Genomic DNA, 136,591 nt, shown 5'->3' on the forward strand with positions numbered 1-136,591 from the left:
ACTTCAAACTATAATCTGGACCGTTAGAAAATATCAACAGGTGATAAAATAGTAGCAACAGAAATGTCAACACAGTGTCAACGGTTGATGTTGTATTGATATTCTGTTGATATTTTCTGTTGCTACTATTTTGTCATATGTTTATATCTTTTAATGGCTCAGATCATAGTTTAGAGTTTGTACAACACTATCCATATATAAATATAAATATTAATGATACAAAAGATTTTTATTTTCCAATCGGAAGGAATAGACATATAATTTAATTTCAAATACTTTGTTCCATATAAACAATTTAACTAATATAATGTGTGTATGCGCGGACTATTTTAATTAAAAGTTTATAGTATATTTAATGTACAGAACGTTGCGGCTGGATCAAAGTAATTAATACTTTGATTTGTATAAATACAAATACATACACAAAATACAATCATCGTAAACTTGTATAGAAAATAAATTTTGGATTCAAATGGACAGCTCTACTCCATGCATAGCAGGCATGTTTTTTTGCCATCATTAACAATTCAAGAAAGTTTAATTGATTTATTATTTCACTTTTGGGAAAAAGACATTTCTAACTAGGTCATATTGTAACAGTGAGATTCCTATTAAAACTATATAGCAACAACAACTGTTGGTGTCTAGTTGTTGATCTGATATGGAAACCGTATTTAAATACATATGAATGCTCGAAAGAAAACATATTTAGTGTTTTTTAAAGTATTAGGTAATGAAATCGCATATGTATGGCTGCATCTTACTCACAAAATTTAATAATATACCATAGTTGTACCTATTTCAATTAATTAATTAAGTATCTAAACAAATTAGATCTTGACCAAGTTTGTTCAATGGACAAGAGTATATTAATTAATGAGTAGTGATTTAGAGACATAATGTCTCTATGCCATAATACCCTTATGTACATTTTGACATAACACATTTTATACTATGACTAATTTACCCTAATGGTATTTTAACATCAAATCAATTATCCTTGTCCAAATTCCTACTATTCTACGCATGATTATGAGTTTATGACTCATCAAATTAGGAAATTTAATTAAGTATCCTCAAAATGTCACAAGTTTTGTAAGTGATTGAAATTAATTTTAGTTATTTTTTTAATACTAGCGATGTTTATAGAATATTTATTTAAGGACATAATTTGCGATATATATTGAGTTCTTTTTTTATAACACTAGCTACAAATCTTCCACACTTTGATAATTGGTTGCATATTTGATGTGATTAGCGATATCTCCAAGAGGAAATTATATGAGTATTAATGACTTAATATTTTTGATAAAAAAATATCAATTCAATTATTTATTTATTTAATATTTTAATTTATTTCATGATAAATTAAAAACTTATGCAGTTAAAATTTTCTCATTTTCTTTATAAAAATTAGACCTCATTAACTCAATCCACCATATGCAACAAATTAATAAAGTAGTATATTTGAAAGTACTCTACTACTAATTTATTTCATGATAGGGTGAATGCTTTAGAAAAAAAGTACTACTAAGCATTAACTATACAGATTTAAAATATTAAATGAATGAGTTAAAAATATGTAATTAACTAATTTTTTTTATTGAGGTTCGACTTACGTTCTTAAAAAGATATTAAAGTTTGAAAATTTGGAAACTAAAATAAAATATTGAAATTCTTATAATGAAAATCATAAACTCAATTAGTATTATGAAATTCTTATTAAGAATTTTAAAGAAATTAAAATTTTTGAATGTAAAAAAATTAATATTATGAAAATTTTAAAATCAAAACCACAAACTCAACAAGTATTAATATATAGAATCAATGAAATTACACTATTTTAAAACTTTAAATATGTGTCTTTAAATAAATGAATAGAAATATGAGATAAAAAACTATTTTAAAACTTTAAATATGTGTCTTTAAATAAATGAATAGAAATATGAGATAAAAAAAAGATTGTCAATCATAAATATAAAGGTTGTATGTAAAGAAAATAATTGAATACGCATAATTAGAGCAATGTCCTTAATTAAGTATATTAATGAACAATTTAATGTTTTTATATGCACAAGGGTAGTATGGTATATGCACAAAACATTTATTTAAAAAAAATTATAAAACAATCTAAAATGACTACTTTAACCTCATTATGTCTTAGACATTATGTCTCCAAAACATTTTTCTTAATGAATATACTCTCTTACTCCCGTGGCAAGTGATTGATTTCTTTATTTTAGTCGTCATTGATTTCTATTTTCATCTAAAAATAAAATATATAATTCTTTTTACTTTATTTTTTTTTATACTTTACTTCCTCTTTTATCTCATAGTCTATCATCCCAACTTGTTCATTTCTTTATTTTGGTTATCATTGATTCTATTTTCATCTAAAAATAAAATACTACCCCATATAATCTCTTTTTAATTTATGTTTTTATATACTTTTTTCTCTCTTTTATACTCCTCATAATCTAACATCTCTTCTATTATATTCTCATTCACTTATATAATTTTCTTAAATTTCAGAGATAAATATAATTTTCTTAAATTTCGTGCTGAAAAGAACTCAATCACCTACTGTGAGATGGATAAAATAAATCACAACAATTTTGATTAGTCAGCCATTTGGAATCTGAAATCTCTTGTGTAGATAAAACATCATTTTTTAGATCTTGTACTCCTCATAGTCTAATATCTCTTATCTTCTCTTCAATTAACTCAATAAATATAATTTTCTTAAATTTTCAGAGATAAATATAATTTTCTTAAATTTCGTGCGGAAAAGAACTCAATCACCTACCGTGAGATGGATAAAATAAATCACAACAATTTTGATTAGTCAGGCATTTGGAATCTGAGATCTCTTGTGTAGATAAAACATCATTTTTTAGATCCTTAGAGCATCCACGGTGGTGCGGATGTCCCAGCGGACATCCCAAAATCACCTCCTGCCACGTCATAAGGACTTCCCATTGCACTGCCACGTCATAAGGACATCCAACTGCACAGTGGCAGACATCCCGACGGACTTCCCACAATAATAAAAATTCACAAATTCACCAAATTAAACAATTTACGGAATTAAAATTTCGACACAAATACGGAGAAATTGCAACCGTATTTATAGAATTTTCAAAAAAAATATAATAAAATAATCAGGACGTCCGCGCGGATGTCCGTGGAGTCAACGCAATGGCGAACGTCCGCAAGGACGTCGCGACGGACGTCCCGAGAACGCCGCGGAACTCCGGTGTCCGCAGCAGACGTCCGTATCCGCGTCACCGCTGCACAATGGCGGACGTCCCGCGCGGAACTCCGCTGGGACAGGCGCCATTGTGGATGGTCTTACAAGATCTTTGTTCTATAAGATACATATTAGGTAGAAATTAATAAGGATTGACTCAATAACGTATGGAGTCATGAGACGCATTAAATAAAATACACTAAAAATTGGTATGGTCTCAACCTACTGGATAATAATGTGGTATTAAGTCCCATAATTATGAATGGTCACCGTAGTCCGTAAATCTATGTAATGTAAGTCTTATCTGTTGAAGGCTCCATTTTCAGCGATAAATCAGTTTTTTTTGGCTAAGTTACATGTATAATAAGGCAATCCAATTTTCACACACTCAATTCACCAATTATATATATTCTCTAGTCCACGATATATAATCTTATTTAGTGGTGTTCGGTTTCCTAGATAAAATAGTACCAAGGTACAATCTAAGATAGAGTTATGAGATTATTTTAGTCATAGGAGGTTAGCTATGACTAATTATCCCATGATTATCCATCTATGATTGAGTTGTGGTATTGAATCTCATGAACCAAACACACTATATATTGAATCTCATGAACCAAACACACTACATATTCAAAGTGAAAAAGGGAAAGAGAAAAGTGATACTATATCCATCCAAAAAAATAGATTAGTTTTACAATTTTGACTATCCACTAAAATTACACCAATTTCTAAATATAGAAAGTTTTAAACAATACAGACTCCACAATCCACTAACACTACTTCCACATTTTTCTCACATCTCTTACTTTATCATTTGTGCATTAAAACTAGTGTTAAATACAATTTACTCTATTTTTTGTGGACAGAGGTAGTAAGAATTTTGATAAATAGAAATGAGACTAATTTTGGTGAATATGTCAAAATGGATATAATTATTTTTGTGGACTGAGTGAGCATATTTTTTTCTTTCTATTTTTGAATGAGATTGTTTATTTTTGTGAAATCGAAGTTTACTTGATTAAAATTTTAAATTAAACATTAATTGTTAGGTGCCCAAATTCTTCGGGCTGATGTTACTAAGGAAAAGATTAGTTTTGCGATGCAATAATTGGTTTCTCTTTTATGGGAATCATCTTATATGGGAATCTATTTTGAAGAAATAAAACAAAAAAGTGGATACAAAGGATTCCACAACTTGTGTTGAAGAGGGAATGAAATTGAGAGGGTAAGGGTTCAGTCGACAACTTGTGGTGTATCAAAATTGACGGCCAATAAAAATAGGTAAATGTATCAACAAGTCATCTCAGCACCCAAAAATCTACTAGAATTTTGTCGAACATATTCAAAGAGGGCAAACAAAATGAGATCCCATTTAATTTCGATATATTGCCCATAAAAATGTGCAATTATACAAAAACAACTCAACAAACGAATATATAATAATACTCATTTCGTCCGTTATTATTTGTCATTGACTTTTTAATCCATCCACACTCTGCTAATTCATTCTAATATTTCATTATATAAAAGTCAGATTCACGTTCTACTAACTTTTTCAATTTAGTTTCTATTACATTTTTAAAAATTCATGGTGAGTCAATATGTGATGTTTAGGCCACCCGTAACGCATTACGCGGGTGGCTCGTGTCCCGTCCCTCCGTGACAAGACGGGCGCGGGACGCGTTGCAGCATCTCCTCCCGTCACCATTCCGTCGGAACCCCCGTCACGCCGACAGCCCGCGAGCTGTCTCGCCACACGCTTGCCCGACGTGGCGCGCTCATGGGCGATGCGTGACGCCCACTCGCCGGCCCGCGAGTGGGTTTCGTCACGCTGACGCAATAAATCAATTTTTTTTTAAAATTCGAATAATAAAAATATAAAAATTCAAAAACGGTAATATTACCGTTTTCGACCGTTTTCCTTTTTTTATTTTTTTTATTTTTTACTCTATAAATACTCCTATTTCATCCTCATTTCACACACATATACTCCTCTCAAATCATCTCTCTTTCCACTCCAATTTTCATCTCAAATCATCTCTTTTATTCTTCCTTCAAATTTAATCGATCTAATGGATCCATATGAGCAAATGCGTCGAATAATGGAAGAATCACTTGAAGAAGATCGACGTCAGGAGGCGGAGGAAGCCGCGCTACCCCAAAGACGCTCCCGGACTTACATCCATCGTAACCGGGAGGAAGCCGCCGCAAGGTTAGTCCGCGACTACTTCTGCGATAACCCGGTGTGGGGAGATACCTACTTCCGTCGTCGTTTCCGCATGCGGCGACCACTATTTCTCCACATCGCAAATACATTGGAAGCCCGGGAAGAGTTCTTCCAAGAAAGGTTCGACGCCGTCGGCCGTCCCAGCCACACGACGGTGCAGAAATGTACTGCAGCAATCCGTCAGCTTGCGACTGGACAAACGACGGATGTGTTCGACGAATACCTCCACATTGGAGAAAGCACTGGGAGAATGTGCTTGATCCAATTCTACAAAGGCGTCCGGGCAGCCTTCATCGACGAATTTCTCCGGAAGCCAAGCACGACAGATTGCCAGTTCCTGCTCCGCCTTCACGAAGAAGTGCACGGATTCCTCGGGATGCTTGGCAGCGTCGATTGAATGCACTGGCAATGAAAGAATTGCCCGGTGGCGTGGAGGGGGTCGTAGACGAGAGGCCACAAAGGCACCCACCCCACCGTTATACTCGAGGCCGTCGCCGACTACCGGCTATGGATCTTGCATGCTTACTTCGGGGTCCCCGGCTCGAACAACGACATAAACATGCTCCACCAATCCGACCTCTTCGCCGAAGTTTTGGATGGTAAAGCGCTGGCCATCAACTTCACCGCTAACAACCGGCGCTATAAAATGGGGTACTATCTTGTCGACGGCATCTACCCAAAGCAGTCAACCTTCGTGAAGACGTGCACCAGGCCTGTGAACGCAAAGCAGACTCTTTTTGCGCAGAAGCAGGAGGCTGCTCGGAAGGATGTGGAGCGGGCGTTCAGGGTTCTCCAAGCGCGCTTCAACATTATCAAAGCCTCGGCTCGTACGTGGTTCATGGAGAGCATGGTCGACATCATGTATACGTGCATAATCTTGCACAACATGATTGTCCAAGACGAAGGACCCGAGGCGGGAAATTGGTTCTACCCTGAAGCCCCCGGAAGCTCAACCGCAAGTAGTCCACCTCGAAGTGGAGTGCATCCATCTATACAAGAACGGTTGTCTATTCGGACAAAGACACGTGACTCTACCGCCCACGCCCAACTCGAAGATGATCTAATGGAGCACATTTGGGCAAAATTTGGCGGAGGAAATTAAATTATGTATTTTTAATTTTTTTAGGATTTTTAATTATGTTTTGTTTTATTGTTTTAAGAATGTAATGTTGTAATTTTATTTTAATTAATGAAATATGTTTTTATTAATTGAATTTGTTGGAAATAAAAATAAAAAATAAAATTGAATGAATAGTAATTTAAGGGAGGGTTATGGGACGGATAAGAGATGAAAGGTTGAATTTAAGGGACGGTTAATGGACGGATAAGTGACATCGTTGTGGATGACCTTAATGGTGTATGTCTTTTGCATATATTCTGCTAACTTTTTCAGTCTACTCTCTATTACATTTTTTAAAATTCATGGCGAGTCAATGTGTGATGTTTAATATTGTATGTCTTTTTCATATATTTATACTTTAATCTGTCTATTTTAATAATCAGGGATATTGGGCCCAATATCATGGAAGTAAAAAAGGTTGAGTTTTTCCCATTAATTTTTAATTTGACAAATAATATCATGAATTTTTACCCGAGTTTGTTATTTTTCATCAGTGAAAAATTCCGGCTATATTAATGGATTGAAGAACAATTTTGGAGGGTGTGCTTTAAGAAAAACTATCCTCAAATATTGAAGAACTTGAAACTCTTGAAGTAGTTGTCGAGAAATTACGAAAAAAATATTTGTATCATTTTATTTGCCGGAAATTTTTAGTTGATGAGAAATAATAAACTCGAGTAAAGTTCGTGATATTATTTGCTAAATTAAAAATTAGTGGGGAAAACCTTTTAAAAATTTCATGATATTATATGTTAATAATTAATATACCAATTTTTTAAATTTTGTGGAAAACAAATGTGTTAACGTGTATTGGGAGTGAGTGATAACAATTTTATTAGTAGAATAAAATAAAATAAATTAGCCCTCTTTCACCAACTGCTGAATTTTCGATTTCTGGGAAGTGCATAGCATGACTTCGGCCACCCCGCTGCTGGAGCCCGATGACCACGACCTTCCACCGCTCTTTCTCCGCCGCTCCGCTTCAAACACCACCTCTCAACTCGCCATTGTCGGCTCCAATCTCTGCCCCATCGAAAGCCTCGATTATGAGTAACCAACCCTCCTGCTTTCTCGCTTCTCAATTCCACATCACTTTTATCCAATTCCCCTTCTTCCTCCTCAAATTTCTCTCTTTCAAATGTGTTTCCGCTCTCAAAAGTAGGAGAGTGTTAACTAATACAATTCCTTTCTTAGTTTTTATCGGATCTATCAATTTTCTCTGGCATCTCACTTTTTTTTTCAATTTTAATTTTATGCAGGATAATAGAGAATGATTTTGTGAGGCCTGACTGGCGAAGTAGGGAATTGATTGAGATATGCCAATATACATTGATGAAATGGATTTTATGCCTTCTAATTGGCCATATCGTCGGTCTGCTTGGATTCTTCATCAACCTCGCTGTGGAAAATCTAGCTGGTCTCAAGTTTGTTGTCACCTCCAACATGATGCTCGCCAGAAAGTAACAATCTTCACACTCAATTTCACAAGAAAAAGCTATTTTCATACTCTCTTAATACTGCTTTTTTAAATTGGACAGGTTCATGATGGCTTTCCTCATCTTCTCATCTTCAAATCTTGGCTTGACATTGTTTGCAAGTTTGATCACTGCTTTTGTAGCCCCTGAGGCGGCCGGCTCAGGTATACCAGAGGTTAAGGCTTATTTGAATGGTGTCGATGCTCCCGCAATATTTTCACTCCGGACTCTGATCGTCAAGGTAGTTTAACCAAATGAATGTATACCGGAACACCAGTGAGACCGCAGTTTTCTTCAACTGTGCTGTCGTATTTTCCTACGTTATTTGAATATCGAACTTAAGTCTTTTGAATTTGGGGACCTTATTCGAAAGTTGTGTAACACAGATAGTTGGGAGCATATGTGCTGTGTCATCATCGCTAAATGTTGGAAAGGCGGGGCCGATGGTTCACTGTGGCGCTTGCATTGCTGCGTTACTGGGTCAGGGTGGATCGAAGAAGTTTGGATTAACCTGGAAGTGGTTGCGGTTTTTCAAAAATGACCGTGACAGGAGAGATCTTGTAACTTGTGGATCTGCTGCGGGTATAGCAGCTGCGTTTCGTGCTCCAGTTGGTGGCGTGCTGTTTTCTCTTGAAGAAATGGCATCTTGGTACTACTACCTTACCAGTTAATGTTGTTTAAAAACATTATTTGTGATAAAGCCTAAATGTGAATGCTTTGCTTTATGTAATTTCATTCGTGCAGGTGGAGAGGTGCTCTGTTGTGGAGAACTTTCTTTACTACAGCTGTTGTTGCTATAGTTCTCCGAGCTCTAATTGATCTCTGTTTGAGTGGTCAGTGTGGCCTATTTGGAAAAGGGGGGCTTATAATGTATGATGTCACGTCGGTAGATACTACCTATCACATCTGGGATGTGCCTCCAGTTCTTCTTCTTGCATTCGGAGGTGGCATATTAGGAAGCATATACAACTCCCTGCTCAATACAGTTCTCAAAATTTACAATGTAATTAACAAGTAGGTCTTCGAATCTCATACTTATTTTATGAGTTTACTACTCAAACCAATTCAAGTGTGTGCTTATCATTTATGCCAGGAAAGGAGTTGCTTTAAGAATCCTGTTGGCTTGTTCTTTATCAATCTTCACTTCGTGTCTTCTATTTGGACTACCATGGCTCGCCTCCTGTCGTCCATGTCCGTCTGATCCATCAGAACCCTGCCCTACAATTGGCCGTTCAGGGAACTATAAAAAGTTCCAGTGTCCTCCTGGTTACTACAATGATCTTGCTAGCCTCTTTTTTAATACCAATGACGATGCTATCAAAAACCTCTTCAGCAAAGGCACCGACTCTGAGTTTCAACATTCATCAATGCTCATCTTCTTTGCTGCCTGTTTCTTTCTCAGCATTTTCAGTTATGGCATTGTTGCTCCGGCAGGCTTATTTGTGCCGGTCATCATTACCGGTGCTGCTTATGGGCGTTTTGTTGGGATGTTACTCGGTTCAAAGTCAAATCTAAACCATGGACTTTTCGCAGTTCTTGGTTCTGCTTCCCTTCTTGGCGGATCAATGAGAACGACTGTTTCTTTGTGTGTGATCGTTCTTGAGTTGACCAATAACCTATTGTTGCTGCCACTTATAATGATAGTTCTTCTCATATCCAAGAGTGTGGCAGACGTCTTCAATGAAAATGTGTACGATCTACTAATGACGTTGAAGGGATTACCTTACTTGGAAGATTATGCCGAGCCATATATGAGGCAATTGACAGTTGGGGATGTTGTTACAGGCCCGCTACAGAGCTTTCATGGCTTCGAAAAGGTTTCTAATGTTGTGCACGTTCTCAGAACCACGCGACATAATGGGTTTCCTGTGATAGACGAGCCCCCATTCTCTGAGTCCCCTGTCTTATATGGTTTAATTCTCCGAGCACATCTTCTCACCTTGTTGAAATCAAAAGCTTTCTCACGAACTCCATCACCAGTTAGCCGAGATACTATTGCGCTCTTTTCAGCTGATGATTTTGCAAAGAAGGGTTTTGGCCATGATGATAGAATTGAAGATCTAGCATTGTCTGTTGAAGAGATGGAGATGTACATAGATTTGCACCCATTTACTAACACATCACCTTACACCGTCGTGGAGACGATGTCGTTGGGTAAAGCACTGATGCTTTTCTGCCAAGTTGGCTTGAGGCACCTGCTGGTCATTCCGAGGTTTTCTGGGGTACGTCTCTCCCTTGAGAATTTTATTGATAGATATAGTGTTTCCTTAACTAAGGTTACTGAAATTGATATTGTCTGCCTTAAGCAGAGACATCCAGTTGTGGGTATTTTGACAAGGCACGACTTCAGGCCGGAACACGTCCTGGATCTGCATCCGCTTCTGGCAAACAGCAGGTGGAAAAGACTGAGATTACGATTCCCTCAACTAAGGAAGCTCGTCTGAAGAACCTGAGATGGTTGGAACTAGCTCTTAACCCCCCGAGCAGAAAGTTGCGAGGAATTTTCATCAATCGACATAGACGGTCGACCTAGCAAGTCGTAAATGAAATGCCCTGTTCTCCTAATTACGTACAACAAGCGAGAAAATTTTGCGCTTTGGCACATACTATTTAATCTATTACCACATCGAACATTCGACATGCTTTGGAGAAGGGAAATAATCAGTTTGTACATATTAACTGCAGCACAGAAAATAGTTCTACTGGATCAGTTGGTACATTTTGTCCTCATTTTTTTCATCCTGTATAATGCTGTAGATTGTTTGAATTGTAACATACTGATTAAACTATGTGTCTCTTTTATTCAACTGTAAATAGCTATGATTTAGGTTCTTGCTGAGAACTGAAACATGTGAGTAATATATTCTTGCACTTTACTTGTCTACCTTTGTGATTCCTTTGTTGTTTTATGCAAACCTAAACTAAAACCAAAACATTTCAATCGAAATCCATTTTCTTACTCTATATCTGAAAACTGAGACTGAAATTCCACACGAAAGATAAGTAGAAACCAACAAACACATAAAATTAACTTCCGAAATAATGAGATCAATATCCAATCAGAAATATAACAAGCTTAACAGACATAATCCATCCCACATAAGCAAATAAACTACGAATCCAAAATGCGAAGAAATTAACAAGTGATTATGAAAATATATTAAAGAAAATGTAAAATTTTGGTCAAGATTGTGAAGAGCAACAATATCTCGTTTGTTTGCTCTGTATTCTAAAACCATTTTAAGTGCCTTATGTTGTAGTTGAAACAAATATATTCAAAACAAAATTCAAATCCTTAATACTTTTATTACTTTTTAAGTTAAACTAATCCCTCAGTTCCATGATAATTGTCAATTTTGTCATTTCGATTCGTCCCACAATAAGAGTCACATAAATGATAAGTAGGTCTCATATTCCACTAACTCACTTCACTCACATTCTATTATAAAACAATTAAAAAAAAAGTAAACCACATGTTCCACTAACATTTTCAATCCACTATTATTTAGATTTCTTAAAACTCGTACTATAAGATCAAGTACTATGATTAGTATTGTAATCTTGTAGCTTAGTTGTATTAAATAGAGAAAATTAATTAAACTCATTGCTCTTTACACACCACTACGTTACTACTTCCTCCGTCCCACTCTAAGGGGTCCGTTTGGTGTCCATGTTGGCCCAACATATGTTAGGATGTTGTAACTTCCAATAGCAGGTTTGGTGTTTGTGATAGTAATCTTTGCCATGTGTTTGGTTGTACAGACTCATATCCATACCCCTGTCAATAATCCGTTTGGTAAGCATTCTCGAAAATATAGATACACATTTGGATTCCCGGTTTTATCCTCGGTTATTTTACTAAATACCCAGATTACCCTCATTCACATTTTTGGCGCTGAATTCTAATTAGCCATATAACCCTACTGCCCGCCCCCCAATTTCATATCTCCCCCCAAATTGTGGTGGCGACGGGCGTCTTCCTGCTTACAGGGTTCGTCTGAAGTTCAAACCACGCGTTAATCCCAGGTATGTATGTCGGGTATGCGATTGTACAAGGACGTACTTGTAGCCGCTGAGAAATTCGGTTGTTTAATATGATTTTGGCGTAGAATGGTTTTATTACCGGTCATGTTAAAATTGTGTTTGAATTAGAGAGACCGTGGTGAAGACGAAGCAAACTTAATTGTTTCAATTTCGGCAATAGGTTTAGTTCATACATGACTCACTTGCTTTGTTGCCAAGTATTCGTGAGCGTTGTGTTTGATGAAGGTTGAGCGAATTTGTAGCCATATATAGGTAAACGAGTTATCTTTGGTGTAATTTGCAGCTATCATTGGCTGTTATGGCGTCTCAACATCACAGCGGTAATGAAACCGACGGCAGTCCATTACCGGAGGGTATTGCCTTCATCTTACCCCATTACTATTCGTCGTAGCTCCAGATGTCAAAGACAAATATTTTTTATGGGCAGGTTGCTCTGATATGATAACGAACAAAGGAGTAGTAGCACCAGGCGCTAGACGGGTGTGGACGGAACGCGAGGAGGCCATCCTTTTGGCAGCTATGAAGGAGTTGGCTGCCACCGGCTGGAAGTCGGATAATGGTTTCCGTTCAGGGTATCTAACCCGTGCGCTGGAGGCACTAAAACGTGAATTTCCAAAAACTGATATTGTTGTTCATCCTCACATAAAGTCGAAAATCACTTCTTGGAAGAAGAATTACTATTCGCTAATGCAAATACTTGACCGTAGTGGAGTTGGTTTCAATGCGGATGGTGAGTACAAGATAGATATCGACGATGAACAATTGTCACAAGTCGTGCAGGTAATATAATTCACAATTTGCAAGTTTGAATTAGTTGTTTTGGTATATGTTTTTAAATCATTTCCCGAACTTTGCGTGCAACCACCAATATATATTAGATGCGTCGAGGATGAAAGCGAAGAAGTTTTTATTATTGTCAATTTGATGTGTTGATATCATGTGACTGGCTTGTATATATTCGTAACACACCAATTGAAATGTCATGGTTTTATACTTGTTTGATTACCACACTTGTATTTGTGGATGTTTCAGTCATTAGTATGGTGATGGAATTGGTTTGTAGCTTATAGGTCATTGTAGTTCATGCACATGTTTAACAGAATTTGTCATTATTCAAATGCTTAATTTATAAAACAGGGGATTGTCCAAAAAAAATGATGGAGCTAGGCTGTGGGAGAACAAACACACACACACGTTTAATCTAATTGCATAATTATCCTGATTTGTGTTATGCATGTTGTATTTTCAAATGAAATGAAATGTTAGTTGGATGGTTAATAGTGCCGAACAAAAGCTTCAAAGCTCGAACAATTTGTATAAAGATGTAAAACAAATGCTCATCACTACAAACAAAGAGTGTTAAAAAGTATGTTCTGACACAATTCAATGCTAATAATACAAAGTGATATGTTATGGGAATAATAATCGCATCCGCACCAATCACACGTTTGTCCTACTATCCCACATTGCAGAAGCAAGGTCGTCCCTCTTCTTCGTCCACAATGGTGTTGGCGCGACCGTAGTTATAGCAGGCACGACGGGATCATCGTGATCACTTCCATACCCCTCTTCTTCATGTTCTTCTACCAATTCGTCATACGGATCCACCTCTATATGAGTGCGTATAAAGTTATGGAGCAAGAAACACGCGATGATCAATCCCGTTTGGACCTCAATAGGATAGAAGCTTGGACTGCGAAGTATTCCCCAACGCATCTTCAGTACTGCAAATGAACGCTCAATAACATTCCGAGCTTTAGAATGCTTCAAATTGAACAATTCCTCGCCTGTTTGCGGTGCCTGGGTTCCATGACCCCACTCCTTCAAATGGTAACGAACGCCTTTGTACGGAGTGATGAATCCCTCGCTGTTGGCATATGCATTATCGCATAGGTAATAGCAATCTGCAAATTAGAACAAATGTGAGAAGGTGAGTAAACAGCCAGCCCTCTTACTAAGACAACTATCACTATTTTTGACCTTTGGGTACTTTAAGCCAGAGCGGCCGGCTAATGGCATCGCGTAATATTCGCGAATCACTTGCTGAACCCTCCCATCCTGGCAGAACATACACGAACCGAAGTTGGCGATCACAGATTGCAAGTGCATTTGTTGATATTTGACCCTTTCTACTACGATAACGAGGTGCGTCACCAATGGGCACGCGTACGTGTATGTATGTTCCGTCTAAAGCACCAAGACAACCCTACAAACATTGTAGTTGGTTGAGACTTCATACCAAAGTTCGGTATAAAGTATAATATACCGGAGAAGAACAAACACATACCTTAAACCACTTCCATCTTGAGTCCGTGCAGTCATCACCAACCGGTTCCGGTTTCACTAAAAAAATATCATGCAAAGTAAGCACCCCACGGAGCACCATATGTGTGTACTTAGACACTGTTTCAGATGAACGCATGAAATCGTGTCCTACAACCCGAGTCTTTTTGTGGTTAGCTAAAATGGACAAAAACATAGCAACTTGTTCCTCAACGGTGACAAATTTTTGGTCTACTAATCCTGCCCGGTCACGTAGGATGCGACACAATCTACCAAAAGTGTTTCTATCCATCCGCAAATTGTCTACGCAGGAACGGTCAGAAAGCCGGACAAGCCCATCCAGCTGCTTTACATGAGCCGGAATGGAGTCAATCATTACCTCTGGGGTGAATCTTCCCCCCCCCTGTTTCATTTTCCGTGCATTGGAACTGGCCAGATTGATAATCATGGTGACAAGAAGCATGTTTATCCGATGATTTCTTAGTATTTCCTCAAGTAAGATCAATAGCTCGGTTGGTTCATTTCTAGCAACCTAAATGAACAAGTATAAGCAAAGCTTACTCAAATTGCTTAAAACAGCACAACATCATAACAACGAACATACATGTCTCAGCTGAATCATCAAAACAAAGTTATTGTTAGGATGCATAAATCAATTGCATTAACATATTTGACACAGCCTCAAAGTATAAGATATTTTCTGCAACACCAATCCATCTATAACCCCCCCATATCACAAAGAACAACAAAGATTTGGACAGTTCATAGGGACAAATTGTGAAGGACAATCTATCTATAATAAACTTCAATGTCAATTAACAGGTAACACATAAAACTGACTTCTATATCGTCATACACAAAAGCTAGATTCAAGTCAATGTATTCAACAAAATTCATACAGCATAATTCGAGCGACAAATCGTGGAGGCCATTTCGGCTCTATGGGAAACGAATTTTAGTTCCTCATCTGAGAAATGAGGAACTTACCTGCTTAACAGCGTCGTTGTCGGACATGACTCGTCGGCGCAAGATATGTCTCAGGGCGTTTGATTGCAACCTACCAAAATACGCAACCGCGGTAAGAATACCAAATTGGATTAGCCCATATGAAGGAGGTAAAAAACGACGTCCAACAACGGCGCCCAAGATTTTCGACACAACAAACCTCACAAAACGCCGCCTTGAACAGCAATTGGTGGTTGATTGTGGAGTAAAGTATATGGATGTGGGAGTAAATAAAGGGGAATTGAAGTCAATTAGGTGAAATTCGAAATCTTCACAATCAATTACTCATCCCTATCGCATGGTGGAAGAGAGACAGAGTTATCTCTGTTTTGGGTTGCCATATCCACGATTGAGTCGGGTTCTGGGATGTAAGGACCGGGTCGTTGAGATTGCTAACATGGAAACTAAACAAAGAAATTAGGGTAGATAGGGTGGAGTATCTATGCCTAACATGGATAACAAACGAACCCTAAAGGTTACGGTTCTCTTTTTGGAATATCTCAATCTAAATGATACATTTCTAAATATTAAAATATCTCTATTTTTTACTTATGTCTCTTCTATTTTATTCTATCAACTTACTCACAAAACAATACATAAAATCTCATAGCGAATTAGAAATGTTCCATTTAGAATGAGACAAGCGGAGTATTATTATGTAGCCGTTTGCGAAAATCCAAACGTAAAAGCAAAAAGAGATCCATCAAAGTAGTTGGAACAATCCCTACAAAACACAAAACGAATTAAACTTTAACCCTTCGATTCAATCAAAAGGCTTGTTAGAAAAATCGAATTGAAGAAAAATGTCATCTTGGATCCCATCACTCTTCAATCCCTTCACCGACGACGACTACAATCCCAATCCACCTGAGCCCTTCCTCACCCCCAAAAAGCCCCGCCGCCGGCGCTAGGGATGAACTCTCAGCGCGTCGCCGCCTTTCTCGCGCCTCCCCCGGCGCCGGCTGGGGCTGCCTCCTCATCGGAGACAATTGACGGGATTAAAAGTGATTTGGCTGAAATCCAGGGCACATTCTGATCATGGCTGTCGTTAATCTCGTCGAAGATTACTTCGAATCTACTGCAGCTACAGAATCAAATCAGTGATGATGGGGATGGGAATGGTGGTGTGGAAGAAGGGGCAAATTCCACGAATGGACGTCATGGCAAATTGTATCCGCCATTTGGACCCTGAAAAAAAAAGATTCCAGCCATAGTATAGACGCGAGAAGCTCTCGCGTGTTTTAATTAAACACGCATCAAGCTATCGCGTGTATACATAACACGCATCAGGAAATCGCGTGTTACGTTAAACACGCGACACGCTCTCGCGTGTTACGTTGGACACAAATTCGAGCCCAGACGGCAGAGACCTCACTTTCCACTCGCGAATTCACTTCCGGCTCGCTCATTCTCTCGCACTCAGCGACGGCTAACGTCTCTAGCCGGCGAAAATCGAAGTGAATCCGATATTTTGATGCTCTAATTCCTATTTGAAGTGGTGTTAGGTAATTTTTGACTATTAATTTCAATTATCATTGCTATATGTCAGTTAGGTATAGATTTAGGGTTTATGGCATTGAACTTGGTATTGAATTTTCGGTTTTAATTTTGTTCAATATTTATTTAAGTATGTTGAATTTATAGTATATGATGTTATGTCGTACTTATTTTGCAGGTTTAATGGTGTTTGTGAGTTTATATTGGGATGAGAAAATTATTCAGCTCCCAGGTTTGGGTGTTGCTTATGATCCCCCTCGTGCAAAATCATTTATTATATTGGATGAAAAGATATCTTATTATCAACTTGTTTCAATGATATGTGAAAAAATTGGAATTGAGTTGGATGCACATACGATTGATTTAACATGGAGGCATCCTGTGGTTTTTAGTGGAGTGGTGAATTATATAGCTACACCAGTGGATGCTAATTTGTTGGAGTATATGTTTGCTGAAAATCCAAGTCAAATTGAACTTTTTATTGAATATACTCTTGTTACCACTGCGTTGCAATTTGAACCACCTATCACTCATCATGATGTTGGAACGTCTAGGAGAGATGGTTATCCTAGTTTTGATGTCGGGACATCTAGGAGGGATGATGAATATCATAGCTTTGAATTCAACACATCTGGGAGGGAGGTTGAGGAACCACTAGATGTACCAAATGTGACATGTGATGGTTATGATGGTTCAGATGGTTCTGATAATTGTGATGGTTCAGATGGTTCTGATAATTGTGATGGTGCAGATAATGTTGATGGTGCAGATGGCTCTGATTGTGATGGTTCCGATGGTTCTCAACCAAGTGATCTTGATTATAGTGCAGAATCATGTGAAGATTCTACAGACGATGAGACACTTGATATGATGGTTGAGAATTATGTACCACCATCTGTTCGCGGGGAGCAACCTGTTCCCAACTATGTGCCTGAAGGGTTACTATTTTTTCGATCATTACCATGTGAAGGCAGCCGAGGTTACTTTTCAGAAGACCATGGATTGGTTGAAGAAGATAAGTGGTATTGGGATGAGGATAATCCGAGACATATAGATGTGGGAACAAAATTTGATAGCAAATTGCAGTTGAAAACTGCTATCACATTATGGCATGTGGGAACAGGTCGGATGTATGAGGTTATGGATAGTCATTCAAGAAGATGGCATGCAGTTTGTAGGGACCCATTTGGTCCGAAAAGAAGAGGCAGGGACCTTGGGCAACGCTACCCATGTAATTGGAAGGTTAAAGCAACGTTTAAGAAACGTGATGGTAGCTGGTCTATCAACTCATGGGTTGATCGTCATTGTTGTATGGGAGATCACGATCCAAGTGAACATGTTAATCTTACATCATCCATGATTGCTCTCTGTATTCGAAGCCAAATTGAAAACGATGCTGGATTCAAGCCTTCTGCAGTACGTACATATATCCAAGATAAATTTCACGTGAAAATCAGCTACAAGAAAGCATGGTACTCTCGCAGAAAAGCTATTGAGCTTGTATATGGTGGGTGGGAGGGATCCTTCAGACAACAAAATAACACCAAATTCAACAAAACATCAACCAAATTGAATAATTCAACATCAAATACAACCAAATTCAAGATAAAATCAACCAAATTGAATAATTCAACACCAAATTCAACTAAATTCAACAAATTAACATCAAATTCAACAAATTAACACCATATTCAACCATATTCAATAATTCAACAAAATATCAATCACATTCACCAAAATAACACCAAATTCAACAAAACATCAACCAAATTGAATAATTCAACATCAAATACAACCAAATTCAAGATAAAATCAACCAAATTGAATAATTCAAGACAAAATTCAACAAAATACTTTCTACCCCATGAACCCTAACTATTATACCCACCTAAATTATACCAATAAAAACGAAAATAAGGGTTGAAAGTTACCTAACAACACTTCAAATTGGAATGGGAGAGCTAACTATCGGATTAGGCTTCGAATTTCGCTGGTTGGGCAGAATTTTCGCCGGTTTTCGTCTCCTCTTCTCCTCTTCGCGTAATGCGTATGTTCTGCCGTCTGGAGTGAATTTGTGAAGCAAGGGAGACACGCGAGAGCGTGTCGCGTGTTTACTTTAAACACGTGAGAGGAAGACGCGTCTCTCTTTTAATACACGCGAGAGGAATATGTGTGTTTTACTTTAAACACGCATTACGGTGATGCGTCTATACTTTTAAACCACGCAGAGCTTCAAGCGTGTTTAATTAAAACACGCGAGAGCTTCTCGCGTCTATACCATGGCTGGAATCTTGTTTTTTCAGGGTCCAAATGGCGGATACATTTTGCCATAACGTCTCTTCTTGGAATTTTGCCGTGGAAGAAGAGGGGGAAGAGGAAGACGACGACGAAGAAGATGGATTGGGGATTAGTGAAGAGATTTTGGAATTTGTCTTGAAAATCTCGAGGCGGCCGGAGCTGTGGACTGATTTCCCCCTTTCCATGCCTGAAATTGGTAATTTTATTTGGAAAAGTTCTAATTTTTCCTTTTGTCTATTTTGATGGTATGTTACTGGTTTCGTACTTATAACTGCTATGTGTTTCCTATTGTTTTTTTATGATGATTACAATTACAATTCAGTGAGATTTTTGTGTTGAGGTTAATGTCTAGTTAGGTGGTGTTCGGTTTCCTAGATAAAATAGTACCAAGATATAATCTAGGATTGAGTTTTGAGATTATTTAAGTCACATGGGGTTAGCTACGACTAATTATCCCATGATTGGATATCTAGGATTGAGCTGTGGTTAAATCTCATGAACCAAACACACTACATATTTAATCACGGGATACAATTTTGCAAACCGAACACCCCTTTAATGTATGATTAAGACAATGTATATACATCTACATTCTGCTAAGAGGTGAATTGATTTTTACCAATGCATTTGGGCTGGAAAAAGGGTGAACATGTCTCGACATATTAGAGGTGTTTGGCTTTGGCTAGACTGTGGCATTTAGAAGGTGATGATGTAGTTAAGAAGGAAAATTGTATCCCCGATTGGAGTTTTTACCAAATTATTTAGGCTCGACAATGGTAGATATATATAGACTCTGGCATTTAGAAGGTGGTGATGCGGTTATGATAAGTTTTTAGTTGGGAAGGACAAACTCATATTCGATTGTTGGCTAGTTGGTATTATGATATAGATGAATTTTGGTGTTACTTGAATACTGATTTGAATAGACTAAAGGTATATCTGTATTCTATACTGGAGAATCTCACACAAATGTCTGAAAATATTCGTGTATGTATTGGGAAGAGGGAGATTTCTTGGTGGTTTAGCTCTATAAGCTCAACGCACCACTATATTATTTCTACTTGCCGTAAGAAACTAAAAAAAGGAAATAAGACTCGTATGCTGAGGGGGTGTGTGATCTGATGCTGATTAAGATACTCTGTTGCAGATTTTCAATTGTCAAATTATCAGAGAGAACGTGGAAAATATTGACCATTTGGTACCTGACTTTGAGACGCTGAGGCAGAAAGTCTGCAGTCAAATGAGCAAGGAGAAGTTTTGGCTTATATATTTTATTCTACTTCTCCCCAGGTTGAATGAAGAAGATCTGAAGCTTCTCTCGACTCCACAGGCAAGGCATTATCTGATTTAGGTTTACTGTTTGACAATTCAATTTCGGTTGATCACAATATTAACTCATTAGAAGGATCATAACTGAATTTCTAGGTTCGTTACTCATAATGTTTGTGATGCTAAAAGACTATATACAGGCTGAATTTCTTGATAAAGCATCCTCGCAGCTTCCTTCCGTTTCTCGTATTAGTCATTGCATCAACTTATTCCGTTACATATAGCAAGTGACATGATTGTAGCGAATTTCTCTCTTTCTACTCTTTTTTACCAGTTCTTGGCTAAGACGCCTGTTGTTCATCATTCAAGCACTATTGTCAAGTTATTCGTATTCTGCAGGTTGCTGAAGCAAGGGAGACACTTTTGAAGCAACTTCAAAGTAAGAATGCTCAAGAAACCTCCGGAAATCCTGACTCGTCTGATGCTAAGTATGCATCATCTGAGACTGTAAATCCAACTCAACCCAGAGAGACTGTCGACGAACCTGAATCTGAATCTGTATCTGTATCTGTATCTGGTCATCAGCCAGAAGCAGTTGAGCCAGGGCCGTCCGCTGATGCTCACAAGCAATCTCCAAACGAGGAGGATGTTTCATTTAGTGATCTCGAAGACGAGGAAAATGATGATCCGTCAGATAAGCTATCAGCACGTAGAGCATCAACGAGCGAAAAGGCTTGGGTTCAACTGGATGAGAACTCGGGATCTCAGGGTTCTAAGCCGAACGCAAGCCACAATGTTTCAAAGGATAAAGAATCAGAAGGTGAGGATTCGAACGATTGGCTCACTGTTGATGATACCGATTTCGACAATTTGGGAGCAGTGTGAAACTTCTACTATGTGTAAATTTATTTCTCCCTTCCTATAGTTTTTTTTTCTTTCAGAGGCTTAGTTGGTTAAAAAAGGGATGGGCTATATTACAATGCATGTCAAGAAATTGCTTCTTTTTTTTTTCCTAGTCATTTTAGTGTTGCTTATTTTCGTCAACTGTGATATGTGTGTTTAATTTGTATATAAATTAATGTTTAGTTTTTGGGTGTAGTAATTTGTATATGTATTTCATCAAAATTCTAACCTTTATATTGGTGGTATTTATGTGTAGTTATAAGGTGAGTGATGCACAGTTTTCAAATCCGGGTTTAAATTTCCCTTTTAATGTCAATTTTGGGATAAGGTTGTTTGTGCTTTATACGTTGAACACTCGAACATCCACAACAACGTCCTTTACCATAGGGTTGCCCGTCCTGCCGGGACGTGATGGTAAGGGATGTTGTTGCAGCCGTCCCCTACCACAAGGCGTCCCTTGATGGAGGGTTGAGCCCTATCTGGCGGGACCACTCGCCCCACCATATGGCATGCTGTGGTGGGGTGGTGAGTGGGCGTTGTTTTGGCGTCAAGAATTTGATTTTTTTTATTAAATTGGAAAAAAATTTAAAATTAATAAAAGTTTTACGATTCCTGAAAATATTACTATTTTATTGTCATTTTTTTATTATTTTTTTATCCTCCAAAACATCTCAAACTTATCTCTTTATAAATTATTCATCACATGATTTTAACTATGCTTTTAAATTATGTAATTTTTAATGTGATTTTTAAATTTTAGGATATTTATTATGTAATTTTAATTTTTTTAGGATTTTTGTTATTTGAAATTTAATTTTTTTGATTTTTTTAATGAAGTATTTTTTTATTAATTGCATTTTTAAAAATGTTGTCATAGTTTTTCAGAATTAAATTAAGTTCTTGTTACAAGACATTCATAGAGAAAACAATTATTTTTATTCGTGACTCCATATACTAATATGGGCATTAAGTCTATAAATGTTAAGGTCATGAAGTAAATTAATGAATAAAAATTTAAAATATTAAGCAGAAAGGGAACTAAATAATTAAATTCTACACATAAGAATTATAAAACGATATAAGTAATTTTTAACTTCGTTAATTTTGAAAAAATACAGCAGGATTCTAATACTCTCTCTATTCCCTCCCTTATAGTTGGGTCATTTCCTCCCTTATAGTTGAAAACATACAACAAGATTCTAATAATGTCTCCCTTATAATTGAATCATTTCCATTTCGAGAAGTTCCCTCATAGTTGAGTCATTTCCATATATAGTACTAACATTTTTCTTTTTCTTATTTTACTCTCTATTTTATTCACTTTTTACTTTATTATCTCTACTCTTTTCTTCCTCTTACTTTTTTTTATCTATTTATTTAACACACTCAACACCTCTTTCTTAAACTTCGTACCGAAAAGTTTCGGCTCAACTATGAGGGGACGGAGGGAGTACATTCATGAATGTGGCAAAACTAAATCCAAGATTATTAAATTCAATGTAGTAAAAGATTCATATCTATTAGAGATAAATTATGTTTATACTGTTTGATATAACTGTGAAACGTTAAATTCAAATATGTAACCTAACAACACATAAAACACAAATTGGGCTCCAAGTTATTATATAGTCTGAAATATTCTTAAAGGATTGATTTGGAAGGCTTATTGGTCCTAAAAAAATAAAAATAAAAAGTGAAAAATGATTAAAGGACTAGTGGTGCAAATTAGTTGTTATAGGGACTGCGTGTCAGCAAACTTAATATTTTAGGGACCATTGATAAATTTCACTCAATCAAATTTAGAGCTACGAGTCCCTAAAATTATAGATTTTAGTCGAACTTTGATATTTATGAACTTAAAATTTGATTGCCATGAACTTAGACCATGTAGTGAATTTTTCATGAATTAAATATTTCGGCAAATTGAAACTGAATTTGTGGGAATTTCACGACAAGACTTAAGTTTGTGATTATTGCAATCAATAAATTAGCCTTAAATCTTTGACTCAACTGTCTCGAAATTCGAGGTGCCTATAAATAAGTATGGGGAATAGTAATTGAATTTCTGTACTTGTAAATTTAGAAATCAATGGTAAGTAATATCATAAATCTATTTGTACTAAAATCAAATTTTCCCTATCTTCAAGGTCTGCAGCCGCTACTGAAGAGAACACATAGCCAACCAAACTAATTTTAGTATATGCAAGTATGCAATAAAATTATTTCACAACAACTTCGTCAAATCAATAAATAGGTAAGATTCATGAAAAAATAAAGCGCAAGTCTGTTAGTTTCTTTTGTTATCTATTTTTTCGTCTCCTCTCTTTTATTATGCTAATTTCTCAATAAACTCGTGTCCATCCACAAATAAAACTATTTTTTTTGGATAGATGGAGTATAAAATACACATTCTCCACATGTTTTTGGGGTTATATATAAGGGCTTTGCTAAAAATATTTCTCCCCATTCAACAAAAATAAATATTTTTTTAATTTTAGTTTGTCCTATTAAAATAATCGATTTCTATGTTTTATAATATTTTTCTTTCGAAGGCATGTACAAAAAAAGTTGAAAATTAAATAAATTAACCAAATAGAGATTCTCTAAGTAATAAGATAATTGATTTTTTTTTAACTTTAGCGTGGGAGAAAAGTTTGAACCATAAGCTTCTTTATCATAAAACCTTGCATACACGCATGGGTATGGTGTGCGCCACCTTGTTGTGACTTGATGAGACGCGTTTCATGCATGTTTTCTGTGATAGAACTGCACCTAAATCTATAAATCTAACATGCAAATATGAGTCAGGTGTGTGAAATTCCGCCATATTCGGAAGATTGAACTGATCAGTTGGGCGGACGAACGAATCAAGAAATGAAGTCGAAAACCTGCAATGCTGAGTTGATCAAATCAGAAGTAAACGGAGCAGGCATGAGTTTTCCACATAGAAGATTGAGCTAAGGACCCCACCAAAAACCAAGGGTAGGAATGACAATTCGAGAGGATGGTACGTTGGGGATCAGAGCCCTACGCCTCTCTATATATAAAAAGCCCAGCGCGAGAAGTAAGACGGGGTCGACGCAGTCCACGGTGCACAACCTTAGGAATTCAACTCTCCTTTAGGGCTGAAATGGAAGCTCGTTTCACTTCATTTTGATGATTTCTTTCACACACACACTTGGTTCCCGTTCTAGTCTAGTTTGGTGGTGTTTTGGGTGTTGGTTTTTATTACTTATTTTGCTCTGGTTCTGTAATCCCACTTGCAGAAGGAGCGATGAAACAATTTCTAGTTTCTTTTGTCTATTTTCAGTTTACACTTTTGTTAACTCTTGACGTTTGGATCCAGTAATATCAGTGTTATGATTCCAATTCCCGTTGCAATGCTCTGTAATTATGCATGAATTCTCTGATCTTTGTTGATTTCCTAATTACGATGCATATCTTAGCTCAAATATTCTGTTGCGGTTTGATTTGGGTAGATCTTAGTCTTCGATTTATGTTTTGTCTAGCTGCGAAGAATATTATGGATACAAAGTTTTAGGATGTTTAGATCTGGTAGACAAGTTGTAATTTTTGCATGATCATGGGTTAGCTCCTTGTTTACGTGAGTGAAGTTCAGTTCTTAGGAGTAGATTTAAGTTAACAAGTTGTTATGATGTTTCATTATTAGTAATCGTTCAGATATGTTTTACTCTGTTTTCCATGTTGATTCTGTGAAGAAGATGAAGTCGTTGGGAGAATTTTACTTTATCGTACATTTTGCAGGAGACTGCCAGTTATCGCTTTATTCTGTTTGTCCATTTCAGAAAATGATAGGATGAGTTGATCAAGTAGATTTAATCAGTTTAGCAAGGGGATCAGTTCAGTTTAGTCAGTTTAGTCTTTCAAGTCAAGAGTTCCAACTTAACCCACTGAAGTGAAGCGTGGCAGCAGCTATCCCATTCGTGTCCGCAACCAATGTTAAACACAGCATCTCTGTGGGGTCAATCCTTACTTCCCTATACTAGTTAATAGTATTGTGAGTTAAGGGTTTGAAAACACTTTTACGTCATTGAAAGAGCAGGTTTGTGTCAGGTGTCATGTCGAGCACAGGATGTATCATACTGATCAGGATGGAACCCCAGCTATGCCTGAACCTGGTATCAATAATTTCTCAACCCACTTCTACTGACTAGTATAGTGGACATAAGGGTCGAATCCCACAGAGATGAATGCGCTTTGGGAATTGTGGTGAAATTCTGGAAAGGTTTGGTTAGCTACCACGCTTTGGGTTGAGACTTTATCTAGGCTGGAATTTAAGATGTTACTCTACTCACTAGGAGGCAGGGAGAAAGATGATTGGACATGTAGCTGTGTACGTGGAAAGTGGGGAGCATAGGGTTCAGGAAATATATGGAAAGTACGAGTTTACTATAAAAGGCTAAACGGAATATCAGAGGAAAAGAGGTAGTTAGGTGACTAGGCCTACAGATCTGAAAAGTGACAGCTGAAAAGTACTGAAAAGTAAAGGACAAAAGCAAAAGTAGCTAAAAAGTAAAAGTGGTCCTAAATTTGGATGTGGACATTGTCTTCTCCAACAAGTATGAACACAAATCAAACAACTCAGATTCCATGAACGAGAAATGCATAATAACAACTTCACAAGAACAGATCTAATAATTAAAACTCCAAATCAAAAGATTAAACTAACGAAACTGAAATTACGCTTACTGGGTGACATGCAAGGTGGCAGAAATCACGTAAACTAGGCTTTCACACTTAACCATTTCAGATCTAAAATCTAACAGCTATCTAGACTTGCAAACTCAGGCAGATTAACTACAGAAATGAAAACATGCTATTCAACACTGGAAATTACCGTAACTACTGGATTTAAGCTATCTAGGCAGAAAAGAACGAGATCAACAAGAACCGATGCACAAAAACAACTTCATATCATAGAAACGTTTGGATCACAACTAAGACTGCAAGTAAGCAAATATTGAAAGTGCAACAAATCCAACGTAAGAAAACAAAGTGCGATTAACTAAGAAAGCAAATAAAGATTGTTTGCCACTCCGGGCGATGAAACTGTTAACACTACGAAACACGCTGACTGGAACGAAAGGATGTGGAACTCAGGCGAACTGATGAGCTTCAGGTGACCATGGCTGTCGGCGAGGAACGAGAATATGAAGGATAATGCTGAAGGATTGATCTACCGAAGAGAGATTGCTAACTAAGTGTAGGAGTGGATGAACTGACTCTCTCCAAGTGGCTTCCTTTTATAGGGAGGCCTCCCTTGATTTTTAGGGTAGACTTCACATATGAAATGACTCTTTTGCCCCTTTGCTTGCGGCTGATCTTCCCAGCTATCCTTCTTCTCCATCTCGAGCCTTTTTAGCATACATACTGGTCAGGATAACAACATCCTGACGCCCTTCTCACCTGAATTCTCCTAACATTCCCATACTGGCTAGAACATTTCCCTGCACACTTTAGCAACTGTTTTGCAGATATATTCCAATTATGCACATTATACTGACCAGTAACCAAGGCCTAGAATACGACTTATCAAACTGCTCACACTTACCCCATGCTTGTCCTCAAGCGTGAAGAACAAACAAAAGAAGTAAGTCGAATTCTAGCCTGGTTACACCCCTGACCGACTCTATCCTAACCTAGACCCTAAACTATGGCGCAAAGAAAAACACATAAGCACGGACACATATACATAAACAGAACTAAAGACACTTAAACACATTAACACAACTCAATTGGGCTATATTTTCAACCATCTCTCCCCTTGGGATCAGGTGCAATCCGGCCTTAGATAGCTTTGAATTTCCGCCACCCCCCTTTCCTTCCCAGTCAGTACATCCGCTTGTCAAGATCACCCACACTCTCGGCTTAACACTGGATTCTCTCAGCCGCTCACTCCTCACTGGGGATGTTAGGACTGTATTCTCTCATAGCGCTGAACCACAGATGCTTCGAACTTAGATCTTACGTGCGGCTACTGAAGGTCTTTTAGGCTCGTAACGGGGCTATTGGGTTATAGTGTTTGGGGTGGTTGTTCCTAAGGCTCTAGGGTTCAAAAACCATTACTTTATTCTGATGCAGGGAACTGTGTGCGTTCAGGCTTTCGGCTGCCACTTATGCTTGGCTGGACTTTTTCCGAAGTTGCTTCCCAACTGGTCAGTAGCGTCTTGTGGCTTCGCCACCCTTATTCCTTCTCATTCTTTTTGTGTTCAAGTATTTTCGACCATTTTCTTCGCATTTTCTCATTTTCTTCTGTGGCTTCGCCACCCTTATTCCTTCTTATCTTTTTGGGGCCTGGAATCTTTTCCTGGTCATTTTCTCATTGCCTCTCTATTTTTTCCAGTTGGTTTTCTTCTTGTATGTCCTGTTGGCCAGTTGCCTTCTTGCCTTATGCCTCGCACACACACAATTCCAGGGGCTAGGGGTTATATCTGGGTATATATGGCTAGAAAGTGGGGTTCTAAGGGTTGGAAAAAAATATTATTATTATTTTTGGGGGGGTTCCTACTGCCTTCAGTGTTGCTACACGCGGTCACTTTACCCTAGGCACCTTGTGGCAGCCACTGTTTTCTTTTCTGAATTAGTGGAAAGTGGTTCTACTTTAGGCTTTTAACTCACATTTTAAGAGGGCTTTTGTGTTTGGGCTCTAAGTGTGGGCTTTTATCTCATACTCGCATCATCTATACTGACTAGAAGATACTAAGGGGGGGTGGTTTCCATTTTCCAGCATGTCCTATCTCCCTCAATTCCCCTCACCGTCAGTTCGAGACAGTTGAGTTTTAAGCCCAATCAAATAAAAAACTAGACCTAGACACTACACAAACACTTAAACACAGATAACACATATGTACACATGTCATACTGGCCAGTGCATTTCCCCCTCCCACTTCACACGTGTCTGCCCTCAGAAGAGGCTGTGAAGTGGAAAAAAGGTAATGGCCAGTTTGGCTGACACACAGACATACCAAAACACAACAAGACATACTTATACTAAAAACTTCTCACACTTAGACTATATAATAGACTAGGTGGGAGAGTTTAAAATCTAAACAGAAACCATCAAACCTAAACATATATATACAACAAACTCCTCACACTTAGACTATATAATAGGCTAAGTGTGAGTTGACATGCATACGAAAAAGAAAACAGAAAACACAAACACATGCGCCAAAAATAGCAAACCATTTACTTCTCACACTTAGACTATTGTATAGGCTAAGTGTTATGAAAGGGGTTTGCTCACATACTACACAGATTATACTACCTAAAAACACAGCAAAACACAATTAAAATACGAAAAACTAAAAACTGAAAATAAAAAGAAAACTAACTGGTCAGGTGGGGTGGTGGTCACTTGTTCCTCCTGCTCCTTCGCGGGGCAGGTTGTGGTGCAGGTGGTTCTTCCAGTTGTTCCTCCTCATTCTCGGACTACTTGTTCCCAGATTCTGCCGACTCTTCGGCATCTCCTTCCTCTTGTTCCACTTCTTCTTTCTGTCCTGCTTCTTCCGTCTCGGGTACTACCTCCTCTGATATTCGTGGTTCATTAGTTCGGCCTCCGTGGTCACTCGGTCCAGATTCACGGACCAACTTCCCGGTTCTCAACTCTTTCAAGATTCCTTCCATCACAGTTGCCAAACGGCTTAACTCCGCTCTTGCTTTTCGATTCTCTTCCGCCAACTCTTCCACTACCTTCTGTAGCCTTTCCTGTCTCTGCTTCTGATCTTGTGTTCCCGGATGTGCTGCAGATCTCCCAGTCGGTATAGTTTCTTCTCCCATTGCATAGAAACGTGGTACGCCCTGCCTCATGTAAACGGTGTTCGTTCGGACGAACAAAGGTGTATCAAAGAGACCAGGAGGATCCACCATGATCTGGTCGGATAAGTCTTCGGCCTCCGTGATGATGATGTTGTTTCTGACGAACACTCCCAAGATATGGCAGAGAGTGAGGTTTCTCGCTGGGTGGGTGGCAATTAGATGGCATTGGTACGCTGTCCAGAATCCTAGATGTAATTTCCTTCCGCGCTTCGCGCACCACAGAAGGTATAACTCTGTCATTGATGTTCTTACCGCGGAGTTCGACTGCCCCAACAAATTGAAGTCCAAGTGAAGCTGGACTAGGCGTAGGATTGGGTTATTGAAATGGATTGAGCGAGAGAGAGTGGATGCAGATTCTCCAGAGGCTGGGTGAGTTAACTCCTCCCATGCCTCTTGGGGCTCAAATTCCACATGTCTGCGGGGAATTCCCCGCTCCCTACTTCTCCACTCAGGCCCTATGGCCTCCTCCAAACTGCACATTCCCAGACGCACGGTCCACTCAATCAGATTCATCCGTATCTCTCCGCCAAACAGCCTAAAACTGATACATTTCTCATCTAGATCAGTGGTAACCTTAAACCTAAAGGTCGTGAAAAACTCCTTCGCTAATCTAACCGGGACACTCGGATCTCCATTCTCCAACAACCATTCGAATCCTAACGCATGCAAATAAGAGAGAAACTGCTCGCGGACACCCAACTCATCTAAAGAAGGAATATGAAGTACCTTTCCGCTCTTCACTTGCTTACTCCCTTCATCCTTGCTATCAAAAACTTTTTGTAGCTCCTTCGAGTCGAAAAGCTTCATCTCCTCCACCAGATCATCAGTAAAGTCCACTGTCCAGCGCCGGTACCTCAGTCTCTCTATCGGGGGATGTACTAGCTCCCGATGATCGTGTGGAAGCTGTTGTTCCCTGTACTCCTCGTCCTCCAGGGAGATATCACTGTCGGAGTCCGAATCTTCACTGGCAGCGTAGTCGCTGTCGTCTGTCTCTTGACGGTGCGGTGGGGTTCTCTGAGCTGGATCTGTGATAACGATGCCTATGTTCACTGTGCGTGGCTTCTTGTTGCTTGACTTCTCCTTTATAGGGGCCTTCCCCTTTCGTTTCCTTTCTACTTGATATCTGGCTTCCTCTCCGTCATCCTCGTCTTTCTCTTCTTCGGGTTCCTTCTCAGCTTGTGTTGAAAATTGATCCTGGGCAGTAGGACTGGTCTCCTTGTGGCCTACTGACCTGGATGCGAGGTCCAGACCCTCAGCCATCCCGTCAGGCTTTTCCCCTTGGCCACTCAGTGTTGGAGAGACCGCTTCGTTTTCCCTTGCAGTATCCTCTAAGTCAGTAGTAGGCAAAAACTCCTCCCCAGGTTTTGTGGGAGTAGCCCTTTCCTCATCACTCAAGATCTCCACCGGATCTGCCTCCGTGTTCGGCTTCGCCTTACTAGCTGCCCACTTTCCTAAGCATCGTTGAGATACCCTTTGCGGCTTTGGCTGTTCTGCCCTAGGGTCACCCTTCAACACCAACTTCCTCTTGACTGCCTTCGGTTTAGTCACCGGAGGTGCTACTGGTTTTGGTATCTCCGATCTTGCTTCTGTTTCTTCTGCTTCCACATGCACATCACTCTTCCCCGCCTCTGTCTGGGGGTTCACTGACTCTGGCTCTTTCTCTCCTGCCATGCCTTCTTCATCTTCTCCTACTGCCCTAGATGTGAAGTTCAGATCCTCAACCATCGTGGCAGTATCATCTTCTCTCTGGTTTACTCCATCCAAAATCGCCTGGAATTCGTCATCCGTCATTAGGCCTTGTTTCTTGGCCGTCTCATTCAAATCTATCTCTTCCCTCGCCGTCCCTTGAGAAACGGTCTCCGCCGCCGGCGTTTTCTCTGGTTCATTGTCTCCCTGTTGGCTCCCCTGTTCCCTGCTCTTTCTCGCTTCACGTTCATCTGAGTCAGAATCGTAATGGGCGGATATGGGGTCAACCTCCATCGAATCACTTTGTTGTGGAGTTTGGGAGGGTTCCGAAGATTCTGGCGGTACGGTTACCGATGGAGATTTTCTTTCTGGTGGAATTTCAGCGGAAATCGGAATGGAAACAGTTGGTTATACCGTGGATTGCACATTCGGTTCAGATGGGGCTCCTCTGGTCGCGTCCCCTGCTACCCCTATTTGACTGAAACCGGCCAACGCCGCTGTCCAGTCCCGATTAGGGTCTTGTAGTCGCAGAAACTCCGCCATGGCGTCTAAAGAAATCATCGTCGGCGCCTGAGGAACTGACGCCAGAGATGGCGGGTTCGGAGGTCGTTCTTCCTGCGGCGGTGGTGATTTTGGAGTTTCTTCCCTGCGGGTTGAAGTGGGTTTGATTTTTGTTGCCCATGCTTTCTTTCCCATGGTTTAGATCTGTGATTTCTTGGGTGAATGTGGGTGGTGGTTTTTGTGGAGTGATGGTGGAAAAATGCAGAGAGAGATGGAAAAATTGAGGGTTTGTGAAATGAAAAATGGGAGAGACGGTTCAGTTATGGGGTGGAAAAAGGGTAGTTGGGGTTTGTAACCGGTGATAGGCGGTTCTAGGTTGGCTTTGGTTAGTGTGAGGGACGGTTTAGCTAGCGGTCTCCTGATTGGATGTCGCTCGTCCTTTCACTGCACCACGCGCCTCTTTTCAGTCGGTGCCCGCCTGCAAAGCTGCAGCAAGTCCCAAATTCAAATTCCGCCCTATAATGATTTCCCCCTATATTTTCCTAGAGTAGAAACAAAGTAAAAAGGACACTTAAATAAATTGGGGAGTTTCACCAAAATGGTATTCTGATGGTCAGTACGTACTCCCAATTAACATTTGAGGTCCTAAAAAATATTTTTGGGTTTTCTTAAATTAACTAGCATTGAAAGGTTCAAATTAATTAAATACCTCATTTGTACCATATTTACATCTTCCTTAGGAAAATTGGAATTCTACTTTGCCAGCATATGTGCATTACGCTAAAAGAGCTAGCTCAGTAGAATCCCAATCCCTATCCTACCGGTTAGTATGAAACCTGAGTATGTGGTTGCAGTGGGATTTCATCCACTAGAGCCACATCACTATTGGCCATAAATACCTTCAGCCTATGCCCATTCACAATAAAAGGTTCAGTGTTAGGAAGACTCCCTGAAATCTCCACTGCTCCATTAGAACGGAGTGCGGTGATGACATAAGGCCCTGTCCATTTCGACTTGAGTTTTCCAGGCATGAGCTTCAACCTCGACTAGAAGAGTAGTACTTTCTGCCCAACATGAAGATCTTTGGTCCTCAGATTCCTGTCGTGCCACAATTTGGTTCACTCTTTGTACCACATGACTGAATCAAACGACTCCAACCTGAGTTCCTCTAACTCCTGCAGCTGCAGCTTCCTTTCCTCTTCGCATGCTGTAGCATCCATATTCACTTGTTGTACTGCCCAGTATGCTTGGTGCTCAATTTCCACTGGTAAGTGGCACATTTTTCCAAAAACGATTCGGTACGGGGACATTCCTATGGGGGTTTTGTAGGCTGTGCGATATGCCCATAGAGCATCCTTTAACCTCATACTCCAGTCCTTCCTGGAAGGATTTACGGTCTTCTCCAAAATCTTCTTTATCTCTCGGTCAGAGATCTCTGCCTGCACGTTCGCTTGCGGGTGGTAGGGGCTTGATAGTCTGTGATGCACACCGTACTTCTTCATCAAGGCTTCGATGGTGCGGTTACAGAAGTGGGTGCCTTGATCGGATATTATGGCCCTTGGTACTCCGAATCGACTGAAAATGTTACTTTTGAGGAACTTGGCTACCTCCCTTGCTTCACACGTGCTCGTGGCCTTGGCCTCTACCCATTTGGAGACGTAGTCAACTGCAACTAAGATATATAAGTTCCCATACGACGAGGGAAAAGGCCCCATGAAATCCATCCTCCATATGTCGAACAATTCACAAACAATGATCGGGACTTGCGGCATATCGTCTCGCGCGGATATTCCACCGGTCAGTTGACAACGCTCACAACTTCTACAAAACTCGTAGGCATCTTTGTTGAGGGTTGGCCAATAAAATCCGCTATCCAAAATCTTTCTCGCCGTCTTCTTGGGACCGAAATGTCCTCCACATGCCAGAGAGTGGCAATGCGTCAATACGTCCCTTTGCTCCCAGCCAGGATAATCGGTGCGGATATCAGCTTTTCCTTGAGCAAGTTGAAAGCAGCCTTGCATTGAACATCAAAATTGAATTCTACTTCGTTTTGGAGAAGTCTGGTGAGGGGTTGGGCAATTTTGGCAAAGTCTTTAATGAATTGGCGATCAAATCTCGCGTGCCCCAGAAAACCCCTTATTTCCTTCTGGTCAGTAGGAAAAGGTAGTTTGGAAATAATGTCCACTTTGGCTTGATCCACCTGGATACCCCTCTCTGACACCACATGCCCTAGGACGATGCCCTCTGTGACCATGAAATGACATTTCTCAAAATTCAAGACTAGGCTCTTCGCTCGACACCTCTCCAAGACTACATCCAAATGACGAAGGCATGAGTCGAAAGAGTCTCCGTAGACTGTGAAGTCATCCATGAATATTTCTATACACTCCTCAATTAGATCAGAAAATATGCTCATCATGCATCGCTGAAATGTTCCCAGAGCGTTGCAAAGTCCGAACGGCATGCGTCTGTACGCATAGGTTCCAAACGGGCAGGTGAAGGTAGTTTTATCCTGGTCTTCAGGATTCACGTAAATCTGAAAATACCCGTTGTACCCATCCAAAAAATAAAATTACTTCTTCACAGCCAGTCGCTCCAACATCTGATCGATGAACGGTAAGGGGAAGTAGTCTTTCCTGGTCGCGGCGTTCAGCTTGCGGTAGTCTATGCACATCCGCCAACCAGTGACTAGCCTTGTCTGTATCAGCTCATTCCTCTCATTTTGAACCACTTGAATCCCGGACTTCTTGGGGACCATGTGCACAGGGCTGACCCACTCGCTATCGGGCACCGAATAGATAATCCCTGATGACAATAACTTCAAGATTTCCTTCAATATTTCCTCCCGCATGTTGGGATTCACCTTTCTCTGCGAATCTCGATGTGCCTTCGCCCCTTCTTCTAGCCTAATATGATGCATGCAGACGTCAGGGCTTATTCCCACCAAATCGTGTAAGGCTCCATCCAATTGCTTTCATGTTCCTGCCTAGAACGGTCAGTAGTCTTGCTTCTTGCTCCTTTGTCAGGCTACTGCTTATTATCACCGGATATAAGTTTTCCTCCCCGAGAAAGGCATACTTCAGGGTTGTTGGCAACTTCTTCAATTCAACTTGTGGGGGAAGTGTGTCTGCTGGGAGATGGTTTCTTGCAGCATCCCCTTCCTTTTCTAATTTTCCCTCTGAGAGTTCATCTGTTCTGACTGGTAGCTTAGCCCCTGCGGCTCCAAGAAATTCTGATTGCTGGCAGAAGTCCTTAATAGCTCCTTCTATCTATTCATCAGTTAACCCTTGGCTACTGATCAGGTCACACCATGCAGCTGTCTCTACATCAGCCTGCCCATATACATCCAATGCTTGTAGCTTTTCCGGCAATAATTCAGTCTCAAGAAAATCTTGGACTAGAGGGTCAATTACATCCACATAGCATAGATTTTCAGAATCGATAGGCTTTTTCATGGCCTCATTGATATCAAAGGTAAACTTTTCTCCATGAAAATCAATACAAATTGTTCCCTCAGCCATATCTACAATCGTCTTAGCTGTCCTAAGAAATGGCCTTCCTAACAAAATACTGCTAGACTCCCTAGCTTCAGACTCACCCATCTTGATCACATAAAAGTCAGCAGGATAAGTAAAATCATGTACTCTCACCAACACATTCTCTAGCACTCCCTCAGGACTTATACACGACCTATCAGCCAGTTAGATTAATACCCTAGTGCTAGATAACGTTACTCCCTTCAGCCGATTATAAACTGACAATGTCATAACATTTATAGAAGCTCTCAGATCACACATTGCATGCTCAATTTTTACATCTCCTATAGTTATGGGCAAAGTGAACATACCTGGGTCTGCTCTCTTGGGTGGTACCTTTTCTTCCACAATTGCTGACGCTATCCCTTCCACCATGATCTTCCCATCCTTCTGGGCTTTCCCGGCTATAAATTCTTTGATAAATTTTCCAAGCGGGGGTAGCTTCACGGCTTGGAGGAATGGTATGGTGACATCCAGCTTCCCAAAAATTGACATGTAATCCACTGGGTTTTCCTTCTTCCTCTTGGTCACGAAACGATAAGGAAATGGTTTTTTCCCTTTCTCTTCTTCGACCAGCTCCTCGACAGCCATCCTGGAGTCTTTCTCGGGCACATTCTGGGCTGGAGTTTCCTTCGTCAGTTCTTTTTCCTTAGATGAGTCCACCTTGGGCTGCCTGCTTCCGGTTTCACTGTTCCTCGACGGTTCCTCACTCAAGAAAAATGGATCTTGCATTTGGGGTAGAGGTTTGTGTAGCTCCTCTTCCGAGATAGCGTCTCTCAGTAATGTTGCTCCACTTAATTCCCCACTGGACTTCTTTGGTTTGGGCCCCTCATAGGAGGTACCAGACCGCAATGTGACCTTGCTCACGTTTGCTTTCTCAGGCACATGGACAGTAGACGGGAGTTTCCCTGAATTTCCTTTTAACTCACCCATCGAACTTGCCAGCTGGGCCAACTGCCTATTCATTATATCAATGTTCGCTTTATGCTCCTTCTGGGCATTCTGCATCCCCTGTACTACTTCATTATTGGACTGCAACTCACACTTGATGCCCTGCTACGAAGCAAACAATTCTCCTATCATATCCTCCATAGATCGTCTTGACCTGTTAGGATATTGGGACTGATTTGGCCCTTGGTACTGGTTATACTGGGAATTTTGGTTGGGCTGAAAATTTTGGAAGTTTTGCTGGTTCTGGTTAGGCGGGTACTGGTTATACTGGCCAGGGGGTTGTACTGGTCTTGGTGATATTGGTTCTGGTTTTGGTTTTGGAACTGGTTTTGGTTCTGCTGATGTTGTGGACCCTGATTAGGCTGATTCTGGTAATTTTGAAAGTTTCTCTGGTGGGGTGGTATATAAACAGGGTTCGGGTTCTGGTTTTGTGAGTTCTGGTTATGGGTTTGTTGGTTCCTTCCTGACCAGTTGGCTTGGTGGTCAAGATTTGCTGGGCCACGGTTGGGATTCTGGTTTGGGTGGGGGTTGTATTGGTTCTGACCTTGACCTTGGCTCTGATTTTGGTTCCCGTCTCCCCATCGAAAGTTCAGATGGTCCCTCCATGGTGCGTCCCGCTGCCTTCCTTGGATCCAATTCCCATTAGAATTATAGTACCCCGCAGCATTGACTTGCTCCATATTGACGAAATCATTAGGCTGATCATAGCGTCCTTGATTTCCCTGCTCTGTACCCTTGTAGTTCCTAGTTGGGGAAGTGGGTGGTGCGTTCTTCTCGATCGCGCTAAGGAGTGTCTTCTTCAATTCGTCCATTTTCAAATCCATCTTCTGCTCTAACTTGTGCTCCTGGTCAGTAGACAAGGCACTAGCAATCCTTTCTCTGTTGTAACCATCTCTTGAATTGTCGTACTCCTTCTTTGCACTCAATAACTTCCCTAGGACTCTTTTAGCTTCACTGACCCTTAACTGCGTGAAACTTCCTCCTGACGAGGAGTTTGCTAGGTCCTGTGTTGCCTTGTTCATCCCCTCATAAAAGGTATGATGTATTTCTATATCGGCCATGCGATGATTCGGACATGCATCCAAGAGGCTCATATATTTCGCCCAATAGTCACTCAAGGGTTCATCATACCCTTGTTTCACACTAGTGATCTCTCTCTTTAGCGCGCTCGTCTTTGATGACGGGAAGAATTCCCTAAGAATGTCGACTTGAAATCTGCCCAACTCTCAATGGAATTGGGGGGCAGTCGCATGAACCAGGTGTTAGCCTCCCCTTTTAGAACGAACGGCAAAGCCTTCAATCTATAGTCATCCTCGGTCGCCCCTGCTGGCCTTCTCTGTGCCCTACAAATCTTACAGAACTCATGAAGGAATTCGTAAGGGCCTTCATAGCTCTTTCCACAGTACGTGGGCAGGATTGCAATAACATGGGGCTTCACATCACAGGCTGTCTGCCCTGGGGTGACTACTATAGCTTGAGGTGGTTCTCCTTCGGTATGCGCATTCAGCGTTCCGATCTCTGGATCGTCATCATCGTGGTCAGCCATTCTCCTTGGATTTCCTTCCAACTGTAGCCTTGGATTGTCTGGTATTCCTCCTTCTATGGTGTCTTGTTCTTCGTCACTACTCGAACCTAAATCAGACAAAGCTGTCGACAGGCCGGATCGAGTGGTTACGAGTATAGATCCTCGCTGAAGTACCTTCGGTCTCCACTGGTCAGGAGCCGAACTGCTTCTCATAAACTGAAATAAAAAGAAATAGAAAAATTATCCACAATATGTACGCCAAAGTTTCACACACAATAACAGTTAATAACGTCATTCATCCCCGGCAACGGCGCCATTTGAAAGAGCAGGTTTGTGTCAGGTGTCGTGTAGAGCACAGGATGTATCCTACTGATCAGGATGGAACCCCAGCTATGCCTGAACCTGGTATCAATAATTCCTCAACCCACTTCTACTGACTAATATAGTGGACGTAAGGGTCGAATCCCACAGAGATGAATGCACTTTGGGAATTGTGGTGAAATTCTGGAAAGGTTTGGTTAGCTACGACGCTTTGGGTTGAGACTTTATCTAGCCTGGAATTTAAGATGTTACTCTACTGACTAGGAGGCAGGGAGAAAGATGATTGGACATGTATGGAAAGTGGGGAACATAGGGTTCAGGAAATATATGGAAAGTACGAGTTTACTATAAAAGGCTAAACGGAATATCAGAGGAAAAGAGGTAGTTAGGTGACTAGGCCTACAGATCTGAAAAGTGACAGCTGAAAAGTAAAGAAAAGTAAAGGACAAAAGCAAAAGTAGCTAAAAAGTAAAAGTGGTCCTAAATTTGGATGTGGACATTGTCTTCTCCAACAAGTATGAACACAAATCAAACAACTCAGATTCCATGAACGAGAAATGCAGAATAACAACTTCACAAGAACAGATCTAATAATTAAAACTCCAAATCAAAAGATTAAACTAATGAAACTGAAATTACGCTTACTGGGTGACATGCAAGGTGGCAGAAATCACGTAAATTAGGCTTTCACACTTAACCATTTCAGATCTAAAATCTAACAGCTATCTAGACTTGCAAACTCAGGCAGATTAACTACAGAAATGAAAACATGCTATTCAACACTGGAAATTACCGTAACTACTGGATTTAAGCTATCTAGGCAGAAAAGAACGAGATCAACAAGAACCGATGCACAAAAACAACTTCATATCATAGAAACGTTTGGATCACAACTAAGACTGCAAGTAAGCAAATATTGAAGCGCAACAAATCCAACGTAAGAAAACAAAGTGCGATTAACTAAGAAAGCAAATAAAGATTGTTTGCCACTCCGGGCGATGAAACTGTTAACACTACGAAACACGTTGACTGGAATGAAAGGATGTGAAACTCCGGCGAACTGATGAGCTTCAGGTGACCATGGCTGTCGGCGAGGAACGAGAATATGAAGGATAATGCTGAAGGATTGATCTACCGAAGAGAGATTGCTAACTAGGTGTAGGAGTGGATGAACTGACTCTCTCCAAGTGGCTTCCTTTTATAGGGAGGCCTCCCTTGATTTTTAGGGTAGACTTCACACATGAAATGACTCTTTTGCCCCCTTGTTTGCGGCTGATCTTCCCAGCTATCCTTCTTCTCCATCTCGAGCCTTTTTAGCATACATACTGGTCAGGATAACAACATCCTGACACCCTTCTCACCTGAATTCTCCTAACATTCCCATACTGGCTAGAACATTTCCCTGCACACTTTAGCAACTTTTTTGCAGATATATTCCAATTATGCACATTATACTGACCAGTAACCAAGGCCTAGAATATGACTTATCAGTCATCCTGTTCATCTCACTCATGGCGGATTAAGTTAAGTTGGTCAGTCTGAATCCCCACGGGATCCACTCACCTGAGTTAGCAGGTAAAAGGCACCCCCCTGACCAGCTTGATCAGCTTGACAATCCAACTTGAGTAAGCCACAACAACAAAAGAAGATGAGAATAATGGAGAGCGCAGTCGCGAAAGAACAAAAGACCTTTTTTTCTCGACTTTTCAAATGTCACAATAGGATATTTACTCATTGTTACAACTTTAAATATCCTCATAACTATTGTTATTATGTATTGTGACATTTTCTAATATCATACGAATAGATATTTTATCTATTGAGGTGGAGTACTTTAGTTATGAGACGCTATTAAGATAGTTGATATGATATTTTATAATGTCACAGAAGCAGCACTCACGAGAGATCTTCTCATTTCTTTTTTCTATTATGAGAGACTAAAGAAAAATGATTGGAAAGGTCAATATAGCTTGTTCTCCTTATGTCCTGTATAAATAACTCATTTAGGCTGATACATATTTGAATATATAATTGGTAAAGTAAGATAAAAGAATAAAAAATAGTTGAAATTGTGCCATGGATGGTGTGACTGAGTGGCTCATAAATGATAAGTAAAAGAGAAAAAGAAAAGTATTTTCATAAATGGATATGGACTATTTTTATAGGAAAGATGAAAAATAAGATATGGCATATTTCTATCTATAGGATGGAGGTAATAGTAACTTTTTATTATAAGAAACTATTAAAGGTTTGAACATATACCTTTTAGGATGGGGTGGTGGCCGGACAACAAACTCGTCGTGACCAACGAGTACGTTTGGGGCCGACTTGGAGGGGTGACCCACAGAGTGGTGACGGGCAAAGAATCCGTTGTGACCAACGTGGCTGTGGCCAACGAGAATTCGGAGTGGTGGCCCGACAACAAACCAGCCGTGACCAACGAGGACGTTGGCCCTTAAAGGAGGGTCGAAGGTTACGGACTCAATTCCCACATCGGTTGTGAGAACAATTGGTGTGGGGTATATAGACAAAATGGACTCTCTCCCCTAACAAGCTAGTTTTTTGGGCTGAATTCTTCTATTTGGTTTGTATTAGTATCACATAAATCGCGAGTATGTATCTTACATTTAGAAGTGTCGTATGTAAATGAACTAAATAGTTAAGCTTTGAAAGATGAAAAGGAGAGGGATAGAGGATTAATTGGGGACCTCTATAGCAGCAATTCAGGCAATAAAAAAAAAAAGAGAAGATTACAAAAATGACAGATGCTCTCTACCTCTAGTATGAGTTGTAAGCATCCTCCCACCATAAATGAACCAAACATTTATGTATGTATGTTACTTCAGTCCGTGACTATGTATCTGTTTGAGCCCCACTTACACTTGCATCCTATTCTAATTTAGGTCACCATTGCTTCCACAATTTACTTTTTGTTTCACTTTCTTTACTATTACTCCTAAACTAAATACTTTCCATTACCCTCTCTTTACACCAATCAACATGGGATTTTGATTTCATATAGTATTATTATTTTTTTCTTTTCACATGGTCTTTATTACCCCATTTGTACCCAAAAAATAGTCTATATTGACATTTTGATCGCTCTATCACAAAATTTGTTTAGTTCTATTTTTGGGTAATTTTTTCTTACGAAATGAGTTTTATTATTCACGTAAATATTTCAGTAACTTTTTCTTTTTATATCTCTCCTACTTTATTAATTTTTCAAAATTTCGTGTCATTTCAGAACTCTAGCTCTGTTTGATTGAGTATATATTTTCGCATACAAGATCCTTAGGAATTTTATATTCTCTCGAAAGAAATCACAATTTCTTTTTGGGAATTAAAAAACAACGAGTCTAACTGCCTGTTTCTTCTGTTTCAGTTTTTAGTTGATTCCACAACGCACAATTATTACTGACGCTCATATCTTATTCTCCTTACTAATACTCTCTCCGTTTTACTTTAGAAGTCTCATTTTAGTTCGTCACAAATTTTAAGAAATGTAAAGTAAAGTTGATGAAAAAAATAGTAGAATGCGAGTCCTACTTTTATAAATTAGTTTTATAATAACATGTGAAAGGAAAAATGTTATTGGAATGTGTGGCCTATTACCATTTATGGAATATTGCAACATGAACTCCTAAAGTGAGACACCTAAAAATAATAAATCGGCACTCCTAAAATGGGATGGAGGGAGTAATCATTTACACCTGAAAAAGAAAGTGCTAACAATAGGTTGTAGAGTTATTGGCAGTGCGGAGCTGTGGTGACCTTGAGATCACAGGTTCAAACTCTGCCACTCGCTGGGAGACTTTCGGCCTTAATCCGCAAACCCGGTCAAGCAGGATTAGTCGAATTCCGCCAAAGAAGGAGTGTTCGGTACACTTGTAGTCCAATCGGAAAAAAAAAAGTGCTATAAAAATTCAAAATAATAATATTGATTTATAAATATTCAAAATTGAATTAAAAATAGTTTAGATCATGCATGATTGATAGTCGTATGAATTATATAGCTTGCATGGATAAGATGAAAGACACGATCCTGAGGGCCCAATACATGCTTACACATGTTCATGCACCAAATAAACAAACTAAACGTGGAAATTAAACATAGTTATGACTTAAATCAAAAAAGCAGAATCCAAGAAAGATTGAATCAGTTACTAACATCCAAGTTATATGATCAAAAGAAAGTCCGAGAACACAATAAAATTGCGATTTCGCGATGTTAGATGGCCAAAATCTATCGTACTTTATGACAAAAAACAATGAGTTTGATTTATCAACCTGTTTAGTGAACACTGTGACAAGTTGGTATTTCGATGTTTGACATCGTCGATATCATCTAATGAAACTGCATCGTGACATGCACCTAGTACGTCATTCAAATTTTAATAATTTTAATCTAGCAAAGTAGTACTCCATCCGTTTCTTATTAATTGAGACACTTCTTTTTTGCACGGAAATTAAGAATAGTATGTTAAAGTGGGTGGTAAATAAAGTAAGATAAATGAGGAGAGAATAAGGTAAGACTAATGACTCAATTATTTTGCAACTTACCAGAATATGAAAATAACTTAATTAACATAGAACAGACGGAATAGTAGTATTTTTAATCTTTGTTATAGCCAAAGTAATCTACATATAATGCAACCATAGTTAATAGTACTATATCTATATTTCATCTTGTACTTTGTTATTAAAAAAAGTTCCAAGCGCTAGTGGGCCTTTAGACTATCACCTGTCATGCCTAAGTTATGAAACTCTAGGGTAAGCATACAATTTCTTCACTATGAATAGATCTAGATGTTTTTGCTTAATTACTTAATTTAGAAGCACATAAATTCAATACACAAATTAATTGAGAAAAATTATAAAAGAGAAAAAAGGAAGAAATTAGAAAAGAAAAAAAACTGTGTAGACTGCCTATAAATTAGTGGAACTCAAAAAAATGAATTGAGTTCTGTAATGCAAAATGGATAGTTATACACTTAATTGGTTTATTCTAAAACAAACTTACAAAAATAAAATAAAATAAGGTAAATAATTAAAATGAATGAAGATAATAAATTGATGGAAATAGATGCAGTGGAATTATTTGTGATGGCATGTAAACATCAAAATGCTGGCAGTGTATGTGTATATTTGTAGGTTTGTGAAAACACTTTAAAAAAGAATTGGAGAGAACAAATCTCACATGCATAACAATGATCCATGTTTCTCTCTATTGCACTTGTATCCATCAACCTTCATCATTTTCTTTTGTTTTTCCTACCCAATTTGCCCACCTTATTATTTTCTAGTTTTAATACAGAAATTAACTACCCATATCATCAATTATTTGAGTTATCAAAGTCAACCAATCATTCTTATTAATTAAGGGTATATATGTTCCATTAACCGCGCCTTTAATTAATTTATTTTACATCCTTGACTATGATCTAGATTTTGTTATCCATCTTTTCTAATATTAAACATACAATTAACTAGTAATTAAGAGTATATGAGGTAAACAACACTTTGTCTTTTACGATTTTTAAAATGTTATAGTTACTACTCTATCTTTGATTTTTCACTGTTAGATTAGAATCAGATACAACCTTCAAATAATTTTTACTGATAAACTTGTACCACAAAATATTATTTGGTAAACGATGCCTGATCCAAAGTAGTTTTCTTCAATACAATTATTAATCTAATTCATAACAAGTTTATCTTTTAAAACATGGGTTGGGTTCGGGTTCGGGTTCGGGTCCGAGTCCTCTGAACTTATTGGTAATTAGTACTCCATCTATTCTATGTTAATAGAGGCGTTTCATTTTCTGCACTCGTTTTGAAAAAATAATAATATACATTATTTTCTCTCTTACTTCATTTTTTCTCCACTTTAACTATTTATTTATTTTTTTTTTAAATACGAGTGCAGAAAATGAAACGTCTCTATTAAGGCGGATCAGAGGGAGTATATCAATGTTAGTCCCATTTGAAATCATACATATATATATAGGGAGATGATCAAAATAAAAATGCATTTAAATCCATAAATGCAGCTCAAATCTTGGCCCTAGGATTAGATGATCTAATGGTCAATAATTAACCAAAAACACGGAAGGTCATAATTAAGCAATTTTAGGTCATATCATAATATTTGGATTTAATGTCATGCTAAGATCATTTTAGGTCATGCTTTGCTAGCATGACCTAAAAATTAACTAACTATGACCTAAAAGTGCCCTACGTATTATATTATTTTGCGTTTCTGTATTTAAATCTAGTTTTGCATAGATCAAAACCCTATATATATACCATATATATATATGGTCCTATTAGGTTGAGATTTTTTAGCTTAATTGAGAATTGAGATGCACTATCGTCAATAGCTTGCTCATCAAATGTCAACAACTTATAGTTGACATTATATGTGTGTAGTTAACATTAATTGCATATACAGTTGACATTATATGTGTGTAGTTGACAAAAATAAATAAAATTAAAATAAAATTAAAAAAAATAAAATTACAAAATATATTTATTGAATAAAATGTACCATGAAATTACCATTCTGCCCTTTCATAATTAATTAATCTAAAAATATTTTTCAGGTGGCAAATTCTGAACCACTCATTTAATAAAAATGAGTAGCTGATAATGCATCTCAATTCTCAATTAGGCTAAAAAATCTCACTTGATCACAACCATATATATATATAAAGAGCTAGTCACGAGGAAGAGTTCATTTACAAAAATTAATAGAATCCAGGTCTTGTACATGTCTAATCATATTTATATAGTTTTTGTCATTTAAGTAAGTCAAATGTCAATCAATTTTGAAGGTGTAGTACTATGAGAGAAGAGGAAGTTAGAGAGAAAACCATTTAGAAATAATCGAGGGTCCCAACTGTTGTTAAGAAGTGTGTGAATGGAATGTACCTATATCCATATAAGACAAATATGATTGCTTGTATAAATATATTGAACACAAAAATAGATACTAAGAAGCTCAGAAATCAAATGCTGAAATCATTTCATTTACCCCTCAATTAAGTAGGACGTTTGTGAAAATGATATATATGTAAACTGTATAAACCTCAATCAATATTGTCATTTTGCACAAAAAGAGCATATCTCAATAAATTAATATGATTGTTTCATAGTTTCATATATCTCAACTGTTTATCATTCGATATTAAGAATCATGTCTGTTTCAAATGAGTAAAATTCATATGATTAAGTTCTTGTTGAAATGGTAAACCCTCAATCAAATAAAACACTAGCAATGTAAAGTTAATTATATGTATATCATATACTAGCAACGTAATTGTAGCTTCCAAGAAAGAATGACTAGTAAACCCAAGGGCCAAGAGGTGTGGTCGAGCGGTATGAGACTCGTCCATCCTTAACTAAATGGAGCAGCTTTAAATCCTTAGGCCGACTATCTCACCCATTTAGGTGCCTACATATCAGCCTGGTGAATAGTCACCGAGCTCGCCGGTAGATACCGTTGGTAACCACGAAAAAAAATGACTAGTACATTTTCTTGTACAATTTCCTTTTTCCTTTTCTTTTACTTTTTCTTTATTTAAGAGGAATCGTACAAAGCACTAATATTAGTTTGATCAAGTTGCAGCTATGATTCCATACTTCTACTCATATATTGTATTGAGCACATGTACATCAATTGTGGCCTTCATTTAACTTAGTGTGACATGCTTAAACCTATACACATGCAAAATCAGTAATGAGATTCAAACTATTACAGATGTCTCACATCGGTTATGAGAACAACTAACGCGAGTTAAATAGACTAAATGAGTTCTCTCTTATAACAGGCTATAGTCTTTTAGGTTGAGTTCTCTTGTATGATGTATCACATACCTTAAACATTTAGCCTAGTTAAAACAAAATCGACCTCTTTAGGGTAAGATGGGTGATCATATATATTCCTAACCTAAATCAAGAGTTGTAGAATATCCATGAAACAGTTATAACTATAGTGCTTAACTATAGGTAAATAAACAAATCATAGTATAGTACTACTATATTTTATGAATATGACTAATATAAGATATTTCCACAATTTTGCATGGTAGTTGACAACTAGCATATTTTGGCAGTTGGTTATGCCTTCACATGCTATGCCTTTAGGGTTTGTACTCTTCCAACACTCACTGTTTGCTATATAACACACCACTCCACTCCTCTCCTCTCCAACCCCATCTCTAATCATGGCTTCCTTCAACATCTTATCTCTCCTCCTCCTCTCCATCCTCTCCATTTCCGCCGCCGACGTCCTCCAACCCGACTGCGGTTCCTGCTCCCAACCCACCCCCGCCGTCGACCCTAAACTGCCCCTGCCCCCCGTCAACGTCCCCAAGCTTCCCGTGCCCGTCCCCAAACTGCCCGTGCCCCCAGTAGCAGTCCCCAAGCTGCCCGTGCCACCAGTAGCAGTACCTAAGCTTCCTGTGCCACCAGTAGCAGTACCTAAACTGCCAGTGCCACCTGTCGCAGTACCTAAGCTGCCCGTGCCACCAGTAGCAGTACCTAAACTGCCAGTGCCACCTGTCGCAGTGCCCAAGCTGCCCGTGCCACCAGTAGCAGTACCTAAACTGCCAGTGCCACCTGTCGCAGTGCCCAAGCTGCCCGTGCCACCAGTAGCAGTACCTAAACTGCCAGTACCACCAGTAGCAGTCCCAAAACTACCCCTGCCACCGGTAGTGGTCCCCAAACTGCCCCTACCGCCAGTAGCGGTCCCCGAACTGCCCCTGCCACCGGTAGCAGGGACACCAAAGAAGGGCAAGAGCGGATGCCCGCCGCCGCCGAAAAAAGGCAAGGAAAAGACCTGCCCCATCGACACATTGAAGCTAGGTGCGTGCGTGGACCTTCTAGGAGGACTGGTGCACGTGATCGTGGGAGACCCCGCCGTGAACGAGTGCTGCCCCATCATCTCCGGCCTCGCCGAGATCGAAGCCGCCGCCTGCCTCTGCACCACCCTCAAAATCAAGGCCCTCAACCTCAAAGTCTTCGTTCCCTTAGCTCTCGAGCTCCTCGTCACCTGCGGCAAGACCCCGCCACCGGGCTACACTTGCTCTCTCTAAACGTAAGAAGATAAATTCAAATACTCGACCTGTCACGTTAAAAATAAAACGTTTATCGGAAAACTAAATGTTTCATATCTATGGCGACAAAGGGATTACTTATTATTCTCTTCATTTTCTTAATTTGAATCTCTCCTAATGTATTGTATTGTTTGCGATGCAGATTTGTGGAATATTCAAGTATCTGACATGAGAGGATGTCACTTTTCATAGTTCCATTTCCTCAATTTCTGGCTTTTTCCTTGTTAAATTATTTAATTTGCAATTGTTCATCATGATTTCATTATGTAAAACTAGTTCCACGGCGAGGAAACAATTATTGAAGATTAATGTTTAATCTTTTCAATTGTAATTATTTATTATTTCTCGGGAATGAGATTGTACTGTGCTTGAGAAACATGCCTAAAAATGGTCTGACCTATGGACTACTTTTATATATCGATTAATTATAATGTTCCTAATTTAACTAATTCATTTATCTACCAAGTCTTGTTTATGGATTAATACTAATAAACTATAATAACAGTATTACTTTCAGAAATTTGTAAATTGCATTTAGTTTGTGTTTGATTTTTTAAAAATAATCTTTATCAACCTGAATCGTTTGGATACGCAATTTTTGAAATCCGTAATTGGATTTTTCATTAAACCAGCTGTCAATCACAACCCGACACGTGGAATTGGAAAAAGGAATAGATTAGGTGGATGCATAACATAGTGGGGACGATTACCACTTACCCTTCTACAAATTGTGGTGCTAAAATTACACTTTTTATTTGTTATCTTTTATTTTTTTTAATTAATATTCCCTCGTCCCACATACTTTTGCTTAGACATGAATTTAATAAATAATTAGTAGAATAAGTAAGAGATAAAAAAAATTTAATTAAAGTGTGGTTAGGAAGAATAGTCTCGCCTCATAAAAGAAAAAAGAGTTTGCAAAATAGAAAGCACATACTCGTCACTCGTGCACAGATTAAAAAGTAAAGACGGTGAGAGTATATTTTCTGAATTATCAAAATTGTACTACTTCGGTGGTGATGCTAAAGTGAATAATTTTTAGCATATCAAAATTAAAGTGAATGTGGCTGATTAAATTAAAAATAGATGGTGGAGATTAAATTATTGTGTATTATGTACACGTTAATAAGATATTATGGGATAAAAAGGTCCGACTAACAATTGTATTATATGTAATTTGAAAATATACATTTGTTTATTAGTATTATATACATTGCACTTACTTAGATCACTAGAGCATCCACTATAGGCGGATGCTTTCAATCGCCTCGCCCCTTTTTTTGTCCACATCCCCACTTTTTTGTTCATAGCCCCAATTTTTTCCTCCACTGCCTCACTATAGGCGGACACTTCCAGTAGCCCCAAAATTTTATAACCAATTTTTATTTTAATTTTTTCGTTTCGTTTTTAAATCCGCTGAATTGAAATATTTACAAAACGAGGTAATTGAGACCGAATATTCGTTGTATTGGCAAAGGTAAAATTATACAACGAATGTAAAAAAAATACAAATAAAAACGCCGCCACCGTCTAATCGGTGGCGTCGTCCGATTCCTCTTCCACATCTCCGTCGCCTTCTCCGTCGCCCTCGTTGCCGTCGGCATCCGCTGCCCCAGGACCCTCATCAGCCAAGCGCAGACGGCGCTGGATCCGACGTATGAGGTCGGAGTATATATTCTTGATGTACGGGTCGGTTGTCGTCTAGTATTTGCTGCACGCATCATTCAATTCGTGCGCCAGCTGCACATATACGATATCCTTCAAGACCGCGCTGGCAAAAGAGGCCCTTGAAGGCGGTATAGACGCGGGTTGCGGGGCGCGAGATCCAGAAGCCGCCGACGATCGACGGGAGGAACCGTCGGCTTCTCTAGCGCGTCTGATAGAGGCACGTTGTCCCGGAGGGCGGGTGCGCATAGAGTGTGTAGCGGAGGGCTCTGTGGCTTGCTCTTCGTTCAGGTCGAACGATTGCGAGCCGCTGCCGCTGCCGCTGCTGTAGTCCCAAGCAATGTTGTGTCTTGTCCGCTTCGTCGCCGGACTCTGCTCTTGGGCACAGATGGCCTTGAATTTTGGGCAGTCCTGGAGAACTAGAAACTCCTCCCACATTGTGAACTTCGGATTGTCGAGCGTGCGGTATTGCTCCATCGAAAGTTCTTTCACGTCAGCCTCGCTGCGGCCACTCTCCGCATAGAGCAGGTTGTTCTGGTATATGCCCGCGAACCGCCGGGTCGCTGGCAGAATCCTAGACCACTTCTTGCGGAGCTGTTCCCCGTCACGCGGGGGGGAGTCGCGAGGTTTGAACTCGTTCTACGCCTGCACGACGCTCTTCCAAAAGCTAAACTCGGTCTGATCGGTGCCCAATATGGGGTCTGATGTGGCGGCATCCCACGCCCTCGCCACAGCAACAGACTCCGCTTTGGTGTAGTGGATGGGCTTTTTTTTCAACTTGAACTGAGCCGCTTTGCGAACCGCCACCGGAGCCGACGCCGCTGCCCGATCCGCCGGCTCCGCTGACATTGCCCGATCCTCCACCGCCGCCGCGTTAGGACCCTCCGACTCTCGTCGTAACAGGCATATCCGGTACGCCGGAACTGAGCAGATCCATCATCGTATCCAGTGCGTCTTGATCTGCATCGGTGAAAGGAGATTGACTGGATTGGAAAGGGGTCTCCGGACGGGGATGGTTAAGCGAGTCGAGGTTGGGTTTGTAATCTCCAAACGCCGAGGGGCTCAGATTCCTCGCCAAAGGTTGGGTGGGAGAAGACCTCCAAGGCTGAGATGGTGGCAGAGTTGGACTCGATGCCCGTGCCGGGGGAGGTTGATTCCAACTCCATGGCTGAGACGGAAAGCCGCCATATACCGACGGTACGCCACCATATCCCGACGGTACGCCGCCATATCCCGACGGCTGGGAAGGATTGCCGCCATATCCCGATTCGTGCGAGCTGGGGGATTCGTCGTATCCACCGTGCATTGTTTTAGAGTGAAAGTGTAGATAGTGATGTGTGAAAATGAAGTTTTTAAAATGTTGTAAAATGGATGGTGGAGGAGTATTTATATATGTAATTTTCAAAAAAAATAAAAAATAAAAATAAATCAAAGGGGGCGGACGTGCATAGCCCGTCGCCCCACTATAGACCGCCCCACCCATCACCCCATTTCGCCTCGCCGCCCCCACCGTCGCCCCGTAGGAGGCGATGCCTCTACCGCCCCACCCTCGCCCCATTTTTCTTGTCCGCCCATGGGCGGACGTCCGCTACACTATAGACCGCCCCACCCTCGCCCCAAATTTTCATCTGCCCCATTCTCTCCTATAGTGGATGCTCTTATCTACCCATTTTGTAAATTTCACTTTGGGAGGAATTAAAATGAGCGACATTATTTCCACGTCATCTCATCTTTTGTTCTCTAAAATCAATTTCACGCTATCTCTTCTGCAATTCTCAAAAGCAACCATCAAATCCGACAGGGATTCAGAAAATTACCGCTCCTACTCTAAGAGCATCTCCAGTGGGCGGATGTCCCACTCGGACATCCACTAGGACATCCCGAAAACACCTCCTGCCACGTCACTAGGACTTCCCATCCCACTGCCACGTCACTAGGACATCCCCTGCACAATCCGCCCTTCCCATCGCCCTTCCCACTATGACTTCCCGCAATAAAAAAAATCACAAATTCACAAATAAAACAATTTACGTTTACGGAAATAAAATTTCAACACGAATACGAACGGGAAAAATTATCAACTTCATTAAAAAAAAATACATGACTTGAAAAAAAAAATTACATAGTAATAAAACAAAAAAAAAGTAATAACATCAACGTCAACCCCTCCGCGTCCAAACCTCTTCGATAATATCGTTCTGAAGTCGAACATGGGCATCTGTTTGCCGCATGTCGGCAAATGCACGCATCCGCTCGACATTTCCATGAGGTACCCCCATATTCACATTCGCGGTGGCGACGAAAGACGGGCCAGTTTGGGTATATCCCATCCGCCAAATAGTATCTCATATTGTGCTGGTTGCCGTTGGACCAACGCCATTGCACTGAGCATTGAACAGGGGCGACGATTGGAGAACGTTGATGTCGTTGTTCGACCCGGCGACTCCGAAATAAGCATGCCATATCCACAGCCGGTAGTCAGCTACAGCTTCAAGGATCATCGTGGGATGCTTGGCTTTGAAGCCGGTAGTGTATATCCCCTTCCAGGCGGCGGGGCAGTTCTTCCACTCCCAATGCATACAATCTATGCTGCCCAACATCCCAGGGAACCCGTGCACCGACCCATGCATATCTATCAGACTCTGGCAGTCTTCGGGGCTCGGACTCCGAAGATACCGCTCACCGAATATCGCACCTTCCACTGCGACCTCTGCTGTAGCAGCCTATCTATCGCACCTTCCATAGCGACCTCCAATTCATTCTCACTATCACTGTCACTAGACATTCTAGATAGACTTGAAATTAGAGATGTAGAGAGAGAAACTTGTTAACACAAATGGTGCGAATGAAATGAAGTTCAACGAGCCGTATATATAGAGTTTTAAAAAAAAATATTTACCGGACGTCCGACCCGGACGTCCGACCCACTCCACAATGGCGGACGTCTGCCCGCCCGTCGCCCGCACGTCCGAGGACACCCGACGTCCTCACAGGACGTCCGTATCCGACCTTCGACGCTCCAATGGCGGACGTCCCGGTCGCCCGTCGCGGACGTCCGACCGGACGTCCGCCATTGGAGATGCTCTAAAATCTGCAAATTCGCTCGTCCCTTTCCACCTTTTCTTCTTGCCCGATCCTTCATTTTATCACAACTAAAAGCTACGCCACAATCAGAAGAAGAAATTCGCCACAATTTTCTGGACGGCTTCGATGAATAGGATGATAGAGCAGAGGATGGTGTCGGTCGTCTTCTTCCTCTCTCTTGTTTCCTTCTCATTCTTGGTGATAAAAGCCTCGGCCATTTGAATACTCCCCAATTCTGCTCCGAATTGAAATTACCACCTCCATTGCTTAAATCTGCATACCAATGTTTCTTTAACACTTGTTTATCTGCAATTTATAATATGTTCACTTTGGATGTAATGTGGAAGAACTGTTCGATGATATGTGTAAAAGGAATGATGCAATTGGATTGGATTGGATTGGATTTGAAGAAGCAATGTGTTAGAAAAGGTACCATCCATGACAATGGAGAGTGAGAAATAAGCAACAAGAATGAGAAGACTTGATCAGTTTCTTATTTCTCATTATGCAGACAATTTGCTATGCATTAATTATTGTAGACAATTCAAGATGTGATCTTTGATCCTTTGTGATATTCAGAGCCCAACACCTTGTAGACGCCTGTTTCCAGAAGCATCTCGTTGAGGACGCCCTCGACAGACAGCAGAGTCGAAGCCAAAGGATCTGTCGATTATTGGCACCCCTATCACATGAGCACAATTGTCTGCATAATGAGAAACAAGCCAAGAACAAACTCAGTAGATTAACTAAACATAAACATCAAGATGATATTAGGCTGTAGAAAAAACAAAAAATGAGTGTTTGTTGATTAAGTGCAAGCATTTTCTCAAAGGATCTGGGTTGCAAGAATTATCAATCTAATTAAGCACAATCTAATTATCTTAAGTACAATGAAATCAAATCATCCTAAGCATCAACTGTCGAGAAAAGTCCCTCTATGGATGGATTGTTTGAACCGTAGGTAGCGCTTCCATTAGCCCCAGCACTGAGTTTGTGATAATCTATAGAATGAGAATTAGATAGAAATCGAAGAAAACCGTCGACACCATCCTCTGCGCTATCATCCTCTTCATCGAAGCAGTCCAGAAAATTGTGGCGAATTTCTTCTTCTAATTATGGCGTAGCTTTTAGTTGTGATAAAATGAAGGATCGGGCAAGAAGAAAAGGTGGAAAGGGACGAGCGAATTTGCAGATTTAGAGTAGGAGCGGTAATTTTCTGAATCCCTATCAGATTTGATGGTTGCATTTGAGAATTGCAGAAGTGATGCGTGAAACTGATTTAAGAGAACGAAATGAGAGATGACGTGGAAAGACGCGCTCACAATGTCGCTCATTTTAATCCCTCACCAAATATAATACTCTCTCTGTCTCTCAAGAATATGCACTCTTTGTTTTTTAGTTCGTCCCACAAGAATATGCGCTTTTTAATTTTAGAAAGTCTTTTCTCTCGAATGAGGTGAGACCCATTCTCCACTAACAATACTTTATTTACTTTTTCTCTCTACCTCTCTTTTACTTCATCGATTTTACATTAAAACTCGTGCCAACCCCAAAGTGCATATTCTTTGGAGAAGGAGGGAGTATTATCCTATATCAACTATAGGAGTATAAAATTTGTAAATAGTATACTTCATTAGTCCCCAAAGAACATGCATTTTCGGTGCGGGTTTTAATGTAAAATTGGTAAAGTAATAGAGAGGTAGAGAGAGAAAATAATTAAAATATTGTTAGTGGAGAATGAGTCTTACCTCATTAGAGAGAAAAGAATTTTCAAAATTGGAAAGTGCATATTCTTGTGGAGAACGAAGGGAGTAAAATGACTAAGATGTAATCTGTAAAATTTTAATTTGATCAGATATGCGCACAACGGTTTGGAACCTCCGGTTCCGGTTCATTAACCGGCTGTTCACGGTTCATCATATGCATGAACCGAAACCGGCCCACCAAGGGTTCCGGCGGTTCCGGTTCAAAAAACCGGCGGTTTACGTGGCGGTTCAAAACCGCCTGTTCCGGGCCGGCTCGGCGGTTCGTCCAATTTTTTTTGCATTATTTTTATTTGTTTATGTATGAAATGTGCGTAAATAAAATTCAAAAAAAATCGATGAAAGTTGTAATTTTATTGAGATTACACGTTTACAACAATTACAAATCGAAAACCTTGAAGTCTTGAAGTCTTAAACAAAAATTTAAATACAAAAAATTTAAATGTTGAGTTTAGTCTAACAATCAACAATTATAGTAGAATTGTCACAAGTTTCCCGGATTTAGCCGTATAGAGAAATCTACTTCATCGACTAGAGTATATACAAATACAATTATGTAATTGTATTTGCATATTTTTAAAGTAGGAACGAATGGAAAAAAAAAAGAAATAAAGGAAAAAGGACTTGAGCTCAACTTAAATTTTAAAAATTTAAGTTGAGGTGCCTATGTATTCCCAATGCTCATTTGCATTAGGGAATCAAAGCCCACGTAGTTCTCTTACCTTACTTACCTATTTGGCTTGGCCGGCGGTTGACGGTTGGCCTACGATTCATCCCCGGTGAATTCATCTTGTGATCCCTCCTGACGATCATCCCAATCATTTTCTTGTTCTCGGACGTCAGCTTTGGCCCAATCATCAAGTAACATCACGACTTCCATATTTTTCACCGAGAGCTTACTTCTTGATTCATCCAACACACGCGAGCCAACACTAAAAGCGGACTCGACGGCGACAGTGGAAGCCGGAACAGAAAAAATCTCCTTGGCCATTGCGCAAGGATGGGAAAATCTTTCTCGTGGGTTCCCCACCAATCGAGGACGTCGATTTGGGCGGGAGGAGTAGGACCTTCATCACCAAAGGAAAAGAGTGAATCGAAATATAAATCTAATTCACTCACCATACCTGAGGACCTTCCGCCGGTGCTGTAGCTGTAGAGGTCGGCTAATTGAGATTGCGCATCGGGGTCATCATAATCGGCTTGAAATACGAATTCATAGTTATGTTGTGGAGGAGGGGGGTCTTCTGACTTGGTGGGTAGTGTTATATTTGGTTTCATATTCGGTGTAGAGAGCGCGCAAGTTAAACTCGAGGGTTTGTTGGATAATAGACCGGTCCGGGAGGGTTATTTGAAATGTTTCTGAGAGGTCTACTCCAAATTCGTTATTGGTATCGGATTGGATTGCTTGAAGGGGGCCAAGATCAATAGAACTCAAATTGTTAAAATAAAAATCTAAAATCCTAGAGATACCGGCTAATTTCCATTTTGGATCCAATACCTTTGCAATCAAAAATACGGTTGGAATCTCACTGAAATACTTAACCCATTTTTCAATCATATAATATAAAGCACACATTAATTCAGGTGAAGAGGGAGCATTTTTCATTGCAGTTTTAAAACCAAGTGATATATATACATGCAATGCTCTAAAACACGAACAGCAGTGCAGTAATAAACACCCGATAATTCAAGAGTAGCATTTTTGAAATATTTGAACAATTTAAATAAAGCCACGCTATGTTCCCAACAACTATGTGAAAGATATAAATCATGAACGGGATAGGTTCTATAAAAATCACATAAAGAATTTTTATGCGTCAAAGTAGAATTCAGTCAATCATATGTCGAATTCCATCTATGAGACACATCCATAGTAAAATTCGTATATCAAACATTCTTTTGATGGCAATATTTCTTTCATGCTTTGTCAATAGTCGGCTTTTGATGAATTAATCTAACTGCAGTTCTAATAGGACTAACATGCTTTTGCCATAATTCAAGCGCATCTTGTACACATAAATTTAAAATATGACATATGCATCTTTGATAAAAATACTTACCTCCAATTACCGGAGCACAAGCCGCAATCAAATCGCTAATACTTGCGGTGTTAGCAGTTGCATTATCAAAACCAATATAAAATATCTTGTTGCATAATTGAAACTCATTCAAAACTTGTATAATCAAATAAGCAATTTCGGGTGCAGTGTGTGGAGTTTCAAATTCTCTAAAACCTATTAAACGCTTGTTTAAAGTCCAACTATTGTCCACAAATTGAACCGTTAATGCCCATGTATGAATGCCGGTTAAAACAATGAGTCCACACATCTGAGCAAATGTTCACTTTGTGGCCCAAGTTAACTAAATAACGTGATAATTCAACATTTTTCTCTAAACATTGCCTAACGGTAGATCGTTGAACGGTCATTCGCCCTATTTTTTTGATAGCTACGTTTAAACCACTTTGCATAGTAACCTCAAATTTTTTGTCATCATAAACATTAAAAGGAAAATGCTTCATTGCCGCCCATCTAGTCATAACATCAGAAAAAAAACTTGATCATATTTAAAAAGAGGCGTACCTGACGAACCCGAGCCACCGGGTTGGAAGTTTAGTTGGGTTTGGGTAGAGGTAGTGCCGCATTCTACCGGATGCTTTGTCACCAAATGGCAACGGAGGGTTCCATATCCCCCACCACTCAAGAATTTGTAGACTTTATCACAATAGTTGCAATACGCATGAAACGCCGATGTCTCTTCTTGAGAGTGCGGATCATGAGGACTTTGAATCACCACCGGGACCTTCTTGTAGTGTTTGACAAAAATATCAGATTTCAAAGTTTTTGTCGTGTTAGTTGGTGAAGGGGAAGGCATCTCCTCATTTCCGCTGGTGCTAGACGGAATACGAGAATGAGATCTATCATCGTTGTTGTCCGAGTCCGATGATATAGACACGCCGTACTCGTCATTTTATTGGGAACCACCGTCCCCGCCCCCACCTGGATGCATTTCAGCGAGTAGCATGGTCATTCTATGATCTTCTTCTATCTATAAATATAATATAAGTTGAAGTTTAATTAGGAACACAAAAAATTAAAAAAAAAACTCAATCTTATGAAATTATGAATTGTAAAAACAATTTTTCATTACTTACTTGCATGCGTTCAGCCGCCACTCGGGAAACCTCTTCCATAACTTCTCGACGACTAGGTCGCCTTGATTTTGAGGGACGACTAGTACTTTGATCTTGGGCAATTCCCTTGCCCCGATCACCACGTCCCAGTCCACCACGAGAAGAAGACATAATGATAAATGAAAGTAGTATGGATTGAATATGGAGTATGGAATAAATGGTAAATTACGAGCACAACAACAAATATAGTAGTAAGTAGTAACTAGTAACTAGTAAACAACTTGAGCAATTAGAGAAAATGAGGAGATAATAGAGAAATAGAGATTGAGAATGAAATTCTTGTTAACACAAGAATGGGGTGAGTAAAAATGAGTGGGAAGTGGGGTATTTATAGGAGTAAAATTGGAAGAAATAAAAAAAGAAAAAAAATTCAAATTTCAAATTCGGCCGAAACTGGCGGTTTACAGCCTGAACCGGCGGTTCAGTCCGCGGTTTTCTGACAGAAACTGCCGGTTTCTGACCGAAAACCGTCGGTTTCTAACCGGTTTTCAGGCCTACGACCTGCCACCTGAAAAGTCACCGGAACCGCCGGTTTGAACCGCAACCCTAGCCTGCAACCCTACGCCCCTAGCCGGCCCTAGCCGGAATCCGGCCCGCCTGAACCGTTGAACCGTCGGGTCGGTTTGGTTTGTGCATGCTTAGATATGCTCATAGGGTGAGAAATCAAAAGAAATCAAAAGAAATCAAAACTTATGCGTTTGGATAAAAAAAATACTAGAAAAATTACTGGTTTTCTTAAATACTATAATATTTATCACTCAATTTTACAATAATTTCCAAATTGTTATAGTTCAATATGCAATCATCTTAAAATTGAATAAATTAACATAAAGATAAATCAATTTGTAAAAAAATCGCATTATTATAATACAGTAGTAAATTAAGCCTCTCTAGGCATAAGTATGGATTAAGCACAAGCAAAATAAGCAACGAAATTTGTATATAGATTGCTCATTTGCAGACATAGTTGTCTCAAGTTGAGATTCACAGCCTGAGTGACAAAATTGTACTATACAATTATCAAGTTATGTTTACAACACAACACAGCCTGAGTGACAAAATAAGAGAAAAATATAACCTGTTTTTTTTTTGGTTGAATGATTCCTGAACAGCCTTCACATAAATCCACATATGCGGTCGCCTACTCGTCCAAAAAGCACAAATTCAGCTTCCAGAAGTTGCATCCGCTGCACCTACAGCGGAAACAGCCACCTGCATTTGGTACAGTATCGGCCTCCTCTACCGACGGTAGGTGAGGTCGACTTTGTGGTCAAACCAGAGCGCTTTGGTTGGTTCAAGGCATGGCAATGTGGGCAGTAGCATGTAACATATGGATACTCTTCTCTCCTTGCCAGACCTAAAAATATGTAAAGCAAAAGAATGTGCATCGTTTAATCACACGTTAAATTCAATCTAGATGCTAGAGACGTTGAACGAGAGAAGTAGTCGCTGTTTACCGTTGTGCATGTGGCAGTTTCCACATATTAGCGCGTACGACTGTGCTAGATCCTCTCCCACGAGTAAAGCAGCAAATCGAGCTATCCATCCCCCATCGTTCGTTGGACCTCTTTGGGCGTGATGCTCTACAACCATCTGATGTGTAATTGCATTTTTTGTACTGGTGTTTGTACGCGATGGTTTCCTGTTTCGTAGCCCATTAGTTCTTCCGCCAGCGCTATGGTAGCAGCGGCCTTGGCAGCCGGATCAGTGTCGTACCTCTGCATCGAGTAATTTGTATACATATTTAGTAAGGGAATAGGAGGAGTATAGTGTCAGCATACCTGTATCAGCTGTTGAGTAGTATAGTAATTTGTTCTCTCTTTCAGTTCATCTAATTTTGCTTGCCTCTCCGCTCGAAGCTTTTCAACCGTCTTCTTGTCTTTCTGATCAACTGTAAGATGTATCAGTACAGTTGGTTCCGAAGGGGCAGAGTTGCAAGAATAATTCAGTACAGTAAACAGTTATATAAATGGTAAATCTTTAAAAGCCAATTCCGGCAAATAGCTAAACTATAATGACAGGGATCTATCTGATCATGACTGATACGGATAGCGGGTGGAAAGTTTACAAGCGAGGAAAAAGGGAAATTGTTTGGCCAGAAGAATCCGTCAACGGGAGAGAATCCTAACGGATGGAGAAGAATCAGGGAGGCGTTTGTTTGGCCAAACATAAAGGAGAATCATAACTGATGGAGAATAATCAGGGAGGAGCAAATCTCGGCATTTGTAATTCAATTCCTATCTTTTAGCAGTTATTATTATATTGTTATTTCCTAGTTTAGTGTTTGGAATCGTCTATTTATAGGGAGATACATAGATGATACAATCATCTTTGGGGAGATCAAGCATAGGACGATTTATATCGTTAGGCCTCCTGCGTGAGGAATTCAGTTGTCATTTCTTATTGTTCTTTCATTCCAAATTCAATAAAGCCGAGTTCCATTCCCACAAACTTTGAGAGTCTCTTTGCGACGTTTTATCAAACAAGTGGCGTGTGAGTTTACGAGTGTCATTTCGTCGAGCATATCCCGTGCTCGCATCGGATCGGCGGTTTTATCTCCTAACAATTGGTGCGGTGAACGATGGTTAGCTCCAGGGGCGATTCACTCCTTGACGGTTTGGAGAAGACTACCGATGCACTCAACGCCCAGTTCCAGCAGACGGATGAAAGGGTCTCGGCGTTGGAGTCAAAACTCGACTCCCTGATCGGAGAAGTGCGAGCAGGCTTCGCGTCCCTCAATCACGGCTCCAAGAAGCCACCAGAGGACGACGTCTCCTCTGAAAATCGCGAATCCAACTCAGTGTCAACCGACAATCACCCAACCTCACCTATGCCGACGTTTGATGGCTCTGAAGCCCTCGCGTGGCTGGCAAGGGCGGAGCAGTATTTTTTGATCTCGGAAACTGCGCCTGAAAAACGGGTGGGCATGGCCATGGTAGCCTTGGCAGGCGCGGCCCTTCCTTGGCACCAGCTGCTGCGGAAACGGGTTCTGGATCTCTCCTGGGCCCGGTTCGCAAGGGAGTTAATGAAGCGCTTCGGGGGAAACGGAGCCTTGGATGAATATGAGGCTTTTGCAGCCGTGCGGCACACGGGTTCCCTCGCTGGTTATGTGGCAGCCTTTGAAGCTCGACTCGCGCAAGTACCGGATATAGCGAGCCACCAATATGTGGGGTTTTTTATGGCAGCCCTCCGTCCTGAAGTCCGCCTCCAGATGAAGGCCGCCAAAATCACGTCCTACGAGGACGCCGTCGAACTAGCCTTGGACATCGATATGATGGCGTCGCAGCAACCTCCGCGATCAGCCTCTGCCCCTTCCCACAGTGCACCAGCCACCTACTCAGGACAGCAACGACGCGCGGGGTATTCAAACTCCCCTTCTCAGTTCTCTTCCACGGGATCCTCCCGCCCAGCGTCCACACGCTTCCGAAATATGTCCTCAGAAGAATATAAGAAGCACCTTGCCGCCGGCACTTGTTTCAAATGTGGGCTGAAGTTCAGTCCCACGCATCGGTGCCCCCTAAGACTCTAAACGTTCTTGTCTGTGAGGATGACGAGCCTGTGTTCGAGGAGCCGGATTCAGACGACCTCCCTGATCAGCATTCCAGGGTAGAGCTGCAACTCTCGGAGCTGTCGTCCAACGGCCTCGATACTTCCTATACTTTGAAACTATTCGGAACGATAGGCACGCACGAGGTAAAGGTTATGGTGGACAGCGGTGCGAGCCACTGTTTTATTTCGGATCAGCTCGCCAGTTTACTACAGCTACAGATTACTCCGACGACTCTGTATTCCGTCATGCTCGGTGACGGGTCAAAAGTTCACGCAGCAGGGATATGCCACGCCGTACCACTGCAACTCACCTCCGAGGTATTCCAGCTATCATGCTATGTTTTCCCTCTGCGCAACATTGATGTCATTTTAGGGGTCTCTTGGCTTGCGTCTTTGGGCGACGTCACGGCCAACTGGCAGCACTTATCTATGGTTTTCTCTGTCAACGGCCGTCCCATCACTATTCGAGGCGATCCGTCTCTAACCCGACGCGCCTGTTCGTCGCACGTCCTCCACTCCCTCGAGGACGGCGACGCTTGTTGGGTCCTCCGAGCCATGAATGGGGAAACGGCAGTCGACTCATTTGGGTTACCCAACTCCTTACCTACAGCAGCCAGAACACAACTGCTTGACTTGGTGGCCGCCTTCCCAACTGTCACGCACCCGACGACTAGCCTGCCACCCACTCGCCGCACGGACCATCACATCCCCCTGATTCCCAGCTCGGACCCGGTTTCGGTTCGGCCATACCGTTACAATCATTTGCAGAAAGACGAGATGGAGCGTCTAGTAGCTGAAATGCTAGCTTCAGGAGTCATCCAGCCGAGCACAAGCCCTTACTCCAGCCCCGTCCTCCTCATCCGCAAGAAAGACGGATCTTGGCGATTTTGTGTGGATTATAGGGAGCTTAATAAGCGCACCATCCCTGATAAATACCCTATTCCCGTCATCCAGGAGCTCCTGGACGAGTTACACGGCGCGAGGTGGTTCAGCAAACTTGATTTGAAAGCAGGATACCATCAAATCCGGGTGGCTGCGTCGGACGTCCACAAAACAGCGTTTCGCACCCACTCAGGCCATTACGAGTTTCTCGTCATGCCGTTTGGTCTCACCAACGCCCCGACTACATTCCAGAGTTTGATGAACGACATTTTTCGGCCTTTTCTTCGCAAATTCGTCCTGGTTTTCTTTGACGACATCCTGGTGTATAGCACTACTTGGGAGGCACATGTCCGCCACCTTCAGCAGGTTTTCCAATCTTTACAGGAGCATTCCCTCGTTGTTAATCCCAAAAAATGCTTGTTGGGACAATCGAGCGTCGAATACCTCGGGCACATTATGTCCTACGACGGGGTTCGAATGGACCCAGCCAAGATTTCGGCGGTATTGCGCTGGCCAACCCCACGATCGCTTAAGGGGGTGCGGGGTTTTCTTGGCCTAACGGGCTACTACCGCCGTTTTATAAAAGATTACGGGAAGATCGCGGCACCGCTGACCGCCCTGCTGAAGAAGCCGCTGCTGCCACCCCCGAAAGCGGCTTGGCTCTGGCCGGCTGAAGCGGAGGCAGCTTTCACAGCGCTAAAGAAGGCCTTGACATCAGCTCCTCTACTCCGGATGCCCGACTTCGCTAAGGAGTTCGTGATCGAATGCGACGCGTCTGGTCGGGGTTTGGGTGCGGTCCTCATGCAAGAGAAACAACCGGTGGCATATTTTAGCAAACCGTTATCCCCTCGTTGGCTCGCGAAATCCGCCTATGAGAAAGAGTTAATGGCCCTGGTCCTAGCAATTCACCATTGGCGACCCTACTTACTTGGCCGCCACTTTATAGTCCGAACTGACCAGCGGAGCTTGCGGCAGCTCCTGGCCCACCCCCTCTCCACTCCAGCGCAGCAGAATTGGGCTGCAAAGTTACTTGGTTATGAATTCACCATAATCTATAAGGAGGGAAGGCTAAATAGAGCGGCGGATGCTCTTTCGAGAAGGGACGAAGACGGTTTGGAATTGTCGGCAATTTCAATTCCCACTTGGCCAGAATGGTCCACCGTTCAGACATCGCTCGAGTCGGACCCGATGTAGGCAAAAATCAGATCTGAGTTAGCGGGGGGAAACACATCAGCCCCCCACTATGAATTAATTCACGGCACCCTTTTCTATAAAGGCCGCATCGTGATTCCTTCGTATTCTCCGTGGATACAGAAATTGTTGGCGGAATTCCATCTCACGCCAAGCGGGGGCCATGCCGGAGCATATCGAACCTATCGGCGTCTCGCAACGAACGTTTATTGGCCAGGTATGATGAAACACGTAACTACTTTTGTCGCAGCCTGCTCTACGTGCCAAAGGAACAAGACAGAAACTAAGTCCCCGGCTGGTCTTTTGAGCCCGTTACAGAATTTGGGAGGATATTTGGGAGGATATTAGTATGGATTTTATCTCAGGACTTCCCAAGGCAGGCGGTTTTGATTGCATATTTGTGGTTGTCGATCGGCTATCCAAATACGCCCATTTCATCAGCCTTAAGCACCCCTTCTCTGCGAAGCAGGTGGCCGACGTTTTCACCAGCAAAGTCGTACGTCTCCATGGTATTCCGCGTTCCATTGTCTCGGACTGAGACCCATTATTTCTCAGCTCGTTCTGGCGGGAGCTGTTCCGCGCGACTGGAACCAAGCTGAGAATGAGCTCAGCTTATCATCCCGAAACGGATGGCCAAACCGAGGTCTTGAACCGCTGCCTTCAGACATACCTCCGTTGTTTCTCATCTGACCGGCCCAAGCAGTGGCATAAATGGCTCGCGTGGGCCGAGTATTGCTATAACACAAGTACCCATTCGGCCTCTGGCACATCTCCTTTCAAGGTAGTCTATGGGCGGCCTCCACCAACTATCCACACTTTCCTTCCCGGTGAGATCAGATCGCAGGCCACCATCGACACTCTCCGGTCAAGGGACGACGCATTGGATATGCTTCGTCATCACCTCCTTCGTGCCCAAAGCAGGATGGCCAGCGCTGCGAACAAACGGCGTCGCGACGTGGAGTACAGCGTGGGTGACTTGGTGTTCCTCAAATTTCGCCCACACAGGCAAAACACCTTGTTCGCAGCCACCAACCGGAAGTTAGCCCCTCGTTTCTTTGGTCCGTTTCGCGTCGAGGCGCGGATTGGGAAGACGGCATACCGCCTGAAACTGCCAGCCGAGTCGCGCATTCACCCAGTGTTCCACGTCTCCCTATTGAAGAAGGCCATTGGTTCCGACGAGGCTGAAGCTACCTTACCCGACGAGCTGGTCCATGCCAACCCCCCCTTTTTACCATAAGCGGTGTTGGATCGCCGCTCCATTTCTCGCGAAGGAAGGACAGTGGAGCAAGTGTTGATCAAGTGGGACGGAATGGAAAAAGAGGACGCCTCTTGAATGGACGTTGCCGATGTCAAGGGCCAATTTCCTTATTTCAGCCTTGCGGACAAGGCTGTTTTGGCGGGTGAGGCAGTTGATACGGATAGCGGGTGGAAAGTTTACAAGCGAGGAAAAAGGGAAATTGTTTGGCCAGAAGTATCCGTCAACGGGAGAGAATCCTAACGGATGGAGAAGAATCAGGGATGGAGAAGAATCAGGGAGGCGTTTGTATGGCCAAACATAAAGGAGAATCATAACTGATGGAGAATAATCAGGGAGGAGCAAATCTCGGCATTTGTAATTCAATTCCTATCTTTTAGCAGTTATTATTATATTGTTATTTCCTAGTTTAGTGTTTGGAATCGTCTATTCATAGGGAGATACATAGATGATACAATCATCTTTGGGGAGATCAAACATAGGACGATTTATATCGTTAGGCCTCCTGCATGAGGAATTCAGTTGTCATTTCTTATTGTTCTTTCATTCCAAATTCAATAAAGCCGAGTTCCATTCCCACAAACTTTGAGAGTCTCTTTGCGACGTTTTATCAAACAAGTGGCGTGTGAGTTTACGAGTGTCATTTCGTCGAGCATATCCCGTGCTCGCATCGGATCGGCGGTTTTATCTCCTAACAATGACACATTTAGAGAAATCAGGGATAGAATGCTTCCATTTTATTTCTAACAAAGCATATATGCACGCAAGCAAACACAGAGAGAGCGAGCGAGAAAGAGAGTGTGCCGGGAGAACAAAGAGCAGTAAAATGCTTGCTTACACATCCTTGTGAAGCTTCTAAGTGTGAAGTATAGATAATGCCGGCAGCAGAAACACTGGGAAGACTCGCAACGCTCTCATTTTCCAGTCCGAGCCTAAAGCTCTAGTGGTCATGATAGCATAGCCTAATGCCATCGTCTGAGAAAGCGCATACGAGATACATACTAACAGAGTCATATCGAAATCCATTTGTTACGAGTGGTACCAACAAATTGATAAACATGTCATACGAAATAGCCATCAACTAGCAAACAATTTACCTCAAGAAGAAGTGAGAATAGTATGAGGTGCCTAGCCATTCGAACGTCTCGTGATCCTTGAAAGAATAGAGGCCTCTTCTTTGGATATATGTATTGCCCCGTCTAATCTAAATATCGCACCCCATAATCTTGACAACACCCCTTTTCGTTTTTATCTCAGTCGATGCGGTAGACTCTTTAACATCGTCCTTAGAGTCTGCAGCCATCCCCTGCTACATGGAGGATCAGAATTTAAACTTTCAAGTCACTTTTCACCATCTTATGTTTCCGAAATACAAGGATTACTATACAAAGAAGACATTCCATATTACAGCCACCATATATTTTCCACAAATAATTCAGGACACGATTACTAAGGCCCCCTTCTTGGTATGACAGAATGGAATGTGATTCGTACTTTCATTCTAATGAAGGATGAAATGGAATGAAAATGCAAAGAGTATGTCATTCCATTCTTATCTTCATTGAATTTCCTGTCTTATTTCATTTCAACAATCATCATTGTTGCATCTCAAAACAAACATTTTTGGGATTGTATTTCTTAATGTCATTTCCTTATTAATTTATGTTGTGATTCTTTTCTACATTTGTTTTCTGTTTGGAGTTCAAAATTCTAAACTTGATTGTTAGAGAATCATATCTGCTTAATCTTTCAGGTGTTTGAATGTCAAAAAAACCATGCTTCTCCATTTGTATCAAAAGATTTTCAGAATCAAAAGATGACAGTATGATTGAAAAAAAGCAGACTGCAAATGGAAGGTGAAGTATGCATCTGTGTAAAAATTGGTAATTTCTCACATCAGAAATCTACCTCTAAACGCATATCACATCAGTATGAATCAAAAGTACAACTTCCAACTCTTATCAGGTAGGATCTATCTTTGCATCCACCAATTAAGCTACCCAAACTCAGAGAACACAGGGAAAAAAATACTTATTTGCTGAATTTGAACTATACATATGTTACAAATCCCTTTTTCCAAGGATTGTCAAACCTACCTGCTAACGTAACTGAGAGGAGGAAGGCGGGGGGCTTCGACAACCAATCAAAAACAAATACAACCAATCAACAGCTTCCGTTCAACGTCAGTTATGAAATCTGATTCCTCTGTGATGTCTCAACTTGGCAAGAGCGTCTTGAGTTTTACCACGCTTTATATCGACGTAAATAGCAGTAAGAATAGCTTGGGAACTATTCGGTATATCAGAAAACGCGTTGGTTAGAAATCGTTCAGCCTGCTCAAAGTCTCCCTGCAGTGCAAAGTGGGCAGCAAAATTTGCACAGAACAGCCCCCTAGCTTCCTCGGGGCTGGAAAACACCAAGGCTCGGGATTCATCTCCTGTTGAAAGAGCACTAGAAACAGCTATCGTGCCACCATGCGACTCATCAGTGTCGGCCACTTTTTCCACTGTCCACTTCTCGCAGTCCTCTTGGGAATATGGAAGCTTAATATTGTTACCGTCGGGCATGTACATCGCCAAATGCTCAGCAGCTTCTTTTGGCCTACTTAACAGGCATAATGCCTCTGCAGCATACACGGTGCCTAAAAATATGTACATCTTTGAGCAGTCAGGAAGTTTTAGTAGGGAACTTGCAGTTGAAAGAGCTTTTGAGGGATCTCCTAGTCCCAACTCTACAAATGCTAAATCAGCAAGCACGGCTTGTCTTATCATCAGTTTCTCCTTCAAGCAAATATGTTTGTAATCAAGAATGCAGTTATCCAATGTGCCACCCAGATTTTTTCCACCTGTGTGCGCTTTTACTTTACCATTGGCATTAGCTGGACTTGAGCTAGAAGCTACAGTAGGTGCTTTGGGATCACCACCAGTGGCATTCTTGACATTTGAACTCGGCAATAGTGGTGCTTCTCCCGACTCATTTTCCTCGGAACCGGGGGTCTTGGCAGCCCTGAAATAATTTTTGTCCGAAGAGTCTAATAGGAACAAAGCATTTACAAGGGACTGCCAGGCAAGAGACATCGAGAGATCAGGATGTTTTGCATCAAATGAAATTGAACTATCACCAACATATCTTCCCTGACCATTGGATGAACCATATCTTAGAGCAAGCTGTCTCCATTTCCCCCTGCCAATGACATTGGCTTCGATCTCAGAAATCACAGTTGCTGCGGATGATTTTATTAATCCCTTGTCTAGGGCCATCAAACAGCACTCGGCCATTCTTAACCATAGAAGAGGTCTGTTATAAAAGATGAGGCTGGCCTTTTGAAAGCAGCGAGCTGCATGAAAGGGTCTGCCACGGGCTAATGCTTGAACACCACAATTATACATAATCAGGAGGGATTTATCCTGAGACAAAGTTAGAAGTTTTGGAGGCTTCTCTTTCAGTGCAGCTGAGCTATTACTTAAGGCTTTGGAAAAAAATACTCCTGATGTATGATGCTTACCAAGCCGATAATAGATGCAGCCAAGATCATTGTAGTACATGCTAGAGAATCCCATCTCAATGCTGTTAGTTGATGCCATCAAAAGCTTAATTGCTTTGCGGTGGTTTCCACAAACATATTCAAGTTGTGACTTTAGGTAGAGAGCCAGGGGATAATCTTTGCCACGAATCAGATTCATAGCTATCTTCACCTCACGTTTGGCTGCTTTCAGGTTCCTGGTGAGAAGCAGAAAGCGAACCTTGTAAAGATGTAACCTAAGCTTTAAATCAGCAGTTGATATCAAACCCTCTGGTTGGATTCTTTGAAGATCATTAGCAGAGACAATGCCAGGTCTTTGAAGATTCTGTCCACTTATGTCAAGAGAAGATAGTAACTGCCAATGTTCATCTTCAAGTGCTTCCTCCGATAATGTTCTAGTCAAGGAATTATCTGAAGTAGAATCAGGGTGAGAACCATCTTGAAGGGTCGAATTGTTGGAAAATGATGTAGATTTCGAAACTAATAGAGGTTGTTGGTGTGCCAAGGATCCATTATCTACTTGATTGCCCACACTACTAACATAAACCTTCTCCATGTAGCTTATCACATCCTGAAACAAACAAAAAAATCATACTTACTCACTATCAAGTGGCATAATTGAGCAACAGCAGAGACAGATCAACCAAGGAGAAAAAATTGCTATCTATAAAGGTAGATACTGGTATCAATACCAAAAGAATTACTCCCTCCGTCCCAGCTAAGATGACACATTCCGTAGTCAGCAGAAGTTGTTGGTTAATGTGTTTGATTGAAGAGAGAAAAGGTGGGGTGCAAGTATTAAATGGAGACAAAAAGAGAGTTGAGTATTTTAATGGGAGAGAGAAAAAGCGGTTGGGTTAATTAATTGGAGAAATAATGTTGCTTTATTGTTTCCAAAAATATAAATGTGTCTTCTTATTTGGGACAAATTGAAAAGGAAAGTGTGTCATCTTAGCTGGGTCGGAGCGAATAATATTATGTTGGGAACTAACAAATCTAGAGGCAGGGCTTACAGCACACTGATAATAGATATTTACACAAAAAAGTAACTTAAATTAGAGGCTTATCCATACACTACGTAGTAGCAGCTTAGCCAAATGAAAATGATCAAACCATGCAGTTTCAACTTGTCACATATTAATATAAAGAATCTCCAACTGGTAATAAAGCCAGTAGCTCATAAGAAGTTCCTTTGCCATTAAGCATCATTCAATCACAATGTAAGTATTCCTAAACATCAGGGAAGGATGAAAGAATACAAAATGCACAGAAAGGGAATGGACAACCTTATCACCAGAGAACTACAAATTTACATTAAGCCACCTAACTCTACCTACAACAATCAATTGATTATAGCTTCTCGCCTTCTCCTAAATGCAGTACAATCTGTTCAGTGTCTTTGATCCATGATTAGAAGTTTCAAAACAACTGAAGAATTACAGCAAGAAACTTCAAAGCTAGAAACATGATAATATAAGAGATCCAAATTGCTAGATGACAGCTGTAAGAAAAAAGGCAAGCATCTTTCCATTTCAGTCATATTGTGACTTCAGAGCCATTTAAACAATTTTCATGCCATCTACAGAGAGAATTTATCCTAAAATTATATCATTTCAGATTTACCAACAATACACGAAAAACATTTGCATAACCACTTCTCTGATCGTTCTACCACAATCTACAGTCTCCAAGAACAATGTCCTGGAAAAAGATGGTATAAAACAAATCCTATTGTTATTTCAAGGTGAAAGAAACAACTAAAAAGAACCATGCACAACACAGATACACCAACTTTTATAGGAAAATCGCAGCTTATCAAATGCAGAAAGCATATATTCCAACAGTAATTTTTGTTTTAATAGAGCAAGAACTCGCTAATAGAAACTATTCTACTTCAAAGGCATATTAGGGTTGCTTGGGGTGGGCAACAAGAACAGCCCTATTTAAGAGACTTTAGTTTATGCGACCTTGTAAATTCTGGTGTTTAATAGTAATGGTCTAACAGCCCTCACTACAAGTTTTAGGGTTGAAGTAAATTCCTTTAACATTAATCTTTTCTAGAAAAGGTTAGGTAAGCCAAGATTCAGATTGAAATGCCTAATCATTTTTACACCAGTATAGTTATATACGCACCAAAATCCAAATTAAAAGGAAACATTAATTAAGGAAGAGAAATATTTATTTTTACTCTTTCTTTGTATTTATACCTTTTTAAAAATCAAAGAACCCTCAGCAATAGAAGTATAGAACAAAACCGGTCGCTTAATCCCCCAGATAATTCTTCTTCTATTTCAACCTACCATTGTGCTTCCATAAATGGAGCGCTTTTTTTTTACATTCCCAGAAAGTGAGAGACGCATGAGCCCCATGCGTCTTTCAGTTTAATGAAACGAATGAGCTTCATGCGTCTTTACAGCTTCATGCATTTTTCATCTGCTTCTTCTTCCAATGCTTCAGAACTCAACTCCTGCTTCTATTCAAGTGGAAGTCGCATGAAGCTCATGATTTTCATTAAATTGAAAGGCATATGAGTGTCATGCATCTCTCACTTTCTGAGAAGCTTAAAGAAAAGTGTCCCATTTATAGAGCGCAATAGTAGAGTGGAATAGAAGAAGTATTATCTACTTAATCCCCTTAATACTTTTGTACCATTTGAAAAGAATACACATTTAATTCAACATAGAATGAACTTACGGCAGATCTTGATGCATTATGAGAAAGTAATGCGACGTCAAGCAGCAAAAGGCATATACAGAGAGCTGTCCCCTGCATGTGATAGCATAGAACTCAACCAGAAGAAAAGAAGGCATCAAGATATGAGATTAGTAATAAATTAAAGGTACTACCTCACGAATAGGTTCAATGGTCTGATACAAAGTGTCCAAATATGAGAATGATCTTGAAAATTCATGAAGATGGTACCAGATGACTGCCTGCAGTCAGATCCATGAATGGATATGTGAAGTTAAAGACAACCTGAACTTCAGGATCAAGAAAATGTCAAGATGAACATAGACATACTATGTTGTAAGTTTCCACTGAGGTATCAAATCCATCATTGTACAAAACAGGTGAAATAGGATGTCGGGGAGCACTATTTCCCTTGATGCTGGAAGTGTGTTCGCTTCCATTGTTGCTGGAAACCTCTAGGTGTTCTCCAGATGCACATGCAAGTTCTTCACTTTGTTCCTAAATTCAGGGAAAAACAAAATCAATTGGGGAAAAAAGAAGTAAAGCATAAAAACTCAAACATGTTAGGTAATTTATATCTCTACACAAGCTGTACAGAGTGGACCAAATAGTCCATAGTTATATAAAAAGATAGCAAGCTGTAAGAAGTCAAAGAAGAAGATGAAGAACTGTTTACACTTTACAGTGAGGCAAAATGCAAAGTATGCACCACAGGGCTTCATATAGAAGTTGTACCAAGTGATTTTGGTTAAATTAAGCATACATACAAAGGTTATCATAAACTGACATTTTATGCTTCTCTATGCAAAAGCTGACAACCTAAACACCGGTTACACTGCAAACATTAGTTTTCACATGCATATTTGTACATAAAACAAATGCATAGCATATTATATTTATACCATATATAGACAAGTGAAACACTAGTATTCCACTCCGAACGTAGCATGCATGAACTTGAACACCAGTATATATACCACACACTAGAGCACATAACATGAAGAACTGTATCACAACCACTAAATACTATCCCGGAGGTAAAAGATCAACAAATACATGCCCCACACATCCAGCATAGGAAGTCAGTTTGTCCAATTTGAAGTGAGTAGCATGCCTAACCAAACTTCTACAAGGTTGGGCAGAGGTGGCGTGGTGAGAGCATTTGTCGGAGGTCAAGAAACAGTACAGCAACTAGGCAAACATCTGATTTCTCTGTAGCACTACCACTGTTGTAAAAGATTTGAAAGGTGAAAAACCAGAAACTGCAAGGCATTTTACTCATGCAGGCTAATCATTTAATCTAAGTATCAAACTCTTGAATAAGTCTTTGAAACCCAAGATCGCGTGGTGCAGTAGTCATTTTGCTCTTTCAAATCTTATTCTCATGTTTCTTATGTGTGTTAACATCCCACCATACTAACTAACCTTTCATTGTACAAGTCACTTCACTATATGAAATTTCCACACCATAATCTGGTAGGAGTGAATCAAACCCACCTTACCAGCCAAAACGAAGTTGGTTTCTACTTTTTTTAACTGATGGCTATCAAAATATCTGTGAAACTGTGATTTTCATCCAATTAGAGCATCCATTACATTCACACTTAATTTAACAAAGACCTAAAGTTGAAGTGATTCCATGCACTATGAGGAAGAAGGCAGAGAGTGCCATTTAACACAAACCTTGATTTTTTCCAGTGCTTTAATAAGCCTTCTAGGATCTGAACATCCACTTTGTAAGCTCTCAGCAATGGCAATATTATGACGCACCTAAAATGAAATAACGCAATTAAAAATTCCATAACACAACAAAATAACTGCTCACTCAATATACCAACATGAAACACTTGGTTAAACTTCATTTCTTAATCAGTTAGCAAAAATGATCTAAAAAAATACAACTTCGAATGTGATTGACCTTTGGATCATCCTCCTTCTGCGGTAACTGATTCAAAACTCTCAAACAGTCGGCGAACATCCCACTCTGAAAGAGCACGGCAGCCTCCTTAGCAAGACCCTCTGCGGACGGTGATCCGTCTCTGGTATTCAATGTCACTGACGAAGAGGAGGAATCCATTGGCACGCAGATCGATGAACGAAACCCTAACCCTCAGCGTCAGCTACTGTAGAACTCGCATGCGAATCCGAATTTGAACATGAAATGAATCGGAGTTAGAAATTGCTAAACCCTAACGATAAATGCAGGCTTCTGGAAGGTATGAAAGATGAAGATATACATACACAAACACAATCATGTACGTTTATTATTTTATTGAGTTTGTATGCTGTATGTATATTTGTGGAGTGTTTTAGGGGTATTTTTTTTGGGTTTAAGAGTGGTGTTATTTTTTTTGGTTTGACCATAGATGTTTTCGGACCCGTGGAATTGGCCGAAAGCCTCTTAGTGGGTGGCATGGGTTGAATTCGTAACCTCAAGGTCATCACAATCCGTCATGTCAATTGTGCTACAACCCGTTAGTCAAAGACGGACCTATATGTAAAGAGGGAAGGTCTTTAGCCCCCGATGAATCCTTTTTTTTTTAACTTTATTATAAAATTTTAAAATTTATTTATATTTTGAACATATTAGTATATAAAAACCTTTAATAATAATTTAAATTACATGAATATTTATTTTTAAATAAAATTTTAAAAATTTAGCCCCTTCTAATGTCCATTTCTGTGTCCATCCCTTCAGTCGGTTGTAGAGTCTATTGAGTATGCATGGGTGGCGAAATGACATGCTTATATTTTAGGTGAACATCTTATGTTAGCATGTTCAATGCATTTTTATCATCTATTTTCATTTTTTTTTATATTTTTATCCCCTAATTCATCCATAAATCATCCATAGATACCTTATTCATAAAAAAAATTCACACCAAACTCTCCACCTTTGCATTCTCTGCCTAATTTTCTCTCCACATTTTCATTAACAATTTTCTCTCCACGTTCTCTCTCTTACTTTACCAAGGATGCATTAGTTCACGTGTCCTCCCAAATGTCCATATTTTTATTTCGTCGCATAAGACAATGCATTTTTTGTTAACCATGTGTATTAACGTATAATTGGTAAAAATAAGAGAGATAGAATGAAAATTTAATTAAGGTACTATCATTGGAGGTATGGGTCTCAACTCTCACTTCAATAGACATAGAAGAGTTTCAAAAATTAGAAAGTGCATACTTTTGTAAGACGGACTAATATATACTTTTGTGGGACGGGGGGTATATTATTTAGTGCTTCCAATCTGTGAATCCTAGGTTTCTGGTATATCTTTGCCTTCAATGAAAAAAAATACTCCCTCAGTCCCCAAAGAGTATGAACTCTGGGTTCGTCACGGGTTTTAATAAATAAGAGAAAAAGTAAGAGAGATGGGGAGAAATGGTAGTGGAAATAATGTTAGTGGAGAGTGGGGTACATATTATTATAATTGTATAAGTGTTAATGGTAATGATATAAGTTGTAAATAAAATGATGTGTAGGGGTAGTATGTTGTTTGAATTTTTTAAAATTAGAAAATTCATACTCATTAGAGACGGATGAAAAAGGAAATAGTTCATACTCTTTGAGGACGGAGGGATAAAATATTTGCTTTTACAGTAAAAGAGAGGAAAAAATAAAAATAATGTTATTTTCATATTAAAAATAAATATAAAATAATCCAAAAAAAAGTGTTTCATTTTTAATAGGACCGATGAAGTACTAAGTATGAGTTGGGATGATCCTTTACGCGTTATGGAATGACCTCTCAATATTCCTTGTTTTTTCTTTAGCAAATTACTATTCCCTCCGTCCCAGATAATTTGTCTCATTTTTCCATTTCAGTCCGCCCACATAATTTGTCTCATTTCACTTTTTACCATTTTTTGTAGTGGACCTCATATTCCACTAACTCATTTCTACTCACGTTTTATTATAAAAGTAATATAAAAAAGTAGGACTCACATCCCACTAACTTTTTCAACTCACTTTTCAAGAGTGAGTGAGAGATTTAATTATGCAATTTAAATTATTAGGATCGTAATTATTTACTTTTTTATTTTTTGAAAATTGTAATAGTACTTTAGGGTTTTTTTAATGCATTTTAGTATTAAGAAAATGTTTTTAGTAATTGAACTACTCTATTTAAATTGAATAATAAAATAAAAAATGAATAAAAATGTGTCTTAGCTAAGAGTATCATTAGGGATATTATGCTTAGCTAAGAGTAGGAAATAAAAAATTGATAAAGTAAGTAGGGATGTCAATGCAGCCCGCAACCCGTGGGCTGACCCGAATAACCCGCCAAATTTATAGGGTTAGGGTTGAAAATTTCTAGCCCGATAAAATTACAACCCGATTAGCCCGCACCCGATTAACCTGTAACCCGTTAGGGTCAGACCCGAAAACCCGATGGGCTGGCCCGAAAACCCGATAAAATTTCTATTGTTCTATTTGTTTGACTCCGAATTGGACAATTTCATTGATTATTTTTATAATATAGATAACTAAAAAAATAACATTCAATTTTATATTAAACATATAAATTATATATTAAATTTTTATTAATATAATAATAAATAAATAAATTAGAAACTTCTTATTCGTTAATAAATATTTAAATTTATAAACATGTTTTAAAACATGCTTTAAAATATTTAAATTTATGTTTTATTTTACACAAATCTCAAATATTAGTATTTGATCATGTTTGTGTTTGAGTTTAAGTATAAATCTCAAACTTATCATAACTAAATATTTATATTTTATAAATATAACTAATTTTCGTCATTATTTATTGGATTAATCGCATGTTAATTTTATCGGTAGCAACCCGATTAACCCGCTGGGCCAGCCCGAAACTCGAGCGTTTAGGGTTAGGGTTGAACTTTTATAACCCGAAAAAATCTCAACCCGATTAGCCCGCACCCGATTGGCCCGCAACCCGAGTAGGGTTGGCCCGAAACCCGGTGGGCCGGCCCGATTGACATCCCTAAAAGTAAGGCCAAGTCCACAACCGTGCTTTCAGCTAAGAGCACGGTTGTAGATGCTATCGCCCTATGTATTTGCTCATTACATAAAAATCATGATTTATAGTCGATTATTAAAAGGCAGCTCAATGAATTGAACTGAAGTTTTTTTTTTACATAAATAGCATCTACAATCAACAAATTATTGCCACAAATTAGCTATAGTATCATTGTGGACGATTAATATAAAAAGAGAGCTTATTTAATTTATAAACCTCATTATGTAAAGCTTTACACAATTAATGCTAAATAATACTACTAGAGTCCTTAACAATCAACCTTCTTTAAGAGTCAATGTAATCATTGGTCACGACAGACTTCTTTAATAGGCCACCCCTCTCTCCTGAGGCCATCCACAATAGGAATAGCCCAGCAATAGTCCAGCCATAGCCTAGCCACTGCCACATCATCAGCACTAAAAATCCTCCTGCCACATCATAAATAGCCCAGCCATAGCCTAACCACGTCATAAATAGCCCAACCACATCAATAGCCACATCACTAATAACAATTATATAAAATGACATAATTAACAATCACACAATATACGGAATTTAATTTACGAGACATATACGGGAAAAGTTTAATAATACTATTAAAATTTTAAAAAGTACAATAATTTAAAAAAAGTACATTAATTTTAAAAAAAATACATTAATAAAAAAGAGTGACAATTCACTCCTCGTCTCCGTCGTCGTCGCCTCCGTCGCTGTCGCCTCCGTCGCCACCATCGCCGCCGCCACCATCGCCGTCGCCTCCGCCGCCTACGCCGCTGCCGCCGCCACCGGTCTCCCTCCGTATAGCCTCCAACTCGTCCTGCAGGCTCATGAGCAAGGTTTGAAGCACGCTCTTCTCCACGGGATTCGTCGCCACCCGCCATTCGGCCATCGTCTTGATCAACTGAGCGCGCGTTTGGGCGCGAGCGAAGAATTTGAGCTCCTGGGTGGATTGGCCAAGGGGGGATGCCGACTGGACCTCCTGGGAAGCCCCGGCGTTCCCTCTCGCCGCCTGCAGAGCGCGCTTGCGCCCAATCGGGCGAGGTCGGCCACCGACCGAACGCGGCGTGGGGAACTCCTGCGTCGTCTCGGGGAGGTCGTGGGAATCTCCGCTGCTGCCGCTGTAATCGCCGGTGTAGTTCAGTCGTTGCTTCTTCGGCCAGCCAGAGTCGACACCTACTCGGAACTTCTCGGACTCGCTCAGTACAAGATAGCAGTTCCAGTAGGTGAAGTCCTTGTATAAACCCGTCAGTGGGAAGGCTTTCTCCGCTATTCTCCTGCAGTCATCCTCCGTTTGGCCACTGCTCATCATGCGGAGTGCGTTGGTGTACAAACCCGAAAATCGGGAGACCGCCGCCCTGATTCGGTTCCAGCCCTTCCGGCAATCCTCCCCGTTGCGGGGCCTCCCCTCGGGGCAAAATCTCTGGTAGGCTGCTGCTATCTTGCCCCACATGTTGACGATCCTTTGCTCGTTCGAAACGAGAGGATCGTCGCAAACACTCACCCACGCCTTGCTGAGCGCGACGTTCTCGTCGTCCGTCCACCTCCTCCGTACCTCCTCCTCACCCGGCTGGGACGACTCGCCGACCTTCTTCTTGCCCTTCTTCTTTGGGGCGCCACGCCCCGGCACTGCCCCCCCCTTGAACTAGAGTCTCCGGAGCTCCGAGAGTATCAAACCCCAACTCATCTAAGGAGAAACTATCAAACCCCAAGGGTGTTTGGGTCGATGTGTGCGAAGACCCAGTCGAAAAATCAAAACTGGGGCGATAGACATCCCCCGCCGTCGCCGGGGACCCCCCAGGAGTCCCCTGTGTAGCCGGTACGACCCCCGGAGTCCCCTGTGTAGCCGGTACGACCCCCGGAGTCCACTGTGTCGCCAGTACGACCCCCGGAGTCCACTGTGTCGCCGGTGCTCCCCCGGGCATCATCTGCATCCCGGGTACCCACCCCGGTATCGGCGGAAACCCCCCCAGCGGACTCCCCCCCATTGGGGCCCCGGGCATCATCTGCTGCCACGGGTACATGTTGTAGTACCCGGGCACCTGACCCCATCCACTTCCCACAGGGATCGTCGGAGTTTGTGACCCGCTACTCCCGGAACTAGGCTCGTTGTTGAGATCCATTTCTCGTTGTTGATCTTGAACAGAAATTAAGATAGAGAGAGTACTCGTTAAAACAAGTGGTGCGAATGAAAATGACGAGCAAAGCTCGTATATATAGTGTTTCGGAAAAAAAATTTAATTTTCGCGCTAGGCGGTGCGCTGGGCGATCCGGGCGCTGCAATAGCGCCGAACGGACCGCCCAGCCGACCGCCCAGCGCCACGCGACCGCCCAGCGCTGCGCGGTTTCTCTCTCCAATCGCCCGCTGGGCGGCTGCAATAGATCGCCCAGCGAACCGCCCAGCGCCGGCGCTCGGCTGGGCGGTTATTGTGGATGGCCTGATAGACCACATTAGTCACATACACAACTGACTTCTTTACTAGGACACTCCTCTCCTGATGATAGGCACCATTAGTTCTCTTCTTAGTGGAGTATGTAATACTATTGGTATTGTCGGCAAACGACTCAAGTCTCAAAATAATAAACTGGAAACGCAGTCAACTATAATAGTGTAACTATAACTGATAAGGATAAATAACTCATTTGATTTATATACTCCACCTCTATAGTTTACACACAATTTACATGAGACTTCACTGGTGAACATAACATCAACATGACAAGAAATATAGTTCTATTTCAAAACATTATTTCAAGATTCCAACAGAGGATAAAAAATGATGAGGTTTGGTTGGCGGACGAGACAATTTATTTTATTAGGCACTAACCATTTCCTATTACATCATTATCCAATTCTACAGCATGAATTGCAACCAAAGGTACAACCAATTGAAGCAGACATGAACAAAAAAGCTAATAAAAATGCACCAGTCCCCTGTCTCAATTCAAAGCCTAGACTTCCTCTTAACATCACAAGTTCATAACTGAATCTCAACACAGTGAAATTTGTCAACCGGCATGTCCGCCAAGTCGAACGTAAGCAAGCCCGACCCCGCCTCGTACTCAAACTCCACCGCAGCCGACCCCACCGTGCACTTGCTAGGCTTCACCGACGAATAGGCCCCGAATTGGCCACACCCCTTCACCTCCATGGTGACCGTGGACGCTTCGTATTTCAACCCCTCCAGCGCCCCGCCCCCGTTGAACATGTCGATGAGGCCCAGCGGGGCGAAGGAGGAGGCAGGGGAGAGCGTCTTGACCGGGGTGACCGTGAAGACCTCGTGGTCGAGCACCTTGAGCGAGACGGGCATGGCCACGTTATACTGCAGCGTAAGGAGAGTGGCGCTGCGCTGCGCGTAGACGGCCACGTTCCCGTCCCAGTGGGCGTCAACCGCGGCCTCCGCTATGAGGTGGACGTCGCGGCCCCTCACGTACCCTGTGATCGCCTCCGAGTTGGTCTGGTGGAAGGTGTTCTTCCTCTCCTCGCTGTTCCACGCCGCGCCTTGGCAGTTGTACACGCCCACAACTCCGCTGTATTTGTTCATGTTCCATATCTTCAACAAGCTGTCACACAAATCAAACGCCCTCAACACATGATCCACTGTTTTTTTTCCACCATTTCTACAATCCAAAACAGAGTTAGTTGAAATATGAACCTGACGCCATCGCGGGCGGGGTCAGAGAAGAGGCAGTCTTTGGTGGGGCGGCCGGGAAGGCGGGCACGGAGGATCGAGCCGTCGGGCAAAACGAGCTTCCTTAGTAGATCAAAGTTGTGCTTCCCAGGCGCATCACTGTTATAATTCAGCAGCATGTTATAACTATCGGTTGAAGAAATGGCTGTGGAAGAGTGATTGGTTAAAACATACACTTCGTCACATTAAATGTATCGTATTTTCTTATTTAGACAGTCCCAATAAATATGTCATTTCACTTTTACTATTTTTAATAAATGGTCAGATTATGGGACATTTAATGGTGACGGAGGGAGTACCTGACATAGACAGGTCCGCCGCTAATAGCTCTGGCGGAGCCGTGGTACTCCGCCGCCGGGTGTAGAGAATGGAACATATCCCAGTCAGTGAGCATCACTTCCCCAAGGAAAACACTGTTGTAGGCCACCGCCGCGATGTGGATGGTGTGCGAAATCGGATCTCGCGGGTAGAAATCATCCGAGGCTCTCACTATAGCAGTCTGTTTCGAACTGCAATAATTCAACATATCAGCGATTCAGCTCATATATATTAACAAAAATACATATGGGAAGAATAAATACCAGTAGAGCGATTCGAGGTTGTGGCTCATGCAAGCAATGCATCCGTTATCAGGGAAGTTCCTGGCAACGGATGCATCAAGAGCCTGATGATACTGCTTCGTGATCTCGACCCTACCCCCGAGGCCAGCTCCGAGGGTCTCGAGAATGCACTGGGCATCAACCTTGACTCCATCAATCCCCGCAGCGCTTAAGTAGCTATGGAGCTCGTTGTAGAACCTGTACACATTCTTGGGATTAACAAGCCCTAAGCCTTCAATTTTGATGGCATCAGTTTTCCACCCTGGCTCGTTCTCCATCACTCCCTTGCAGAGCTCCGGGTACTGCATCACCGGATCGTAGTGCTCCGTCTCCTTCACCCCGGGCCTCACCCCGCCCCAGTACCCCGTGATCGCGTGCCACACGTACACGTACTTCAGATCGTGCTTCTCCTTCGCGATCTTCACGATGCTCTTGATCCCGGCCACCGGATCCTCCTTTTGGAATTTCGCGTTTTCCTTGATCCCGGTGAGCCTCTGCAGCCTTGGCGCTCCCAGCTCATACTCCTTCTCCTTCTCCTTCTCCTTCTCCTTATCTGGCTGGTCTGACTCAGTAGACTGCCAGCCGTCGTCAATGATGACGAATTTCGGGGGGGCCCCGCCGGCCTTCAGGCTCTCGAGACCGGCCTCGACCCCCTCCTGGGTCACCTCCTGGTAAAAGGCGTCCCAGGTGCACCATCCGAAGTAGTCCACGATGCCGGGGAGCTTCTTCTCGGTACGGAGCTTAAACGTGCCAAGCTGGAGCTTCACCGCGTGGACTGCCTCGTGGATGGTGGCGAAGGGGTCGGTGCCGGAGCCGATGTAGACGGAGTGGGTGAAGGAGGCGGCGGTGGCGGCGGCGTCGCCGCTCTCGATGCAGAGCTCGAGGCCGTCGGCGGGCCCCCCCTGGAGGCAGGCCTTGAAGGGGCCCTCGATGAGGGGGAGGAAGACGGTGTAGACGAGCTTGTTCGCGTCTACGCCGTCGAGATCGGACTCGAGGTGGGACCCGTCGTTGGACTCGACGAGGAGGAACTGAGTCTCGAGGGGGATGTCGCGGCCGCGGCTGCCCATCCGCTGCGCCATCCACCACAGCTTGAACCGGAAGCAGGCCAGGAAACGCACCTCGCGGATCGTCCCCAGCGAGATGACGTGGCGGCTGCTCGCCTGGTCGAAAACCGCCCCCAGGAAAACACCCTCCGCCGCCGCGCTCGAGGTCGCCACCACATTCTCCGGCACGTCGGTCAGGACCGTGCGATCCTTCACCACCAGCTTCCTCTCGGCGATCCGGACCGCCGGCGTGATCGTCATCGTTTCCTGCAAAATCAAATCAGAAATTCATCAGCATAAGCTCAGATTCAACTGATTCCAGCTATGTAACAGAACATGCATACCTTGAAATTAACAAAAGCGGAAAATTGAAATGAATGAGGAGATGTGGATGGAGAAGAAGAGTGGATTGAGAGGGGTATTTATAGCAAGGAGTGGTGAGATCTGATGTCCATTGCAGTAGAAGATGATTGCTCTGGTGTGGAATGCACCTCCTTATTTTCTCTTTTTTTTCTTTTTTATTTGGTGTGATTTTCTTGTTGGAAGAGTTAAATCCAACGGTAGAAAAGAGGATCGTGCATCGAATTGGTCGATATCCTAACCGTCAAATGAATTTCATCAGCACATGACACAATTTTTTACCTACCTTAACTTCTCACATTCACGGACTAAAGTCTAAAATATTTCCCACATTATTCACATAGTATATTATTTGGAGTAATTAATTTTATTTTTCTTGAGGGCATCCACAATTGGGCGCCCTATATCATTCTATCATTTTACTCTTCCACCTACACTAGGACGTCCTAAAGTCCGCCCTATAGGTTTCACTACTATTTTATTAATTAATTTTTTATGTCTTCAAATATGTCATGCAAAATTATCAAAAAACACTACGATTAAAGGCAAATCATACATTACTAATTAAAAAAAATTACAAGAGTTAGAAATAAAAAAACAATACGATTAAAGGCAAATACTACATTACTAATCCTTCATTCCCAGCTTGCGGCGCAGATCATCGATCATCCACTTGAGGTATTCGGCTTTGCCCGGGTCCTCGCACTGCATGAGGGCGTGGTGAGTGTCCAACAACGTCTTCCGGTTGGCGACCACCACCAACTCCGCGTAGGCATGTCCTGCAGCCGAAGTCGGGGCCGGGGTCGGGGTCCGGGCCGCGGCCTGTGAGGATGTCGCCTTCGCCTTATCGCACACATCAGTCAAACTCTCGCCGCTGCCCTGCTCCCTCAAGCACTTCTCGTACTCCGACGAGAACAAATCGACCTGCTTCTTCACCTGATCCCAGTGCTTGCAGAGCTGCTCCCTATGGCGCTTGTAGGCGGCCGTCGGCTTGGCCTCGTTGTAGCCATCAGCAATGCGCTCCCAGTACGCGATTTGCTTTTGGTTGTTGGCAAACACCGGGTCCTCTGAAATATCAATCCAACACAGTGTCAAGATGATGGTTTCATCTGGGTTGTAGTTCGTCCTCCCTGGGGCGAACTCTTCATTCTTCTCCGGAGGCGGCAACTTCTAGGCCCTTTGCCTGTTCCGCTTCTTCTTGGTGGCGGAGCTCGAGGCGGCGGCGGCAGAGGCGCGACGGGGTGGGGTGTGGGCACGGGTGGGAGACGGCTCCATGTCTGACAGCCCGTACGAATCCGTACTGAAATCGGGATCGTACTGGGTGTTGGAGTCAAAGGGCCGGTATTCATCAGGGTCTGTACCCGGCCACCGTGCACCACCACTGAACATCGGACTATTCGGACTTAGGTAGTCATCGGGATTCATTTGTGGAGAGGAATGGGAGAGTGAATGGAAGAGGAAGAGTGAATGGAAGAGTGAAAGTGGTGTATATATATAAATTTGGGAGAATTAAAAAAAATGAAAACGCGTTGCACCGTCCGCGGACGATACATAGGGCGCGGACGATGCATCGGGCATCATCCGCATGGCTACAGTGGCGGACGTAGCCTGCTCGATGCATCGGGCGAACTATCGTCCGTCCCACTGTGGATGCTCTTACCCCCAATGATATTGCATCCTTGCTAATCGGGTCGGACCCGATCCGTGACAGCTTGTGGTGGTTATCGGATGCGGGTACCCACACCCTAAATTTATGAATACCCACACTCGACTGAAAATAATACTCCCTCTGTAGTTGAAGCATTTCATTTTCGGCCCTCATTTTAGTAAAATGAAAATAAATAATTAAAGTAAAGAGATAGTAAAATAAGAGAGAATAATATAGAGAATACTCTAATTTATATTATTTTCTCTCTTATTTACTCTTTTTCCAATTTAACTATTTATTACTTTCTCCGTCCAATTAAATATGAAACATTTGAGAATTGACACGGGATTTTAGTTAGTGTTGTTTTGTGAGTTAATGAAAAGAAAGTAAAGTAATAGAGATTAAAAAGTAGATATAGAGTTGTTTCTATTTTATGAAACGCTTAATTTTTAATGAAACGATTCAAAAAGGAAAACATTTCATTAATGGGACAGGTGGAATACTATTTTTTCAAAATGAGTGCTCAAAATGAAACGTCTCTACTACAGAGGGACTGATGGAGTATATTTTTTCCATTTTTTACTAAATTAAGTAAAATGAATTATGGAAATTAGCATAAACAAACTAAGAGCATCCACTACGCGTCCCGCGACGGGAGAGTGTTTCGTTCTGGAGGGACGGAACCGCCACGGGACGCGTTGCAGCGACGCGTTCCATCCCTAGCACGTCTTCATGCCGTCCCGTAGCCTGCGACCACGCGACGTCGCGCCACGCACCGAGGCAACGTGGCGAGCTCCCGATGCATGCGTGACGCCCACTCGCTGGCCCGCGAGTGGGCGTCGTCACGATGACACAATAATTCAATTTTTTTTATTCGAATTTTAATTAAAAAATATATATTTTTTTCAAACGGTACCGTTTTTTTTGCCGTTTTTCAATTTTTTTTAATTTTTTTTATTTCTTTACTCTATAATACTCCTATTTCATACTCATTTCACACGCAAACACACATCTATTCCTCTCAAATCCTCTCTATATCCACTCCAATTTTCATCTCAAATCAACTCAAACTGATGAATCCTTTTGAGCAAATGCGTCAAATAATGGAACAATCACTTGAAGAAGATCGACGCCGGGAGGCGGAGGAAGCCGCGCCGCCCCCACGACGCTCCCGGACGTACATCCACCATAACCGGGAGGAAGCCGCTGCAAGGTTAGTACGCGACTACTTCTGCGATAACCCGATTTGGGGAGATACCTACTTCCGTCGCCGTTTCCGCATGAGGAAAACGCTATTTCTCCACATCGCGAATACTTTGGGGGCCCGGGAAGAGTTCTTCCGAGAAGGGTTCGACGCGGTCGGTCGTCCCAGCCACACGACGCTGCAGAAATGTACTGCAACAATCCGTCAGCTTGCGACTGGACAAACGACCGACATGTTTGACGAATACCTCCACATCGGAGACACCACTGGGCGCACGTGCTTGCTCAAATTCTGCAAAGGCGTCCGGGAAGCCTTCAACGAAGAATTTCTCCGGAGGCCTAGCACGACCGATTGTCAGTTCCTCCTCGACTTGCACGAACAAGTGCACGGATTCCCCGATGCTTGGCAGTGTCGATTGCATGCACTGGCAATGGAAGAATTGCCCGGTGGCGTGGAGGGGGTCCTACACGAGCGGCCACAAAGGCACTCACCCAACTGTTGTACTCGAGGCCGTTGCCGACTACCGGCTTTGGATCTGGCACGCGTACTTCGGGGTCCCTGGCTCGAACAACGACGTAAATGTGCTCCACCAGTCCGACCTCTTTACCGAAGTTTTGGATGGTAAAGCGCCGGCCATCAACTTCGTCGCCAACTACCGACTGTATAAAATGGGGTACTATCTCGCCGACGGCATCTACCCGAAGTGGCCGACCTTCGTGAAGACGTGCAGCAGGCCTGCGAACCCAAAGCAGGCTCTTTTTGCGCAGAAGCAGGAGGCTGCTCGCAAGGATGTGGAGAGGGCGTTCGGGGTTCTCCAAGCGCGCTTCAACATCATCAAAGCCCCGACTCGTTCGTGGTTCATGGAGAGCATGGCCGACATCATGTATACGTGCATAATCTTGCACAACATGATTGTCCAAGACGAAGGACCCGAGGCGAGAAATTGGCCGACATCATGTATACGTGCATAATCAAACAGTAGTTTAATGGACGATTAATGGACGGTATAGAGACAGCTTAGTGGGTGGCCTAAACAATTTGTTAGGGACGGTATATACCTCTGACAAATATTGGAATCTATACCAAAATCAACTAAACAAGTTCTAGGAGAGTCGAGAAGGAATAATCTTTAATTTTGTGATTACGGGTTTTATTGTCATTAGTTGATTACGATTTTTTTTCACAACTTTTTTTTTCTATATTTAAGTAGATTGATTTTTTTTTCGATATTTAAGCATATCAGGCCAGGTGTAAGTAGATTTTGATATTTGAGTAATTTAATATTAGGGGAAGAATATTTCATGGTATTTTATGTACATTTCAGCACAATTTCCACATTGGTGTTAGTCTGCAATGTAATAGGATAATTACTAATCAGGTCTTGATAGGGCAATTAGATTTTTTTTTCTTTTTATATTAAAGAGAAATCCTTAAAAAAAAAGTGAGCCACAAAAGTACGTCAAAATAATAAAACACCTAATAAAAGATGGAAACACAACAACACCAACCTCCACAAATCACCAACTCTCCCCAAAATCACAAGCTTCATATTCCCACCAAAACTACAAAACACAACACCCAACTCCCACGACGACTTAACTCATGCAACTAGCTTTCTTTTTATTGGGAAAAAAATGCTCAAAACCAATATAGAGCGGCGAGCAAGATAGTTATACACAAGAGTCAAAACCAACAACAAACAACAAAAAATGCACAAGAGCTCGGTGACCCGCAACAAAGCCACAAAACAACCCCAACTCAACATGAAAACCAACAAGCCAATGAGCAAGACACCAAAACAAGAAAGTAAAACCAACTAGGACGAAAGACCAACCACTTGTGAAGACTTGACGAAAGAATATTAGTCATTCGGCTCGTTGGCATTGGGAATCTTGAACACCTTCCTATATTCAATACATCCTAAAAGTTTTCTCCTTTCTAGCTCCCAATTGGGGTGCTACTTTTGGAACGTTACCTTGTTACGGATATCCCAAATAGACCAAAGAATGATGTAAAACATAGATATCCAAAAAATATTTTGTCACACTTTCGAAATGGAGTTCCAAGCTAACTCATAAAACAAGCCAATGGATCTTAATTTGGAAAGATAAAATGAGATATTCCATAAGTCACAGTAAAAATAACAGAGGATTTTGGAGACCTTGCAGCAGAAAAACTACTTCGGGTTTAGGATTTAGGTATACGGATATAATACCAAAATATTCATTTAAACATATATTATATCGTTCTAATTTTTAACGTTGGGTGTGCAATAGAGATCAAATGTATAGTTCACTCTTTTTTATTATATAGTAGCTATTAATTTTTACAACAATCATTATTAATTACAACAAGTGTAAGTTTCATAGTGAGAGAGCTCAATGTCAAATTTGTTTGTGTTAAAATATAAAAAGGAGATATAAAAGTAAAAATGAGTGAGAACGATGTGGTCCAAAACAAAAGCATCCGAGTAGATATAGTGTGTGATTAACAATACAATATGATAAAGTAATTCTGAATTATACAGAATTAGGTGAGTGGAGTGGAATGAAATGGAATGGACCTAACTCCTACTTTTTTATATAAATAAATTGACCGTGCTAATTGTAAACTGACTTAGAGAGTGACTAATTAATAAAATGACGTCAAATATACTATTGGATTTATCAGTTTTAATAGAATCAATCATTCCCTAATCCGAATCCGGATTAAGCTAATTTTGATGGGGTTGGATATTGAAAACGATTGATCAATAAAAGTGTGCATGCTTTTTGGTAGGGACAATTTTAATATGACCACTATGTTTTGTATGGTCGTTTCGTACTACCAGAGGCGAATTCACAATTTAATTCTAAATAAACACATTCATAAAAATCAACTAGTTGGTACTTCATGTGGTCCCAATAAAAGATGATCCCGATGTGGCACGAGATTTTATATAGTTTTATTTTGTGTGTTAAGTGGAAATACGAGGAATAAAGTAGAAATAAAAGGTGTTTTAATTTTTAGTAATGGATAATCTTGGTGGAGATAAACTAGATATGAAAGTGAGCCATTTTCGGCGGGAGAGAGGAAGTACAAATTACATATTTTTGTTTTATTATATTTTGCCGACCACTGTAACTGCTCTGCAAGACCCAAAAATCTCATGTTCATCTTTTAGTAATAGAAAGTGAAAATTCTAAAAATATTTCAAATTGATCAGGCTAGATTTAGGTTTAAGGAAAATTCCAAATAAAGCTCAGAAGCATGTTGATAATTGTAAAAATATAATTTTCCCCTGTTCCTGATTTATTTAAATGTTTCATTTATGCATGAGATTTAAAAATTAATGTTTAAAAATTTAAAAGATCAGAGACAATAAAATATGAAGAAAAAGAAATTACTGAAAAAGAAAATGACATAAATAATTTTAAATTGCCAAATGAAGTACAACAAAATATAAAGTATTGCACCTAATTATTTATAGTAAAAATATTTCATGTTCCATTTACATATATAAAATTAGGAAACCAATGTTTGTCACACATTTGCTTGTGTAAGTACAGTCTATTAAAGTTTAGATAAACTTGAGATATTATAATATTAATACTACTCCTTCATAAGTGAATTTTTCCTTCACAATCACGAACATTTTTTTAGTGTTTCAATAAATTATTCGAATAGTGAGTGGAATGAGAGTCGTTCCAACTCTGTTGAATAATTAAGAATTGATTGTTGACATAATGCCTTAACATTTTTTTAGTAATAATTTTTTCGGGTTTGAGCACAGGTGTACCGAATACGTCTTTAATGGAGTTTGAATTAGTGACCTCAAAATCACCATAGCTCTGCGCTGCCAACTATTTCTGATGAATATAACTAATAGTAGGGAGTACTATTTATCATTATTTAAAAAGAACATATTTATATGATATATTAAAATAAGAGATCTATTAGTAATTAAATTAAGATTACAACCAATTTACATAATACTTATTTTATTGTACTATACTTTATAAGTACTAATAATTATATTTATGATTGATTAAGGAATTCATTTACATTAATTATTATTAGATGTGCATTATTGTGTTTTAAGATAACACTTTGAATTCGATACGAATTTTAATGCAAAATTGATAGAATAAGAGAGAGGAAGAGATAAAAAAGTAATTAAAGTATTGTTAGTGGAGAATGAGTCTCATCTCATTAGAGAAAAAGAGTTTTCAAAATTAGAAAATGCATATTGTTATGGTACGAACTAAAAGAGAGAAAGTATATATTGTTGTGGGACAGAAGGAGTAATAAATTATCAGGATTTGTGGTTTCTTGCTATTGGATTTAGGTAGTGAGTTAGTTATCCAATGCTGATTTCATTATTCTCTTTATCCCTTAAAATAGATCAATTCTATTTAACGAATATTTTCTATGTCTAATGAGGTGGGTCTCATTCTCCATTAATAATACTAAATTCACTATTTTTTATATATCTTTCTTATTTTACCAATTGTTCATTAAAACTCATGCCATGTCAACTGTTGTCTATTTTATAGGGACGGAAGGAGTATAATTCATTTATTTATCCCTCTGTGCTAAGAAAGACTATCCCTTCCTTGGGTTACACAAGATTTTATATAACTTTATTTTGTATATTAAGTGAAAGAGAATAGCGTAAGAGGGAATAAAATAAAGATAAATGTATTTTCATTTTTAGTAATAAGGAAAGCGAGACATCGTCAATAGGAATATGAAGTACTCCCTCCGTCCCATTCAAGATGACCACCTTTCTTTTTTTGTTTGTCCCAATCAAGATGGTCACTTTCCAATTTTGGAAATAACTTACTCTCTCATCTCCCATCATTAAAATATTCAACTACCTTTTTTCTCTCTACTTTATTACACCTAACAAGTAACAACACTTTCTAAAATCTTGTGTCATTCAAGAATGTGATCATCTTGGGTGGAATGAAGTGGCAGGTCCTGATTGCTCCAATCTAGACGATTGAGATTTGTTAGGCGAGATCCATATGTTGAATATGTTGCTTTCAAACATATCTTTGTGACTACAGTTGTCTTATTTAACTGGACTGGATAATATGAAACCAAACACGCAATGTGCGTTTAGATAATTATCCTCTTTTAGTGTTTAATATTCAGCCTCAATTATTGAACAAAAAATAAAAAGAAAGATAAATTACAAAAAAAAAACTCTCTCGATTTGGTCTTTTATAACTAGGTTCAATTGATTCAAAACTATAAAGTTAGTACCACATTGTTATTATATACACCATCTCGAAATTTGTGTTGGTCCTTTATTATAAAAATGTGATTGGCATATTAAATTTTGAATTTAGGTAGTTTTATTAATAAGTGTTGGTCTTTTACTACTCCCGCTGTCTACCAATATAAGGCGTAGTTTAACTGGATACAAGTTTTAAAAAATAAGTATAATAGAAAATAAATGAAAATAGTAACAAATGAATTCTATATTTATAATATATAAGTGAGATAAAATTAGTAGAATATGAGATCTATTATCAAAAATAGTAAAAAAGTAAATGAGATATTTATTAATGGATGGACAAAGATGACAAAATGAGACAATTATTGGTGTAAGTAGGGATTATAAAATTGTGATTGGCATATTGAATTTTGAACATAGGTAGATTTTTTTTCATCTTAGTTGGTCCTTTATTATAAAAATGTGATTGATATATACATATAGTAAAAAAAAATCATCAGATCCACCAATTACCAAATTCTAATAAGGCTTCATTTGGTACATAATTGAAATTAGAATTGAATTAGAATTAAAATTTTATTCAATTCTAAAATCCTATGTTTGGTAAAATAAATTGATATTTGAAGAATTTGTGCACGCACATTACACACACTATACACAAAATACACCCTTAACACACTTTACACAAGATACACGCCGCACACAAAATATACACTTCACACAAAAATTGCAACTTTATTGATTTGAGTTAATAATTAGAATATAATTATGAATAAATTTAAATTCACTATTTCTTGATAATATACTACTATTACTTACTCCTGGGCCAACCACAAAGAAAAAAATGGGTTGTTTGAATTGACAATTTTTTTTGGCATAAGTATCACATTTCCACCAAATCTCTTTAATTTCATCATCAATATATTGATTAAAAAAAGTTGATCTCATCTCATTTTCTCATGTCCTTTGCAAGATGGTTGACCGAGTCTATCTCATGTATTGGCCTAATTTGAATACATACTTATATAGCACTCCCTTCGCCCCTTTATAGTGGAGTCTTTTTTTAGGACGAAATTTAGGAAATCGTGTTAAAAGTGAATTAAGTGAAAGAAGGATGAAGTAGAAAAAGAAAAAGTTAGAAAGATGAATATAGACGGATAAAGTAAGAGAAAAGAAACCAGTTGTTTTTTGATAAAAAGAAAAATGACTTAGTTACAGTGAGACAACTCAAAAAGAAATACGACTTATCTACGAAGTGACGTATAAAATATATGACAAGCTATAAATAAGTATTACTACGATTTATGAGTGTAACGTATAAAATATATGACAAGCTATAAATAAGTATTATTACTATTTATGAGTGTAACATCGTCCATCATGATCAATATTGCTACTTGCAGCCACTTCCTAGGTTCTTAGCCAATTGTGTCAAGACAAAAAAGAAGAAGATCATGACAATATTTGAAAGTATTTAGACTATAAAATAAGTCTTGTCTTGTTCTGGTCTTCTTGAATTGTAATGCTTCATACAGATACTTTGTTATCCAAAATTTTCAGCCACTTAATTTCATTTGGACAATTCTTACTTTCACATCAACAAATCATCACCACCCAATCCAAATAATCAAATTCCAGCACACTATGTTGGACAATATTATGGTTTTTAATTTACATTTTAAATATACAAGGTCTTATAATTAATTATGATCGATATTTTAGAACACAATTTTATCTATATAAGAAAAACATGAATAATGTATGCTTTCCACTGCAATTATTTTGAATTTAATTAAATGGGTGTTTTAGATCCTGCATTGTTATTATTTTTGCCACTTGCTAATTAATGGATGTCTTACAATCTTTATGGTTGTAAAAATATGATAAATTATACTTGAAAAGATGGAAAAAGGGATATACACAAAAAAGGAGGCTCGTTATGAATAGCATTTTAGATATGAAAAAAAATCAAGCTATAAAGTCAGGAATAAAATATTACTACTACTATATAAGAAGTTCATACACTACCAACTTATTATATATTGAAATATTGGTCAAAGTTATAAGTCGAATAAACATACTACTAACATTTTATATTTTCCCCTAAGCTAGCCCCACTTACAAAATAAAAAGATTATTTATATTACAATGAAAAAAATCAAACAAAAAGTTATGCAAACCGAATTCGACACTGGAACGTGACTCGTGAGGCAATTGATTTGCTAACACACAAAAAAATATCATGCTCGGCTAGATCGAACCTAGTTCAGTTTAATGTCTTGTCTAAAATCATAACAATAAATTTTATATTGAAATAATAACTTTTATTTTGAAATTCACAAGAAGTGTCACTCTTCATTTGATTTAAGATTGGCTGAATAATTACTGGTTGATAAAAACAATAACTTTTGTTAACAATTAAAAATATCATTTGTCCCTCATTATATATTTCAATTTTCTATTTTAGTATGTCTGTTATTAATTATCCCACTTTATTTTTATTATTTGTTATAGTGAATCACATACTCCACCAACTCATTTTACTATCATACTATTATATTTCATTCGTCACAATCTAAATGATACATTTTCATTTTTTAGATACCTCATTCTAATTGACCCAGAAACATCATCACCGATACTTCGTACTTTGTTCACTTAACTCATAAAACAAAATTGCATAAAAACTTATGCCGAATTAAAAATGTTTTGTTTAGAGTGTTATATAAAAACAAGATCCATGTTTTGAAATTTGTACCGAATCAAAATGAGATATACTCCCTCCGTCCCATAATAAGAGTCTTGTTTTGCCATTTCGGTTCGTCCCATAATAAAAGTCATATTTTACTTTTACCATAAATAGTAAGTATGCCCTACATTTCACCAACTTATTCCCACTCATATTATATTATAAAACTAATATATATATATATATATATATATATATATATATATAAGAGATATATATTCCACTAACTTATTTAACTTAACTTTCTTTATATTTCTTAAAATTTGTGTGATAACTAAATAGGATTCATATTCTGAGGGATGGATATAATAATTATAATAACAATAATTTTGAATATAGAAATATTTGTGGATGAGAAAAACGAAGATGAACAGCAGACAGTACACATGGGGTAAAGTGCTAAAAGACAAAGGAAAAATGATTGTGTCATCTGATGGAATCTTTTTCCCGAATTTTCGGCAGATCCACACTCACTTTTGTGCAGTTAAAAAAAATCAGAGCACATGAATTGTGTAATCTTGTGCACATAAGAGTGTCCACAATGGTGGCCCTTCAAGGCGATCAAATGTGGCCCGGCCACCATTCGTGGCCCTCCGCAATGATAAAGTAATAAAATTAACACATATGGGTTACTATTTAGCTGATGAATGTACCCGAGATGGCTAGTTTTTATGAATACGATCCTATGCCTAACAGATCCGAAGAGAGCTTTATTACAAAGTGGCAATAAGTTGCACGGAAGGACGTGGAAATTTTGCTCGTTCCTGGTTCAGGCATTATATCACCAATGTCATGTGTATGTGCATCATCTTGCATAACATGATTATCGATGATGAAGGTCCACGAGTTGCCGATTGGTCCGATGATGAAGCCGGACCGAGCGTCGGTCGTGCAACCCTGCAGGTCAATCGAGGTTTACCGTACGAAGTCAATGAGATACTACGGGAAGAGGAGAACATGCGCAAGCAACAAGCTCATTATGCACTCATGTCTGACATGGTTGAAAAAATTTGGGCACATAGAACTCATTGCAATTTTACCTTTTTTAAATATTTATGTAGTAACTTTTTTTTATTAAGTAGTGTATGTTTTGCATTTAATTTAATATTTAATATTGCTATTTATTACTACCCCCGTCTCACAATAAGATTCACATTTTGCCATTTCGGTCCACCTCATAATAAGAGTCGCATTTAACTTTTACCATAAATAGTAAGAATGTCTCACCTTCCACTAACTCACTGCAGTCACATTCTATTATAAAATTAATATAAAAAAGTAGACCACATATTTTACTAACTTTTTCAACCCACTATTCTTTACATTTCATAAAACCTGTGCCCACAACAAATGTGACTCTCATTGTAGGACGGAAGGAGTATATATGGGTTTTATAAAAGATAGTCTGGACTAAGAAATGCTAATGTTGTGGGTTATAGTCCGACCACTAGTCCGGACTATTGTGAATGCTCTAGATACTTGGATGAAAAATGTAGAAAAATATCATATTTAGTACTTCCTCTGTTCCTTGTTAATAGAGATAATTCTTTTCCACACTTCCTTATTAATAAAGATAATTCTTTTCGGCACGAAAATTAAGAATAGTGTATTAAGTGGAAGGTGAATAGAGTAAAATAGATGATTAATTTTTGCAGAATTGACTTAATTATATTGGAACTTTCAAAAAAAAAAGATAACTCAATTAACATAGAATAGATTACTTGGGTGAAAGGTCTGAAAATGACCATTTTGGACCGAAAAATATCAACAGTAGCAAAGAGGCTATAACAATTCTCCGAGGACTATCTATGTTCATGACTGAAACATCAGACAGTTTATGTCAGTACCTGCATTTGTAACAGTAGCCATGTGTTTCAATTTTTTCTACTAAAAAAATGTAATAGGATTGAGTATATATAATATAGGAATAAAATAGTCGAATAGCATTAAAGTATTGGCATGAGAATCTAGATTGGATTGAGCATTAGACTACACCCATAAGTTAAAACACATCAGGGTGAAAACGCCCAGAGATTGAATGATTTTGTTGAGCCTGCTTCAAGTGCATCGCTAGAGCATAGTTGTTTACCTGCTCACATTAGTAAAAATACAAATCAACACAATGCTAAAGCAATAACTAACTCACACACACACACACACACCTCTAAAGACTTGTTTACCAATAAATGTCTTTATCTCACCTCAAGACTTCTCACTTGCTCCTGGTATTGAGATACCAGCTCCTTCAGCTTCTGCATTTCCTGACCCATCTCCTCAAACTCCTTCTGTCGCTCGTGCTGGATAGAAACCGCCCGCTTCAAAACCGTGTTCTCCTGAATGACCGCTTCCAGATGTTGCTTTAGCATCACCTTGTCCTACACATAACGTCAATTATATGCCGTTGCTAGTTTTCAGACCACTTGCAAAAGCAACAAACAGTACCTTCTGAAAGCTCCGGGCAGCCTCTTCAGTTGCATTTGCACAAATGGACTTCTCCAATGCCTCCAGGGCCTTTGACACGCGTGCCTTAGCGTCCTCTACATTCGATGCATTTAAGACTTGTCCCACCAACAGCTCCACCCACTCTGCACCACTAGCAGGAAAACTACTTCCACCAGATGATTCCTCTCTTACAGCACTAGTCTCGCTATTTGCCACTGCACCGGTATCTTCAACAAAACATTTAACATTTTAACCGCAAACCAACTGTTTTTAATAAATTAATAATAGCTTCAAAAATATGCAAACAGGGTCTTCAATCGAATCGTCTCCATGAAACTACTCTCTGTGCAAAAGGAAACTTAACAGAGCCCAAAAGAATTAGGATTGCAAAAATATATGCTGGTGTAGAGCAGAAAATACAGGGTAAAGGGTCCTTAGCCTATGAAAACTAATAAAAACAAAACCAGAGACAAAATTAAAAATCTAATTCTACTGCAATATTGTACATCCTGTTTCACATGTACCCTTAACCAATAAAGAATTACAAAAATGCAGAACTACATTTTCTTCACTTTGCAATCAAGATTTTTAGAATGAAGTAAAAATTTTAAAATGCTTGGAAAAAGTAATGGTTCATGAGCTCATCTTTGATTTTTAATGGGGTAAATTTATAGCGACAAAGCTCCTACCACTAGGAGTACTAACACTTAATATTGTCATGATGCCATCAACTCATGTAAACTATACTGCATTCATTCTGTTTGTAACATTTTATGTCCAAGAGCTCAAAATCAAACATGTATGAATCACATGCCTTTTATTTCCCTATGAGATTATATGGGGAAGGAGGAGGAAAGGGAGAGAGGAAGTATGAATGCAGCCTCCTGAAGAACTTTCGGAAGGACCCACACTTCTTCAAAACCTAACTCACCAGAACAAACTGAACTTAGCCCATGGCTTCAGGCCAATGCTAAATTACATGTGGTTAGAAAAGTGCAGGCTTCATGGAAGATTGCGCAGCAGTAAAATAGCAGGAACCACTCCCCTTATCCATTAAGCGAGCTATAGAATAGAGGCGATGCATTGAACTAACAACTGTTACTCTGACATAACTATCGGACTATCTCCGGTCCACGTTCGCAAGGTCTAAAGGATTAATGGTGGTGAGTTTGTAAATTCACACATGATAGATATTTTGTTCTCAGCATTTGCAGTTTAGATCTACATTTAATGGGAATAGTATAGCTATTAATAGGATAGAGACTGCAGCAGTCAGCGTTGCACATGAGTTTTTCACTTATGGAAGTTGAATCTAATTGACACATCAATCACACTTCTAATTTTGTATACCTTGCTCACTATATCACATACTAAGAAAGCAGAATTGAGGCTTTGGACACAATGGGTAAACCAAGAAACGTTTCAGGCTTTGCATTTTCCAGTGTTTTACGCTCATTGAACAAACACGAGTGCATCTGTAAAATGCATCAACAGGTGAAGGGCAAAAGATAGATTTACAAATAAAAGCAAAATAAAAATGAACCTTGGGCATTAATTTCCTGAGAAACACCAGGCACACTTTCTGCAGTACACAACCTAAGCTCATTTAGTCTTTTAATCGCTGAATCCAAATCATCTCCAGATTCTTCAAGGGCTTTCTCAAGAAACTACAAATAAGAGAATTTGCTATCAATAAATTAGTCTAGAACCCCATAGGAAGAGAGAGACTTTGTGTGTGTGTGGATGTGTAAAGAACTTCTGCACAAAGTTTATTATCATTGTACATGATAAAAGCATGAGCAGAAAATGAGAACGGACATTTCAATTTACAGAAAAGTAGATCTAACCCGCACCAAATTCGGATCTGCATTTGGAAACATGGGTTCATCTAATCTAGCGAACGCTTGATGGATGCCAAATACAGAATTCAGCATTCTAAAAGGCATAAAATAGGCCACTACAAATGCAGATCATGACAAATCATCATCGCACTTATCGTTCCAGATTCGATAATAATATCAGCTCATGAGGTTACCGGTTTCCAGCTCAGAATGACAAAATCAATGAATACTAAAAAAGGTTACTAAAATTATGAAATGCCTAAAAACTCCTGACAGTTTTGGTCTTTTTAATTAATCTGCATCCTCAGAACAGTAAGATTATTCAAGTAACTGGAATGCAATAACTTACTCATAACCAAATAATTTCAGGAAAAAATCAGAAAAAAAAATCTGATCTGGAACAAATTATTGTACCAGTTAATAGTCACTTTTATTAAATGCCTGGGTACAAAAGCTTTCCAGTCCCTAAAACTATATTGTTTATGTAGCTCACACTTAGTACTATCTTACAATTAATTTATCAGAAAGAAATGCACTTCATTTTCAACGAAGCTCAGTAAAATCATTTAACTATATGATACCAAAAATAATCAGAGTACAAACAGAATACTCTGGTGAATAGTAGTGACATGTAGTATGAACGCTTCACAGTTCAGAGTTTTAACATAAATTAATCGAACTATAATATAAATGTATTAAGAACATTGACAAATACATATTCTGCTGTCATAACTAAGCCCAAGAACATTAAAAATAAAACTGAATGTCACTTTAATTAATAAGCATAAAAAGAGAAGCACTTTATCATAAAAGAGATCATCAATTAATACAGCCAAGCATTTATTTTAAGAAAATGTAATCATAGTCAATTACAAGTTTACAACACTTCAAAGAGAACTCTTCCAGAATTGACATGTGCAAGTCCACAAATAAAATTCAACCTAACTTAAATTCTTTTTTTTTTTATTACATGTGAATGAACTTCTGAATCTGAAAACTGGCTCATTCAACTAATAATAATAATAACGACGTTCTTCACAGAATAGATTGAGTAATGTCTTCAGCTTTTAATCTTAGCAGCAATACCTCAAAAATGCTAAAAAAGAATATAATGGGAGCATACTTTCCAAACAGACATGTGGCTACAAACTAAGGGTGGAATATAGTATATGATGAGAAGAAAAGAAGATCTGCTCATCATACACTACATCACCCAATTAATAACTCCCATTAGACTAAAATAACACATGTCCTTGTTTTCCAACGATATTTTGCTCTAAGTTTTGTCCCTATGAATCGGAGGCTAAGTTGTTTATGAAATGCATCTATACCAATATGGAAATCCTTGATCCGAAAATGAGTTAACACCCTTCTTCACAGTGTATGGAGTAGAAATAGGATTACAGACTTATCAATCTTCTATAACTTGTTCACAATATAAAAAGATACAACACCATTCATATTGAGAAAGAAAAGATCCATTTTTTCATCAACAGTTTTCATATATTTTATACAAGCTCCTTCGTTCCTTGCGAAGTTTGTACAGACTTTCTGATATAGTAATGATATATCTACAGATATTTTACTGAGACTTTGAATAACCAATGATTGAGGATGCGTATCATTCAGAAGGAAAAGTGAAAATTCCTCTCTAGAATTGCCACTATTGATATTGGTGGCACGAAAATAGGCTTTCTAATTATCAAAAATAAAAAAATCATATACGAGAACTCAGCTAGAATGAGATAAAAACCCCAAACTCAACCCTAGAACAGCAAAATCCAACAACGCCCCAAATTAACAGGATAGAAGCATAGTATTACGATTCCAGAATTAAAAAAAAAAAAAAGAATAAACGAAGACCTGTCTCTCCATATCAGGAAAAAGAGCGAGAAGATGATCGAGTGGGGCGGAGAACCAGAAAGGTCGGCTTGGAGAGGAAGATAAATAGCGGATTCTCTTGGAGAGTGGTGGCGAAGACGGCGATTCCTCGAAGATGTTTGATCTCTTTCCGCACACAACGGCAGACATGTTGCGCCACAAACCGAGAAGAAATCCTTCGCTCTACTGTGTATCCGCCACCACTTTACTCGTGCAGAATCTAATCTCTTGATTTCACCCAATGATTATGAAAATGGAAAAATGATTGATGCCAATCAATTTACAGAATCGATCCGATTTCACATCCAATCAAGGCAACGAACAAAATAGAGAGCGGAGAGGTATACAAGTCTGGGGTTTCATCATCAAATAGCTGGACCTGGATCTATTCAATTAAATGAAGAATCGTCAATTTTATTCAATCAATTTTGTGAAAGAGATTTTCTAGCAACCAGTGGTCAATGCATTAGAGCATCCACAATAGCGCCTAGCGCACCGCCTAGCCGAGCGCCGGCGCTAGGCGGTGCGCTAGGCGATCTATTGCAGCCGCCTAGCGGATTTCGCGAAAAAAAACCGCCTAGCGCTCGGCTGTGCGCTAGGCGATCCGCTAGGCACTATTGCAGCGTCCGGATCGCCTAGCGCACCGCCTAGCGCGAATTTTTAATTTTTTTTTTTTCCGAAACACTATATATACGCGACTTGCCCGTCATTTTCATTCGCACCACTTGTATTAACGAGTACTCTCTCTATCTTAATTTCTGTACAAGATCAACACCTAGAAATGAGTAACGCCGGTGGTAGTGGTGGGAGTGGTAGGGATGCTGAGGAGTACGAGCCGCCTCCAAGCACATGCCGACATGCGCCAAACGGAGGCTCATATTCGACTCCAAAAGGATTTAATTGAAGAGTTATGGGCGCGGAGGACTGCACGACGTTAGTTTTTTTTAATTATGTAATTTTTTTAAATTAATATACTTTTTAAATTTTATTAATATTAGTGAATTTTCTCGTTTTTGTGTCGTAAATTTAATTCCGTATATTGTGTGATTGTTAATTATTTCATTTTGTACATATTTGTTAATAGTGATGTGGATAGTATGTGGCTAGGCTATGGCTGGGCTATTGCTGGGCTATTTGCTTGTTTTGATGATGTGGCAGGAGGATTGTTAGTGCTGATGATGTGGCAGTGGCTAGGCTATGACTGGGCTATTGCTGGGCTATTCCTATTGTGGATGGCCTTATGCGAGTATGATCCTTATGGCCACGTCAGCATCAAATAAACTTTTTCATTTTAGTTTCCTCACTGCTTTTCACCATATATATCATTCGGGGCTAGCTTAGCAGATTTCATAGTAGAGCACTCACATAGGGGCACCCATCGGCTGCCGTGCGGTTGGCGCTTATTGGATGGAGGAGTGTGGATCGGTGCTTGGCGGGAGTCGCTGACCGTCAAACGACGCACAATCGAAGGGTAAATCGACCTGATTTTCATTTTCTTTCATTCTACTCTATGTATACTAGAGATGCCCACGGTTCGTAAATCGGCTGTTCCGATTCGGTTCCGGTTTTTAGAAAGGCGGAACCGGCGGTTTTTGGATGGTTTTCGCGGTTCGTTTTTTTTTGCTATGTAATTTGAAATTTGAACTTATACAATAAATTGGAACAAGACAGTGGATAATTTCAATTGAAATAAGATGAAAAAGGTGAAAATCATATCAATTTTATTGAATTTGAGTTGTAACGGACAACGATACATTACAATTTACAATACATATACAACATACAACAATGTAATATAATTTACAAGTGTCGTCGGAACATAAATAAAAAAACATGAAATGGGGGGAAAAGGAAAAAATTGAAAAGGGCTTGAGCTCAACTTAAACTTTCAAAGTTAAACTTTTCAAATTTAAGTTGAGTTGTCTACGTATCCACAATTTTATTGAAGAATCAAAGCTCACATAGTTCTCTTACATTGCTTACCTTTTTGGTCGGCCATGCTCGCCATTCACCGCCCCCCGTCATTGATATTGTTGAGCGCTCTTGTGCTCTCATGACCGCCTTTACCCAATCATCAAGTAACATAGTGGCTTCCATGTTTTTGGCGGAGAGATTGCTCCTTTTGTTGTCTAGGACACAACCGCCGACACTAAAAATCTCCTTAGCCATTATCTCCTTAGCGGGAAGCGGGAACGGCGAAAATCTCCTTAGCCATTATCGAGAGTATCGGAAACTCTTTGTCATGTGTTCCCCACCAATTAAGGACGTCAATTTGTTGAGTAGGAGGACCTGCCTCTTGAAAAATAGAGCGCGATTCCAAATATATATCTAACTCACTATGTAAGTGAGGATATAAGGGGGTATTTATAGATAAAAATGAGGGGAAATGGATTAATTTGAATTCAAAATCAGAATTAAAAAAATTTGAAAATTCGATGAAACCGACAGTTTTGGTGTAAAACGGCGGAACCGCCGGTTTTACCTCAAAACCGGCGGTTTGGTCAACAAAAACCGCCTGCAACGTGTCAGCCTCGTGTTTCGCACCCGGAACTGGAAAACCGCCGGTTCCGGCCAAAAAACTGCCGATTTCGGTCAACAAAACCGCTTGAAAAAGCTGCCACCGCCTAACGCATTGGATGCCTCGCCGGAACCGTGAAATCGACGGTTCGGAACCATCCAGAACCGGCGGTTCGGTGACGGTTTCGGTTTGAAAAATCTTAAACCGGAACCGGACCCGGACCGCAGTTCCAAATACGACGGTTCCGGTTCGAAAAAATTGTCGCGGTTTAACCGCCGAACCGGAAACCGTGGGCATGTCTAATGTATACACCTCATTTCACTTCATTTTATTCATACCCCACATTCTCTTGACTATAAATTTTCTGTCTCTAGTAATAGAATGAATCACGATAGCGATTTTCCGAACACCGGCGAGTCATAATATCCTAGCGGCAGGACCCAGTTTGGAGGTGGCGGCGGTTCCGGTGGAAGCATGACCGGCCGCGGTGACGTCTCGGGGTCCCCCGATGGCCAGTTTGGGAGCGGCGTGACGGTAACCACAAGATGAGTAATATAGATTATCGCATGAAGCACCCGTCTTAGAAAACCTAGGGTTTACTGACTACTACTCAGGGTCCCCAACTCAACACACAGCCACACCGCGTATCACAAACTCACACCAAATACTTAGGAGCACCAGGAACTGTGGAATCTACAAAGAAAATCGTCGAGATCCCCTACGACTTACAGATCGAACCAAGGAGTTCAATCTCGCATCGTACTTCGCAAGGAAACCACGAAGGTTAACTCTGCTCAAGATGCTGGTGTTCATACTCATAGAAGAATAGAGGGAACGCTCGGAGAAGATGACCCGAGACAGAAATCAATAGATTTCTAGAGAGAATGCTGAGCAAAACTGTAACTGCTCAAGAGATAGAGAGAGTGAATGACTCAGGTAGGTCGAGTGGAGTGCAACATGGATTCGACAACCAACAATAAGGATTCGAGTGGAGTGCAACATGGCAGCCATCAAGACCACAAGAACATGCCAGCATGGATTTGGGCCACACACAACAAATATTGGGTTTATCACTTAATTAAATAAGATTGAGGCCAACACTAGACAGGTCCATTTACTCACAAAGACGTTTGGGCATAAACCCTATAACTTTGTGAAACGTATATAGCATTAACATAGCCACATAGAATGAGGAAAAAATATACTCCAATATAATAAGACTGGTGTATACCAAACATCATTTTTGGTATAGAAAACTTCCCTAATTATATTGCAAACTCAAACCTATTTTTGCATTTTTATATAGAACAACACATTAAAAAATTATGTAAAATTTGAGTTTGGTGTAAATGATTAAAGTAAAATTATTATTTAATATAAATATATTCAGAAATGAATTTGAGTTTGGTGTAAATAGTTTGAAATGATGTTAGATACTTAGAAAAAATGAATGATTTTATTGTCTCTTCGCTTTTTTCCTTTTTTTATTCTCTTTCATGACGACAATTAATTGCATGATTGTATAAACCCCACTTTCCAAATAAAACTCAATATTACTATATTTAATTGAGGATGATGATTTGCAAGCAGTGTTTTTGTTTTTAAAGGAGAAAAACATGTTAATAAAAATAAAAATTTATGATATGTGTAAGCCGGGATTCATATCTTGACTCTCATATTAATTATTACATCTTCAAAAATAACCGCAAAATGTGTTGGAACGACGAACGTTAGAGTATCCATACCCATGCTCTTTCGCAAGAGCATGGGTGTGGGCGCGTATCCACCTATATTCATTTTTAATTCCTTGCTTTCTGCAAGAGCACAACACCCACATTCGTGCTCTTCCACAGAGCATGCTCTTACACTATTCATGGGTCCCACCATTCATAATGCCCGAAATACTATAACAAATTACTAAAAAAAATTTAAAATTATATAATTAAAATCCTAAATATTAAAAATTACATAATTAATATCCTAAAAATAAAAAATTACATTCGTAGAAATTTAAAGAAGACTAGTTCGATGGCGGTTGTTGGTTGGAGTTGGGGAGCATACCCAATTGCATTTGAAGGGTTCGTATCATCCGGCCATGAGCCTCTTTTTGCTCGGGAGACATTCAAGACGTATCCGCAAAAATGGCTTTATTCAAAATGGGAAATAACGTGTTGGGGTTTGGAGGCATTGCACGGGGTGGAGGCGGCACAAAGGGAGTCGACGGTTCGGCTGGGGTCGCGGCGCGACGGCGGCTGGCCATCGTCGTTTTCTTCCCTAGCAGACGGCGTCGGGGACTGCTCGGGCCGGTGTCAGAGCTATCCACCTTGTCACCTTGTCCTCACCGAAGTCGGATAGCGGCCTCGATCTTTTGCTGGAGGAGCTAGAGGAGGATTGGATGCCTCCCTTCCACTTTGGTAGATGACACACACCTTCTTCCAAGTGTTAAGATGCTTGAATGGTTTGTGTAGCATTGTTTGGTAGATCGATACGGCGACCATGATGACGTCAACCTCGTTGGAGCCGCTCCGTGTCAATCGCTGTTACTGGAGGTAATACACTTGGAACTTCTGGATTTCTTCGTTGGCTCTTCCGACGACATTGCACAACGCACTCTTAGTGCGCTCCACCGTTCCCTCCGGTCGGTTGGCATTGTACATGTGAGCGATGCACCGCCAAAACCTGTCCCCGGTTTGTTCGTGCCTACCTACGGACACCACGACTGTCGGATTTGGCCTCCGGAGTTGGGACAACGGTTGTGTCGAGCCATGTTTCTGGTGTCCACCCGTATTGCCCATCAGGGACATCTTGCATGTCCATCGGGTAAGGTCGATAGCCACCCGGAATTTGCAAGCTTTGGCGAGGCGGATGACGAACCACCGAACCAATCGTGGTTCCATCCGCGGGAGCCGGAGGGATATTCGTCGGACATGTTTGCTATAAAGAAAGAGTGACAGAATTGAGAGAGTTGTTCGGTGTAGTGTGATTTTTTGGAAGTGGGAAAATTTTTTATAGTTAAATTTGGATTTTCAGATTTTTCGAATTTAAAAAAAAATGAAAATCCAACGGTATTGCCGTTGGCCAACCAGAAAATAGACATGCTCATCGGCAAGGACGGAGCTCTTCAGCAAGGGTGCAGTGGGCGAGCACAACTCCTGCTCTTGCGGAAGAGCATCGCTGCGGATGCTTTTAGAATATTTAGAGACTTGGGATTTTGAAAACTGAGATTTTAGGTTCGTCTGTCACATAATTTTGCAAGTCTCTGCGAACTAGACAAACTCAAAATAACAAACAATTTTCATTTTGGAAAATCATTATGATTCATGATTATATTTTGTATAGTCAATTAAAAAAAAGACAACGGAAGAAATGTGACCCTTTATAGTAAAAGCCTCAAATTCAAGATTTTCAGCGAAATGTCGCCTTTATTGGGATAGAAATGTTGCCTTTAGTAATTGTTTATGTCACTAAAAGTGAACAGTTCCAAACTTGCCTCATGAACACACTCGATTCTTCTGTAAAACACCTCCTTATTTATGAAGTATATTTACTAAGTCAAAGAAAATTAAAAAGCCTCTCCTACCATTTAGACCTTAACTATAATAATTTTCAAAGTAAATAACCAGTTCAAATCATGAAGAAAAAAATTAATATGATTCTATAATATTGTATCAGCAAGACTACAGAGCAATAATGGAACGATAATTCATAACATAAGAAACTAATATTATGAAATAAAATAACCTATAATAAAATGGACATACACTCTATATATTCGATGAAGCAGCTTCTCCATCCTCATCAAAATAAGAGCTGCATAAGAAAATCAAGAGAAATGAGTGAAGTAATTAATTTGACAGATATTTGAATCCATAACTTTTCAATCATGAATATAAAAAAAGTGATATTGGCGCGGCTCAATCTGAGATCGCTCTTTACTTGCTGCATGAGTAAATCCGTCTTCGGATTGAACCTCACCAATATCGCTTTCTTCAACACCTCCCACAAACAAATCGATATATGCACGAACAAATAAACACAACCAATTCTAATCCATCTCTGGAGACTAATTAGGATGGATATATATGAAAAAAAACATATAAAAAGAGCAAGAAAAGATGATGAAAATAGTCAAGCAATGAAGAGAAAAAGAGAGCAACATAATAACTTAAGACGTCTAGAAAGAAGACATGAAATGATAAGAGATGTTGGTAATAGGTGTGGGATCATCAAATCTTGTTTTATTAAAATAACAACACACTTTTTGGTGGCAATAACATTTGAGCTATATATATATATATATAGTATATGTATCTATATTTATAAACACACTCTCTAACACACATAAACATATTGATGAAGAGAGAGATTGAGAGAGTGATGAAGAAGAAGATGATGATGATGATGAAGAAGAAGAAGAAGAAGAAGAAGAAGAAGAAGAAGAAGAAGAAGAAGAAGAAAGGGGTGGCCTTGGGATGAGAAGGGGAAGAAGGTGAGGAAAATGATATCCAAGACTCACTTTTAGGGTTCTCATGCTTCCTTTGCACTCAAATCGCAAAATCAAATACTTTTTTATTTAATATTTTACATTGCGCATGCACTATCTGTAATATTCTCTAACAAACAAACCCCCTTTTGTCTTAAAATATTTTTATTTCAATTTATTATACTTAAGCTGCTCAGGAGAATGAAGTTTTTGTCTTGGCATAATTATTTGCTTGGCCATATATCATTAATATTTTGACCAAACTATATATATATGGGAGCACCATATGACGCATCCTTAATTAGAGTTACAACGTGTGCTGCCACTATGCCATGTGGCACGTAACATGCAATGTTGTAAATACTACCGTGCAATATACTTCCTTCGTCCCACTAAAAATGACTCACTTTTCTTTTTGGTTTGTCCCACTAAGATGATCCATTATTAAAAATAGTTTTATCTCTACTTTATTCATTCTATTACTTTACTCTGTCCACTTAACACAATATAAAGTTTAATTTGCATTATACATAGTGGCGGAGCCAGAGATTTCATAATGGGGGGTCCAAAATTAAACTTAAAAAAAAATTACATAAATTAAATTATAAGGTTCAAAATGTAAAAGTCCAATGCAATCACATCATAACATTTGTCTTCTATTCTTCATCTTCTGAAACCGCTGCATAATAGTTTCATTGGTAACTTTAACAAACACATCCTTTTCGATGTAAGGAACTAAGCAATCATTCAATAGTTGGTCTCCCATGCTATTACGTAGAGAAGTCTTGATGATCTTCATTGCTGAAAAGACTCTTTCTACTGATGCAGTGGCAACTGGTAAGATCAATGACAACTTAACTAATGAATAAACCATTGGAAAAACTTCATGTTTCCTTGTAGAAACCATCTTTTGAGTAAGACCACTGATTCCTGATATTTGTGAAAACTTTTCATCTATGCGCACATTGAAAATAAAGTTCTCAAGTTGACTTTTAAGCTCGGACAAAGCAACTTCAGAAAATTCAGAAGGATAATACCGTGCAAGACGAAGCAGCTTCTCCAAATCAAATGCAGAAAATAAATCCCTAGGATCAAAACATGACATGCATAAAACTAAGTCTGTGTTGACTTCATCAAAACGTTGATTCAACTCTTGAGCTTGCAAGTCAATAACAGAACAAAAGAGCTCAACTCGATAATAGTGGAGATTCTTCATTTTCTCAGCTCTACGTCTTCCTTTTTTTCGAGCTACAAACTCATCTTCCATGTCAAGCACATCCAGTTCATATTTGCTACAAAACTTAGAAACATCAGCAAGCAATACCTAGTTCTCCTGGATCACTTGGAAGATTCTCTAAATCAAGCAATACCTAGTTCTCCCGGACCTTTAAGTAAGTAAGCTCTGCGAACTTGTTCTATTAAATTTGGTGGATAACTCATTATATCAGGTCGTTCTCCTGGATCACTTGGAAGATTCTCTAAATCAACCTTACTTTTATCTTCATTCGATAATTCTTGAGGTTGAAGAAGTGAAGGTTCAACTGATGAAGAATCAACGGAAGAAAGTTTCTTGAAATAACGATCCATATACCTATAAAAATAGTCAACACTGATTAAGTTCAAAATATTTGATATTTTCTGTATGCAAAACTATTAACACACACATCAAATAAAGAATTGGAGTTATAAAATTCCAACTACAGAACCACCGTAGTCCGTAGCCATTGAATTACATAAGCTATCTTCTTTCTCCCCCTTTGAATTATTATTGCAGCCAAACAAAAAAACAACCTATGTAGAAAAATTAATTGAATTATATTTGAGTTTTGAATATACCTAGTTCTAGTTTATCAGATTTCAGACTTGGAACGGCAGAATGAATACGCTAAATTCAGACTTGGATTGGAACGGCAGAATGAATACGCTAAATTAAGAGGCACGATTCATATATATTTTGCTGAAACCTATCTCTAATATTATATTTATTATAAATTATAATTATTGTGAAATTACTAAAATACCCCTAAGTTTTTTAAGAATTAGTGGGGGGACCATGGGCCCCCTGGCCCCACCCTCCCTCCGCCCCTGATTATACATATAGACGAATTTCATTTATATACAACTTATTTTGCATTGTAGACAATTTATGTTTATAATTCAACACTCAACAATCTATAATGTCGTCTGTCTATAACTACCACGCAATCTGCGAAATCCATCACCAGCTTCGACAAATGTACTATATTGCATGGTGGTATTTACAATGTTGAATGTGACGTGTCACGTGGCAGCATGGGGTTGGTTGGGAGTGCATTGTAACTCTAAAATTTATTTATCTCTTTATTAGATTAATTAATTAATATACACACTTATATCATTTCTTAGCAATGACTCTCGATCTGAAGCTAGAATGCATGTAATTTTTTAAAACAGAAGTGCAGAAAATTGTAGTCACACTTGAATTTTCACTATGCTAGTTGATATGCAAGATGCATGTAAGTGCAAGTAAAGAAATAAAAAAAATATATAGAGAGGTCCATGTATTGGAAACAGGAGTGCAGAATGTCAGCAAAGGATTGTCCAGAAAGAAGTTTCCAAGCTTTTGAGAGAGAGAGAGTTTTGGCAAAGCGCAGACACCGGCGCCAAAGGAGGGGTATGCTGAATTAGGGGGACAATCATCTTGGGTTGCTGCCCACTCTTTATTTTTTTTTCACCTACTTTTATTTTATCAACCACTTTTTTATATTCATTTTGCAAATTCCAGGTTGGACAGCTTGTATGCATTCATTTTTCATGAAATGTAATTGTATAAATACAATTGGATTATATTAAAATGACAATCCAAATTAAAATAACAATTTATTATTGAGGATTCTTATATTTAAGAGTGAATTCAACATTAGCATGTTACATGATGAGTTTGTTTGTCTATGTATCGAAGATTGTTTGTTATATCTGATTTCATATCGTAGATTGCTTGGAACCATATGCTCGTGTTGTTTGCCAACGTATCGCAAATTGTTTGCCTATGTGTCGCAGATCGATTGCCTAGATTGTCACTTTAAATGCTCTGATTTCGTATCGCAGATAACTTAGAACCATATGTCGAGCTGTTTGCCTTCGTATCGCAGATTAATTGCATAGGTTATCAATTTAAGAGTGGTATCACCTAACGCACCCCTACAAGTACAATATTATATACAATTAATTGCGTTTGGCCTCAGTAATTTATTAGAACATTCGTAATAAAATGTGTATGAACGTGTACTAATTGTTAAACTTTGACAAACTAATTTGTGTGATCAAACAAAAACAAAATTGACGTATGGGAGTAGGATCACTAATTAATTAAATAATAAAATTGATATGGGGTAGCATCCCTAGTTATTTGGAGGCAAAGAGCTTAGGATTGGGAAAGTTACACTCACTTTAATTTATTATCCTAAAATAATGCACAAACTCATGATTTGGGAGACCAGTTCGCGTGACCAGATTCTCACACGCCTTACCAAAACCATCTTATTAATTCCTTTATTTGTTTCCTCATTTTATTCAAATCTAATCCACCAGATCCTAGGTTTCTCTATTTCACCCAAATTTATTCCTTCGCAAACGGCTTCAAAATTCTCTATTTTATTCCTTTAATATGCCTTAAACTTATCTACACAGACACATAATTCTCTAGTTTATTCCTTTAATATGCCCCAAACTGGGTCGCGTTAGGGTAATACTAATTTACAGTAATAACTAGAGTAAATGTCAATTTTGGTCCTAAACATATGGCTGATATACGAATTTAGTCCAAAACATTCACTTTTTGAAAACGGATTCATAACAAATGAAATTCGTGTCAATCAAGTCCTTTTTTTACGGTTCCGTCAATTTCTGACGGTCAACCGCTAATTAGTGTTTTGTTGACTGAATTAACCATTTTTTTATTATTGAAGCTAATTTTTTTTTTATTATCTTTTCAATTTTCTGAAATATTTGTGCAATAGAAAACCTTAAATAAAAACATGAAAAAAATGAATCAATTTTTTTTAATTCTCTCTCTCTCCCTCTCTCTTTCATTTCTTCTTCCCCACACCACCAAGAACCTAATTTTCTTTCTCTTCAATTTGGTCCAAGACCCCTCAGACGTGTCAGATATGGAGAGGTCACACTGTTGCAGGAGTTCCGGCGATAGCGGGAGGCCCATCGACGAGATGAAGTTGTCACCGTCAACCTCAGTTGTCGTTTCCGACGAAGCAATTGAATTTCGATTTTGAATTTAGACTTTTGAATTTTGAATCTTGTAAGCCCTAGAATCTATGTTCCTGAATTCCGACAATGTTGAAATGCATATTAAGGTTTGGAAACTGGATTTGAAACATCCACATAGCATTATGGACTACAATGTCGCCGAAGATGAAGCAGAAAAATAGAACAAAATACCGTCAAACTAGTCCAACATATTCATTATCAATATCAAATACGTCCTGAACATTTGCAATAAGTAGATGACTAGTAATCCGAGATTAAGCCTACTCGAGTCAAAATTTTGCTAATCGACGGTTGACCGTCAAAAACTAACGGAACCGTTAAAAATGGACCGGATCGACACGAATTTCATTTGTTATGGACCCGCTTTTCAAAAAGTGAATATTTTGGACTAAATTCGTATATCGGTCATATGTTTAGGACCAAATATGACCTTTACTCGAATAACTAATACTTCTTTCGTCCCACAAAAATATGCACTCTTTCATTTTTAGTACGTCCCACAAGAATATGTACTTTCTAATTTTGGAAACTCTTTTATCTTTAATGAGGTGGGACTCATTCTCCACTAACAATACTTTATTTACTTTTTCTCTATACCTCTCTCTTATTTACCAATTTTGCATTAAAACCCGTACCGAACCCAAAGTGCATATTCTTTGGGAACAAGGGGAGTAACTTTCAATTATGTGTATTAAAATTATCAACACAAAGAGATAATTATATCAATACAACATGTAAATTTAAATATCAACACAAAGACATAAGTTTATCAGCACAAGAAGATTGATAAATTTGTGTCATTGTATTGATATTTTTAACATATAAAATTGAAATTAGTTATTAATTATTACTGTAAATTAGCTAGTATTTGATCACACACCCAAACTTATATAGTTATATATCATCAAATGGATACATCATTTTTCGTTCTTATGGAGTATTCCAAAATAAAGACCCATTTTAAGTTACTTTTTCGATTAAACAAGTCATTTTTGGAGTACTAGCCAAGAGTTTAATAGGAACTATATTTAAGTGTTAATATAGTATGAGGCTAATTCTAGCTTATAAATAGACTTATGACCATGTTAGTTGAACATATTGGATGATAAAAGAAATTGGCATTGCCATTTTGAGTAGAATTCTCTTTGTTGGCTATTTCACTTATTTAGAATTAACCAAGATATTTTGAGAAAGATCCTGCGGTGTTCAAACATATCGAGGCTCTTGGCTGCTCATGTAGCCAATATATTGAGGTTTCCAACTTCTTGGAGTGATCAAACTATACTATCGATCTAAAGAGACCACTTTCAAACTCATATATTTGGGGTCACTGGCGGACTTACGTTAGGGCCTGTGGGTCCATGGGAATCTCAACATTTTCAACTTTTACTCTCTATATATATTAGTTTCACATGATGAAAATAGTCATCCATCAAAATAAGTGGTTGACACTTAAGACTTCCTTTGGGGAGATTCAAGTTCAAATCCTCCTAAGGCCTTCCTATGCTCAATTCTTGCTACCATTTACACATTAAAAAGGTAATTTTTGATTTTATCAATTTTATTTTTATTAATATTTTTGAATACTACTAAGACAGTCCTAAAATAAAATCCATACAAAGGTCTACTCAAGTGTGTGTAGGAGTAGACAAAGTGGTATATAAACCAAAGTTGCTAGACTTAGATTTGGCTAGCCTACACTCTAAGCAACTACTACAGAACCTGATAAGGATCCATGGAGTTTTAGATCCATAAACCCAAGATTAATACACTTGATGATGTCTGACCTAGCAACTAAACACAAAGCACCAAGTAATAACAAAAACGATAATGTGGATCTAGCCTTCAAAAACTAGATCCAAAATGATTTGATGGAAGACAAGAAATGAAGAAGTGTGAAATTGATATTAGATAAATCCATTGATGTAGAAAACAACTCTAAGCAATCTTCAACATGCTAGATTCAACTAATGACTCCACTACTCAAAGGGATTCACAAACCTTTGATGCATACTTATACTTAACCATACTTGATTGAATCAATTGATGATCAAGCAACCTAGGAATCTAGGAATTGGAAGGAAATCCTCAAAGAGGAAACAAATCTCACAAGTTTCTAGGTTAATTCAAGTCCAATTGCAAAAAGGGCAAAGTTACTATTTATAGTAAAGGCCAAGATTCTATAAAATGGCCCACAAAAACTAAGTCTCGGGTAATTCACCCGGTCCGAGGAAATGAGGGGTGCGAAACGCCCGCTCGGGTCTTCTCTCTGGACTCCGTGGCCATTTCGCCCGATCGGGCGATTTTCAGGGTGAAAAACGCCCGGCCGGGCGTTCTCACTGTACTCTGTCGCCATTTCGCCCGGTCGGGTGATTTTCAGGTGCAAAATGACCGACTGTGTTTTTCTTCTGCCTCGACGCTCCTTGCCCCCCAAGTTGGCCTTCATTCTTCAACACGATCCTCATCCCCTACTCTTCCGCCTTCAAGGACTCTTCCCGCGTGGCCTCTTGGATGAAAGTGGAGAGGCCCTCTCGAAGCCGCCTTGCCATGGACCTCGTCATGGGTCCTTCACGTGGGGTCGTATCATCCTCCCCTTCTAGGAAAGGATTTGTCCTCAAACCGGGCTTACTACAAAATCAAAAGGACTGAAACCAGCCACGTTGAACGTGCAACTCACATTATACTCACCGGGCAAGTCGATCACATAAGCATTGTCGTTGATGCGTTCTAACACAAGGAAGGGTCCATTTCCCCTTGGGGCAAGCTTCCCCTTGGTCTTGTCGGGAAAACGTATCTTCCTCAAGTGTACCCACATCCAATCCCAGGGTTGGAAAACCATCTTCTTGCTCCCCTTCTTCACTTGCTGGGCCACTTGTTCACCCCTCCGTCGGATCTGCTCTTGTACTTGCTCGTGCAAGTCCTTCACAAACATGGCCTTCTCCTCGCCTCCTACATCCATCAAATAAGGCAAAGGCAAATCTACTATGGACAAGTCCAACGGGGTAAGAGGGTTGAAACCATAAACAACTTCAAAAGGAGATAAAGAAGTAGTAGAATGCATGGTCCTATTATAAGCAAACTCGGCAATGGGTTAGCACTCTTCCCAAGAAGCTTTATTCTAAAAAACAAGAGCACGAAGGAGAGCACCTAATGACCGGTTAACTACTTCCGTTTGAACATCCGTTTGGGGGTGGGCGATAGTAGAAAAGAGAAGCTTAGTGCCCAATATACCCCAACGAGTCTTCCAAAAGTAGCTCAAAATTTGGACATCCCGATCACTCACAATGATCTTTGAATCCCATATAGCTTAACTACCTCCTTGAAGAACAAATTGGCAATAAACTTAGCATCATTTGTCTTCCTACATAGAATAAAATGAGCCATCTTATAAAATCTATCTACCACCACAAAAATGCTATCATTCTTCTTAGAAGACATGGTAGGCCAAGCACAAAATCCATAGAGATATATCTACCCAAGGGTGGGTGGGTGGAGGTAAAGGAGTATAAAGCTCAATGTTACTAGACTTAGACTTAGCTTGCCTACACTATATGCATTGGCCACAAAATCTCTCAGCATGTTTCTTCATGCAAGGCCAAAAGAAGTGCTTACTCAAAATGTCAAAAGTTTTCAACACTCCAAAATGCCCCATCAAACCACCTAAATGAGATTCTCTAATCAATAAGTCACGAAGAGAGCAAATATGGATGCAAAACTTGTTTTCCCTATACAAATATCCATCCAGTCTATAGTACTTATCAAAGGAACCCTTTTCACAAGCTTCATACATGGTGGCAAAGTCATGATCATGTTCATACAAATCTTTAATGAATTCAAAGCCCACATACTTGGAAGCACACATGGCAAACAATTGTTTCCTCAAGCACATAACATGGTTCTCATTTAAAATATTTTCAAGCAAAAGGTTATGAGGCTTCCTAGAAAGAGCATCGGCAACCACATTTTCCTTACCCTTCTTGTACTTGATCACATAAGGAAAAGTCTCTAGAAAAGCACTCCACTTAGCATGCCTCTTATCAAGCTTATGTTGTTCGCCTAGGAACTTAATGAACTCATGGTCGGCGTGAATCACAAACTCCCTATGCATGAGATAGTGTTGCCAATTCTCAAGGCACCTCACAATAGCATACAACTCTTTATCATAGGTAGGATAGTTCAATTGGGCTTGGCCAAGCTTCTTGGAAAAATAAGCTATGGGTTTCCCTTCTTGCATGAGAACTCCACCAATTCCTACCCCACTAGCATCACACTCTAACTCAAAGGTTTTGTCAAAGTTGGGAAGAGCTAACAAAGGAGCATGGGTAAGGTCATTTTTCAAGGTGTTAAAAGCTCTCTCTTGCTCATCCCCCACTTAAACTCTACATTCTTCTTCACAAGGTGGTTTAAAGGGTAGGCCTTAGTAGAAAAATCCCTCACAAACCTCCTATGGAAACTTGCTAGACCATGGAAGGATCGAATCTCACTCACATTCTTGGGTGTAGGCCACTCCCTAATTGCCTTCACTTTCTCTTCATCCACCTTCACACATTCCCTTCCCACAACAAATCCAAGGAACACAATTTCATCTACACAAAAAGTGTATTTAGGCAATTTGGCATACAAAAAATGCATTCTCAACACTTCAAGTACATCACTAAGATGACGAGCATGCTCCTTAATATTTTTGCTATAAATCAAGATATCATCAAAATACACATCCACAAATTTTCCAATAAAGGGACGAAGTACATGGTTCATCAAATGAATGAAAGTAGAGGGGGCATAAGTCAACCCAAAAGGCATCACAAGCCATTCATACAAGCTAAACTTGGTTTTAAAATCAGTTTTCCATTCGTCTCCCTCTTTCATACGAATTTGATGGTATCCACTAGCTAAATCAATCTTAGAAAAACAAATAGAGCCACATAAGTCCTCAAGCATGTCATCTAGTCTAGGTATGGAGTGCCTATACTTGATAGTGATCTTGTTTATGGCCTGGTGATTGGGAGATGAATTGCGCGGATCAAGTTATATGAAAAATAACCGACCGGGTGGATCAGTTTGCAAATGTCGTTGCGACTTGATCAAGGCGCTTCTCTCTCTCACAAAAATATTTATAACTCCCAAACATGCAACCTACTTTTAACGGTAAAGCAGCAAGTACGGGGTCGATCCCATAGAGAAACTGGTGCGTTGAGTGTGTGTTTAGTGAACAGGGTTTGGCTGCGGCCACGCTTTAAGTTGGGAGTTTTAAACTACTGGATTAAAATAGGCGGAATGTAAACTAACTACTGGATCAAGTGACTCATCATGTTGGAAATTAGCGAATCGATCAAGTAAACGACAAACTGGAACAAAAGATTTAACTACCTAAACATGCTACGAATCTACGAAACACTTTGCCATTCAACATAATGAAAGTTCAACACTGGATCTGGGATTTTTAAAGATAAAGATGAGACTACAACAATAGACGAAAATTCCAAAACAAAATAACTTTGATTTTGAACTCATACCTTAAAACCGAACTGTGAAGATGCGGAATACAAAACAAGGACGATTCTTTATCTACGCAACAAACACGAAATTAAACTAGGCAACTAGATCTAGAGTATAAGAAAATGAATAAAGCCAAGAGATCCTCGGTCGGAAACTTGAGACGGCGCCAAACAGATCTGGGTTTCTCTATCGCGCTCCCTTCAGTCGCTCTCCTTCTAGCTAACCATTACTACTGTCTAATCTAAGCTATTTTGGAGCTGGAGAAAGTCTTCTAACTAGGAACATGCGGAAAAAGAAAAAAAACTTCAACCAGCAAAGAAAACCAAACTCTTCACTATGACGCTGCACCCTCTATTTATAGGCTCCCCACAACAACCTCCAGCTGTGATAACAACTTTGGCAGCGAATATTCGTCCTTGTTGGGATTGCGCGTCTCATCCGTCGATACGTTTCCTCCTTCTAGAATGTAGTGGTCCTTGATAACCGATTGAGGATCGCTTTACAGCGCATCGGATATACGTGCCCTCTTTCTATTTCGCAGTGGTCCCCCGGCTAACTGCTTGACCATCAACTTGATCAACCCATACTCTTTTTGGCCTTTTCTGCCTTCTGCGCCAACTTGATCAGTTTGGCCTTGCTGCCCTTGGTCAAGCGGCATTCCTGCACAATTAACACTCGCTTTCTACGTGAAACTGATCAAGTAGCATACTTTTTACCCTTTAAACCGATGCATGAAATAGGCCTTATCATGGCCCTACAATCAACACACATCCTCCAACTACCATCTTTCTTTGAGACTAAAATCACGGGAACGGCACAATGTGAGAGAGATTCTTGGATCAAACTTTTGGCAAGGAGTCCCTCGACTTGCCTTTGAAGTTCTTGTGTTTCCATCGGATTTACTTTGTAAGCCATCTGGTTGGGAAGAGAAGATCCGGGAGCAAAATCAATTTGATGCTCAATCCCTCTCACGGGTGGAAGCTTGTTGGGTAGTTCATCCGATAAGACATCTTGAAATTCCTGCAAAACATGCTCAATCACCATAGGACAATGGTTAGCGTTAGTCTTCAAACACAAGTAATTCCGGACCATAAGAAGTATGGTTGAGCTGCTATTTAGGGCCCACCTAAGGTCGGAAGTCCTAGCTATCAAGCAATCTCCCCCCCCCCCCCCCCCCGCGCTTGAGATTTTTCTCTTTTGGGTGTTTTTGACTTGCTCTCACCACCCCCACTCTCACTTGGCTTTTTAATCTGACCCACGCTCACTAGCCTTTTCTCTCTATCCCTTTCCTTTTCCCTTTGTAAGTGTTGGTGTGCCTCAAATACATCCCTATGCAAGAGAGGCTTCATCCTAATCTTCAAACCATTGAGCATGTAGAAATACTCATTAGTGTACCCATTTTTTGTTGGGGTACAAACCCGTCCCACATCGGATGAGTGAGGGAAGTTGGAAGGTGTATATAATTCCTGTCCAACCCCAATTAGTTTGAGGCCTTTTGGGAGTGACCCAAAAACAAATCCGTGCGGGCTTGACCCAAAGCGGACAATATCAAACTAATGTTGCAGTCGACGATCCTAACAAGTGGTATCAGAGCCCAGGTGGCTATGGGTTGTGCCTGGATGAGCCTCGGTTAGGGTCGGGCCCTGAAGAACTCGGGTTAGAGTCGAGCCCAGGATGACCCAGTGGCCAGGGCTGGAACGACCCATGTTCGTGTCGACTGCGTTCCCGATGTGGTCTCGGTTTGAGGGGAGGTTTGTTTGAAGGACTCCGGTTAGGGTCGGGCCCTGAAGGACTCGGGTTAGAGTCGGGGGAGGTTTGTTGGGGTACAAACTCGTCCCACATCGGATGAGTGAGGGAAGTTGGAAGGTGTATATAATTCCTGTCCAACCCCAATTAGTTTGAGGCCTTTTGGGAGTGACCCAAAAACAAATCCGTGCGGGCTTGACCCAAAGCGGACAATATCAAACTAATGTTGCAGTCGACGTTCCTAACATTTTTGTAGACCTTCCTATCAAATTCCCACGGCCTACCCAACAAGACTTGGCAAGTCGTCATGGGTATCACATCACACAACACCTCATCTCCAAACACTCCATTCTTCAAAGGCACAAGGCTTTGAGTAGTCACCTTCAACTCCCCGGTTTCCCCCAACCATTGAAGTTTATATGGCCTAAGATGTTTGATGGCCTCCAACCCCAACTTGACCACCAATTGCGCACTCATAACATTGGCACAACTCCACCGCCAATGATCACCAAACAAGTTTTATCCTTCACCTTGCAATTCATGTGGAAAATATTGCACATTTGCTCCTTATGCTCCTCAAGTTCTTGTTGCACATGGAGCATCCTAAGCACCACTAACGTCTTCATCTCTTCATTCTCCTCCTCCCCACTAGAATAAGACATGCGGGGATCCATACTTGCCTCCACACCCTCCTCAATACATTGTTCCTCATCCTCACTATACACGCTACCATCTTGCCCCATAACCATCACACGTTGGTTTGGGCACTCACGCGCATAATGAACATAACTAGAGATGTCAAGTGGGCCGGGCCGGCCCAGCCCGGCCGGGGCCCGGTGATGCCCGACGAGATTTGAACCCAGGCCGGCCCAGGACCATATCTGTGGCGGGCCGGGCATGGGTTTTGGTTTATAGATTGAGCCCAACCTAAGCCCGAGCCCAATGGTAGGGCCGGGCGGGGCTGGGCCAAGTTGAAAATTTTTAATTGTGCTAATTAAACTAAAAAAATGGGTGTTGGAATTTGATTACTCAATATTTATAGCTTACTTGAATGGATTTGTTTTTATATATTTTTAAGTTGTTAAATTGATATTGGTCGAGACATATTTAAATATATGTATTGGCAATTGTAGTGAAATTAGTTCACCCTTATTTACAACTTTATTAGACATTGTTCATAACGAATAAAAAGATAGAATCGATTGAATATTCTAAGATTTATATAGTATAGTATGTATAAATAACTAATCAATCACTATATTTATGGAACTATATTGTATAGTATGTATAAATAACTAATCAATCACTATATTTATGGAACTATATTTGATAGAGATAAATCATTGACAACTAATCTCTATTATGTAAATTAAAATTATTATAACATAATCAATTCTAAGATTCACTATTTTTGAAAAAAAGAGAGTAAATAACTAATCTATGTAATTATATTATATACATATAAATAACTAATCAATCACTATATTTATGGAACTATATTTTAAAGAGATAAATCATTGACAACTAATCTCAATACATTAATTTATCGTCACTAATTCTGTCAAAATATTGAAACAGACAGTTATTTTTAATATAAATCTTGACATTCTTTTTAACCCATATACTAGTCATAACATTTAATTTATATTGAATTAAAATCACATATACACTCCTATGAAATAAGACATATTAAGAAACAAGTTTTACCTATTTGGAAAGAAATGAAGTATACATACTAGTCCACATATATATGGTGCACGTAAAAATTGTGAGATAAAATAAAATATTCATAAATGAATCAAAATTGGAAATTGTCAAAAATATTTTAGACACAAAAAACTTACTTTATATCAAAATAAGTTAAATTTAATTATATGTAATAATTATGCAAATCAAAATTATTATAACAATCAATTCTATGATTCACTATTTTTGAAAAAAAAGTAAATAACTAATCTCTGTAATTATAGAAAATAAATATACAAATACAAGTGCATAAGTTAGATTCTGTCAAGCCTGGGCCGGGCTTCGAGTGGGCCTGGGCCAGGCAGGTCCTGGGTTTGTAAAAAGGCCCAATTGGAGCCCGATTAATCTATTGAGCCCAGCCCAAGCCCACTCCATTTCATTGGTGGGTCGGGCCTGGGCCGACCCATACCGGGCCGGGCCCGAGCTGGGCTGGGTCGGCCCGACCCATTTGACATCTCTAACCATAACCCTTACACTTAAAACATTGTACCTTTTTTTATCGCTCGAGGGAGTGGGAGCTTTGGAGACTTGAGGGCTAGGAATATGGTTGCTTGGTGACTTCCTTTGAGAGTTAGGGAAGTTCTCCATGTTTTTAGTAGGAGTGCTCCACTTGCTTGTTACCATTCCCCGACAAATTGGCTAGAAGCCATCTGTGCCTTGCCTCTCGAAGGTCTCGACAAAACTAAGCACTTCCCCCAAAGATATGCCCCTCAGAGCATCCCCATCCGTGCTCTTGCCAACGAGCACGGATGTGGGCCCGGACCCACTTTTACTCCCTACTCTTAGGCAAGAGCACAACACTCACATCCGTGCTCTTCCGCAAGGACAAACTCAAGGGTCCCACCATTCTATTATTCAATTTAAAGAAAAACATTTCCACAAAATTAAAATGCATTAAAAATATCCGGAATACTATTACAAATTACAAAAAATTAAAAATTACATAATTAAAATCCTAAAAATTAAAAAGTACATAATTAAAATCCTAAAAATTAAAAATTACATAATTATATTCATTAAATTAAAAAACCCACCATCGTATGCACACCTCAGTGTGGGGGAGACCTCGCGGTTGAGCTTCCGGCTTCATCCTCGTTGTAAAAGCTAGCCACCATAGGTCCTTCGTCAGCTATAATCATGTTGTGCAAGATAATACACGTGTATATGATGTCGGCGATAATTTTCACGTACCACAGCCGAGACGGGGCCTTCACAATGTTGAATCGGGCTTGAAGGACCCCAAAAGCTCTTTCGACGTCTTTCCGAGCGGACTCTTGACGCTGCGCAAAAAGAACCCATCTCGGGTCTTGCGGGTTGCTGAGCGTCTTCACGAAAGTCAACCACCTTGGGTAGATACTATCGGCGAGATAGTAACCCATGTGGTATGCATTTCCGTTAACGGTGAAGTCGATCGCCGGTGCTACACCATTCAAAACATCATTGAAGAGTGGTGAAGAATAGAGCACGTTCAAGTCGTTGTTGGATCCGGCAATACCAAAATATGCATGTCAAATCCATAGGCGGTAGTCGGCGACCGCTTCAAGGATAAGTGTTGGGCCGCCGCCTTTGTGGCCGCTTAAGTGTTGCCCCCTCCAAGCAGTCGGGCAATTCTTCCACATCCAATGCATGCAGTCAATGCTGCCAAGCATACTGGGAAAACCATGGACTGTTTCGTGAAGACGAAGCAACAGTTGGCAATCATTGGTGGTGGGTGCCCGAAGGAATTCCTCATCGAAAGCTGAATGAACGTCGTCGCAAAACTTTTTAAGGCAAAGGATTCCAGTTGACTCGCCGACATGCAAATACTCGTTGAAGATGTCAGCCGTTTGCCTAGTAGCAAGTTGTCGAATGGCACACGTACACTTCTGCAACGCCGAGAGACTTTGCCGACCAGTTGCGTCTGTACTTGTTTGAAAGTATTCAACACGAGCGGATAATGTGTTGACAATACGTATAAACAAGCGTTTTGACATGCAAAAACGGCTCCGAAAGTAATCTTCCAGAAACCGCGGCTGGTCGGAAACATAGTCGGCAACGAGCCTTTCGTTGGCTCCCTCCCGGTCACGATGGATGTAGCGGCGAGTTGATCTAGATGGTCGAGGAGGAGGGGCGAGGGTATTCGTGGTGACATAGGCTTCATAGGCGGCACGATATTGTTCATAGTATTCTTGTTCTTCGCGCTCCGCTTCCGCAATGAGATTGGTGAAATCCATTTGAGAGGGTGAAAGAGCAGGTTTGTGTAGGTGTCGTTCAAGCAAGATGCGTCCTACTGATCAGTAAGGAAACCTCGGCTAAGCCTAGAACCTGGTATCAATAAATCCTCAACCCTCTTCTACTGGGTAGTATAGTGAAGGTAGGGGTCGAATCCCACAGAGATGGTGACGGTTGGAAAGATTGCGGTGATATTTTGGATGGTTTGGTTAGCTACCACGCTTGGGTTGAGTCTCTACCTAGACGGGAAATTAAGATGGTGTCCTACTGACTAGGAAGGGTGAATGGTGGTCGATATGTAGTGGTGTACGTGGAATTATGGTGAATGCGGTGTAACAGAAAATATGCGGAAAGTACTAGGTTTCTATAAAAGGCTAAACAGAAAAGCAGGGAATAAGTGGTAGTCGTGGTGACTAGACTGTCAGATCTGTAGGGTATAATTAAAAGTAAAGGACAAAAGCAAAAATGTATCTAAAAAGTAAAGTGGTCCCCAACATCGGATATGGACATCATCTTCTTCAACAAACACAAACTAAATCAGAAGAAAAACAAACCAGATTCAGCACCATTAAAACACCGATTAACAACTCAAGAACACAGATCTACAAATTAAACCTTAAACAAACAGATCGAAACCCGAAACTGCGATTACGCCCACTGGTCAAGATGCAAGTATGCAGAAACCACGTGAACAGGGCTTTCCACACTTAACTAATTCAGATCTAAAAACTAAAGACAATCTAGGCTAGCGAACACAGAAAGTTTAACTATGTAACTTAAAACATGCGATTCAACACTGGAGATTACCGTAACAGCTAGATCTAAATTATCTAGGCGGAAAGAAAAGAGAAAACGAAACGAACCAAAACGAAAACAACTTCATAGCACTTAGAAAACGTTTGGAATCACAACTAAAACTTTAAAGTACGAAATTGTTTGAGAACACAGCAGATCCAACGAAGGAAAACTAAATGCGAAAACTAAGAAAGCAAGTAAAAGGTGTTTTGCCACTTCGGGCGATAGAACAGTAACACGGAGGAAACAAGCGGGCTGGAACGAGAACTCTGGAACTCCGGTGAACTACTGGAACTCAAGTGACCATGGCTGTGGCGAAGAACGAGAAACTCGAAAGATAATGCTGAAGGACTGATTGACCGAAGAGAGATTACTAACTAAGTTTAGGAGTTAACTAACTACTTGATGATCATTCTCTCTCCAAGTGGCTTCTTTATATAGGGAGGCCTCCCTTGATTTTTAGGGTCGACTCTCGGCGTGAAATGACTCTTTTGCCCCCTTGCTAGCGGTTGATCTTCCCAGCTATCCTTCTTCTCCATCTAGAGCCTTTTTGGAATGCATACTGATCAGGATGGCAACATCCCGACGCCTTTTTCTCTTGAATTATTCCGAAGCTTCCCTACTGGCTAGAACACTCAACCTGCACACTTAAGCAACTTGTTTTGCAGATAAAGTTCAAATATGCACATCATACTGACCAGTAACCAAGGCCTAGAATGCGACTTATCAAACTGCTCACACTTACCACATGCTTGTCCTCAAGCGTGAAGACAAACAAAAGAAGTAAGTCGTATTCTAGCCTGGTTACTCCCTGACCGACTCTACCTAAACTAGACTCTATAGCACGACGCAAAGAAAAACACTTGAACAAACACAGAAAAACACACAATCAAACATAAAAAGACTAAAACACAAAGATTGGGCTATATTTTCAACCATCCCTCCCCTCGGGATTAGGTGCAATCCGGCCTTAGACAGCCTTGAACTTCCGCCACCCCTCTTTCTTTCCCAGTCAGTATATCCGCTTGTCAAGATCGCCCAAACTCTCAGCCAAACACTAGGTTCACTCAGTCACTCATACCTTACCAGGAAGATTAGGACTGCATTCTCTCAATATGCTCAACCACAATTGCCTCGGACTTAGATCTCACGTGCAGCTACTGAAGGACTTAAAGGCTTGTAATGGGGCTATTGGATTGTAATGTTTTTGGGCGGATGTTCCTAAGGCTCTAAGGTTCAAAACTTCTACCTTATTTGATATGGGAGACCTGTGTGCACTTGGGCTCCTGGTTAGTAACTTTTCTTTCCTGGCGCTTCTGGCATGGGTTTCCTACTGATTAGTAGCTCCCTGTGGCTTCGCCACCCTTATTCCTTCTTTTTTTTTTGGTTGTGGCTTCGCCACCCTTATACCTTATTCTTCTTCTTTTTTGGGACCTGGGATAACTCCCTGGTCGATTTTCTTCCAGACTTTCTTGTACACCTTTCTAGCCAGTAAGCTTCATTCGCTTCATGCCTTGCACACACACAGTCTCAGTGGCTAGGGGTATTTATCTGGGTATAAAGAGTTAGAAAATGGGTTCTAAAGGTGGTTTTTTTTTTTGAGGGAGGGGGTTTCCTACTGCCTTCAGTGTTTGCCACACGCGGTCACTTCGCCCTAATCATTCTGTGGCAGCCACTCTTTTCTTTTCTGGATATTGTGGAAAGTGGTTCCACTTTAAGCTTATAACTCACATTTTAAGAGGGATTTCGTGTTTGGCTCTGAGGATGGGCTTTTCCCTCATACTTGCGTCATCTATCCTGGCTAGGAGGTACTAAAGGGGGTGGTTTCTGTTTTCCAGCATGTCTTATCTCCTTCAATTCCCCTCACCGTCAGCTCAAGACAGTTGAGTTTTAAGCCCAATCAACACAACAAATATAAAAAAACTGAACCTAACAAAACACTAACACAAGCACAAACAGAAACCACACATACATCATACTGGCCATTGCGTCCCCCCTCCCACTTCACAAGTGTCTGCCCTCAGATAAGGCTGTGAAGTGGAAAAGGTAATGGCCAGTATGGTGGACACACAGATAAAACAACAACACAACATATTAACACTAAAACTTCTCACACTTAGACTATGGAAAAGGCTAAGTGGAAGAGTTTGAAAACCTAAACAGAAACCAACAGACACAAAACACATATATATACAAACTCCTCACACTTAGGCCAGATAATGGGCTAAGTGTGAGGAAACATGCTTACGAAAAATACAAACAAGAGAACAACAGAAAGCATGCGCCCAGAAACAAACCATTTACTTCTCGCACTTAGACTATGAAATAGGCTAAGTGTTAGGAATGAGGTGTGCGCACATACACAATTTATACTACCTAAAAGCACAGAAAACAATAAAAATACGAAAAACTAAAGAGAAAGAAAAGAAAAACTAACTTGCGGTCGGGGGGTGTGGTCTATTTGTGTCGCCTGCTCCTTCGTGGGGCAGGTGGTGCAGGAGATTGTTCCTTCTCGGTCCCAGCTTGCTCCTCATCTACGTCCACCGGCTCCTCGGCCTTTCCTCTCTTTGTCTCGGGTTCTACTGGTACACTTGGTCCGGGATGCTGGGCTTCATGGCCCCTGTCTCCTGTAGCTTCTTCCTTCCTCTGGCTGGTTACTTCCTCCAATATCTCATCTATCACAGATGCCATCCTGTTCATCTCAGTTATCATCCGTTGGTTCTCCTCTCCTAGCTCGGTCACTATCGTCTCCATAGTAGCTTGCCTCTGGGTCAGTATACTCTGCCCCGCAGACTCCTTTAGGATCCTTTCCATTGCTGACGCTAACCGGATCATCTCTGCTCTCATCTGTCTGTTCTCTACTCTTATTTCGTCCATAGCCTTCTCAATCCTTTCTTGACGTTGTTCTTGTGCTGATGCCTCCCGGGCTGCTGCTACCCGTCCGGTGGGCAAAGCATCCTCTCCCATTGCATAAAAGTGTGGCACACCTTGCCTTAAGTGGACCGCGTTCGTTCGGACGAACATGGGAGTATCAAACAAATCTGGGCGGTCCACCATTGTCAAGGGGGATAAGTCCTCTCCCTCTGAGACGGTTATATTGTTTCTCACAAAAGTTCCCAATAAGTGGCAGAGGGAAAGATTCCGTGCTGGGTGGGTGGCGATGAGGTGGCATTGGTACGCGGTCCAGAATCTCAAGTGCAACTTCCTGCCCTTCTTGGCACACCACAAGAGGTACAACTCCGTCATCGATGTTCTCACTGCCGAATTTGACTGTCCTAAAAGGTTGAAGTCTAAAAACAGCTGCACTAGGCGTAAAATAGGGTCGTTGAAATGGATGGACCGCGAGAGGGTGGACTGGAACTCTCCCGAAGCTGGGTGGGTTAACTCTGCCCATGCCTCCTGGGGTTCAAACTCCACATGCCTGCGTGGGATGCCCCTCTCTCTATTCCTCCACTCCGAACTCAACGCCTCGTCCAAAGTACACATACCCATTCTTACCGTCCACTCGATTATACTCAGCTTAATTTCACTCCCAAACACCCTAAAACTGATGCACTCCTCGTCCAAATCAGTGGTGACTTTAAATCGAAAAGTCGAGAAAAATTCTTTGGCCAGCTTAACCGGGATATTCATAACCTCATTTTCCAACAGCCATTCGAAACCCAACACATGCAAAAGGGCGAGAAACAATTTGCGAGCTTTCAATTCATCTAAAGAAGGGAGATGAAGTACCTTCCCACTCTTGATTTGCTTGCTTTTGTCGTCCTTGGTGCGGTAAGCGGCCTTGAGCTTCTTGGAGTCGAACAACTTCATCTCTTCTACCACGTCGTCAGTGAGGTCAACCGTCCACCTCCGGTATCTTAATCTCTCTATCGGTGGGTGGACTAACTCTCTATGATCATCCAAGAGCTGTTGTTCAGTGTACTCCTCATCGGCCAGAGAGATGTTGCTGTCGGAAGATGATTCAGTGCTGGCTGTATACTCGTCGTCACTCAACTCCCGCCAGCTTGGTGGAGTTCTTTGAGTTGCTTCAGTAATGACGATTCCGGTGTTCACGATACGCGGTTTCTTGGTGCTAGGCTGTTTCCTCATAACGGCCTTGCCTTTTCGTTTCCTCTCCTCTTTGTATCGGACTTCCTCCTGGGTAGTGGGGCTACTCTCTACCTTGGCGTCGTCCTTCTCCGGTCTTTCGGGGCTAACTGCCTTGGATGCGAGGTCCGGACCCTCAGCCATCCGTTCAGTTTCCACACCCTGATCCACTTGCACCAGAGAGGGTTCCTCGACCACCATTTCGGCATCCTCTGGGTCGGCATAAGGTGAGGACTCCTCCCCAGGTTTTGTGGGAGTTGTCCGTTCGTCGTCACTCACGATCTCCAGCGGATCTGCCGCCGTGTTCGGTTTCGCCCTGCTGGATGCCCACTTACCCAAACATCGTCGCGACACCCTTTGTGGTTTGGGCCGGTCTACCTTGGAATCCGTCTTCACTACCAGTCTCCGCTTGACGGGAATCGGCTTTACTACTTGAGGTGCCATTGGGGTAGGAGCTTCTACTTCTGGTTCTGCTGCCTCTGTTTCTGTTTCCTTGGCTTCCGTAATCGTATTACCCTTCTCTTCTTCCGGCTGGTATGCCGGGCTTTCTGGCTCACTTACTCCCCTTATCTCTTCACTCACGCCTACTGCCTTCGAAGCGGGGTCTAGACCCTCAGCCTCTGAGGTAGTAGCTTGTGCTGCTTGGTTCACTTGGTTCAAAATGGAATCGAACTCCTCATCAGTCATAAGAGTCCGCTTCTGGGCTAACTCGTTCAGATCTCAGTCCTCCCTTGTCACTTCTTGAGATACCGGCTCCGCTTCGGGCGTCTTCTCCGTTCCGCCGCTCCCCTCTTGAGTCGTTTTTTCCTCATGCTCCTCAAGGCCAGAGTCGTAGTGGGCAGCGATGGCGTCGAGTTCCGCCGAATTCGGTACCGAGGTTTCTGATGGCGCGGTCGCCGAGGGAGTTCCCTCCTCTGAATGCACTGCTGTATGGCTGACCGGCGCAGGCGGAACTTCACTTGTTGCGGTTTCTACGCCTCCCGTTTGGCCAAAACTGGTCAGCGCCGTCGTCCAGTCCCTTGTCGGGTCTTGTTGGCGCAGAAATGCCATTATGGCGTCCAAAGAAATCGTGGGTGGCGGCTGAGCGGCAGGCGCTGGTGGGCTTGGCTGCGGTGGTTGTGCCTCCGGGATTTCTTGGCGGCGGGGTTTGATCTTCCTGGCGAACGCTTTCTTACCCATGATTGAAAATTGCGATTTGGTGGTGGCAAGTAAGGTTTAAACTGGTGGAAATGGGGAAGAAACTTTTGGGAGAGAAAGTGTAAATGAGGGTTTGTGAGGGAGAATGGGTGAGACGGCATAGTTATTTTGGAGAGAGAGTGCGGTTGTGGGTAGTTGAAACCGGCTATGGAAGGTGACCGGTCGCGTCGTTTCCAGCGAGAGACGGTTGAGAATGCCGGATCCTGATTGGTCTTCTCTCTGCTCACGCGCCTCTCCCAGCCGCTGCCACCCTGCAAAAGCTGCACCAACTTTAATTCAAATTTTCGTCCTCTCTATAATCCCCCCTATACTTACCTAATAAGGAAAATAAATCAAATGGGCCCTTAAATAAAATCTGAAATAGCACCAGATCGGTAATTTTTTCAATACGTACTCCAAATTAAAATTAAGGCCCGAAAATATTTTTGGATTTTTTTAGAAATTATCTTGCATACGAAGATTAATCGCTACGTATTTACAATATTTACATTTCCCATAGGAAATCTGGAATTCTACGTGGTCAGTGCACTTATACTTGCAAAAGAATAGACCCCGTGGAATCCCAAATTCCTATCCTACTGATCAGTATGCGGCCAAAATTCATGGTTGCAGTGGAATCTCATCCACCACACCCACCTCACTATTCTCCCTAAATATTTTCAGCCTATGGCCATTCACAATAAAAGGTTCAGAGTTAGGAAAACTCCCTAAAATCTCCACTGCTCCATTGGAACGGAGTGAGGTGATGACATAAGGCCCTGTCCATTTCGACTTGAGCTTCCCAGGCATGAGCTTCAGCCTCGACTGGAAGAGTAGTACTTTCTGCCCAACATGGAGATCCTTGGTCCTCAGATTCCGGTCGTGCCACAATTTGGTTCGCTCCTTGTACCACATGGCTGAGTCGAACGATTCCAATCTGAGTTCCTCCAACTCCTGCAATTGCAGCTTCCTTTCCTCTTCATAGGCTGCAACATCAAAATTTACCTGCTGTACTGCCCAGTATGCTCGGTGCTCAATTCCAACCGGTAGATGGCACATCTTCCCAAAAACGATTCGGTACGGGGACATCCCTATGGGGGTCTTATAGGCTGTTCGATATGCCCAGAGAGCATCTTCTAACCTCACACTCCAATCCTTCCTAGAAGGGTTTACAGTCTTCTCCAAGATCTTCTTTATCTCGCGGTTAGAAATCTCCGCCTGACCGTTAGCTTGCGGATGGTAGGGGCTTGATAGTCTGTGGTGCACACCGTATTTTTTCATTAAGGCTTCAATTGTGCGATTACAGAAATGTGTACCTTGGTCCGATATGATCGCCCTCGGAACTCCGAACCTGCTGAAGATATGACTCTTTAAGAACTTGGCCACCTCCTTTGCTTCACACGTGCTTGTGGCCTTGGCTTCTACCCATTTGGAGATGTAATCCACCGCGACTAGGATATACAGATTGCCATATGACGACGGAAAAGGCCCCATGAAATCCATTCCCCATATGTCGAACAACTCACAAGCAATTACCGGAACTTGGGGCATCTCATCTCTCGCAGATATCCCACCGGTCAGTTGACATCGCTCACAACTTCTGCAGAACTCATACGCATCCTTGTTGAGGGTTGGCCAATAAAAACCGCTATCCAGAATCTTCCTTGCCGTCTTTTTGGATCCGAAATGTCCTCCACATGCTAACGAGTGGCAATGGATCAAAACGTCCCTTTGCTCCCAGTCAGGAATGCACCTCCTTATCACTTGATCAGATCCTACTCTCCACAGATAAGGGTCGTCCCAAAAATAGTATTTCGCCTCACTTTTGATCTTCATTCTCTGGGCTTTGGTAATACTCGACACCTCTGGAAGTTCTCCAGTCACTAGGTAGTTGGGCAGGTCTGCATACCACGGCTCTTGCCCTATCTTTTATTTTCCTTTTGTTGTATCGTACTGGCCAGTAAGTTTCATTACTTCTTCCCAGTCAATCTTCCTGACTTCAAAAATTACCTCACATAAATGCTCCTCTGGAAACTTGTCGTGCACCTCTTCGCTGTTTCCATCTTGCACTATTCTACTCAAACGATACGCCACCTTGTTCTCAACTCCCTTCTTATCTTCCACTTCCCAATCGAATTCTTGTAACAAGAGGACCCATCGGATCAAGCGGGGTTTGGATTCCTTCTTGGCAATCAGATACTTAATCGTTGCATGGTCAGTATAAACGATGACCTCGGATCCCAACAAATATGGACGGAACTTCTCGAACGAATACACCATTGCCAGCATCTCCTTTTCAGTGGTATCGTAATTTCGCTGGGCTTGATTCAGAGTCTTAGATGCATAAAAAATTACGTACCTCTTCCCATCGATCTTCTGACCCAGTACGGCTCCCACTGCATAATCACTGGCGTCGCACATTACTTCGAAAGGGTAGTCCCAGTCAGGAGCCCGTATGATAGGTGCGGATATGAGCTTTTCCTTGAGAAGGTTGAACGCTGCCTTGCATTGCTCATCAAAAACAAACTCTACTTCATTCTGAAGAAGTCGGGTGAGGGGTTGGGCAATCTTGGAGAAATCCTTGATAAATCTTCGATAAAAACCGGCGTGCCCTAGAAAACCCCTTATCCCCTTCTGATCAGTTGGATATCACATTCACTTTGGCTCGATCCACCTGGATACCTCTTTCCAAGACCACGTGTCCTAAAACTATCCCTTCTGTGACCATAAAATGACACTTCTCAAAATTCAAAACCAAACTCTTGGCTTGACACCACTCTAGAACTATGTCCAAATGATGAAGGCAAGTATCGAAAGAGTCTCCGTAAACCGTGAAGTCATCCATGAATATCTCTATGCAATCCTCAATCAAATCGGAGAATATGCTCATCATACATCGTTGAAACGTACCTGGAGCGTTACATAAACCGAAAGGCATGCGTCGGTATGCATAGGTCCGAATGGGCAAGTGAAGGTGGTCTTATCCTGGTCTTCAGGATCCACGTAAATTTGGAAGTAACCGCTGTACCCATCTAGAAAACAGAAGTACTTCTTCCCAGCTAATCTCTCCAACATTTGTCGATGAAAGGCAGGGGAAAATGGTCCTTCCTGGTCGCATTGTTCAGCTTATGGTAATCGATGGACATTCGCCAACCCATGACTAGCCTCGTTGAGATCAGCTCCTTCCTCTCATTTTGAACGACTTGGATTCCCGATTTCTTTGGGACCATGTGGATCGGGCTGACCCACTTGCTGTCCGGCACTGAATATATAATCCCTAGCGACAACAACTTCAAGATTTCCTTCAATATTTCCTCTCGCATGTTAGGGTTTACCTTCCTTTGGGCATCTCGATGTGCCTTTGCTCCCTCTTCCAGCCTGATGTGGTGCATGCATACGTCGGGGCTTATTCCCACTAAATCTGTAAGGCTCCATCCAATTGCCTTTTTGTTCCTACTCAACACAGTCAGTAGCCTCGCCTCTTGTTCCTTTGTAAGGCTGCTGGTTTTGGGGTCGTTGATTGTGGGGTTGTTGGTTCCTTCCTGACCAGTTGAACTGGTTGTTTGGATTTTCTGGTCCACGGTTGAAATTCTGGTTCGGGTGGGGGTTGTATTGGTTCTGACCTTGACCTTGGTTTTGTTTTTGGCTCCCATCTCCCCATCGAAAATTCAGATGATCCCTCCATGGTGCATCCCGTTGTCTCCCTTGCATCAAATGCCCACTAGAATTGTAATACCCAGCAGCGTTGAGTTGCTCCATATTCCCGAAGTCATTGGGCTGATCATAGCTCGGCCCTTGGTTCCCTTGTTCTGCACCCTTGTAGTTTCTAGCTGGGGAAGTTGGTGGTGCATTCTTCTTGATTGCGCTCAGGAGTGTCTTCTTCAATTCGTCCATCTTCAAATCCATCTTCTGTTCTATCTTCTGCTCTTGGTCAGTAGACAAGGCGCTGGCAATCCTTTCTCTACTGTAACCATCTCTAGAATTGTTGTACTCCTTCTTCGCGCTTAAAAGTTTTCCTAGGTTTTAGCTTCGCTGACCCTTAGCTGCGTGAAGCTTCCTCCTGACGAGGAATTCGCTAGGTCCTTTGTTGCCTTGTTCATTCCCTCATAAAAAGTATGATGTATTTCTATATCTGCCATGCGATGGTTGGGACACGCATCCAAGAGGCTCATGTACTTCGCCCAATAATCGCTCAAAGGCTCATCGTACCCTTGCTTCACACTAGTGATCTCTCTCTTCAGCGCGCTGTCTTCGATGATGGGAAGAACTCTCCTAAGAAGACTGTCTTGAAATCTGCCCAGCTCTCAATGGAATTGGGGGGCAGTCGCATAAACCATGTGTTAGCCTCCCCTTTTAGAACAAATGGCAAAGCCTTCAATCTATAGTCATCCTCGGTCGCCCCTGCTGGCCTCCTCTGCGCCCTACAAATCTTACAAAACTCATGAAGGAACTCGTAAGGGCCTTCATAGCTCTTCCCGCAGTATGTAGGCAAAATTGCGATAACATGGGGCTTCACATCACAGGCAGTCTGCCCCGGGGTGACTACTATGGCTTGCGGTGGTTCTCCCTCGGTATGCGCGTTCAGCGTACCGATTTCTGGATCTTCATCTCCGTTGGCAGCCATCCCCCTTGGGTTGCCTTCCAACAGTGGTATCTCTTTTGGTATTGGCCCTTCTATGGTGTATTGCTCCTCGTCGCTACTCGAACCCAAGTCAGACAAAGCCGTCGACAAGCCGGATCGAGTGGTTACGAGTATAGATCCTCGCTGAAGTATCTTCGGTCTCCACTGATCAGGAGCCGAGCTGCTTCTCATAAACTGAAATAAAAGAAAGAGAAAATATTATCCACAATATATACGCCAAAGTATCACACGCAATAGCAGGTTTGTTAGGTGTCGTTCAAGCAAGATGCGTCCTACTGATCAGTAAGGAAACCTCGGCTAAGCCTAGAACCTGGTATCAATAAATCCTCAACCCTCTTCTACTGGGTAGTATAGTGAAGGTAGGGGTCGAATCCCACAGAGATGGTGACGGTTGGAAAGATTGCGGTGATATTTTGGATGGTTTGGTTAGCTACCACACTTGGGTTGAGTCTCTACCTAGACGGGAAATTAAGATGGTGTCCTACTGACTAGGAAGGGTGAATGGTGGTCGACATGTAGTGGTGTACGTGGAATTATGGTGAATGCGGTGTAACAGAAAATATGCGAAAAGTACTAGGTTTCTATAAAAGGCTAAACAGAAAAGCAGGGAATAAGTGGTAGTTGTGGTGACTAGACTGTCAGATCTGTAGGGTATAATTAAAAGTAAAGGACAAAAGCAAAAAGGTATCTAAAAAGTAAAGTGGTCCCCAACATCGGATATGGACATCATCTTCTTCAACAAACGCAAACAAAATCAGAAGAAAAACAAACCAGATTCAGCACCATTAAAAACACCGATTAACAACTCAAGAATACAGATCTACAAATTAAACCTTAAACAAATAGATCGAAACCCGAAACTGCGATTACGCCCACTAGTCAACATGCAAGTACGCAGAAACCACGTGAACAGGGCTTTCCACACTTAACTAATTCAGATCTAAACACTAAAGACAATCTAGGCTAGCGAACACAGAAAGTTTAACTATGTAACTTAAAACATGCGATTCAACACTGGAGATTACCGTAACAGCTAGATCTAAATTATCTAGGCGGAAATAAAAGAGAAAACGAAACGAACCAAAATGAAAACAACTTCATAGCACTTAGAAAACGTTTGGAATCACAACTAAAACTTTAAAGTACGAAATTGTTTGAGAACACAGCAGATCCAACGAAGGAAAACTAAATGCGAAAACTAAGAAAGCAAGTAAAAGGTGTTTTGCCACTTCGGGCGATAGAACAGTAACACGGAGGAAACAAGCGGGCTGGAACGAGAACTCTGGAACTCCGGCGAACTACTAGAACTCAAGTGACCATGGCTGTGGCGAGGAACGAGAAACTCGAAAGATAATGCTGAAGGACTTATTGACCGAAGAGAGATTGCTAACTAAGTTTAGGAGTTAACTAACTACTTGATGATCATTCTCTCTCCAAGTGGCTTCTTTATATACGGAGGCCTCCCTTGATTTTTAGGGTCGACTCTCGGCGTGAAATGACTCTTTTGCCCCCTTGCTAGCGGTTGATCTTCCCAGCTCTCCTTCTTCTCCATCTCGAGCCTTTTTGGCATGCATACTGATCAGGATGGCAACATCCCGACGCCTTTTTCTCTTGAATTATTTCGAAGCTTCCCTACTGGCTAGAACACTCAACCTGCACACTTAAGCAACTTGTTTTGCAGATAAAGTTCAAATATGCACATCATACTGACCAGTAACCAAGGCCTAGAATGCGACTTATCAGAGGGTTTGAGTGAGAAAGGAAGATATAGATAAGTTGTATGAAAAATATGAATGAGAGATGATTTGATGTGAAAATAGATGATAAATGTGTGTATTTATAGATGATTTTGGAAATAAAAAAAAAATAAAAAAATGGTAAAAAAACGGCCTTATTTTTGGGAATCTGAAAATATTTTTTTTATTTTTGGTATTATTTTCGATTTAAAAAAAATGAATTTTCAATGGAAATGCCGTTGGCCAAACAGAACACGCCACGGCAGCTGCTCGCTGGCACGGACGTGCTTGCAAGAGCGCAGCGGCGAGCAGGCGGTGCCGCACCGCTGGCACGGACGGACGGACGGGTGTCCACTCACCGCTGCGGATGCTCTCAATGCCTCAATTTGCACCTTATGCTTCAAAGTAGTGTTGAGACCATGGATGAAACGGTCTTGAGTGGTCTCCTCCGACTAATCCACCCTGATCTTGTTCATCAAGGTAAGAAGCGCATAATAATAATCCATCACACTCATCGACCCTTGTCTTAGGTCTTGAAGCTCCCCTCTAAGCCTAAGATAATAGGATTTAGGCACAAATGACTCCTTCATGATCCTACACAACTCCTCCCATGAAATGACTTCTCCCAACCTAGCTAATCTTCTCTTCCTCATCACATCATTCCACCAAGTATTAACAAGACCCCTAAACTCCGCCAATGCAATCTTCACCTTGTCACCCTCGGAATAGTTGTGGAGGGAGATAACTTTATCCACTTTAGATTCCTACTCCAAGTATGCTTCAGGATCGAACTTGCCATGGAATTCGGGTAGATTGTACTTCAAGGTCTTGGAAGGGTAATCAAATGGAGGTCGGAACTCCTCCTCATGGTTCCTCTCCCTTCTAAACCTATCCCCATAAGGCTCCATCTCCCATGTTGATTTCCTATCCCAAAACGGCCATGCCTCCCATTTCCACCCCTGAACCGACCATTCTCCATGTAATTGACCCTATTCCTAACATTCCCCCCTTGCCATCCCTCATACATCTCATCTTCAACAATTTCCTCCGAGCCCGCATTGGGCACAACATTGCCCATAGGAGTGGGAGCTCTCGTCCTCAGCTTTTCCTTCAAGGCATTGATCTCCTCGAACAAGGTGTTTTGGATTGCTCTTATGCGGCCTTTAGAACCCTTCACTTCTTCTTGGATATCTTGCTTGAGATCACGCTTGAGATCCGACATCATTTGAGCCATTAAGCTCACTAGGTCCCCCTCGGATGTAGGATGACTCATGATCGTATCCTCTCCTTCCGCACTTGTCCCCACCATTTTGTTTGACCGGGTGCGAGGAGGCATAAGGTAAATCTCTGCAAATAAGACAATCACTAAGGACTAGCCCAAGTGTGGTTAGTCAAAAAAAAAAAGATTTAAGAAGGTGGTCTTAACCAAGATGTCTCAAACCCCTCCCCCCTACAAATCACTCTGCAATATCACTCGACAAAGGCTTAGGATATCGTGAGAGGTGGATTCACTCACTCTCGCAAACCAATTCCTAAACTATAGGCACTTATGTATGGCCAATCAAGGTATACCTCTCAAATTTGTGAAGCAAGTAATGAAGACATTTAAACACATGTATAGCTAGTTGAAGACAAGGTTCAAGACTTAGAGCAACACACACAAGCCATATAAGAAAGCTGAAAATATAGTAAACATGGACTGAGCTCTAGGAATTATTTTTGTATGGTTCCCCAACCCCAAAATGGCTGAAATTTGTGTATAGCTTCACTTTTGAGTGTATTTCAAGGATAAAATAGCCCCAACAAGTCAGATTTTGAGATAGGGTATGGTTTTTCACTTTTCCCCAAACTATGCAAAAACAAGGCACATATATTCACTCGATCAGATACATAGGTAAACGAAGTTATTTTTGGCTGATTTTTTCTAGGCACGTAGCTAACATATCAAGGTAACTTCATAAAAAATTTCAGCTCAATCCAACAATAATAGATCAATCCGATCAGTAATCAAATATAGACTAAAAACAAGGAAACACACAAAGACTAAAGAAAATAACAAAAAACTCAAAGAAACAATAGATCAAACACCTAGTGGGCACTAGGCTCTGATACCAAATGATAAGGACCCATGGAGTTTTAGATCCATAAACCCAAGATTTATACCCTTGATGATGTTTGACCTAGCAACTAAACACAAAGCACCAAGTAATAACAAAAAGGATAATGTGGATCTAGCATTAAAAAACTAGATCCAAAATGATTTGATGGAAGACAAGAGATGAAGAAGTGTGAAATTGATATTAGCTAAATCCATTGGTGTAGAAAACAACTCTAAGCAATCTTCAACATGCTAGATTCAACTAATGGCTCCACTACTCAAAGGGATTCACAAACCTTTGATGCATACCTATACTTGACCATACTTGATTGAATCAATTGATGATCAAGCAACCTAGGAATCTAGGAATTGGAAAGAAATCCTTAAAGAGGAAACAAATCTCACAAGTTTCTAGGTTAATTCAAGTCTAATTACAAAAAGGGCAAAAATTACTATTTATAGCAAAAGCCAAGACTCTACAAAACGGCCCACAAAAACTAAGTCTCGGGTAATTCACTCGGTCGGGCGAAATGAGGGGTGCGAAATGCCAGGCTGGATCTTCTCTCTGGACTCCGTCGCCATTTCGCCCAGTAGGCCGATTTTCAGGTGCAAAACGTCCGACCGAGTTTTTCTTCTACCTCGACGCTCCTTGCTCCCCCTGTTGGCCTTCATTCTTCAACACGATCCTCATCGCCGGCTCCTCCGCCTTCAAGGACTCTTACCGCGTGGCCTCTTGGATGAAAGTGGAGAGGCCCTCTCGAAGCCGCCTTGCCATGGACCTCGTTATGGGTCCTCCACGTGGGGTCGTATCAAAACCTCTGAGCATGTTTCGTACAAGGCCAATAGAAATGCTCACTCAAAATGTCAATACTTTTAAACACCTCAAAATGTCCTATTAAGCCTCCTAAATGAGACTTCCGAATCAACAATTCTCTTAAAGAACATGAAGGAATACACACTTTCTTTTCCCTACAAAGATATCCATCGATAATAAAATTGAAACATTACAAGAAATACTCCTTAATGGAGGTGTTGTCAGTGGAAAGAATGAAAGGAATAGCCCAATTCTTTATCGAGTTATAGTTTTTTAGCCCTAACCCACTAAATGGTGACAATAATTTCCTCTGTCCTTCTAAATATGAGGTCAGTATACTAAGAGTGAAATAAAGTAAATGGTTTTATAAATCATGGAGAACTTAAAATGACAAATGGTTCTTTAAATAGTGGATAGAAGGAGTATCTCAGGACTAAATATGTAATGTGTTCATTTCATGAGATTCAATCCCACAACTCAATCCTAAATAAATAATCATAGAATAATTAATCATAACTAAGTATCTACAACTAAACTAATCTAATAATTCAATACTAGATGATAATGGTACTCTTTTATTTAGTTAACTGAATGGTATATAATTTTTTTCACCATTCCTTAAAAGTCGAAACTAGACCATAGCTATGCTCTTAGTCGACGGAGGGAGTAATGATAATTTTTGAATCTTCACTCACCGCACTCCCAAATTAGATGAACCTTCTCTCTTTTGCTCTCTCCTTTTACCCAACATATAAGATGAAATAAGAATCCCTCTTCCGTCTCCTTCGTAGACGCGATCCTCCGCAGATCACAGATCCCCCTCTATCATCCGTAAATAGAGTGTAACGATGCTCCAACCTGATTTATCGAACGATGCCAATTATGAGGAAATCGGGTTTCTAGGGCAGTTGGCCTTTAAAATCACGTAAATGTACCCATTTTGTTATATATTCCATATATAGGAAAAACGCCAATAGGAAAGGCTTTTTTATTAAGTAAAAACGCCAACTAGAATGGCGTTTTACAATGTTCAAGTATTTTACCCGTATTTACTCCAATTACAGTACATTTAAACACGCCAATCACGATGGCGTGTATACAATAAAACGCCTATACGGAATGCGTGTTTATGAAATTAGACATGCCGATGAAAATTGGGTATTAAATTAACACGCTAATCCGTGTGGCGTGTTTGTGATAAAAGACGCCAACATCATTTGCGTCTTTACAAAAAGACGCCAATGGGATTTGCGTGTTTTGAATAAAACACGCCAACGCAATTTGCGTCTTTAACTAAAAGACGCCAACACCATTGGCGTCTTTGTACATAAGCATATACCAGCAGCCAGTCGCGAAAAATTCACACCACACACACACACTTCGCGATTTTCTCTAGCAGCGGCCAAATCCTTCGCAAATTCCCCCGTGTCTTTGT

The 136,591-nt window shown here is 40.5% G+C and overlaps 8 protein-coding genes and 1 pseudogene across 10 annotated transcripts; 4 read left to right on the forward strand and 5 right to left on the reverse strand.

Moving 5' to 3' along the window:
- The first annotated feature begins 7,485 nt into the window (after window positions 1–7,485).
- On the forward strand, window positions 7,486–10,959 carry LOC121752395 (putative chloride channel-like protein CLC-g). 2 transcript variants are annotated; one of them, XM_042147441.1, is made up of 7 exons: window positions 7,486–7,650; window positions 7,860–8,060; window positions 8,139–8,316; window positions 8,462–8,724; window positions 8,820–9,089; window positions 9,169–10,297; window positions 10,382–10,959. In XM_042147441.1, exons 1-7 carry the CDS (start codon window positions 7,511–7,513, stop codon window positions 10,517–10,519), a joined length of 2,319 nt encoding a protein of 772 aa, XP_042003375.1. In that variant the 5' UTR covers window positions 7,486–7,510; the 3' UTR covers window positions 10,520–10,959. The 2 variants fall into 2 exon arrangements, with proteins under 2 accessions (XP_042003375.1, XP_042003376.1); XM_042147442.1 differs by having other exon boundaries at window positions 10,385–10,959.
- A 1,011-nt stretch (window positions 10,960–11,970) lies between these two features.
- Window positions 11,971–13,124, forward strand: LOC121750726. Its single transcript, XM_042145324.1, has 3 exons — window positions 11,971–12,101; window positions 12,403–12,472; window positions 12,547–13,124. Exons 2-3 carry the CDS (start codon window positions 12,418–12,420, stop codon window positions 12,906–12,908), a joined length of 417 nt encoding a protein of 138 aa, XP_042001258.1. The 5' UTR covers window positions 11,971–12,101; window positions 12,403–12,417; the 3' UTR covers window positions 12,909–13,124.
- A 5,507-nt stretch (window positions 13,125–18,631) lies between these two features.
- LOC121752779 lies at window positions 18,632–21,573 on the forward strand. The gene is made up of 4 exons (XM_042147873.1): window positions 18,632–19,398; window positions 20,092–20,189; window positions 20,350–20,532; window positions 20,871–21,573. Exons 1-4 carry the CDS (start codon window positions 19,215–19,217, stop codon window positions 21,354–21,356), a joined length of 951 nt encoding a protein of 316 aa, XP_042003807.1. The 5' UTR covers window positions 18,632–19,214; the 3' UTR covers window positions 21,357–21,573.
- A 2,668-nt stretch (window positions 21,574–24,241) lies between these two features.
- Window positions 24,242–31,193, reverse strand: LOC121752780. The gene is made up of 3 exons (XM_042147874.1): window positions 30,684–31,193; window positions 30,093–30,380; window positions 24,242–24,331 (listed from the first exon to the last, which is right to left on the reverse strand). Exons 1-3 carry the CDS (start codon window positions 31,191–31,193, stop codon window positions 24,242–24,244), a joined length of 888 nt encoding a protein of 295 aa, XP_042003808.1.
- A 14,741-nt stretch (window positions 31,194–45,934) lies between these two features.
- Window positions 45,935–47,170, forward strand: LOC121750207 (36.4 kDa proline-rich protein-like). The gene is made up of 2 exons (XM_042144695.1): window positions 45,935–46,833; window positions 46,995–47,170. The coding sequence occupies exon 1, from the start codon at window positions 45,962–45,964 to the stop codon at window positions 46,829–46,831; it is 870 nt and encodes a 289-aa protein (XP_042000629.1). The 5' UTR covers window positions 45,935–45,961; the 3' UTR covers window positions 46,832–46,833; window positions 46,995–47,170.
- Window positions 47,171–57,554: 10,384 nt separating this feature from the next.
- LOC121750831 lies at window positions 57,555–64,773 on the reverse strand (annotated as a pseudogene).
- Window positions 64,774–65,278: 505 nt separating this feature from the next.
- LOC121752251 (CCR4-NOT transcription complex subunit 10-like) lies at window positions 65,279–71,896 on the reverse strand. Its single transcript, XM_042147224.1, has 6 exons — window positions 71,567–71,896; window positions 71,332–71,418; window positions 69,979–70,146; window positions 69,804–69,890; window positions 69,652–69,723; window positions 65,279–67,528 (listed from the first exon to the last, which is right to left on the reverse strand). The coding sequence occupies exons 1-6, from the start codon at window positions 71,723–71,725 to the stop codon at window positions 65,618–65,620; spliced, it is 2,484 nt and encodes an 827-aa protein (XP_042003158.1). The 5' UTR covers window positions 71,726–71,896; the 3' UTR covers window positions 65,279–65,617.
- Window positions 71,897–77,448: 5,552 nt separating this feature from the next.
- Window positions 77,449–80,492, reverse strand: LOC121752191 (probable galactinol--sucrose galactosyltransferase 6). The gene is made up of 5 exons (XM_042147129.1): window positions 80,336–80,492; window positions 78,931–80,258; window positions 78,649–78,858; window positions 78,314–78,448; window positions 77,449–78,221 (listed from the first exon to the last, which is right to left on the reverse strand). The coding sequence occupies exons 2-5, from the start codon at window positions 80,250–80,252 to the stop codon at window positions 77,636–77,638; spliced, it is 2,253 nt and encodes a 750-aa protein (XP_042003063.1). The 5' UTR covers window positions 80,253–80,258; window positions 80,336–80,492; the 3' UTR covers window positions 77,449–77,635.
- A 12,554-nt stretch (window positions 80,493–93,046) lies between these two features.
- On the reverse strand, window positions 93,047–97,756 carry LOC121753179. 2 transcript variants are annotated; one of them, XM_042148381.1, is made up of 5 exons: window positions 97,323–97,756; window positions 95,162–95,285; window positions 93,619–93,833; window positions 93,378–93,551; window positions 93,047–93,265 (listed from the first exon to the last, which is right to left on the reverse strand). In XM_042148381.1, the coding sequence occupies exons 1-5, from the start codon at window positions 97,488–97,490 to the stop codon at window positions 93,179–93,181; spliced, it is 768 nt and encodes a 255-aa protein (XP_042004315.1). In that variant the 5' UTR covers window positions 97,491–97,756; the 3' UTR covers window positions 93,047–93,178. The 2 variants fall into 2 exon arrangements, with proteins under 2 accessions (XP_042004315.1, XP_042004313.1); XM_042148379.1 differs by having other exon boundaries at window positions 93,619–93,845; window positions 97,323–97,753.
- Between the last annotated feature and the right edge of the window lie 38,835 nt (window positions 97,757–136,591).

The sequence above is a fragment of the Salvia splendens genome, chromosome 10 (assembly GCF_004379255.2).
Source record: "Salvia splendens isolate huo1 chromosome 10, SspV2, whole genome shotgun sequence".
NCBI classification, from domain to species: Eukaryota; Viridiplantae; Streptophyta; class Magnoliopsida; order Lamiales; family Lamiaceae; genus Salvia; species Salvia splendens.

What these genes read in the sequence shown, in the direction of transcription:
- LOC121752395 (XM_042147441.1), top strand. Translation starts at nt 7,511, where the DNA reads ATGACTTCGGCCACCCCGCTGCTGGAGCCCGATGACCACGACCTTCCA. An exon ending in AACATGATGCTCGCCAGAAA is followed by an intron (nt 8,061 to 8,138) that starts GTAACAATCTTC and finishes TAAATTGGACAG; the next exon opens with GTTCATGATGGCTTTCCTCA. An exon ending in CTTGAAGAAATGGCATCTTG is followed by an intron (nt 8,725 to 8,819) that starts GTACTACTACCT and finishes TCATTCGTGCAG; the next exon opens with GTGGAGAGGTGCTCTGTTGT.
- LOC121750726 (XM_042145324.1), top strand. Translation starts at nt 12,418, where the DNA reads ATGGCGTCTCAACATCACAGCGGTAATGAAACCGACGGCAGTCCATTA. An exon ending in CGGCAGTCCATTACCGGAGG is followed by an intron (nt 12,473 to 12,546) that starts GTATTGCCTTCA and finishes TTTTATGGGCAG; the next exon opens with GTTGCTCTGATATGATAACG.
- LOC121752779 (XM_042147873.1), top strand. Translation starts at nt 19,215, where the DNA reads ATGGCGGATACATTTTGCCATAACGTCTCTTCTTGGAATTTTGCCGTG. An exon ending in CCTTTCCATGCCTGAAATTG is followed by an intron (nt 19,399 to 20,091) that starts GTAATTTTATTT and finishes ATTATGATATAG; the next exon opens with ATGAATTTTGGTGTTACTTG. An exon ending in AAATGTCTGAAAATATTCGT is followed by an intron (nt 20,190 to 20,349) that starts GTATGTATTGGG and finishes ACTCTGTTGCAG; the next exon opens with ATTTTCAATTGTCAAATTAT.
- LOC121752780 (XM_042147874.1), bottom strand. Translation starts at nt 31,193, where the DNA reads ATGGAGGTTGACCCCATATCCGCCCATTACGATTCTGACTCAGATGAA. An exon ending in AACAGCCAAAGCCGCAAAGG is followed by an intron (nt 30,381 to 30,683) that starts GTATCTCAACGA and finishes CAAGCTGAGAAG; the next exon opens with GAACCCGAAGAAGAGAAAGA. An exon ending in CACACGATCATCGGGAGCTA is followed by an intron (nt 24,332 to 30,092) that starts GTACATCCCCCG and finishes TGGGGTCCTTAG; the next exon opens with CTCAATCTTCTATGTGGAAA.
- LOC121750207 (XM_042144695.1), top strand. Translation starts at nt 45,962, where the DNA reads ATGGCTTCCTTCAACATCTTATCTCTCCTCCTCCTCTCCATCCTCTCC.
- LOC121752251 (XM_042147224.1), bottom strand. Translation starts at nt 71,725, where the DNA reads ATGGATTCCTCCTCTTCGTCAGTGACATTGAATACCAGAGACGGATCA. An exon ending in CAGTGGAAACTTACAACATA is followed by an intron (nt 69,891 to 69,978) that starts GTATGTCTATGT and finishes ATCTGACTGCAG; the next exon opens with GCAGTCATCTGGTACCATCT. An exon ending in ATAATGCATCAAGATCTGCC is followed by an intron (nt 67,529 to 69,651) that starts GTAAGTTCATTC and finishes TGTTTGTTTCAG; the next exon opens with GATGTGATAAGCTACATGGA.
- LOC121752191 (XM_042147129.1), bottom strand. Translation starts at nt 80,252, where the DNA reads ATGACGATCACGCCGGCGGTCCGGATCGCCGAGAGGAAGCTGGTGGTG. An exon ending in AACCTCGAATCGCTCTACTG is followed by an intron (nt 78,859 to 78,930) that starts GTATTTATTCTT and finishes GAATTATTGCAG; the next exon opens with TTCGAAACAGACTGCTATAG. An exon ending in GGCGGACCTGTCTATGTCAG is followed by an intron (nt 78,449 to 78,648) that starts GTACTCCCTCCG and finishes GAATTATAACAG; the next exon opens with TGATGCGCCTGGGAAGCACA.
- LOC121753179 (XM_042148379.1), bottom strand. Translation starts at nt 97,490, where the DNA reads ATGTCTGCCGTTGTGTGCGGAAAGAGATCAAACATCTTCGAGGAATCG. An exon ending in TTCCTGATATGGAGAGACAG is followed by an intron (nt 95,286 to 97,322) that starts GTCTTCGTTTAT and finishes TCTTATTTGTAG; the next exon opens with TTTCTTGAGAAAGCCCTTGA. An exon ending in CTGCCCGGAGCTTTCAGAAG is followed by an intron (nt 93,552 to 93,618) that starts GTACTGTTTGTT and finishes CGTTATGTGTAG; the next exon opens with GACAAGGTGATGCTAAAGCA.